Source organism: Myxocyprinus asiaticus, chromosome 30 (genome assembly GCF_019703515.2).
Source record: "Myxocyprinus asiaticus isolate MX2 ecotype Aquarium Trade chromosome 30, UBuf_Myxa_2, whole genome shotgun sequence".
NCBI classification, from domain to species: Eukaryota; Metazoa; Chordata; class Actinopteri; order Cypriniformes; family Catostomidae; genus Myxocyprinus; species Myxocyprinus asiaticus.
The window spans coordinates 17,617,030-17,755,280 of NC_059373.1; the positions used below are offsets into that span (position 1 = coordinate 17,617,030).

General features: G+C 37.4%; 7 protein-coding genes and 1 pseudogene across 11 annotated transcripts in view; 4 read left to right on the plus strand and 4 right to left on the minus strand.

The window, feature by feature from the left end:
* csmd3b (CUB and Sushi multiple domains 3b) overlaps positions 1-39,557 on the plus strand; it is a 715,228-nt gene extending 675,671 nt beyond the window's left edge. For both annotated transcript variants that reach the window (XM_051664389.1, XM_051664390.1), the window contains 12 exons: positions 540-719; positions 4,537-4,710; positions 8,403-8,576; positions 18,560-18,633; positions 21,066-21,177; positions 24,522-24,701; positions 31,853-31,918; positions 33,439-33,597; positions 35,208-35,320; positions 35,843-35,930; positions 36,120-36,255; positions 36,573-39,557. In XM_051664389.1, coding sequence (XP_051520349.1) covers positions 540-719; positions 4,537-4,710; positions 8,403-8,576; positions 18,560-18,633; positions 21,066-21,177; positions 24,522-24,701; positions 31,853-31,918; positions 33,439-33,597; positions 35,208-35,320; positions 35,843-35,930; positions 36,120-36,255; positions 36,573-36,732 — 1,616 coding nt within the window. In that variant the 3' untranslated portion in view covers positions 36,733-39,557. The remainder of the gene's footprint in view (positions 1-539; positions 720-4,536; positions 4,711-8,402; positions 8,577-18,559; positions 18,634-21,065; positions 21,178-24,521; positions 24,702-31,852; positions 31,919-33,438; positions 33,598-35,207; positions 35,321-35,842; positions 35,931-36,119; positions 36,256-36,572) is intronic.
* A 19,497-nt stretch (positions 39,558-59,054) lies between these two features.
* Positions 59,055-83,071, plus strand: LOC127421376 (double-strand-break repair protein rad21 homolog A-like). Of its 2 annotated transcripts, none has more exons than XM_051664397.1 (14): positions 59,055-59,125; positions 67,650-67,836; positions 67,978-68,107; positions 68,230-68,329; positions 70,142-70,248; positions 71,021-71,230; positions 71,356-71,481; positions 71,862-71,993; positions 76,197-76,420; positions 78,799-78,952; positions 79,108-79,253; positions 79,592-79,756; positions 81,425-81,505; positions 81,747-83,071. In XM_051664397.1, the coding sequence occupies exons 2-14, from the start codon at positions 67,693-67,695 to the stop codon at positions 81,936-81,938; spliced, it is 1,911 nt and encodes a 636-aa protein (XP_051520357.1). In that variant the 5' UTR covers positions 59,055-59,125; positions 67,650-67,692; the 3' UTR covers positions 81,939-83,071. The 2 variants fall into 2 exon arrangements, with proteins under 2 accessions (XP_051520357.1, XP_051520359.1); XM_051664399.1 differs by having other exon boundaries at positions 81,428-81,505.
* A 192-nt stretch (positions 83,072-83,263) lies between these two features.
* On the plus strand, positions 83,264-87,518 carry mterf3 (mitochondrial transcription termination factor 3). The gene is made up of 8 exons (XM_051664407.1): positions 83,264-83,337; positions 84,588-84,964; positions 85,167-85,319; positions 85,393-85,582; positions 86,057-86,204; positions 86,328-86,399; positions 86,497-86,658; positions 86,984-87,518. The coding sequence occupies exons 2-8, from the start codon at positions 84,610-84,612 to the stop codon at positions 87,176-87,178; spliced, it is 1,275 nt and encodes a 424-aa protein (XP_051520367.1). The 5' UTR covers positions 83,264-83,337; positions 84,588-84,609; the 3' UTR covers positions 87,179-87,518.
* A 1,109-nt stretch (positions 87,519-88,627) lies between these two features.
* LOC127421392 (cytochrome b-c1 complex subunit 7) lies at positions 88,628-93,999 on the plus strand. Its single transcript, XM_051664419.1, has 4 exons — positions 88,628-88,714; positions 90,095-90,163; positions 90,265-90,431; positions 93,807-93,999. The coding sequence occupies exons 1-4, from the start codon at positions 88,696-88,698 to the stop codon at positions 93,882-93,884; spliced, it is 333 nt and encodes a 110-aa protein (XP_051520379.1). The 5' UTR covers positions 88,628-88,695; the 3' UTR covers positions 93,885-93,999.
* Positions 94,000-94,139: 140 nt separating this feature from the next.
* Positions 94,140-102,505, minus strand: LOC127421378 (leucine-rich repeat-containing protein 14B-like; annotated as a pseudogene).
* A 990-nt stretch (positions 102,506-103,495) lies between these two features.
* Positions 103,496-119,233, minus strand: LOC127421385 (protein naked cuticle homolog 2-like). 2 transcript variants are annotated; one of them, XM_051664408.1, is made up of 11 exons: positions 119,004-119,233; positions 118,896-118,922; positions 118,751-118,812; positions 109,768-109,854; positions 107,345-107,393; positions 107,039-107,151; positions 105,537-105,629; positions 105,314-105,443; positions 105,094-105,178; positions 104,780-104,895; positions 103,496-104,424 (listed from the first exon to the last, which is right to left on the minus strand). In XM_051664408.1, exons 1-11 carry the CDS (start codon positions 119,026-119,028, stop codon positions 103,979-103,981), a joined length of 1,233 nt encoding a protein of 410 aa, XP_051520368.1. In that variant the 5' UTR covers positions 119,029-119,233; the 3' UTR covers positions 103,496-103,978. The 2 variants fall into 2 exon arrangements, with proteins under 2 accessions (XP_051520368.1, XP_051520369.1); XM_051664409.1 differs by lacking the exon at positions 109,768-109,854 and having other exon boundaries at positions 103,500-104,424.
* Positions 119,234-125,115: 5,882 nt separating this feature from the next.
* Positions 125,116-132,387, minus strand: LOC127421388 (GATA zinc finger domain-containing protein 1-like). The gene is made up of 5 exons (XM_051664412.1): positions 131,943-132,387; positions 126,710-126,832; positions 126,547-126,606; positions 126,283-126,466; positions 125,116-125,661 (listed from the first exon to the last, which is right to left on the minus strand). Exons 1-5 carry the CDS (start codon positions 132,120-132,122, stop codon positions 125,480-125,482), a joined length of 729 nt encoding a protein of 242 aa, XP_051520372.1. The 5' UTR covers positions 132,123-132,387; the 3' UTR covers positions 125,116-125,479.
* Positions 132,388-132,549: 162 nt separating this feature from the next.
* The window catches only part of ankib1a (ankyrin repeat and IBR domain containing 1a), a 47,129-nt gene continuing 41,427 nt past the window's right edge, over positions 132,550-138,251 (minus strand). For both annotated transcript variants that reach the window (XM_051664392.1, XM_051664393.1), the window contains one exon: positions 132,550-136,632. In XM_051664392.1, the coding sequence (XP_051520352.1) occupies positions 135,886-136,632 (747 nt within the window). In that variant the 3' untranslated portion in view covers positions 132,550-135,885. The remainder of the gene's footprint in view (positions 136,633-138,251) is intronic.

The following is a 138,251-nucleotide window of genomic DNA, read 5'->3' on the forward strand; positions in this document are numbered from 1 at the left end:
TTAGCAAATTCAATGGGTAGCAAAGACAGGCTCGTGATGTGCCTGTATAATCGGCCAAAAGTATGTAGACACCCAAAAAATGCACCCATACTACTGTATGTACTTGTTGAACACTTAAGTTTAAAACCAAGCATCAAATCTCCCTTTGCTGCTATAACAGCTTCCACTCTTCTGGGAAGGCTTTCAAGTAGATGTTGAAAAATGGAGATTTGCTCCCATTCAGATACAAGAACATCAGTAAGGTGCTGTTGTTGGACAATGGGTCTTGGCTTGCAGTTGATATTCCACATTCCAATTCATCATAAAAGTGTTCATATATCTGGGATTTGTGCAGTCCAGTTAAGTTCTTCCAAACCAAACTCAGTAAATCATGGACATCTTTACAGACTTCGCTTTGTGAAAAGGGCCCTCCTCAAACTGCCACAAAGTTGGAGGCACTCAGTTCTCTAAATGTCTTTGAATGATACAGCATTAAGAACTGTCTTCGCTGTATTAACTTGGAGTCTTTAAACATGTAATTGTGACCTTTTCTTTTGGAGTGATCAACTGTGGAGACCCCGGAGTGCCAGCCAATGGGCTGAGATATGGTGAGGACTTTACTATTGGACAAAACATCACGTTTGTGTGCCAGCCAGGCTACACAATGGAAACTGAGAGTTTCTCCACCATCACTTGTACCGGTAACGGTACCTGGAATGCCCCTGTGCCTTTTTGTAAAGGTAAGAATTTATTTAAGATTGTAATAGTGAAACCACTGAATGGCTGAATCAATGAATCACTAAACATGAAAATGAACACTTAAAATCATGCATGTTCAGATAGGTCTCCACCATTTAGAGATTAACACATATAGTAGGAATCCAAAGTCTGAAACAACTAGTGAAAATGTTTCTGTTGCATATTTCTAATTTAATACACTTGTTTTTTTATAACAAATTGGAAAAGAATTTAATTGAATTTCACAGTTTATTAGAATATGGAAAGTCCCTTTTTTCCTTTAATAATAGCATGCACTCGAGCTGGCATGGATGCCACAAGATTGTGCAAAACCTGAGGATCCATGTTATCCCAGCATGATTGAGAACGTTTTTAAAGAAGCATCTTGTGTGCTTCTGTGAAAGCAAAGAAATTTTACCTTTTTTGCAAAGGAGTTAACATAGTCAGTGTTACACATTTGCTTATTTGATGTGTCCTTAAAATTAGAAAAGAGTATCCATAGTGCAGAATCTTAAAGGTGTGTTAGTAATTTTGAAACATATGTATAAAATCATGACCACTCACATGAGATGAGACTCCAGTCATATCAGTAACCTTATAAAAGCTGTCTTCTCATGGGGGCTGCCATGTTACGATCACATGACCAGCTGTATACTACTCTCTTAATCTCAGTAACCGCCCTGTTATTGGACACCTTTTCTCATGGAGTAAATGAATAATGGCTGACTGTGAATAGTACATTTTTACAAGGGCATCGGTGACTGAAAACTATTGTGGTTGATTGATGCTGCATCCATGCCACTAGGTGTGGACTGTAAGTACAAGATGACATAAACAAAAAAATACTGAGTCCACCTTTAAATATTTATTTTTCATTTTGCATTCAACCGTTTCTTTGTTTTTGGTGTTTCAAAATCCTTAGCTTTGTTTATTTCCAGGTTTAAATTAGATTTTGGATCCCGGATCAGTGTGGTCTAGGACTTTTGGACCCCATTGTAGTTACTCCTGCATTTTCTCATGCAAGTAAAGCCAAATAGCTTTATTGTTCAGAAAGCTTGCTTGTAACTCGCTCACTGATATATCAGCACATCTGGTCCCTACCGCCCCAAGTGTTTCATGCACAGATGCTTCTCCCAGAGTAAGCTGAGGTCTTCCAGCTTTCTGTCTGCCCTGTTTTGATGGATGTCTTGTTTGAAATGTAGAGCTAAAAAGGGGAGGAATGTTTAGCCACCCTTGTAAGTCATCTTTCATTGTGTGATTTTGCTAGAACAAATGGTAAACATTGTGCTTTTATCAACCAATCTGCTGCTTGACAAATGACAGTCATACAACAGTAACACAAACACATTTGGAGACTTAGAGCTCACCCCTTAAGGGCTGTGCTGTCCCCATTATTATAATCAGCTTTGACCTATGAGCCCTTGCAGTTCTTGTAATTAATTTCACAACAGCGCAAATGACTACTGTCATCTTCCTACTGCCAGGAGATGAAATGCTATTGAATATATCAAACGAAATGAAATTTTCCCAGATATGGGCATAGCTTTTCTGATACCCGCCAATGCCCTGGCCTCAAATGCCATTTCACTAAGCTCATTTAGATAGACACAGATGTCTCCTTTATTCCTGAAGGCAGCGGACTCCTCCTGTCTCTTAAAGGACATGTTGTGCATACATATCTGAAGAGGTTTGAACTTCATATCCCCAGTCTGAACTCCACCTTACAGAGCTATTAATATGCATGCTAAAGTGAGTTCAGTCAGAAAGAACAACTTCTATCTCTGTCAAATGCTTTGTGTGTAGGGAGGATTTAGACATCTAGGATCAAGACTTTTCTTTCTCCTATCTTCAGTTGTGGAACAGTATTAACTAGATTGTACATATTCTAAAGAAACTGTGAGTGCTTTCTATGGCATTGCTAGGCAGTTGCTAAGGTGTTCAGAGAGGATGCTAGAGCATTGCTGGGCCGTTTTTTACCATGGTATAAAGAGTGGGATTGTACGTGAGTGTAATATTGGGGTGTTGGGGGCATGAGTCATGATGAACGCACATTTGAGCAGTTCATTGGCCTCCTGTCTGGTAGAGTGTGAGTGATGTTTAGGCCTCATTTGTGGACTCATATCCAGAAGGATAACTGTACAAAGGCAGTGTAGCCAGACATTGGGAAAAAAAAATATTCAGGCACAAACAGAGACCAACACAATAGCTAATACTCTTTTTATCTTCACACATACTGTAATTTTTCTATTCTGCACTAAATAAATCTTATTATACAGAAAGTTTGTGGTAGGTTTGATGAGTATCTTTTTAATGTACACTACATAATATCCTATTTTTAATCAGTCTCTTTGTCTTGTTTTTCGGCAAAAATATCTTATTTATAAGTTATTTTTAAACAATATTTCATTTAAATAATGTTTTAGTTTAATTGGCAGAGTTTTTCACTTGTTTTAAAGACCAATTTTAGTTTTGTGGCTTTTATTCCATGTTTATTACATTTAACGGCATATATATGCTAGGTGACATGGGTGGGCTACTGGGACTTAAGCCCCGAATGTTTTTATCATCTTTTAGAGATGTCAAAAGTACCAGTAATTTGTTATCAAGTCTATACTAAAATATAAATATATTTCAAGTAAACATAATGGCATCTTTTTTCTGCAGTATAGGTACATTATATAAATATCGACTCAGTTCGGTACCCAGCTGTCTGGGTGCAGCTTTCCAGCACTTATATTCGCATGCAAGAAGAGCGCTGGTGGCTCGTGACTCATGATTGCAAATGTGTGTGAACAGTCAAAATGCCTTGTTGAGAGACTTGATGACTTGGTCCATCCAGATGCAATAAGTGCCAAATATTTAGATGCATAACCCTGAAAACAAAGAGTGATACACAGATGTGTTCAAGAAATTTGCAAAATAGCCAGGACATTTTAGTTTTTTGCAAAACTGTCTTATTTAGACACGATACCATACACTTTGCAAACTCTGGCAAAGCACCTATTTTAGCCTATTTTTTGCCTGGTAACTTCTAAACTAACTTGAAACACCAGACGAATCAATTATATAAATCTGTCAATTGTACATAATATGTGCTGAACATACAGAAAGCTGAAATGGATAAGAATGTATTTTCTTTTTTTCTTTTCTTTTTTTTCTTTTTTTTCATGTTTTAAAGTGCATACTGTTTAAAGCATGCAAATTTTGATTTTTGATCATATCTAAAGCTGAGACAAAAGTTAGTGGGACCTTTTAGTTTTAGTTCCAGAACTATTTAAAGATTTACTTTTATATAAATGCCACATCACAGATTTAAACTGTTATTATTTTCCAATATTTCATCAAAGGATAGCCCCATGCCTATCCAAAGGTCTGGGCTAAGCCTCAAATATCCACTGATCCTAGAGCTACCCCTGTGCTAATGTACTCCTAAAAGATGACAATATTAACTTTTAGCATTAAAACACATTTAAAATTTGTAGTTATCTTGCACTGCAGAGAATTTTGTCCAGTCTCTGGAATAACAATGTCTTCCCCTTAATAACACTTGCAACTGACTAACATGTTGTAAATCAAAAGAACAAACCCTTTGATATCCATCTATCAATTTTCTATACCGCTTATACTATGTAGGGTTGCAGGGGGTGCTTGAGCCTATGCCTATGCGTAAATGTATTTTGTTTTAAAGATATTTAGCTATCTTTACTGGAAAACAATACAAAGATACTGTGCTGATTTAGAATAGGACTCTGTGCACTGTAAAGTAATGTTATTCATCAGCATGAGCTCAATTCTTCTCTGTTTAATGTTTTCCTTCAGCCGTCACCTGTGCAGCTCCTCCGCCTATCTCCAACGGCCTCTTGGAGGGCCGTGACTTTGAATGGGGCACCAGCGTGAGTTACAGCTGCTCTCCAGGCTATGAGCTCTCTTTCCCTGCCATCCTCACCTGCGTGGGCAATGGCACATGGAGTGGTGAAGTGCCCCAGTGCCTGCGTGAGTACTTGTATTGCTCTGTTAATATTAATCAAAGTGTCTGGTTCATCGCTTGCAACTCCATGCATGCCAACATTTGCCCAAAAAAAGCAACTTTCCCAAAAGCAGAAATTTCTAACCCACTTCTTATCTACATCTTATCTATAGTACTTGCACTTGCCAAGGATGTGATGATCAGACATTGATTGAAATAATCTTTATTAGCAGGTTTCCCATGGTCATGGAAAACCTGGAAATATCAGTGTATTTTAAAATTGAGATTTCTAGGCCTCTAAAAGTCATGGAAGTTAGTCAAATCTTAAAGACTCGAGGAAAACATGGGCATTTCTGTAGTGAAGGTAACTATTTCTAGTTATGCTCATCTCTCACATATTTTATCAGCTACACATTGTGCTTTGTTAAAAAGCCTTATTCAGTAATCAAATGACTGGAAAGGTCATGGAAAGTCATGGGATTCATGGGTCAAAAAGTGTGGGAACCTTGTATTGATCACTGTAGGTAAACAGCTTCATGATTGCTGCTGGTTCTGTTGAATTAGATTCTAATATTTGTTTAGGACACTAGATAAGGTGGGCTAAGCATGGTATTTGTGACCTTTTGCATATCATACCCAAATTGATAGTTTCAGTTAAAAAGAAAAATGTCCATTAAGTTCAGTCAGGAAACTTTACATATTCAACATGCGCAAGCTGGTACTGTAGGTCCTCCCTGTGCAATCTCTTTAGCCAATCAGCTTGTTTACATAATAAGTTGATTGCTATAATATTGTTGAATGTTATAATACAATTCTTGAATGCTATAATATTAATAAAATAAAAACATTCCAAGAGGTGTCATGACTGAATTATAGAACGGCTTGTTCCTGGATGGGGTGTCTCTTAAAAAGAAGGCAGAACAAACCTGAGTGTTTATGTCCTATGACAGTTTCAGTCAACTTCAACACAACCAGCCATCTATGATGTTATGAATATAGATTTGGAAATCTTACAGAGACTGCATGATAATTTAAAGTTTAAAAGCCTTGTTATCCAAAAGGTACCCTTGTTTTAGCTCTCACATGAAACAACAGCATCTCATGTAAAAAATAAATAAATAAATAACTTTGTTCAAGAATGAGTGTATCTCTGACTTTGTCAGTGTACTGATTTCTTTTTCCATCTCTTTCTTTTCCACACTTATTTTATGTCTTGACAGCATATCTATAACTCACTAAGAACATTCAAGTTTTTGTAGTGCTAGATCTCAGGCACAGTAGTTTGACCAGCATATTTATGATGGATTAGCCTGCTGGTGACGTCAACCTAGTGACTGATTTTTCCTCCAGAGACCAGTTGTTTGCCTGTCAGTGGCAGGGTCATGTCTAATGTTCACACATTGGCCTTTGAGGCTTGGCTCTTCCCCCAATATTCTTTGACTATTTTTCAAAATTATATTTCTTTTTCTCTCTTTCTGGACCTTAAATTGGTAGATATTAAGGATAAAGTGACTCTCTCCCTTAGGGGTGGGCGGTATGATTAAAATCTTATATCATGGTGTGACTCATTGTGTCATGTCGATGGTATATGTCACAATGTAGATATATATTTGGCAGAAATTAAACCAAAAATGATTTATATTACTATTACATAACCACATAGTAATGCATTATATATATATAGTGTGTGTGTGTGTGTGTGTGTGTGTGTGTGTATATATATATATATATATACATATATATATGTATATATATATACACACACCGATCAGCTTTTGTTTTTGGCACCATTCTGAGTAAATTCTAGAGACTGTTGTGTGTGAAAATCCCAGGAAATCAGCAGTTACAGAAATACTCAAACCAGCCCGTCTGGCACTAACAATCATCCATGCGATTATCTAATCAGCCAATCGTGTGGCTGCAGTGCATAAAATCATGCAGATACGGGTCAGGAGCTTCAGTTAATGTTCACATCAACCATCAGAATGGGGAAAAAATTTGATCTCAGTGATTTGGACCGTGGCATGATTGTTGGTGCCAGATGGGCTGGTTTGAATATTTCTGTAATCTCATGTTGATCTCCTGGGATTTTCATGCACAACAGTCTCTAGAATTTTCTTCCGAATGGTGCCAAAAACAAAAATCATCCAGTGAGTGGCAGTTCTGTGGACAGAAATGCCTTGTTGATGAGAGAGGTCAACGGAGAATAGACAAAGTCTATGGTAACTCAGATAACCCCTCTGTACAATCGTGGTGTGAAGAATAGCATCTCAGAATGCTGTTCTGAGATGCGGGTTGGCGCTGTTTTGATGGCATGAGAGGGACCTACACAATATTAGGCAGGTGGTTTTAATGTTGTGGCTGATCGGTGTGTGTGTATATATATATATATATATATATATATATATATATATATATATATATATATATATATATATTCCAGTGTATTAAATACTTTACAAATGAAATGTACTTTATCTCTTTTAAATATTTTCTTTTTTTTATTGGAACTTGATGGATGCAAACCTAAAGATAAGATTTGTCATAACAAATGAATGATAAGCAAACACAGCTTCACATTATGTAAAACTTAAAACAGTAATTCATTATAAATATGATTGGATGTGCTGCAATTGAAGTTATCATATACACACGCATGTGACCATGCATTAGTTAAATTCTTTGTTAAGTATTAATATGTTCTATATTTAAGCAGTTCAAGTTGCACGGAAACTGGGAACTACCTACTATTACACTGACCCCGTTACTCCTGGTATTAAGATGCGTTTCAAGTGATCTGATCACATATGCTAAATACAGGTCTAAACTGGGTCTAAAAGGTTTTGTGATCAGATCACAAAAACCACATACAAATCTGGTATTAAACGCATGTGACCACATCACATATGAGGTGTAAATGCTAATCCGTCCAGAATACGTCTTAGACAGCAGTGAAGTGGCACCCCTCACCTGTCAATCTAGCATAAACTTTGCCAGTTACGAGTGGCATTAAAAGGAAATAACTGTACGATTGGAAATTTGAAAAAGCAGATACATACATAAGCATGAGAACTTCATGGAACTTCATCAGCATGCAGGAACACAGATAAGAAGCTCCAACATCTAAAGCTCTTTTAATACAGGTAATCCACTAAAATAATGGATAATTCTGCATGACATGTTTAAATTTGTGCTTAGATTAAATTTCAGCTACATCTGGGAGAAACAGTGCACAGTTTTATTCATGCCTTCTTTGTCTTTTCTGACTTTGTTGTGCTTTAAAGTCATGCAGCAACACACTGACATAGTGATTAATGTACAGCATGTCGTCATGAAATAGAGACACTTCCCTTGAAATCCAAACACAAATGGTCACTGGAGATGCATTTAAACAGCCAGGTGTAAACAGCGATTTGTCTCGCCTGACCACATGTGATCGGATCACCAGAGATGCATCTTAATACCAGGTGTAAATGGGGTCACTGTGTTTGCACTGGGACATCACAATATGTCACAACTAAATCGCTCCCACGATAATCAACAAATCTGTCTATACTGGAAGCTTCCATCTGCGACAGTTTGCAAAGTAGGCTATTGTTTTCTGCAGCAGATTTACAGCTGTAGAAACTGTACAGCAGGATCTAGCACTACCACTCCTTTTTATGATGATTTAGGGTAACATCTTGTAATTTGTTCTTTCTTTTCTCTATGAATACAGCTAAGTTCTGTGGGGATCCTGGAATCCCTGCTTTTGGTTTCAGGGAAGGCCGCAGCTTCATCTACCAGTCAGAGGTGTCATTTAGCTGCATGGCCCCCAATATCCCAGTGGGTAGTACTACACGCATTTGCCAGACTGATGGCACCTGGAGTGGATCCCAGCCTCGCTGTATAGGTAAATGAATTATACTGACTTTTAAGTGTCACAGTTTATGTTTCCCCTGTTTTCACCATGTGTTGCATTCCCACTGAAACTGGTTGCTACAATAAGCCAGGGTTCGTAAACAGACTTGAAAGTTTGGAAAATGCTTGATTTTCACAGTTAGGTTTTCAAGGTTTGAAATATGTTGAATTTTGAATATGTTCCTTGAAAATGCTTCATTTTCCCGTAGGTTGACTGTTACAAAAGATCCAAAATTATTTTTAATTGATATTATACAGTCATTATGTTTGTGGTGTCTCGTCAGTGCACGTGTATTGCTCTGCATCTTGCTTTGATGTCACGCGCATGTTTCTGTAGATTACTGCCCAAGAAATCATGCTGCCTTCATATGCTATCAGAATTCTCCTACTTCCCACTTATGAAGTGGTAATTATGAGTATGTTGCATTCACGTGCTTTGTTGTCAGAAAGAACAGGATACATGGATGACGCCAGGCTTATTCAGACATGTTTCTTGAGGAACTTTTATTTTGACACCATGATACATATTACTCATTTAGCTTGCTGACGATAATGGAATTTTGATCAAATACAAGGTATTTTCACAGTGTAAAAATGTACAACATGGATCAAGTGGTTGCTGATATATATATAAATGAATATGACCGAACGGCAAGTGCTCACAATTAGCTGTAATTAGAAAAATTAATCAAATCTGTCATTCGCAACAGAAACCGTAATCTCCTCTGCCATATTGAAAGTTTATGCCTCCACCCATCTCGGAAACTCGGGTACCAAAACTATCTCAGAGTTTCCCATAATTACAACTTGAGTATGAATGGTGAGACATAAAATACTGCTATGATGAGGAGAGATCAACAACAAGGAATTCAAATGTCTAAGTATGCAAAAAAATACATTAATGAATATTTGCACTTATCAGCCCTCATCGGCCATTCTGAAGGTATAAACTGAGACAAAGATTTTGTTAAAACTTGAATTTACTTTGGAATAATTTGCAATTAATATGTAGTATCACATGGATACTTAAAAGTAGGGCAGTAAGTTAACGCATGAAATAAATGCATTTAGGGCTGTACAGTTAAACAAAATCAAATCGAAATTGTGATATGGCCCAGTGCAATTTATCAACCCTCTGGGGTCTGAGGGTGTTTTGGGCCCTGGAGAAGTTTAGACATGCCTTGGCATTTGTGCTTTTTTCAGTTGCTTAAAAACATATTAATGGCTAAAGTCTAATAACACTGTATTCAGCACAAACTGGGCTACAATAATATGTGAACAACATGTATGTACATGTTTGTATTTTTGAGAAAATAACGTTTATGCGTGGTTTTTGAAAAAACACGAATTTTAAGTCACTGAAATAAGGCCATATAACACATACTAAACATTTGTTCACAAGACTTTTGAGAACTGGATCTTGTAGCTGTTGGGCCTCATGTATTCAGATAGAAGACAAAGGCAGGCCTAATACAGTCGAAAAACTTAACTCAAGCCCCACCTTCTAAGTCGTAAATCTTACTGATAAAAATCGCGCCAAAATCAAACAAAGGGAGTCCAAAACAGACTACACATCCATGAGGCCTTGCTCACTAAAGGATCGAACTCTCAACTCCTATTGGATGAGGCACACAACAGAACGTCCCTCAAACATGACATCATCAGGAGTTGAAATACCTCTGAAATGCTTCCAGAATTCACTTCCAGCGACTTTGTTCACCAAATATAGACGTAGCTCTTTTTGCTGCTCTCAGGTGCAACCTCGTGGCACAAGGAAGTAATGTCCGACTTGAAACTGTAGCCATACAATCTCCATCTCGCTGGACGAGTTGAGATTACTCTGTGTTCAACCGAACACTCTACCGGATCTGAAGGAGACCGCCGAGCAATTCGCATCTTCATCCGTTTGCCTACAGAAGTGAAGAGATTAAAGATTTCTCTTCCATCTTCAATCAAGTCGACATTTCTGAGTTCTCCGCCAGCCCGCTGAGAATCAACAGCCGTGCCGCCCGCCGACAGAGCGAGGAAACGGCCTCCCGTCATCACCCGAGCCTCAAGGAACTGGGTCAGAGTTAAAGGACGGAGGAAAACACATTCTACCTGTGTCCTCATGCAATTCAAGTAAGAGGTTATGTCTGGGCAGAGATAGAATATTATAGTGTGTTATTCTTGTGTTTCAAGGTTTTTGCTTGTACAGTTTACGGACCGCCATGTCCGCTCATTATTAATACTCAGGGTATTAATTATCACAAATTTGTTTTGCTGTATTGTGGTCCAACCAAATTGGACTTTTGTGCAATTTCGCTATCGCGGGTGAGACAGCAACTGAGTTCATCCATTAAAGAGTCAAATAACGCGGGACTTTTACGAGCCATCCACCGCGTTTCTGAGTGATGAACACAGCTGTTTTCTCTCCAACGATCGCGAAATCGGCTTTAGGGCTGTCACTTAATCATCTCTCTCTCTCTCTTACTAATCACACACACACACACACACACACACACCTTATGTGTTATAGGATTATTTTGATTTCCATATCTAATCATATCACTGTTTAGTTTGTAGTTGTAAGTCGGAAGTTTATTGACTGCATTGTATTAATTATTAATTGATATTACTGCATAAATAAACTTTGTTTATATTACAAAGAGAAGTGTTTTGGTTTGTTTTGCATACACCTGTGTCATGCTGACGGGATGTCAGTGCTCGGTTTCAAACCTTCATTCATTGTTTTTTTCCCGAAAATCGATATTCTTCGGATGTCGATTTCCTAAGAAAACAATCTAATATTGAGACTTTTTTACTATTTGGTTATTAGTCCCTGATTCCAGGGTGGTGCCCCGTCAATGTTAATCCTTATTAATATTCTATTGATTTTTGATAATTGATAATTATCTTTGATGATTGAATTTGAATGATCAATAAGCTAGTATTAATTTTAATTAATGTTTCATCGATGTTGACAATTAACGATTATCTTTGATAATTGTTGATTTAAAGGATTTTAAAAAGCTAACATTGATTCTCATCAATGTTCTATTGATTTTAATAATTCATAATTATCTTTGATAATTATTAATTATTGCTAATAACCAAACTTGCTCCTAAACGTAGCACACTACATTTACTGGAGTCCCATATGAGGTTTTAATGAGTTAGATCCAATTAATTAATTTAAATATTAATTAATAACTACAGAAATAATTATTAATTATTTCTGATAGTAACACTGATCTAAACAACCGGTAAAGCCCTACATAGCCTAGAGTTTTTGCTACAAAATGATGTGAAAACCATCCTGATCACTTATTCATACAAAACAATATAGTCATTTAACTTTTGTAAGACACTTTTAGTGTTAGAAAGGCCATATGCAAGGAGGCGTGGATGATCATGAATATTGATGTGATTCACACCAGAGGACCCCTCCCCTGAGAGAGAATGAATGTGAGGAGACTTAATGATTGAATGTATTGTTTGTAGCTTATTCACAAAATCAAGTTTAAGTTAAAAGAAGTAATCTGAATAAACATTTTCTTTACATAAAGACTTTACTTAAAAACTTTAGACCTACACTACCATCTAAAAGTTTTAGATCTGTAAGATTTTGTAATGCTTTTAAAAGAAGTCTCTTCTGCTCATCAAGGCTGCATTTATTTGACCCAAAATACAGCAAAAACAGTGACATTGTGAAATATTTTTACAATTTAAAATAACTGTTTTCTCTTTGAATATATTGTAAAGTACAATTTATTCCTGTGATCAAAGCTGAATTTTCAGCATCATTACTGCAGTCTTCAGTGTCACATGATCCTTCAGAAATCATTCTGATATGCTGATTTTCTAATATGGGCATATTTACAGAACATTTTACCCATTTACACCCGAACAGATATTTGCAAGCACAAGCTTCGTTGATGATAATGAGGCAGCATAAACACTAGTTAAAATATAATCTAAACATTCATATTATTTTTATATCATATTTCATATCATATTTATATCATACAGCATACAATTTAAATACCTGCTTTAGCCAAAACAACATTTAAATGTAACTAAAACTTGCCTATTAGGACATATTTCAAATTTCAGTACTCTGAATCCTGGCTGGCAAGTCCGGAAATAGTCCAACTAGTAAAATATGTACATGTTTATATAAAATAGCATGTCAACTAATGTACGTAAAACTAAAAGACTTACTCATCCGAAATTGTATCCTCGGCTGGATCAAGTCCCTCTTCAAAATGCAAACGTTCATCGTCGGATTCCCGCTCTTCTTATGAGGAAAATGTGAACTCTTCGTCACTCTCCAGGAGCTTCCTCACCTGTGAAGCGTGCCATCTTCCAAACGCGCAGAAAAGTGAATGAACTTGATGCTTTTTAAGGCACTGTTGTTGGTGTTTACCATTTGCATTGATCACCTCAGCACATTATCGTATGAATAGCGCGCTCTGCTGGTGGGTGTGATCACATTAGCGATAATTAGCTGAGTCAGGAGAAACTGTACATCGCTTTGTTTCATACAGATTACATTGCAGGAGAATATTTGTTTTAAATTTGAATTGTTTTATTTAAAAGTAGACATTTTAAGCTTTCTTTAGACATATGTTTCATGTTTGTCTGATAAGTATTCGCGGAGTTTCAGTTCATTTTTGTGACGTGTTTTAGAAAGATGCTCACGGAGACAGAGATGGCTGAAAGCGCACCCTGTTTATTTTCTTTATTTTACAAAAGCACAACGTTTTGTTGTTATTGTGAGTGTACACAAATAAAACAAGACCCTTTATAGTCTTACACTTATCTGTATGCCCAAAAATGACGGAGTATTTTAAGTTGTCTCCACTGTTATGAGGAAAAAATCCAGCAGGACATGCCGGCACCAGATAATTTTCTTCCATGAACTCATTTAGTGGAAAACATAACTTCATTATTTTAAAATTGCAGAAACCCCCTTTTTTATGATAAGCAGTGTTATATGTTCTAAGGCCTTGTTGAATGTGTGCCCTACCTGGGCTGTATACATTTATACCCTACATATTTTAGCTGTTAGAACAGCTGATATCATTCATAATATTCAATCATTTCTTCAAATCAGTCACATCTTATACTGGTGTGGGGGGAAACAATCCCATCACACTGAATTTATTTCTGCTGCAGATTTGCATGTTTAGAGGTGAGTTTCCACATGCATCTAATATCTTGTCACTGAATTGCTTGTATTTTACAAAGCAGTCTTCTTTTAGCCTTTATTCAAATGGCTGGTGACAAAATATCAGTTGTAGAATTTTTGCTTTTATTTGAAGTTAAAACACACACACACAGTTTCTATAAAAAATTGCCAAATCTATTTGATATTTGTTTTCATTTTCCACATAAAAATGAACTACAGTAACCAGGATCTATAGATCCTCACCCTATAGATAACCGGTATTTTAGACTGTATCTATGTGTTAATGCAAGACTTTGGTTGTAATCATATTAAAGATTTCCAGTCTTAGCTGTGGGTGTAGAGGAAATTCTTGAAACTTTCATTTTTATAGATTGTGCAATGTTTGAAATCACAGAGAGGATTTTTTTATCATTGCATTTTTGTCAAGTGACATTTAAAATTGGATAATATTCGAGGTGCTTGAAAAAGATGATTTAGGTACCTTGAAAGTGCTTGGAATCACACTTAAAATGCTGTATGAACCCTGATAAGCATTTTCAGTATGGAAGTATATTGAAACATGCCTAATAATCATCCAACTGGGAGTCTATAAGAGTCTATTTGCATTTGTAAAATCACCTGATTGTTTATTGGATAGTGAGGCTTTCATCATGTATTTTTGTCCCTCCTGGAAGCCCAGCTTTTATAATGATTGGACAAGCCCTCAAATGGGTGGGACTTTGCAACAAACAGCCAATACTTGAAATGGTGATGTACATGACTTAAAGTATTTAAGATTAAAAAACGCAGCATACACAGTGTACTCGAATATAGAGGTAAGTTAGTCTATTGTAACACTTTAAGATTAGGGTCCATAATCTTGTATTGTGCCTATTGCCATTTGTAAATATTGTAAAAATACATTTGGTCAATCATATTTATTAATTTTATTTTTAAATGTAGTTTGAGAAGCAGCTATTTGGAGCAACCTTACAGATACCAAAATAAAAAAAGCAAAAGTCATCACTGCTAATATATCAAATGAATAGGTAACACTTTACAACAAGGTTCCATTTGTTAGCATTAGTTAATGCATTAGGTATCATGAACTAACAATATATTTTTAACAGCATTTATAAATCTTTGGGTTTTTTTTGTTTTTTGGGGGGGGATTTTTCCCCTTTTTCTCCCAATTTGGAATGCCCAATTCCCAATGCGCTGTAAGTCCTCGTGGTCGCATAGTGATTCGCCTCAGTCCGGGTGGCAGAGGACGAATCCCAGTTGCCTCCACGTCTGAGACAGTCAACCCGCGCATCTTATCACGTGGCTTGCTGAGCACGTTGCCACGGAGACATAGCGCGTGTGGAGGCTTCACGCCATCCACCGCAGCAACCACGCTCAATTCACCATGCGCCCCACCGAGAACAAACCACATTATAGCGACCACGAGGAGGTTACCCCATGTGACTCTACCCTCCCTAGCAACCGGGCCAATTTGGTTGCTTAGGAGACCTGGCTGGAGTCACTCAGCACGCCCTGGGATTCGAACTAGCAAACTAGCGAACTCCAGGGGTGGTAGCCAACGTATTTTACCACTGAGCTAACCAGGCACCCATAAATCTTTGTTAATGTTAGTCAATAAAAATACAATTGTTCATTGTTAGTTCATGTTAGTTCATAGTGCAGTAACTAATTTTAACTAATATAATTTTTGATTTTAAAAACGTCTTAGTATGCATTATGTTGAAATTAACATCAGCTAAGATTAATAAATTCTGTAAACATATTGTTCATAGTATGAATGTTATGGATGTAATATATGACGCCAAAAAATACAAAAAAGGCATGCATATCCAAGTCAAAAGCTAAAAGGGTACAGAATTAAATCCATAAAATAAACAGGATTTTTAAAAGGTAAGTAGTGACATTTCGAGCATACTGCTCTTCCTCAGACTTAAAATTATGTAATATTTCAAAGTGTAATTTTACTGCACTCTTAACATTATAAAGATATGCAAGCATACAAGCAATAACTGAAGCAATCAGGGTCAATTAAGTCATTTTGTCATTGTGTGTCTCTTGAGTCACACAGCTCAATTCAGTAAAGCCTTTAAAAGCCTGGAATTTAAGCTCAGTGGCCAGATACCCTCTTAGAAAGTTTGTCCTCAGATAACACCCATGAACTCCACAAACACAGGTGGAATGAGACATGTTTACCTTAAATGTGTATGACTTTCTTTCTTCTTCAGAACACAAACAAAGATTTTTAAAATAATATTTCAGCTCTGTATGTCCAGACTAATGGGGTCTAAAACTCTAAAGCTCTTAAAGCACATAAAGGCAGCATAAAATTAATCCATACAACTCCAGTGGTTAAATCTATGTCTTTAGAAGCGATATGATAGGTGTGGGTGAGAAACAGATGAATATATAAGTCCTTTTTACTGTAAATTCTCCTTCCTGCCCAGCAGGTGGCGATATGAACAAAGAATGAGAATCGCCAAAAACAAAAGAAGAAGAACTCTTAGGAGAGAAGCGTGCTTAGGAGGGCTGTTCAAAAGTGGAAATTTATAGTAAAAAATGACTTTAATATTAATGTGTTCCTCACCCACACTTATTGCTTATGAAGACATGGATTTAATGGATTTAGTCATCGATAAATTTTATGCTGCCTTTATGTGATTTTTGAGCTTCAAATTTTTGGACCCTGTTAACTTGCATTGTATGGATCTACAGAGCTGAGATATCCCATTTCAGACCTACCATTAGCTCATAGTTTGTTATAAAATATTATACGATGTATGTAGTTCTGTAGAATCCACACGCCATTCACAATGCTTAATGGGACGTGTAGCTCATTCACTAATAGATTAAGTACACAGTCTTGTACATTTTGGGTCTTTTATTCAAATACTGTTTTTCTTCAAATTAGAGTTTGTAATGTTGTGATTCATCTCAGAGCTTTTTTGGAGTGCCTATGGAGAAAATGAAAGGGAGAAATACTTCCAGAACTAAGGCTGCTGGAAAAAGCTGCCGGTCACTCTCGTGCTTTATAGCAGCAGTTCAGGGTAAAGGACAGCCATCTTGATTCTAATTCATGTCACATATGGTACAGTAAAACAGTGGTAAGCAAGTGTCACTGACAAACTGAACCAGCAGGTCTTTTTTTTTTCTGCATGCCTTAAATGATATTTGGAATGACTCTGGACTGACTAGCCTTTCTCAGACTCTAGACATTTGACAAGCTTGACTCCTTTGATTGACTGCATGACCGTTTTTTGACAGTGCCTCACCAGAGTGGGTAGATGAAATGAAACAATAGTAATCTCCATCTGAACATGGTAAATAGTCTAATTATTTGCAGCTATACATATATATAGTCCAATGTTACATGCTAAACTAAAAAGAGCTATATTTTTGATTCTTTGATATCTTATGGCCACTATTTTCTATTTTCCATTTTTCCTATTTCCTCTGTACAAACTGGCCTGTGGCTGTATTTCTTATAGCTGCATCCATTTCTCCATGTCTCATTAGCAAAGACTCCTCTTGCTGTCCCCTTAAGTACAGTGTTTATCTGATTAAACCCCTCAGTTGATACTGTATATCCATGAGGGAGCTCTTCTCCTAACATCAATAAATACATTGATAATTATTTTTAATTGAGCAAGTAATTGAATAATTGGTCCCAACTCTGAGAGGCTATTATTGAGGAACCATGAGTAGCCAGCAGAAGATTTGGTTGAGCTCAGTTCATTCTCTGATTGCCATTTTTAAGAATTTTGTGTATTGTGACAACAGAGGATGTCAGCCATGGCCCCAAAGCAGGTGTAATCATTTAGCTATTTTAATGGAGTATGATTATGGCCTCATATTAAACCCTTAAATAAATTGTGAGACAGAAATATGGGGGGTGGGGTGTTATGAGTGGAAATTACATCCCCTAAAATGCCTCTTAAACATACAGCTATTTACACACACAAATGCAGTGCTTACACAGTCATGTACACAAATACTAACAGAATGGTTCTAGAATAGAATCCTATTGGTTTGACTTATTCTGTTTTGCTGGACTGACTTCAGATCTGTGGACTATCCACAGTCTGTTCACTGACCGTCTTTTAAATATTGGACACAAAACTGGAAAGCACTTTCACAATTAAATCTGATGCCTCTGTGCATGTACCAGTATCTCAGCTGGACTCATGGCCGATGCTCTTCAAAATTAAAGCAACGTCAGCACAGCCTGCAACTATACTCTTAACGTGGTGATGCAGACATATATTGTCCATATGCTGACTCAGTATTCAAAACACCTCACTCGAAAACGGCATGGAAAAGGGGCTGGTTGTGTAAGCTCTGCCAGTTGTCCTGTCATTTGCACACTTGCATTGAATCAAGGGTCCCTGCATCAGCTCAAAAATTTGCTCCACATCCCAATTACAGACCAGCACTGCTGTCCCAAAGCAGATGCACTGCTGCAGCAACACTGCCCCCTACTGGGTCTCCATCAGTCTGCTATAAAAAAATAAATAAATAAAAAAAATTACTGTTCCGACACTGCTGCAGCACTTACATAAACACTCAGGCACCATAACCATCACTATAAGCTGGGTATTAGCACAGCTCTGAGAGATGAATCTAAGCTGATGTGGCACATATTTATGAGTGCTGAAATGCTATTTTCTCCCTTTATGTTGAGCTGTTGTGGTAGTGAAAAAGCTACTGCCACTGTTGTGCCAGATGAGTAGATTTTTAGAAGAGAAATGTGTTTGGGTGTTCATTTTGTCTCTTCCTTTTTCTCTTGCCCTCTTTTTTCACAGAGCCAACTCGCAACACCTGTGAGAACCCTGGGACGCCCCGCTATGGCTCTTTGAACAGGACCTTTGGCTTTAAGGTACCATAGATCTCAACATACACTTTCTGTAAAAACAGCATTTTCATATTTATCTAGGTATGAATATACACGTGTACATTTAGAGAGAAATAATATCACACATCACAGCATGTCCTGGTCCATGCAAACTGAGATTTGTTTTCTGTTTCATTTGTTAACAGTTCTTGCATAGATAATCCTTAGATAATCCTTAGTATGATATGGTATGAAATAAAATTAACTTTTTTATTAAGGGGCAATATTCACCACCCAAAATTGGTTCTGAGGGGCATTTTAACCTTTATGAGGCCACATAGTTTTTCTAAGTGTGTGAAAACAGCTTGTCATCTATTAAAATTTTATTATTAGCAATTAATTCAAATCTCAAAACTTTCATTTATGGTAAATCAACATAATGCAAACGTATCTCACAGATGTTAAAAATTCTGAAAATATAATAACATAATAAATACATAACATGATAAAATACATTTTAAATAATTAGACAGTCACCTGATTAACAAGATTGCTTTTAAGTTTCAATTTAATGGTGCAAAAAGTAATGAATCTATATTTGAATGAGGGAAAATAAGATTTTATATCTTCTTTTAATCCGTCATAAAGGTAAAGTTTACCTTTAAACGTTTCAAAAAATTTCAATGTTAGAATTCTTTATAAAACCCAAGCGTACAATAAGACAACTATAAGTAATCCATTGGTAGGTTGTTTTTCCTAAAATGTATAAACACTGTGGCTCTGTGGTGCTATCAAAACATTGCTCTATTTGTTTGAACATCCTGACCAGCCCGACACTGGCTCAACCAATGGGGTCAGTTTGGGGCAGGACTATTTATTTTTATTTTTTTCGATCAGTTGTAGATGAGGGGATTGTTTGGGAAACCTGCTTGAAAATAGTCATTATTTTAGCTGCTCCGTTTGGTGTCGCTAGAGGCGCAGAAAATAAACACACTTCATCTTAAATTATTTCCAAAGAATCACTCATAGCTTTTGTCAAATACACAGAAGTGGTCTCTCCAGACACAATATGCAGTGTAGGCTCTTCATTTCCTCACATCCACTACAAAATATTATTGCTCTTAACACACTCAAGACTTTTCTGTAGAGCCACTCCACACATTCGGGGCTTAAGAAGGCTTGAAATATATGCATGTAATAACATGACAGAACCACTCAGAAAGAAAATAATCAACTTCTAAATAGTGCAAATAAATATGATTATATTTTTGTCAAGGTAGGGGGCAGAGAGGTGAAAAAAGGTAGATGCAGGTGTAGTGAATGTGTATGAGTATTTATAATTTAATTCATACATGCATGTGAATATTGTAACAATTTAATAATTTTGTTTAGTTGTATAGCTTTTTTATGGTCTATGTTTGTTAGTTTTGCTTGACTTGTGTTACAGAGCGCAATAGCCTATTTCAGTTTATGTCACTTTCTGAAAAACAATCAAATATAAATAAGAGATGCAGGGAGTTAAAAAGATACACAGCGAGCAAAGGAGAGAGAGAGTGCTGAGGAAGAGCATTTATCCCCAAGATGTGCAGAGACATTAAGAATTCAAGTCATTACAGTATCAGAGGTCAAGTCCTGCAGAGGCATCATAGAACAGCTAAATATCAGGTTTTCCATATTCGTAAATCATTTGTCTGGCCTCGAGGAAAAAAAGCCAGTCGAGCTCTTTGGCTTTGCGGGGCTTAATGATATTGGAGTCAGGGAGGGGAGATATCTTGTGCCCCAGATAAGCAGCAGTGTCTCTGGCTCAACAGCCATGTTCACCACTAGCAGAGACATGTTAATCAATGAGTTTGCTAAGCCCATGTGCCACTCTGTGACATGTTTTAATATTTTACTCCCCTCATGTGTATCCTAAAGTAAAGTAGAGCCACAGCCCACACTCACACAAGCACACTGCACACATTTACACTTGCGCATGAACATAGATGGGCAGTATAGATGGATATAGATGGATATACTGTAGACGGACGGACGGACAGACAGATAGATAGATATCACAATGTTACCTTTTGTCACATGTCCTTGGTGAATATAACATGTAGTAGTCTAACAACTTTGCATAAGGAGTGCTACCATATATTATAGAATAAGTACTACTTTACATCAGCAGTGGCCCGGAAAGAAGGTCACAATGGCTTTCTAAGTGCATGTACTGGTGATTACATTAACTGTAGTTAAAGTAGGTAAGTAGCACTTTCTACAATATCCCCCAACATTAGCAGAGTTCCACTCCAGCTTTTCAGAATAAGAAAAAGCCTGGGAACCAGCTTGTGTACTGTGATAAAGAAGAAACAAAAGAAATCTTAAAGATGTGAAATCAGTGACAAAATAAAAAAACAATGTGAAATTTGGAGTGAAAAATTTGGTGCTCCCAGAAGAGAGTGTGTTTATGTGTATGTGTGCTTCTCTTGGTACAGGTTGGAAGCATGGTGGCTTTCCAGTGCCAGCCTGGTCACCTGCTGCAGGGTTCCACGACACGCCTCTGCCAGGCTGACCTCACCTGGAGCGGGACTCAGCCAGAGTGCATCCGTAAGTATCCTATTTAAAAAAACATGCACTCATGGACATCTGGAACACCAATTTAGATTTGTCTGTGAAGTTCCTCAGTTGCAAACATGTCCGGTTGAACTATATACAGTACATAAACTGTATTTAAATTCATTTAGATTACAGTCCAGAAAACATCAATAGTGATTAGTCAACTTATTTTTCCTATAAGCATTATAAAACTAAGAATAATTTACAATATATTCAGTATTAGCCACATTAAGCCAGATGTCAGGGCCACTACAGTATGTTGGGTGTAAGGTATACATGGAATTCAATGTTACCATATACTCAAATGAAAGTAACAGGGGCAAAAAAAAAAGTCTACAGTCTACAAATGGAGTCTACAGACACCTATGGCTTAAGAAAATACATAATAATAAACCACATTTCCCCTGCATTAAATGAGCAGCTGCTATATCAATCTATGGCAATAATACCCATATTCCTTTGCTTGCAAAAAGGACTCCTTGCTCTGCAGCATCAGAATATTAAATGTTTTAAATCTTATCACTACCTGAAAGACAACCTCAGTTAATAAAGAATTCGAGGGTACATTAATGATTTAGTTGAAGCCATACTTAATAAAAGTCACTTAGAGATGGATTTGTAGTTTTTGAAAGAGGGGAGATTAATGTTCTACTTTTTCATAATGGGCACTTGAGTTCCTTTTGAATTCTTTCTGAATTATGTGAGCAATATATCTTACAGAGTTGTGACATGTATCTCGGCACACTTCACTGCTTAACTTCATCAACTGACAAATCACTGACCTCTAAGTGATAAAGGTCTATCTGCACTGTTAGAGAAGGGTTAAGACAAACTAACCCTTTGATCAATTTATTTTAATTTCTTTGCACACACAAAAAATGCTCAGTTTGTACTTCAGTCAATACTTCCACAGACAGTTAGTCTGCTCTTTTTATCTTTTTATAGTGCATCTGATCTCTACCTTACAATAGAAAATAAACACAGCCAGTCTGTGAAGTTGTTTTGATTTGATGAATTTCATTTGCCAAGGAGTACCAGGTTAGTGACATCAAATCTTTGAAAGATATTCAGTGTTTTGTTTGAGGCACTTGGAAGTGAACTAGATTTCCATGAGTGTGACTGTAATGTATATTCCTAACAAATATGGCAAATGTTCACAAGATAGATTGCAATTCAGTTCAAGCGTTTAAAAATCTAATTACATTTTGCATCATGCCACTGCCCCAAAGTATTGTCATTGTTTTGCAAAAATTAGGAAATTAAACAATGAGACGGTCCCCCCATTTAATTGTAAGTCTGTAATAAAACAGCTTTGCACTTAATCACGTCATTTTTTTTCCATAGAATAATCAAGATCATTCCATAATTACACACTGTAATCTTTACACAGAGAAGTTGGTTACTCACAGAGTCGGGCTGAGCACTAAATCATCTCATTCCCCGCTTCCATTTTACACAGTATTGGATAATGGCTGTCCTCTCCTTCAGCATTCCACTAGATTAATTTACAAACAAATAATGTATTTTTACAGCCTCATGACCTGCCCTGTGAATTCATACTTCGAATGAACTGTATCATAAACAGTTCATTAATGTTAAAGGAACTCTAGGCATACAGAAAGTGTGAATGGGTGGATAAGTCTATAGAATAATTGATGTAGTGTTATTAATGTTATACAATATCACATTTATTAAACTATAAGGCTGTCGATTGGTTAAAAAAATTAGATGCATGATACGCTGATTGATTAATCTAATTAAACGTGAAAAATCACATATATCAATATTTACTGAGAGAAGCCCTCAAATTAAGATAATTCAAAGAAATTAGCTACATTGTTGTGGCAGACGATAAAAGCATTGAATACAAATGACAAAAAGTGGCTTTAGAAGTTGCCATATTTTTAGTTTTATTATAAATGTTTTTCTTGTTTTAGAAATGGTTCTTTGAATTCTTTAAGAGTGTTTTTTCCCCCATTTAGCTCAGCTGGTCTCAATCCCTAATTATGTGTCTATAAAAACTGTGTGTTGTTTTAGTGTGAGCACTGAAGAAAGCTATGCGCTGAAATGATTTCTTGCAAGTCTGTTTTTTTAACTCAATGCACATTGCACTTTTTCACTTTGCAAGTTTAGCCTAACATTATATATATATATATATATATATATATATATATATATATATTAGCTTTATTTCAGTCTGACTGTCATTTAATGTGCCGACAGCAATTATTTGATTTTTAATACAGTATATATTTTTTGTCTCCACGCACCAGAAGGAGCAGAAGTTTTGTTTGCATGCAACAAGTCCCTTTACCTTGTTTTATTTCTATACCATTTGAACATAAGCCTATCACTGGCCTAAACTCCACAGCAATCCATTTTAAAATGTTGATCTGTATAAAGAAATCATAGGGGTCGTTCACATAGTGTGCATTCTTGTGTTACATCTGCACTAATATTTAGTTGCTGGGTTATGTATACCTATGTCAAATCAACATCTTCACCCACTGCGATGCGTCTCACTGTTTTTCAGCATCTCGTTCCATGAGGGCTGTGTTTTTAAGATGCAGTATCAAGTTATAAGTAGTTACACATCTTGAGACCACTGCATTCTGTCCCATTCTGTTCTGTCTGTGAACAGCCCATTATTCCATGTTCACTGCTCTACCTGAATTTACGTACAGGTCAGGGGGCATGATTAAATGCAAAATCACAATATTTTTTTATAACCAATTCTAACAAATTAATATGTTAAATTGACAGTCTTATGAAACAGTTGTTTATAGCATTCATAATTACGTAGTGTAACAGTTTCTCTTAAAGGCCTGATTACTTTTTTTTTCTTATGTATCCATCCTATTGATATAGTGTTCATGGATAGCAATCTTTATCAAAGTCTTTGATAAAAGAATGAGTCCAGTGCACTGAGCCAAAGCCTCAATCCCGTCTATTTTTGATCAAAGTCATAGTGATGGTGGAGCTGTTGGAATGACTGAGTGAGCATTGGCTTGCGTTTGATCTACTGGTGTGACAGGTAAAGGTGTGCTCCCTTTAAGTGCAGTCTGCCTGCATGCATCAACATCCGCCACACTCAAGGCTCTCTGCCAGCTTCTGTAGGCACAGGAACATAGTGGTGTCAGTTACCAAGAGGGACCACAAAGATTCTTTCCAAATTGACAGGCTACGTTGTTTTTAAAGTTCATACTTCATTTTGATTTTGCCCACTGAAGTTTGATTACATGGGGACAGAGACTGTTTGCTGGAACAGTAGTGGATGAATAGCACTTACATGTCTTTTGTTTTTCTTATTCCTTTTTCTGTCCTTTCCTTTGTAGCCCACAATTGTAAACAGCCAGAGAGCCCCCCTCATGTTGATGTTGTGGGGATGGATCTACCCTCCTACGGTTACACACTCATCTACACCTGCCAAGCTGGTTTCTTTTTGTCGGGGGGCTCTGAACACCGTGTCTGCAGGTCCGATGGAACCTGGACTGGGAAAATGCCTGTTTGTCGAGGTATCAAACTCTCCATGTAATCTGCCAGCACATTCAAAGGAAAAGTCTGCCAAAAATGAAAATTCTGTCATTACTTACTCACATTAATGTTGCTCCAAACACGTATGACTTTCTTCTTCCGTGGAACACAAAAGGTGAATTTTAAAAAAAAGTCTTCACATTATTTATTATTCACCATAATGTACGTTGAATGAATGTATGTAAAAAGTGATTCTGGTCTGTCAAGCTTGACAAAAAACTCCATTAAACCACAGTAGAATTGATTGATACAACTCATATTCCAAGTCTTCTGAAGCAATACAATTACTTTGTGTGGTGAACAGAAAAACGGTTCAAATAATCAAATCATATTAATAAAACGCTTCAATCAAATGTGGCAGCTATGTTAATAACATCAAATCTCATTGGTTCTTTTGACTTGATGTCATGATGTTTGGCCACGAGGGTGAGTAAGTAATGACAGAATTTTCATTTTGGATTGGGTCATGATACAATAATATTGCAATTTTTTATATTTAATATTTTATATATTAGTTTTACCTTTTTCTCATTTATGAGGAAATAGTATACAGTTCCTTGGTTCCCGCTTGTTTATCATTACACGAGCACCCTTGCCATCTAATTGTATGAAGGATCTGTTATTGATCTTATTGACTTATTGTTATTGATTTCATAGCTCATTCTGAGTTTGCATTTTGGTCGAATAGACCTAATGTTCATTGACCTAATGCTACTGTACATTTCACAAGTCAAAAATGTAACCAAAAATGCCATTAGAATATCGATTTTTCTAACTATATTTTTTTCAGGTATTAGAACTAAACATAATACATTTCTGCCTACTCTCTATTATCAAACATTTTGCACAAATGAACACCAAACAATATTTTGCCTGTACAATAATTTATGTAAATGTAAACATGTGCTCTGGTGGGGTGCCGGAGCACTAGCATGTGGCCAGCGTGCTGCAGTGCTATGATTTTACCTTCCCCGTCTTCATCCCGCAGCTCTGAGTGCTGCCACAGCAGCCAACATACGCTGCTGTGTGCGCACAGCTGTACACTTCAGGCTTTCCAGTAATTACTGCACATAAACAGATGTGATTGTCTATTAAAAAAAAATCCAGAGTGGTCCATGGAGAGCTTCCACCACACTGAGATAGGGGCCTTGCTTTTGCAATAATTTGGGAGGGGGATTTTGTTTATTACATGTTGCTTTATGTGTTGACCATGTAATTTCATGTCATTCATTTCATGGCATTCAGTGTTGCCAGATTTCACAAAAAAACATGGATTTTTTTCTTGTGAAATCACAACAAGCATACAGTTAATTAGCAGTTAAGTATCATTTTAATTACAGATCTGCTTCTCAGTCAAAACCCAACAGCATCAAATCTGTATTAATGAATCGTATCTAACAATAATTCAGTGAAGACTTGGAAACAACTGAGAAATGTACTTTTTACCTCTAATAATGTTTTCATTGTATCTGTATGAACCGTGCATGTACAGTATACTGTATGTAGTAATTATAAATAGTTGTTAAAAAGGTCTTCATCCACAGAATGCGACATCCACAATGGTTAATTAGGCAAAGAAAAGTGTGATGCAGAAGTTTCCTTCAGGATCAAAGCACATGTTTCATTTTCTTCGGGCAACATGAAGTGGTGTAGTTCCAGAAATGTACTGTGATAAACCCTTTGGCCTTTAGTTTCATGAAAAAATTATTGGAACGAAATTAACCAGTTATAACCGGTTACCAGCATTTAAAAATAAAATGTTCACTCTGGAACAATTGAAAATCAATTTGTTCCAGTTTTCAGTTACATTATGCAAAAAGATATGTCAGTTTTCATTCCTTGAACCATTTTTAGTCCCTGTTCTGGAGTCGGCCGAAAGAGAGCTACAGGCTAAACCGCCTGCTAAGGCTGATGTGGAACGCGTGTGGGAGAAACTAGAGGATATAGAAAATCGGAGTAGGCGTAATAATGTTCGTATTGGAATCCCCGAGGGAAAGCAAGGTCAGGATACATTATGGTGAAGTTTTTGGATGGGCTTATTCCGAATTTGATCGACACAGTGTACCGCCAGCTCAAGATAGAGTGCACCCACAGAATTTACGGTCAGCTTCCCGTGGCAGGTGACAGACCCCGATCTATCCTGGCAAGATTCTTATAGTCGGCTGACAGAGACTTTGTTCTATGAGCGGCGAGGAATAAAGGCAGGTTGTGCTGGGAGGACCACAACATCATGGTTTTTCCAGACTTTGCTAGATCGACTCAAGTGAAGCGAGACGGATTCAAAGAGTGTAAAAAAGTAAGTAACAGAAAGTAAGCTTTGCACTGCTCTATTCAGCTAAGCTGAGAATTGACGGCAAGGATGGGCGTAAGATTTTTACATGCCCACGACAAGCTATGGCCTTCATTAAATCAATGGAGCGAGTGGGTAACTTTGCCAGCACTCGATCAACAATACAGACTACACATCATGCATTTTACTGATGCAGCCTGAGAGGGTATGTTGTTCTGTTGTCTGCCTACTGGCTCCTGCCTGACTCTCTTTTTTCTTTTCTATTTATTTCCTCCCTTTGTTAACTTGCTGTAGAGCTCATTTGCTCACGTTGTGGGTTCGATGTTATTGTTTACTGGGGCCTATTTTATTTTAATTTTATTGAACATATTTATGTACAATTTAATGGCATGATTTATGTTAAGAAAAAAAGGGGGGGAAAACAACAAAACAAACAAACCAATAAGTGTATAAGTGTATATATACATATATATGTAAAAATCACCAGACTTGAGTAATCTGGTAGCAGTTGTGTCGTGGAAAGTTTTATGAGTGCACTGTAAAAAACAAAATCCTGTTGTTGTTTTTTTTTTATATATATATAAATTGTGAATAATTATGTAAAAAAATACAGTAAAAATATAAACAACTTTACAGAACAACCTGTAAATTTTACAGTTTAAAACTTGTTTTTACGTTATATTTTACAGTGCAGTACCGTCATTTATATTGTTAAATGATAAACTTTATATATTAACCTGCCTGCTTTTCACTTTATAATCTATCGTTAATCACCATAATAATTACAGAAAGGCACATGATGACATGAAGTTCACCAATAGCGGCTCTTTCAGGAGCAATGACCAATAAACATGTAGAGACAGTGCTCAATGTCACTCACACAAACACTAAACACCATCAGGGTAACACATGTGAAATTAAAATAATGCAGAAAACATTAACTAAACTGCATCAAATATAACACTAAACACCCCAAAGTACATAACTGATATTAAAAATAAATAGAAACATAACTATTCCCATAAAATATAATGAAAAGTAATGGGTCATGCAGGAAATTTGGGGATGCCTGATTACTGTTTTTTTACCGTAATTTACCGTAAAAAGTACATGTACTCTCTTGTTAAACATAATATAAATTTTAACCGTTAATTATACAGGAAAATCATACTTTTTACTTCTAAAAAATTACATTTTTACACAATTGTAGCTTAAAACTGCATGTATTGTCTTTTTAAATATAATAAAAACATTTTAACGTATATTTTATGGTAATTACTCATTAACCAATATAAGGTTTTTTACTCTAGCATATTTACAGTCTTTTACCGTTAAAATGACGGACATTTTTTACAGTGGACCGTTGGATTTCTGAGCGATGGACACCAGTTGGGACTGTTATGCGTGAGGTTGAAGCACATTTTTTTCTGTTCTGTGGGTTATTAAAGATGTTATGGTTACATCAGTGTTGGATAGTGGTCTATATAATTTAGCCTTGGGTAAACAATTTATCTTTATATGTCAATATGTCACACTTTAATATAGGTAAAATGTTTCTCTCCATGTGGAATGTTAATGGGCTGGGGCACCCTATAAATAGGTTTTATTTTTTCTTAAGCGTAAAAAATTTGATACAGTTTTCCTTCAAGAAACGCACCTTTCTTTACAGGAAGCTGAAAAACATTTACAATTTAAATGTCTCAAACAGATTACATTTAGGAAGAATCATTATTGTTTTGGCTGAAATAAAACTGAAGCGCTGAATGTCATCAAATGGTCTTAGAGAGTTGACTCAGCTAAAATATAGATACAATACTATTTTGTCACAGAAGGTAGAATTTGGGTTATTCAGGGAAAGACCTATTTTGAGTCAGGGGACAAGGTAAGGAGAATTCTTGCCAGATACATAAAACAGAGAGAGTTTTTTTCCACCATTTCTTCAGTGAAGTCTTCTGAAAGCAATATATTTACTTGTCCCACAGATATCAATGAAGCCTTTAAAGAATTCCATTTCGATCTTTATAGTTCCACATCTACGTCTTCCGATAAGGATATTAGCAACTTCGTAGAGCCGTTAGAACTTCCTAAATTGACAAATGATTAAAAAGACTTTCTTGACTTAGATATTACTTTGGAGGAGCTTGTTTATTGGGTGGATTAAGTTACTTTATAAACAAATGGTTGTGGCAGTGCAAACTAATGGATTAATTTCAGATTTATTTTTTTTCTCTTGGTAGGGGAACCCGACAAGGCTGTCCTCTCTCCACTTTATTGTTCTGTCTTGCCCTAGAACCATTAACAGCCGCAATATGAAAAGAGGATGATTTTCCTGACATTGTAGTAGGAGGTGTGGTGCATGAACTTCTACTCTATGCGGATGATATATTATTATTTATCTCCGACCCTAAAAGATCTGTGCTTAGCCTCCATAGAATTATTCATTCTTTCTTGAAATTTCCAGGATATCGGGTGAATTGGTCTAAATCGGAAGCTTTTGCTCTGACAGCATATTGCCCTGCCACGGCTTTCCAACCTGGCACCTTTCAATGGCCTAAGCAGAAAATTTGAGAGATTTAGTTAATTTTGACCCATTAATGAAAATGTTCTTGTGTGATGTGGATAGGTGGGTTTTGCTTCATCTGTCAATGGCAGGGAAGGTCAATGTTATAAAAATGAAATGTATCCCCAAATTCAATTGTCTACTACAGACTTTCACTCTAGAAGTTCCTCTTTCTTATTTTAAACAATTTGATATAATATCTAAGTCTTTTATTTGGAATGGTAAATGACCTCGGTTGCATTTCAGTAACTGACAAGGAGGCTTAGGCCTCCCCAAAATGTTGTTTTATTACTATGATTTTAATCGCAGACATCTGGCCCATTGGTCTCTTCCACCTGAGAGCCCCTCTCTGGTACAACATTGAACAAGCACTCCTTGCCCCAATCTCACTATTGCAAAGTCGTTCTATTAAATTGCCTAGAGAAGCAAAAATGCATCCTGTTATTTCAAATTTACATTCAGTATGGACAAAGGTTTCTCGCATGTTCAATTCTGATACTTACCTAAATGTTTCCTCAAGTATGTGGCTGAACCCTAAATTATGTATTAACAAGTCTCCCTTTTGCTGGAAAGAATGGATTAAGAGGGGTGTTGCTACACTTGGTGACCATAATGAAAATGGAGCTTTGAGATCATTTGAAAATATAACAATTGGCGCTCCCTCATTTCAAGAATGGCTCACCGAATTTAGGGTGGCGGCATTTGAAAAGATGTCATATAAACAGCTTGGCAAAATAGACACGTATGGTAAGAAATGAGACAAGTATTTGGCCTTTCTGGAGGGCTCTCAGTGAGGACCATGTGGAGAGAAAGAGAATCGTGGTGGTAATTGTAAATTGTGTTGTTTATGGAATTATTTATTTTCTCTTTGTTTGTTGATTTTTATATTTTCTTTTGTTCGTTTGCTTATATGTGTGCATGGTGTAATTTCTTTCAAATTCTTTCTTTTTCAGTTATAGATGCTTTTGGGCCTGATTTAGTCACAATATCACAAAGAAATTGCTTTGTTCCTATCTGTATGAATATATCAGCAACCTATGGCACGTGTGCCAGCATTGGCGTGCAGAGGGGTAATCACTGGCACGCCAGCAACGGCGAAAGAGGAGTAGACTATTTTATTCATATGAAATTCCGCACCGGCATTCCAATCTACATCTTGATGTAATCCTTCCTCATGATCACACAGCGTGCTTTCATGAGCTGAATGAGGCTAAACAAAAAGTTAAAATGTGACGAGACTGCAAATAGTTGATCGGCTTGTGCAAGAAAGTGCAAGTCTCATCACACTTGAATAGAATTTAGCCTCCCATTCAGCTGATGAAAACACGCTGTGTTATCATGAGGAAGGATTACATCAAGATGTATATTGGAATGCAGGTGCAAAAAACTTCATATAAATAAAATAGACTGCTCCTCTCTCGCTGTTGTTTGCGTGCTAGTGATTACCCCTCTGCATGATTTAAAAAAATGTATGACATAATATAAGAAATATATAAGATTCCACACAATTTTGTGATCAATAATCAAAGAAGCAAATTTGTGACTAACTCATTTTGTACAAAAGGACAGGTTTTCTTTCATTAAAGCACTTTCACAAGATGCTCTGTGAAAATTTACATGCAAGATTTTTCACATGCGGGTTTTGCACAGATTTTTCACTCAAACCTTTATGCTGACAATATCATTTGTAATGGAAAATAAACTATTAAAATAGAAAAATGCAAAATAGAAACATTTTCCAAACATTTTCAGCACAGCCATTGAACAGGAAAATAAAAATTGGCACTCCATGTCAAAAAGGTTGTCAACCCCTGTTTTAGAGCATTGGAATTGGGAGTCCAACTCGTAAAGAAATAACAGAAGGCAACCCAGCATACGTTTGCCTGAGAGGCGAATATTAAAGTGTAGACAGGGGGCAGATTTAAAACAACTGTTGTATTTCACTGATGTTCTTATGCATTTAAAAAATGTATCTTTGTGTTTTCAAGTTTATTAAAATGTATTATTTCCATAACAGCTCATTATTTTGTTTGCTGTGTTTTTACAGTCTGATGTCACTATTAAAACTTGTTCTTAAGATATTTATAGTATTGGAAGATGTGTTGTGCATTGGCTAATATTAGTATGTACACATAAAATATTATTATTCACATTATAGAGCATATTCTGAATAAAAGAGCAACTAATCTACCACTACTGTTGCTTAGGAATGTAATTGTATGCATTTTTTAAATGAATGCTGAAAAATGAATGCTGAGTTTTTGCTACTTTTTTTTTTCCAGCAGGCACTAAACTATCCGAGAAACCTATTAAACCAGTACCAGGGACACCGAGTCCGAAGCTAAATGGTGGGTCCACTTTTATTTTAAAATTGGGCTTATATTTTATATTTCATTTGAAAGAATACTGATGACTGTATTAGGTGCACCCCATATAGGATGAGTTATTTTAACTGCAGAGTCACCCTTTTTAGCCACACAGCAGCATGGAACCTCAAATACTTGCTATTAGTGATGTATTCTAGCAGACGGCCCCATGAGGAGGGGACTAAATAAGGAGAAAATGGGTTCCAGTTAGCTTGACAGTAAAATAGACTGGCAGCCACAAGATACTCGACTGGAACCACAAGATAATCAGACTGAACTTTGCCAGACTTTCTCAGGGTGTACAGTGCAAAGATATAAGCACTTAATAATGAGGCTCCTTCAGGCAGGAGTACCTACAGCAAATCTCACTCCTTTAAGCAAGCCACTTTGTAGAGACTGTGACAGAACAGAGACAAGCGGAAATCCAGCACGTGCAGAAACTAATGGATCTCAGAGTCAGTATGGCCACATTTACATCTGGTATTAACATCTGACTCCAGTGATCTGATCATAAGTGAACAGCATGAAATACAGGTGCAAACCTGGTCCAAAACATTTCATAATTCAATCATTAAAACCACATTTAAAGGTCAGAAACACATGTGGCCACCACATTTCTAGCGTAAACGCTAATTAGTCCTGATGCATCCCGGACAATAGCAAAGGACTGCCTTGTCACCTGTCAATCAATCATTCCGCCAGAGCAAGTTTTTAAACCTTGACTTTACTTGCGGCTTTAGAAGAAAATAACCATCTGTTTGGAAAAATGTGGAAAAGTCTCTGCTGACCTCTTGTGATCGGATCACTGACAGTTTGCTGTCTTTGTAAAAACTAAGTGTGTTATCCGCAAACTTTGTGGCCATTTATTTTCATATCAGACTCCATTATATTGATGCATTAGCTGAATAATATCTTGTTTCATTGAGTCTATATCGTGGATTTATTTGACCTGATCAGTTGTATTATTCCTGTTTTATATCTTTGCTGATGCTACATACTAAATCACAGTGGTTTTCAACCAGGAGGCCTAAGCAAACTTCCAAGAGGGCCTCGAGTTGACTTGCTCGTAAAATTATTAAATTAAAAATATAAGTTATAATGTAATAATCTGACTTTCTATAATAAATACAGTTTACATCAAGATGTACAACATGTAAACTGACATCATATTATTTTAAATCAACACCCTTCAACAACAGAACATACAGTTCTTAATCCTTCTGAAATCACATAATTAAATGTGATTACTTATTTCTATGTATTGACATTCCTTGTTTCCGTTAATCAAATTTGAAAGCAAGCAGCTTTGTGGTGCTTTTTAATATAGCAGTGATGAATTGTCTAACAGAGGTTTCATTTGCAAGTCATTATGTTAGAAATGTAAAGCGAAATTTCAGAATATCTGTTAGATGTTTGTGTGCATGAGCATGCCTAATCTTTATTGTCGTATTGCATTCCATTCCCTGGTTGGGTAATTTGTTTTTTCAATTGTTTTTTCACAGTTCCTGATGATGTATTTGCCCCAAACTACATCTGGAAGGGCTCATACAACTACAAAGGAAGAAAGCAACCAATGACTTTGAGTATCACAAGCTTTAATAGAACCACGGGTAGAGTTAACGTCACATTAACGAGCAGCAACATGGAACTACTGCTTTCAGGTTGGTTTACTGTTAAACTCAACAGACTTACAGTGTAACTGACAGAACAGATTCTAATACAGACATACAAGCATTGCAAATCAGAGGACTTTGTGTTCCCAGTATCACAAAATCTGATTTAGTCCATCAGGATAAAATTAAACTAGACTGATTGTTGTTAACATCGCGTTAGATCACTGGACTGGCCTTTTCTTCCTTCTACCATCCACTGCCACTGATGAGACAGTCTTTATGTGAAGCTGACATATGCTTTACATCATCTAATTAATCTTAGACTCTAAATTGGCCTCGCAATTGGCCAGCCATCAGCAATTATCACCAGGAAAGGTGAATAAACCTCCAGTCACTCAAGTGAAAAATTGACTTGTCTCAAAGATGTCGGAATGGTAATATGATTATAATGATGAAAGCAACAGCAGAGCATCAATGATTCGTCATCATGGAGGTAGTTGGCACAATCAAAACTGCAAAAAAATAATTTTCGAACTCAGTATTTTTGTCTTGTTTTCCAGTGAAAGTACCTAGACATCCTTAAAACAGCATATACTGTTCATGAGATGCAAAATGACTAAAGATAAGGTGAATATCTCTAGAAATGTAATTAAATGTCTGACAAAGAATGTAGAATGCTAGGGTGGTGTTCTCAATTTGGCTCTTGTTTTCTAGTTTAGAGTGTGGGCAGTTTAGGACAGAAGTGTTATAGACAAAAGTGGTGTAACACCAAATGGATATTAGTTAAAGGGTTAGTTCACCCAAAAATAAAAATTCTCTCATCATTTACTCACCCTCATGCCGTCCTAGATGTGTATGACTTTCTTTCATCTGTTGAACAAAAACGCAGATTTTTAAAAGAATATTTCAGCTCTGTAGGTCCATACAATGCAAGTGAATGGATGCCAAAATTTTGAGGCTCCAAAATCCATATAAGGGCAACATAAAAGTACATAAAAGTGGTAAAATCCATATCTTCTTAAACGATATGATAGGTGTGGGTGAGAAACAAATCAATATTTAAGTCCTTTTTCCTACACTGTCACTTTCTCCTTCGGTTTTTGGAGAGTCACATTCTTCATGCATATCGCCCCCTATTGGACAGGGAGGAGAATTTATGATCAAAAATGACTTAAATATTGATCTGTTTCTCACCCACACCTATCATATTGTGTCTGAACACAGATTTAAACACTGGAGTCATATGGATTAATTTTATGCTCCCTTTATGTGGATTTTGGAGCTTCAACATTTTGGCACCCATTCACTTGCATTGTATGAACCTACAGAGCTGAGATATTCTTCTAAAAATCTTCATTTGTGTTCTGCAGAAGAAAGAAAGTCATACACATGTGGGATGCCAGGAGGTTGAGTAAATCATGAGAGAATTTTCTTTTTTGGGTGAACTATCTCTTTAATGCTAGGCTTGTCAACTATTTTTATTTTGTGGCCAGACTAAAGGGAAACAAGAGAATGTGTGTTGGTGCATGCCTGCAATTTTTGGTTGACATAAAGAACAGACAGAGACAGTGGCTGAGATGGGAAGAGAGCACTGAGAGGATGAAACACACCTATGTGTCATGTGTCAACAGCTGTCTGCTCTCTGTTATCTGCCATAGGTGTCTATAAGAGCCAGGAAGCCCGTCTGATGCTGCTGGTGTACGATGTGAAAGCGTCCTCTCCCACCACACTCAGCAAGATCAAAGAAGAGCAGTGGACCCTGGATGGATTTGTATGTGCTCAAAACAAAATCAATAAATGTGTTCCATATTAGTGTTATGATTTTTTTAAGCTTGATGTTATTTTATATGAAAGGGTATATCGTTATGTAACAAAATGAATGCAAACTGTTGATGTTGCGCTAAGATAAGATATCACAGTATATTGTGCTCTGAGTGGGTATTGGCATACCGAAGATAATTGTAAAACATGATAAATCTCTTTTTCACCCCTTTATTTTTGCTGTCACTCTGAACAACATTAGTGACTATTAGTGGACAACAGAGTGCAACTTTTTAATGGCTTCACATAAAAAGTAATGTTGTGATGTAACTTATTAAGCTAGTTGGTTTGGTTCAAGGCTTAGAATTCTCTATTTAATTTTTTTTCTAATGCCAGTAGAGAAAATGATGAGAAAAATACTTCCAAAACCAAGGTCGCTGAAAAAGTGGGCTACCGCTGTTGGGCTCTCTGATAGCTTTTTGCAAGCCAGTTAAAGTGTTTTATTGGTAACTCTTTTTCATTGTCCACTCAGGTGTCTGCAGAGCCAGATGGGTCCACTTATGTCTTTCAAGGCTTTATACAGGGAAAAGACTACGATCAGTTCGGCCTGCAAAGGCTAGGTATGGTCTCTATCCTATGTTGATGTTTTTCTGTACGTTACATTGTTTATTTTTACTGTTTTCATCATAAAATTTTCCATCACTCTGTGTTCCTCACTGAAATATTTTAATCCAAAGTACAGTATACAGGATGAGATGCTTGGATTTGCAGTGTGAAAATAACTGAATGTGCCTCTCCATTTCTTTTAGGTTTGAATATGTCGGAAAGTAATAATTCGTCAAATCCACCACATGGTACAAACAGTAGCTCTGTGGCCATAGCAATCCTTGTGCCTTTTTTCGCCCTGATATTTGCAGGCTTCGGATTTTATCTCTACAAGCAGCGGTAAGTCAAGCTGTCTATCCGTGTTTGCCAAAATTTGGTGAGTTGTCATGCTAGACAACTTAGTAATTCGTCAGTGACAAAATCATCATCATTTGTTGCAGGATGGAATGAAATAGCATGTGACAGGTAATTTCTTTAGAGACAGAATTAGCTCTTTTCCAGGTTATTGAATATGATCATAATGAGATGCTCGCGTTCTTCCCTGCAAGTGATTCTTAAGTTCCCATCGTACCCACTGCTGTTCAGTGTCTTTCCACTTAAAGTCTCAAAGCTGTTCCAGATTTTGTCCTAATGTCATGTCTTGTTTGCCCTAACAGGACCACTCCAAAAACCCAGTACACAGGCTGTTCAGTTCACGAGAACAACAACGGGCAGGCTGCCTTTGAAAACCCAATGTACAACACCAATGCAAAGTCCGTTGAAGGCAAAGCTGTCCGATTTGACCCCAATTTGAACACGGTCTGCACAATGGTATAATTAGTTGTCCACCTGACGCAAGAACATGGATTTTTGTTTATAGGTAAAGCGTTTTTGCTTTGTTTTGTTTTTTAAATCAAGGTGGATACAGTCACATTCTAGTCATGGATGGATTCATCTGACTCGCAGAGGATGACTAGCACAAGCACTGTTGCCCTTTCTCTGATATATAAAGCACACTCTTCAGGAACCATGTGATCATGTGCGTCCAAGGGGACATATGGAATTCTATACGCATTGTCATGGGGGATTTTTTTGAAGACTCGCTCTTAAAAATTCTTCATGTCGGAGAGCATGAAGAGATTCTTCTGCTACCTTAATCACACTCTGTGAGTGCTTCTTCACAGTTGACTGGGTATTTTTTTAGGGTAGAGGGATCTGTACATCTACTTGCATATATGAGGAGCATTCGCCACATACATTTTTGTGCTATACACTACCGGTCAAAAGTTTTGAAACACTTATTCTTTATTATAATTTATTTTTTCTTTTTTTTACATTTTAGAATAATAGTAAAGTCATCAAAACTATGGAATAACATAAATGGAACTATGGGAATTATGTTGTTTGACATTTTTATGACATTTAAGCATACACCTTCAGATCAAAAGATTTTTAAGATCATGAGAAACATTTCAGTCAAGTATTTCAAAACTTTTGAATGGTAGTGTATATTACCACATGGGAGAGGCCAAGAGAGAAAGATTCTATCAAGAGTTTATACGGAATTTAAGACTTGATCTTCACATTGACCAATGCAAATTATTCCTCTGACCATTTTTTACGATACTTGATGTTTTATTTTGCAGTTCTTTCATAGCCATATCTTTTAAGGGACAGTTCACACAAAAACAGAAAATTTTGTCATTATTTACTCACCTTCATGTTGTTCCATACCGAGGCAGAGCTTCAGTCACCATTCACTTTCACTGAATAGAAAAAGAGATGCAATGAAAGTGAATGGTGATTGAGTCTAACATTCTGCCTCTCCATTTGTGTTCCACAGAAGAAAGAAATTCTTGTGTTTTGAACATCATGATGATGAGCAAATAATGACAGAATTTTAATTTTTGGGTGAACTATCACTTTAAGATCATCTCTGTGATTGGACATTGAGGCATTCTATGATGTGTGATGTGTTTGGTTAAATTGAGAGAGAAATTGTGTGTTTAAAGTGATTCATAATGGAATAGTGGTTTGTTGTTTCCTCCTGAGAAATGTTTAAAATAATTGCTATAGTTCTTTGATATGAAGTATGTATGTCTCTCTGCTGATAAGCACCCATCTTCAGTACGGGCTATAGGACACATGTCAGCATTTTAACCTGAAGCTTGCAGATTATTTTTATACTGAAGGTATTTATTTTTATTTTATTTTATTTTTTTAAAGTGTCATTAACTGTAGCTTCATCTGTGTTTGGCAGACAAATTTGATATGATAATTTGGTCATTACAGCAACTTTCCATTCTTATTAGTACTATTATTTTACAAAATTTGTACAAAATGAAATGCACTTGACATATATACAGTATACTTTTATATAAACCTCAGATTACATAACATCAGACAAATGCATGTTTCTCAACTAAAGTATATTGATATATGGTGGCAACAATATGATTTTATCTATTGTGTGAACAGATGGGCCATGAAGCACTTTTCCAATTATGTCTGACCTTGTTGTGATACACAATATACATTAAATACATCCATAATAATGAGTAACAAAAGTGAGTGATAATGCATTCAACCTTAGATATTAAGTTAGGGCCTAAACAGTGTGTTTGGTTAAACAAAAATCACTCACAAAAGAATACTACATTGTAGGTATATCACATTGACAAAAAAATGAAAAAATGTGTGTTATGCAGTGCATCTTTGCAACATTTCACACCTCAGTAATTGAAATTTCAATCACTTTATGACATCATAATTAGCAGGGTCAGTATTGGTCATGTGCTTCCAGGCCTCCAAGCTGTGAGATTCATTCCAGTGCCTTCTAAAGTACTCACCACAATATTTTCCTAAGCAGGTCATATGAAAGGATATTGAAAATGATAACAGTATATGTCAGAAGAATGAGTGCAGAGCTGTTGTGCATCGGCATGAGTGAAAGCTGTAGACTTCAGGCGACTATGCTGGCATCACTGTCTAGGAGTTCCAAAATCAAACAAATCAACCTGTGATATTTTCTGCAGTCAACATCAGCCATAAGGAGTTGCTGTCTTGTACGCCATTGACATTATTGTATCTTGTTTTATTTTAATTTTTTTATGCTAAAGGTATTATTATTTATTTTGTCTACTACATGGCAGATTTTTAAACAGTGCCTACCAAAAACCATGTGACCCAGGTCTGCTGCTTCCTTAATTTCTCTACTCCTTCCTCACGTCTGCCATAGGTTTTTTTTTATTATTATTTCTTCCTGAAAAAAACAAAACGTGCAGTTCAAAATCTCTGTTTTTACCTAATGCCACAGTCCAGGAAATTCCTTCACCAAAAAAAGTTCCTTCACCAGTCTAAATTGCCAACAACCGCTTTTGCTATAAGTGACTGCAATAAAAGAAAACACACATTTATGATATAAGATGAACACTTTTTGATCGAGCAAATTAATATTTGCAGTACAGCTGGTTACCCCTCCCATGTTAATGCATTCAAAAGAGATAGAAAAAAGAAAGTAAAATATAATAAATCACAAAAAAAAAAAAAAAATGTTTTGTAAAGAAATATATTTTTATCAAGAAATTATTTGTAAAATGTATGAAACTAATATGTAAATTTTCAATGCAATGTAAGATTAAAAAGGCTAAATCCTTTTGTAATGAGAGCTCCTGTTCTTTCTTTATGTTCTTACTTATAGTTTTGTTGCCAATGGTGTCCTCAATTCAATTAGGGGTTCATAGAGTATTTACCTCTGGTTCCTGATTAATTATGAAAGTTGTATGTTTCAAAGATGTGTCAAATATCAACAGTATATATCATCTTCTGAAACACTTGCCCACTTAAACAAGTTTTCTAGTTATTTTATGAACAGAGGAAAATCCTTAATGCTTAAGTCATTCTTCAACTGTATTTCTCAAAAATGTTAAAAAGCACATTTAAATGTATATTTTCAAACATGTGTGTTCCCTAATATTATTCAAGTAATCCACCGGATCAAGCTTAAGAGCTCAGTGTGAGCAGTGCTCTGCACACAACATGACTGATTAAAATTTCGCAATTAAACATTCCTGTTTACCCCCTGCCCAAATGTCACATTTGTTGGCTAGACACATTTGTGTTGCTATGAAACCACCTGATTGACACCTTCTATCACAATTTGATGCATTGATTTGAGGAGAAAGAAGCCCCAGAAATCCCTGTAGGGTGGATTAATCTCATTTCCCCTTTGACACTGTCTTAAACTGCAGTAGCAGTCTGCAAAGTAATAAACTGTCTCCATGGTTCCACCCATGACAGCTGGGATTGATACATCCATCAAGTGACAGTGTTCATGTATGTCTTGGTGAGTGTTGCATTGAGATCAGCCTCATACAATTCAGGCTATACACAGAAGCAGAGCTCCAAGGGAGAAGATACTTCAAGCCATCTTTTAGAAAACTTAGTTAGAGTTCTGTATCTAGAGAAAGCATCTTTGCTTCATGGGAGGCACTCAATTTCAGAAACTCTGATCACTTAGAAATGTAGATTAAATTTGCTGTCAAATCCAGGGTGTCAAGGTTCAGCTTGTTAGCATAAGCAGTTAGCCCCTGCTGACTGATGCCCTCACTGCACTATTCTGCATGCAGATTGTGTCTTCATTGACTGGCATTCAAAAATAGCCATTTATTCTGACTAAACTTTTTATTATATCAATGACTGATGTTTTATTTTATTTATTTATTTATTTAAGCCTGAAATTGATTTTGTTTCTTCCTGTCTGCTGCCTTTGACGTCATAGCTCATGCCTTAGCCAGTTACTAGCCCATTGCTAGTGAAGGGCTGTGCATGTTCTTGTGGCACAATCAACCAATCAGGTTATAGTCATGACATTTTCTTGCAGCTCCAGAGTGGTTAGTCACATGGCATTTATGACTCAGGGTAGGGTTCCAGCAAAAATCCACAGCCTAACCTGGAATGCCGATACAATCACTGTTAATACTAGCCTTGATCTGTGAGTTACTTGATCAATATGATTAATAATACTTACATTCTCTAGTTTTAATGGAGCCTACATTCAAATCCTGAACCACATTTTCAATGTGAATAAAAGGAGCATGTCACTGTCATAGAAATATGCCAGACATTCAACAAGGACACAGTTAAAGCACAAAAGAACATAAGTCCATATTTCTATTCTTCTAATTCTTTGCATACAGTCCATTTACACTAACAACTTTTTATGGTGCAAATGGTGCTTGAGGGAATGGACTATATAGGACGCAGACAGTGCAATAACCGGAGAATCCAATAACTCAATCCACCCCATGCTTTCATGAAAATACCAAAACTTCATGGCCATGCCCTTTGACTTTGTACATAAGACTTTAAAGCATAGCGCCCTTAAAATAGGCCCATGAAATATAATAGTGTATTTAAATATATAAATAAATATTCGTATATAAGACTGTAGCTAAATTTAATAAATGCTGTGTGTGCGTGTGTGTATATATATATATATATTATACAGGGCCATTTCTAGGCACAGGCGAACTAGGCGGTCGCCTAGGGTGGCACCTGCTGGGGGGGAGCCAAAGAGGAGGCCGCCACCATACACCCCAAACATCTCCCTCACCCCCAACCCATAAGATGAATGGGATTGCTAACAATTGAATCACTCCAGACCTCCTTGCTTAAATCATTGAGGTACTGTAAAAAAGAAAAGATATTCTAAACTTAAATTGCATTTTTTTAACCAAATAATAGGTCTTAATAGCATGGGGAAAAAAAGTGTCTTAAATGTTCCTTTTGTGTCTGTCTGATAAACTGAGTTTACATCACGGATCTGAAAGTTACTCCTTTGTATGTGCTAATTCAGAAAATTGTTACTAAATTGTCTTATTTCCTGTGTGCAAATTCACTCCTTTGTTAGTGCCACAGTCTTTTCTGTGCCTTTTTGATGTGCATTTGCAGCTCTCTGTGAGCTTTAAACAAATAGTAAGATATAACAACGAGTGACATAGTCTTATGAATATCGCACATTGTAGAAAAAACACATGAATAAAGTTAAGATTATAGAATATTGATTTTCCTCCCAGCTGTCTGAAAAGAGCTGAAAGAGAAAAGATGAAATAAACTGACAAAGTGCTCTGTTCTTACAAGTGTGCTTTCCTGACACAAGACAGACTCTGTGATACTGAAACTTACAATGCGATGAATTTAAGGCCAATTCTAGTTAGTAAAAACACGCATCAAAGTCGGCACACTGTTGCTCCCGAAATTGCTTAGGAGCAACAGTGTGCCAACTTTGATGCATGTTTTATTGATAGGCTACATATGTTTTTGGTCATGCTCCTGGATTCAAACAATTGTTTGGAGGTGTGTGTTTTTTACAATTTTCAATTCAAAATACTATTCTAAAGGTTTTCCCAAATTAAGGGGTTTGTTGCTGTAGCAAATCCTTTTTTTTTTTTTTTTTTTTTATTTTATGGGGAAAAATGATTTGCTAATACTTAAGGGCACTTAAGGCACACTAAATATATATACATTTCATTCCATTAGATAAAATTTATCAAACCAAGTAGAATTTATTTTAAAGAAAGATAGCGCGAGCACTTTTTTCACTGAAAACATTTCATTAAAAAAAGTTTGTAGGTTTTATATTATAAAACAAAATATTTTCAAACTGATGTTCAACTGGTACAAATACATGTTTGGACAATTTCTTGTTGTCAAACGTTAGTGGAACTTGTCCATATTTAATGTGATGAACTACCTGTTGTTATTCTGCTAGGACAATTGTGTGACCTTAAGAAGAATTGACTTCATCCACTAAAAATCACCTTGAGACCAACTAGTTAAAGTGATAATAAATATGGATAAGGAAAGTGAAGTTAGTTCTGAGAAAGGCTCTAACATCATTTGTTTGGCAATACTTGGTTTAGTATTTTTAAGTGTGTCAGTATACTTTTCAGGACCACTGACAATCAGAATCATATTTGTGTCCACATGTAGAGGTTATATGTTGTTTAAGGTTTGGTATAAGCTTCTAAATGCTTCATCTCCGGCCTAACAGAAAGACACTTCGGACTATGAAGATGTAGCTCTATAATCCTGTAGTCTAAAGCTTACATTTCTATGTCACAGTAGAACTGAGGTTCATGTCCAGCCTTTCATCTTACTGCTGCCATGTTTAATAACGTAGGAGCTTCAAGCGGATATATCTCTTTGAGACGAATCAGCAATTTTCTCTTTCTACATCATTTCACGCCAATGGTAAGATCAAGGTTCCCAGTAAAAGTTTTGCTTTTCCACGGTAAGCTAGGAGATGACACCACAGCGTTTTGTAGTGCTCCTAGCGTAGTACTTTTAAGTTGGATGCTGAAAGAATATCACAGTCACTGCAGGTGAAAGAGAGCTTGGGATATTTATACTGTATTTACTTTTTACCTTCAATCACATATTTCAATCATCCTTTCTATTACATATTGGAGATCTGATTGTATTGCAGTTCAGATTGTGCTGTGTGGCCAAAAATGTGATATACAGTATTTAGATACAAGTGTCAACTTACAGTTTTTTTTAATTATTGTTATTATTTACTCACCACCCCATGGTGAAGATTTGGTTTGAACTTTGGGGTTGAGTGGTTCGGTTAATATCTGGGCATGTTTCCCTGTGATCACTAGAAAATAGACCAGTATAATAGAAATGTTATGATTCTCTGTTGTTTGCCCTGTGTTTAGCCTCTGTCATCTGTTTTTTGCTGGACTACATTTCCCATGATTCCCTGCCTGATCGCTTCCAGCTGTTCCCTATTGTTTTCAACTGTGTTTCATTTGCCTAATTATCCCTTGTGTATATATTGCCCTAATGTCTGTTCCCCTTTGTCGCCTGTCCTTGGTCTTATGGTTGTCTGCCTAATCTGCTCTGGTCTTCTGGGTCTCCTGGCCATCTGCCTGTTCTGCTCTGGTCTTCTGGGCCTCCTGATCGTCCGCCTGATCTGCTCTAGTATCCCTGGTCTCATGGCCGTCCGCCTGATCTGCTCTGGTCTTCTGGACCTCTTGGCTGTCTGCCTGATCTGCTCTAATCTGCTCTGGTCTCCTGGGTCTCCTGGTCATCCGCCCTGATCTGCTCTGGTCTCCCTGGTCTTCTGACCGTCCGCCTGATCTGCTATGGTTTTCTGGGTTTCCTGACCGTCCACCTGATCTGCTCTGGTCTTCTGGGTCTCCTGACCATCTGCTTGATCTGCTCTGGTCTTCTGGGTCTCCAGATCGTCCGCCTGACCTGCTTTGGTATCCCTGGTCTCATGGCCGTCCACTTGATCTGCTCTGGCTCCCTTGGTCTCCTGGCCATCTGCCTGATCTGTTCTGGTTTCCGTGGTTCCCTGGTTGTCCGCCTGATCTGCTATGATCTTCTGGGATTCCTGACCATCCGCCTGATCTGCTCTGGTCTTCTGGGTCTCCTGACCGTCTGCTTGATCTGCTCTGGTCTTCTGGGTCTCCAGATCATCCGCCTGATCTGCTCTGGTATCCCTGGTCTCATGGCCATCCACTTGATCTGCTCTGGCTCCCTTGGTCTCCTGGCCATCTGCCTGATCTGTTCTGGTTTCTGTGGTTCCCTGGTTGTCCGCCTGATCTGCTATGGTCTTCTGGGATTCCTGACCGTCCGCCTGATCTGCTCTGGTCTTCTGGGTCTCCTGACCGTCTGCTTGATCTGCTCTAGTCTTCTGGGTCTCCAGATCATCCGCCTGATCTGCTCTGGTATCCCTGGTCTCATGGCTGTCCACTTGATCTGTTCTGGCTCCCTTGGTCTCCTGGCCATCTGCCTGATCTGTTCTGGTTCCCTTGGTCCCCTGGTCGTCTGTCTGATCTGCCCTGGTTCCGTTGGTCCTCTGGTCATCTGTCTGGTCTGCCCTGGTTCCGTTGGTCCCCTGGTCATCTGTCTGATCTGCCATGGTTTCCTTGGTCCCATGGTTGTCCACCTGATCTGCCCTGGATTCCTTGGTCCCCTGGTCATTTGCCTGGTCTGCCCTGGTTTCCAGCTCTGTAGGACCATTCTATGCAAGTGAATGGTGATCAGACATTTGTAGCTCCAAATATTACATATAGCCTAGGAAACATAGAAGTAATCCATAATACTTCAATGGTTAAATCCATATCTTCAGAAGCAATATGATGAGAAATAGTATATTTAATATTTAAGTCCTTTTTTAACTAAATCTCCACTTTCACTTTAACATCTGAAAGTCACATGTGGTGCCTGTTTAGTTTCACATTCACATCTGAAAGTGAATGTGAAAGTGGAGATTTAGAGTAAAAAAAATATACTTAAATATTGTTCTGTTTCTCGTCCACACCTATCATATTGCTTCTGAAGATATGGATTTAACCACTGGAGTCTTATGGATTATTTCTATGATTCCTTTATGTGTTTTGAAGCTACTGTAGGGCTTTACTGGTTGTTTAGATCAGTGTTACTATCAGAAATAATTAATAATTATTTCTGTAGTTATTAATTAATATTTAAATTAATTGGATCTAACTCATTAAAACCTCATATGGGTCTCCAGTAAATGTAGTGTGCTACGTTTAGGAGCAAGTTTGGTTATTAGCAATAATAATTATCAAAGATAATTATTAATTATTAAAATCAATAGAACATTGATGAGAATCAATGTTAGCTTTTTTTAATCCTTTAAATCAACAATTATCAAAGTTAATTGTTAACATCGATGAAACATTAATTAAAATTAACACTAGCTTACTGATCATTCAAATTCAACAATCATCAAAGATAATTATCAATTATCAAAAATCAATAGAATATTAATAAGGATTAACATTGACGGGGCACCACCCTGAAATCAGGAACTAATAACCGAATTGTAAAACAGTCTCAATATTAGATTGTTTTTTTAGGAAAATCGACATCCAAAGAATATCGATTTTCGGGGAAAAAAACAATGAATGAAGGTTTGAATCCGAGCACTGACATCCCGTCAGCATGACACAGGCGTATGCAAAACAAACCAAAACACTTCTCTTTGTAATATAAACAAAGTTTATTTATGCAGTAATATCAATTAATAATTAATACAATGCAGTCAATAAACTTCCGATTTACAACTACAAACTAAACAGTGATATGATTAGATATGGAAATCAAAATAATCCTATAACACATAAGGTATGTGTGTGTGACAGTGTGTGTGTGTGTGTGTGTGTGATTAGTAAGAGAGAGAGAGAGAGAGAGAGAGAGAGAGATGATTAAGTGACAGCCCTAAAGCTGATTTCGCGATAGCAGGAGAGAAAGCAGCTGTGTTCATCACTCAGAGATGCGGTTTTACGAGCGGGGCTCGTAAAAGTCCTGCGTTATTTGACTCTTTAATGGATGAACTCAATTTCTGTCTCACCCGCGATGGCGAAATTGCACAATCCAATTTGGTTGGACCACAATACAGCAAAATAAATTTGTGATAATTAATACCCTGAGTATTAATAATGAGCAGACATGGCGGTCCGTAAACTGTAAAGCAAAAACCTTGAAACACAAGAATAACACACTATAATATTCTATCTCTGCCCAGACGTAACCTCTTACTTGAATCGCATGAGGACACAGGTAGAATGTGTTTTCCTCCGCCCTTTAACTTTGACCCGGTTCCTTGAGGCTTGTGTGATGACGGGAGGCCATTTCCTCGCTCTGTCGGCGGGCGGTACGGCTGTTGATTGTCAGTGGGCGGTACGGCTGTTGATTCTCGGCGGGCTGGCGGAGAACTCAGAAATGTCGACTTGATTGAAGATGGAAGAGAAATCTTTAATCTCTTCACTTCTGTAGGCAAACGGATGAAGATGCGAATTGCTCGGCGGTCTCCTTCGGAGCCGTTAGTGTTTGGTTGAACACAGAGTAATCTCAACTCGTCCAGCGAGATGGAGATTGTATGGCTACAGTTTCAAGTCGGACATTACTTCCTTGTGCCACGAGGTTGCACCGGTGAGCAGCAAAAAAAGCTACGTCTATATTCGGTGAACAAAGTCGCTGGAAGCAACTCACAAAACATTTCAGAGGTATTTCAACTCCTGATGATGTCATGTTTGAGGGACGTTCTGTTGTGTGCCTCATCCAATAGGAGTTGAGAGTTCGAACCTTTAGTGAGCAAGGCCTCATGGATTTGTAGTCTGTTTTGGACTCCCTTTGTTTGATTTTGGCGCGATTTTTATCAGTAAAATTTACGACGTGGAATGTGTGGCTTGAGTTATGTTTTTATGACTGTTAGGCCTGCCTTTGTCTTCTATCTGAATACATGAGGCCCAACACTACAATGGTCCAATTCACCCCTTCACAGAATTTGGGGGAGACGTCCCCCCCCTCCCCACACACACACACACACACAATTGTATGCCAATAACTCACCCTCATGTCATTCCAAAAACAAATGACTTTCTTTCTTCTATGGAACACAAACAGAGACAAAAAAAAGAGTGCAAAAGCACCATTAAGATATCATAAAATGATCTATTCAGCTTGTGCACTATATTCCAAGTCTTCTGAAGTCATACAATAGCTTTGTATGAGGAACAGACTACATTTTCAGTTGTTATTCACTGATAGTCTTCCCTTCCAGTAAGTTGTTAACTGCTGCGACAAGATCAGTGAGCTGAACTAGTAAACTGGATCAGTCTGAATCATGAATGAATCCTTTATCTAGATGCTTATTCTTTATTAAAAGAAAATGTAATCTAATGATAATTTTATGAGTAATATAATTTTTTTAAATAGTTGATATATCTTTTATTCAATTTCTTAGAGTTTCAGACACATTGGAAATAGAGTAGGTGTTTTGGGTGATAGCGTAAAAATGTCTGTATAACAGAAATATGTGCAATTTTTATGTTTGTTGGTAAATTACAAAATGTCTCAACAACTCTATCCACACAAAAGTTCCTCAAGGAACTGTTCTATCTTTTTCTTCGCTCACTATACCTCATATTTCAAATTCAACTCAAAGTTATGCCACCTACAGAAGTTTTTTTGATGACTCTGCAGTTGTTGGTTGTTAAGAGTGGGCAGGAGACTGAGTATAGGACACTGGTCAACAGTTTTGTGGAGTGGTATGGAGTAAACCACCTACAAATTAATGTAAAAAAAAAATAGTAATTGATTTCAGGTGGAAAAAGGAACAAATCCTCACCTGTTTCAATCTATGGCAGTGATGTGGAAATAGTGGATTCATATCAGTACCTTTACACGACAGACTTGAATGGACTAATAACACCAAAACAATTTACAAAAAATCCAGCCCCAGTGCAACAGAGAAAGCAACAGGAGCTCATTCATGTCTTCTGCTATTAGTCTTTACAATTCATCAATCCACCATGTGCAGAGGCATCCCTGACCCTCCATCCAACCAACAGCTTTTAAGTGCATCTTAGTACGGGCAGTGGTGACTTGGCAGTTAAGGCTCTGGGTTACTGACTAGATGGTCAGGGGTTCAAGCCCCAACACCGCTACGATGCCACCGTTGGGCCCTTGAGCAAGGTCCTTGACCCCATCTGCTCCAGGGGTGCTAGATCGTGGCTGACCCTGCGCTCTGACCCCAGCTTGGCTGGGATATGCGAAAACATGTTTGGACTCAAGATGGCGCCGAGTATGGCTGCTGCGTTGCGAGCTCCGACACAACATAGTAGTGTTTTGTTTGTTTTGTTCACAATTCTTATGTTTTTTGTCTTGGATGTTGTCAGCCTTATTGTCTACGACAGACAAACACTTTTGGACATTGGTTCAGCAATTTCACACCGAAAACCGGACTTCAAATTCCTCAATGCTGACCCGCTGTTTATAAACACGCAAGCGGAGCCCTTTGTCTGGGCTGCGGAAACGCAGGAGGAAAAGGGGAAACAGAGCCGGCGTTCTCATCAGAGTAAGACGCCGCGCAAATCGACCCCAGCTACCCACTATTCTACTGGCAAATGTTCAGTCTCTGGATAACAAGCTCTGCGAGCTGAAAGCGCGGATCTCTTTCCAACGAGAGACAAGGGACTGCTGCATTATCTGCCTTATGGAAACTTGGATGTCTGTGGAGATTCCAGACTCAGCCATTGAACCCACAGGGTTCTCCGTGCACCGAGCGGACAGAGCGAAAGACCTCTCAGGTAAAAGCAGAGGTGGTGGTGTATGTTTTATGATCAACAAATCCTGGTGTGATCAGAGGAACGTACATTCTATCAAGCCTTTCTGCTCTCCTGATCTGGAATTTCTCATGCTTCTGTGTCGACCATTCTGGCTACCAAGGGAATTCACAGCGGTCATTATCACTGCTGTGTACATCCACAAGCCGACACAGACCGGGCACTCAAGGAACTGTATGGGAGTATAAGTGAGCAGGAAACCGTGCACCCTGAGGCCACGTTCATTGTGACTGGGGACTTTAATAAAGCCAGTTTCAAATCAGTCGTACCAAAATACCACCAGCACATTAGTTTTAACACACGAGGGGACCAGGTTTTGGACCATTGCTTCTCTCCCTTCTGGGATGGCTACAAATCCCTCCCCCGCCCACCATTTGGCAAATCGGACCACTCTTCCATTCTGCTTCTGCCCGGTTACAGGCAGAAACTGAAACAGGAAGCACCTACCCTCAGAACGATCCAGTGCTGGTCAGACCAATCAGACTCTACGCTACAGGACTGTTTTGATCACACGGACTGGGAGATGTTCCGGTCCGCCTCTGATGACGACATCGAGCTTTACGCTGATAGCATAATGTGTTTCATCAAAAAGTGCGTAGAGGATGTCATTCCGACCAGAACAATACGGATCTATCCGAACCAGAAACCATGGATAAATAACGATGTTCGCGCAGCAATTAAGGTGCGGACCTCCGCTTTTAATTCCGGGAACGCGGAGGAGCATAAACAAGCCAGTTATGCCCTCCGAAAAATCAGAACCGCAAAACGCCAGTACAGGAGCAAGACTGAAGGACAGTTTAACACCACCAACTCTAGAAGCCTGTGGCAGGGAATTAACATCATCACGGACTTTAAAGGGAATAAAAACTCCACCATGAACACCGCTGCCTCTCTCCCGGATGAGCTAAATACTTTTTATGCTCGTTTTGAGGGAAATAACACCGCCCTCGCAGAGAGAGCTCTCGCGGCCGAAGCTACAGAGGTTATTTCACTCTCCGTCTCTGTAGTGGATGTAACCCGATCCTTCCGCCGGGTGAATATCCGCAAAGCCGCGGGCCCAGATGGCATTCCGGGCTGCGTCATCAGAGCGTGCGCGAACCAGCTGGCTGGTGTTTTTACAGACATTTTCAACCTTTCCCTCTTTTTGTCTGTAGTCCCCACATGCTTTAAAACATCCACCATTGTGCCTGTTCCACAGCAATCAAAAATAACTTGCTTAAATGACTTGCGTCCTGTTGCTCTGACCCCCATCATCAGCAAATGCTTTGAGAGACTAATCAGAGATTACATCTGCTCTGTGCTGCCTCTCTCTCTTGACCCATTGCAGTTTGCTTATCGCAACAACCGTTCCACTGATGATGCCATTGCATCTACACTACACACTGCTCTCTCCCACCTGGAAAAAAAGAACACTTATGTGAGAATGCTGTTTGTAGACTACAGCTCAGCATTCAACACCATAGTGCCCTCCAAGCTAGATGAGAAACTCCGGGCTCTGGGCTTAAACAGCTCGCTGTGCAGCTGGATCCTGGACTTCCTGTCAAGCAGACGCCAGGTGGTTAGAATAGGCAGCAACATCTCCTCATCACTAACCCTCAACACTGGAGCCCCGCAGGGCTGTGTTCTCAGCCCACTACTGTATTCCCTGTACACACATGACTGTGTGGCAACACATAGCTCCAATGCCATCATTAAGTTTGCTGATGACACGACGGTGGTAGGTCTGATCACTGACAATGATGAAACAGCCTGCAGAGAGGAGGTGCACACTCTGACACACTGGTGTCAGGAGCACAACCTCTCCCTCAGCGTCAGTAAGACAAAGGAGCTTGTTGTGGACTTCAGAAGAAAAGACAGAGAACACAGTCCCATCACCATCAATGGAGCACCAGTGGAGAGAGTCAGCAGCTTCAAGTTCCTGGGTGTCCACATCACTGAGGAACTCACATGGTCCATCCACACTCAAGTCGTTGTGAAGAAGGCTCATCAGCGCCTCTTCTTCCTGAGACGGCTGAGGAAGTTTGGAATGAACCGCCACATCCTCACACGGTTCTACACCTGCACTGTAGAGAGCATCCTGACTGGCTGCATCTCCGCCTGGTACGGCAATAGCACCGCCCACAACCGCAAAGCACTGCAAAGGGTGGTGCGAACTGCCAGACACATCATCGGAGGTGAGCTTCCCTCCCTCCAGGAAATATATACAAGGCGGTGTGTGAAAAAAGCTCGGAGGATCATCAGAGACTCCAGCCACCCGAGCCATGGGCTGTTCTCACTGCTACCATCAGGTAGGCGGTATCGCAGCATCAGGACCCGCACCAGCCGACTCCATGACATCTTCTTCCCCCAAGCAATCAGATATTTGAACTCTTGATCTCCCACGATCACAATACATCAGCACTGCACTTTATTACTCTTATATCTCACACCGGACTGTCATAAATTATATTATTATTATTTAATATTCTCTCTTAACAACTGACTATCAACCAACAGCCTGAATGTCAATACAGTACAATACTGTGCATTCTATATATACTACTATATATACTTTTTTATATATTTTTATTTTTTATTTTTATTGAATAATGTGTATCTATATAGTGCGTATTGTATACTGTACAGTGTATGTTATTATTTATATATTGTTGTGTGTAATTATGTGTATATCAGACGTTTAAATTGTGCTGTGTTAATTTGATGTTATTGTAAATTGGTATATGTCTCATCACTGTCACGACTGCTATGTTGATCGGAACTGCACCCAAGAATTTCACACATTGCACTTGTGTAAATGGCTGTGTGACAATAAAGTGATTTGATTTGATTTGATTTAGTACATAGTGCAATTTAATCTAATTCTAAGGTCGGTCTATCTGTCTGTCTATCTGTCTATCTATCTGTCTGTCTATCTATCTATCTATCTATCTAACACATACAAGAAAGTACAATGGACTAGGATAAAAAAAGAAAAAAAAAGTGATAAACTTTTACAATTATTTTATGTACTCTATATTACAGAATGATACCATATTTCTATACTACTCTATGTAGCTATATATGTTGTTTGGAGTGGTGAGGCATACTAAAAAAAGAAAAGTTGCATGATCAAATACACTAAGGACCTATGACCATTGTGTCCTTGCCATGAACGAGGGATCTAACCTTTATATGGACCTTTACATTCATCCCAGTGGTAGTGATGCAAATTCTCTTATTATTTAAAAAATATTCAACTAAATGTTAAAAAAGTCACTTCACATGATACAAGAAACCTTAACTGAGGAAAACCTACAGTGGCAGATTAAAAGACCACTTCATGTAAAAAATGATGTCCTAAAAACTAGACGTAAGGACATTTTTGACCCATATGCGTTCTAGGGTTGATTGAAAAAGATTTCAATTTATTCATGAATCAGACATCACTACTTTTCTCATAGACATGCCAAGGAGAGCTAGGGTGGACGTTTTTCACTGAAAAACGATTTTAGCTTTGGTCTGTTCTCGCACAAAAGTATTGTATGGTACTTTTATGATACTTCTGCACAGGCCTGGCTCCAGCAATTTGTAGTAAGGTGGGCCATGTGAAATTGAAATTGGGGGGGTGGGGGGTTTAGAAAATGTCCAGTTCATGTGTTATTGATTTTTCATGAGCTAAAAGTACAAGATTTTTTTCCTCTCGTGAAGCATTGTGCAGCGAAATGGTGTAAAAATTCTTGCCAGAGTGGAGAATGAGCTCTCACATGAAGCAGTAGAAATGCCCATGACCAGGGCAGACACATACAGTTTATGAAGACCTGGAAATGCATCTTTGTATCCCTGCAAGAGTTTGCAAACAGCCGAACAGTCAGCATTAGTTGGAAGCTTTTTGGTCAGCATTGGTCTGGCAACAAGAATTTCACTATGCAGTTCACTTTTTGCAATCCCTGCAAGACCATAGAGAGGCTCAAGCAGCTGAATATCAAGAAATTTGTTGGATTTTGGAATCAAACATGAGAGGGCTTGCATCAGCTCTAACTTCTTTGTGGAAAACCTGTTTTCCATCTCTGATACAGCTGTACCAACAATGTTTAACATCTGTCACCTTAGAGCTACAGTGGAACATTCAGAGCCTGACTGCCCTTCTTGCCCTATAGGTGATAAAATGACAGAGTCAGCATACAAGGGATTAATAGTCCTTAGACGTTTTGGTGAGGGCTCATCAGTAGACATGCCAGTGCAGTACTGCTGCAACTGATTGTCATTTTCTCTGAGATTTCTCAGTGCAATAAGAGATATCTGCATTATTTCAGCTGCACTGCACAAATCAACATGGTGAGACTGTACGATGGCATTGGCTGGTTTCAAAATGGCAAGAAGAGGAATCAGAAATTTGCTAACTTCAAAAAAATGGCATCGCTTCAGCTGAGAGAGAAGCCCAGAAGCTTCTTTTGCAAGGTCAACTGAGGCATTGTCATCATTGGAAACCTTGGAAAGAATGTCAAGAATGAATTCCTTGTTCTCCACAACACATTTGGAAACTTCAAAATGACTTGTCCAGCAGATTTCTAACAACCTCTTGAGATATGGGCAACTGTACCTCTGACAGACAAAATTATGCCTGAAAAAAATAGTACAGGGAGCCTGACAAGTCAAAGAATCTTTTGGCACAAGGCTCAATTTGAATTGCATGTATGATGGAGAGGTGAAGCTGGTGGTTATAGCAGTGGATGTAGGGGATATGCCTGCCCAACCTTTTTTGCAATAAAGCCTGGACACCACCTCGCACCCCACTCATCATTGATGCTCCATCATAACACTGGCTCAGTATATTGTCAGAACTGAATCATGTATGAGACAAGTGTCTTAATATTTCGGTGGTGATGTAATCTGCATCAAGCTGCTATAGTTTTAACAAGCCAATGAGGTGTTCCTCTGGCACACCGTTGCACACAAAGCGGATTACAACAGACAAATTTTCATATTTTCATATTTTCAAAAATGTCATATTTCTGTTTTATTTTTTTTCAGAACCATGGATGCCAAAATTTCAATCACTTCATTCTGGATGGTTTTGGAAGTGTATTTTGCATTTTCTGGGATAACTGATGTAATGTCAGCAAGGTGTTTATCTTTTTCCAACATATATTTAAACAGCTTGGCAAAAAGCCCCGCAGCTATGCAATCCTCCTCATTGTCAAACGTTTCCCGATCTCCAAGTAGTAGAAACTCATTGACTGCTAAAATTTTCACAACACCTGCCACGCTTTTTATGTAATATCGATTCTTTTCTATCTGTTGTGGGCCAAGTAAACATGCTACGGTCTCCCCTGACACCTGTCGGCGGCGAAATTCTGCCCACGCAGTTGAGGCTTGTAAATGAGCCTGGCTACAAGCATGTTTTGAAGATCGCGGTCGTGTTCTAATGCTGCCTTCCAGTTTCTAAAACCCATCGAAACAAAAGTATCCTTCTCGGAGAAAGCAACACCAAATACTCGACATGGAAAACAAAAGCATGCGTCGCTCTCTACAGAATATTTAAGCCATGGTCGTGACTGATACCAAGTGGCCAAAAAACATCTCTCCCTCCCTCCGAGAAGAGTTCAGGGGTATGATTTCAGAGCCGGCTGATGAGGATTTGCCTTGTTTAAGTCATTTGGGACAGAATTGCTGCATTTTTGTGTAGGTGTAATTGTGTTTTTGACACCATCCGAAGATGCCATTGAACTTGACCCAACAATTTCTCCGACCTCGTTGCTGCAAATGGAAGAGGTGGTAGCTGCATCCTAGTGAGCAAAAGTGCTTTTCTTTTGTCCTTTCGGAATAAGAAATCTGTGCATGTTGTGCTTTGTTTAATGTACAAGTGTTTAGTAATATGTTCACTGACTGTTAAAACAACAGTATCGTTATTAATATTGCTTTGTCATTCAGCACGTTTGTTAACGGCATAGGTAGCGAGGTGAATGAGGCTAAGGCTATTATTTCGACAGCCTACATAAAAAAAAAAAAAGAAAAGAAAATCTGGAGCTGAATTGAACATCGCACCAATTTTGTGATTGGTTGTTATGGGGGGTGGGGCCAGGGTGGGCCAAGATCCTGATTGGGTGGATCTTCACCCCCAACAAAAGAAAGTCATACATATTTGGAACTACATGTAGGTGAGTAAATAATGAGAATACTCTTTTTCGTGTTTAACTATTTAAACACCTTATTCTTGCTGGACTGTGTAGAATAAACAACTCAGTCATGAGTTTCCCTATCTGGCATCCCATGTGATCGCCATGCCTTCATATCTTCAGCAGTTCCCACACTGTTATACTCATTTCCCACTGGCTGCAGATTCAGATTGCAAATGCATTCATGACTACTCAGGAGAGCGAGTGCAGATGTCTCTGCTGTGCTTCTGCCTTTCGTCTGCATCTGCCCATATCCATGCACTAATGAGATTCTTAGAGGCCTGATTAAACACACCAAGCTCAAACCTCAGCTGTGACGATGAAAGAGCTTTACAGCCCTGGTGGAGAACATGAACTGCAAAGGAAAAAGAACAAGCTCAAAGACAGTTTCACTGTAAAAAGTGATTCTTAGATTGAGTAAATAATGCTGAATTACTTGATTATTGCAGTGTTTTAGGTTTACTTACTGTTCAAACATCTTACAATTCTCAGGAACACAAGTAATGTGTCTTAGTGCTGTTTTTCTATTACAATATACTGTTGTTGTTTATTTTAAGCTGAGCCAACAAGTATAGAAGGTGAGATGGATCAATACATAGGCAAAATGGGCTAGATTTGGAATTGTATACTACCATACTTCTCTTACTATTTCTGCCATATGTAGTTACAACAGAAATAGTAGGAGTAGCATGATATTTGGAATTTAGCCATAATTTAGCCATCCCAGCATATTCTGGGGCATGAATAATATGGTTGTATTGTTTTAACATTTGTATAGTTTTATTTGCATTGTTGTTGTTGTTGTTGTTCAGTAACATCTTGTAATGTCAGGATAAGTGTGTTCCTCCATTAAAAATGATCAGTTACTTCATTGTTACCCTTGCTTGTTTCATGTTTGAGGTCTATGTGTGGTGTTTGAAGTATTATGTTTTTGCTGCTTGAGTGTCCATACAATGATGTCATTGGTTTAAGACAAGCGTTTTGCTCTCCATGAGCGTTTTGCTCTCACAAAGCACAAAATATTGATCAATTCAAAACCATGTAAAAAAGGGATAAATTTGCATAAAGCTCTTTTTAAGTTGACATAAGAAACCCACTTAATTTAATTAGGTACTTGTTACAATGATGGTATATTTTCAGTCCTTAACATTTAAAGTTCAGTGTTTATGTAAAATAAAGTAGAAGAATTCATCTCAAAAAAGCCATTGAAACTGTTCACTTTATTTATTCATTTGTTTATTTTTAAGTTAAACACCTCACCTCACCTCACTACACCTCACTTTTTTTACAGTGTTGGCAAAAAGCACAAGTGGGATGGGAAGGATGGGCAGTTTGATAGTTGGTGGTAGAGAGATTTACAGAGAAAGAGGAAAGGATGTGCTTCAAAGTTTCTCTACCACTGTTGCTCAAGGTCACCTTCCTTTCCGCTTGCTGAAGAACAAGTCTCTCCTGCCCTGAGATTTGATGGATGTCTCATTCAGAGCTGAAACTGTGGGCACCATATGAGAATGAATGCGTGACAAAGCCCTTCACAGTGAAGCTCGCAAGAGAGTTATGATCATATCCAATTAAAGGTATGCAATTCAGTTGTCATGCAGGAGTAATGGAAATTCATATTCTTATACTATGAAATACCTCAACCTAAAGGTAATATGCTGGAAATGACTGTCCCTGTTCATTCCTCCAAAGCACCCATGATTTATGCTAAATACTTTAAGAGGTGGCGTTATTGTCTTTAAGAGCAAAGAACAATGAAAGGGCATCATGCATGGGTCATATATGCATCAAAGACCAGAACACATTCACCTTAGGCTCACTATCCAAGATGTTATCTTCTGTACCTGAATCAGTGTTTGATACTTACATTCACTAAATCACTTTTCATTGTAGGTATTTATTTATTAATTTGACTGTTATTTTTTCCAAAGAAAGCCATGTTGACTTGATCCAGTGAATTAACTGCATGTTGCATTTTCATATCTCTATGAAAAGGTAAAAATTGTTATGTCATGTTTAGTCAGAATAATGTCAGTTTTACTTATTCCAATACTGTAGGACAAATGACTGCCAAAGAACTCAGGTACATAAACATGTAATGTGATTTACTTGTCCCAATACTTGTCTACTTGTCACACTATATACTGTAAACCTTATATATGTCCCTTATCCTTGATTTCTAGCTAATTTTGATAAACTTGTTCTCAAATAAATATTGGCAAATTATCAATTTAGCCAGCATTTTTTATTATATGGTACAGTTAGAATTCCTCTCTGGCAAATAAACATATAGACTGCAAAATGTTGACTGAGGGAGTCGGTCCTGCCCACCCAGTGCTACCAACCTACAAATGAGCATTTTATGCAGATTTCAATGCTACAGTAAAACTGCTTTACTTACCTTTGCTTTCCTACTTACACTAAAATGGTTACAGTACATGACATGAATTTACTCAGTAAAATTGGATATTTGAATGGTTAGAACACTATATTATTTACCTTTGTACATGACTTTTATCTTTTCGCTACTGAAATAAATGTCACAGATGCAATACCTGAATTTCCTATCGATACACTTTGGTTAGAAAGTGTCTTAATGAAGTGGAAATGATGTGGGTTTTAACATTTTCTACAGTATATAATGACAACAATGTGTGGTGACAACTTGTTTCATTTAATGATGATGATGTTTAATCCAGGGGGTTTCGACCATTGCAGATCCTGGGACCCCTGACCAGATTCACAGCCAAACCAGGAGTCAGGACCCCCAATATATATAAAAGCTTTATAATACCTTGCACTTAATAACTTTCATTAATAACATTAAAATGTCAACAATCATTGCTTCTTTAGCATTAATGTTACATATTCAGATATACTGTACATTTGAAAACCCCCTAAGAGTCCATGGACCCCCCCAGATAAAAAGAAAAAATGGCTTTTAATGGATTATTGTCTGTGCTCAGACTTTGCAGGATGTCTGAAAGCCATTACAAATCTTGATGGTGAGTTTTGTTCAAGAAAAATTTGCACAAAGGCTTCTGTTCATAGAAAAATTAGATAAAGGTGCAAGTGTAGGAGCTCCCAAGAGTTTGTTAGATCTGAAGCAGAAAAAAATAATACCAGATCAAGCTGCATCAAGCTCATCTTTATTCTATTCTTCACATCATCCAACCAGACGGTAGTGTGAGGCTATGCAGCATCAAACTGCAATGGGCTTTATTTAGGATGGAGTGTGAGCACCATCAGGTGGCTGTGAACTGGGATTTTCAGAGTATTATTATTATTATTATTGGGGGGAAATATTTATATATATTTTTACATAATCATATTTTTGCAATATGGTGCAGTTTCTCTTATTGTTTGGTCTAAATACAATAATGATCATAATCAACACTTTTATTAACACAACAAGAGCAACTTGCCCCAGCTGCCTTGATCCATCCTGAGAAAGTTATTTCTGCCTTGCAAAATATAGGACCCATTGTAGTGTTTGGCTTAGCAGGGGTGTTTCAAAAATATTAAGCCTAGCTCAACCAAAAATGACAGAAATATGAGATTGTTTAACATTGAATAAATTACAAACATCCGTATTTGTTTCTCCAGAAAAAAATTGCATCCATGAAAAAAAAAGGTTATTATGAATTGAGCAAAATTGCACGGTTTGTTGCAATTTCATTCTCAGTTACTATGTGCAATTTACTGTATCTAAGTGTATTTCGGTCGTGCGTGTGAACATCAGATGCTGGTGTGACATCAGTTTCCCCCATCCTGCACATCTCCAAGCAAGAGCCCCACGGCGGGAGGGGGCGTCGCCATTGTGTTTGTTTTAGGGAAACTCTAGAGTGGGAGGAGTGAGAAAGGTACCCTAGATACGGTTGCTAAATACGGAAAGCTACGATAGGACCCGTAAGTACTTTGGGCTAAAACGTCAATAAAAGGAATTTAATTGCATGCATCGAAAGCATAACCATTATTTTTTGCCGTGACATCTGCTAGAAAATTCTATGCTCCCTCCAAACATCAGCGACAAATGACAGGCGCTGTCTAACTCTATCTGTCATCACTAAATATTTCCTATTAACGCAACTTTTTTTTTTTTTTTTTTTTTTTTTTTTTTTTTTGCTTGTTATCGGAAAAATATGTTTGCCGCCTTTGCGGTTGTAATGCACACGCTAAATCTGCACATGGCGCGCGCCGCTGTACAAAATAATTCCATGCAGATGTTGATCTCGCGACAGTAAACCATTAGCTTGTTAGCTCTTCAGCTAGCAACAGCCATCCAAAATGTATGTCACTCATTGTTTTTGTTTATTATTATTATTATTATTATTATTAGCGGGCATTAAATAAATAAGACATGTCAAAGACTATTGTATTGCCCTAAAATAAAATTACTAATCGCTAAATACTAAAAGTGCAGAGACACTGTGTTTGACAGTCAGTATCACACAGGCCCCGCCATGAGACTGACAGTCACACACCCATTCTGTACTGTGGGCGTCTTCTCTAGGGAAACAGCAACAAATCTAGACCATTCTTTAATTAAAAATATAGAAATAAAAATGTAAACTGTTATAGCTGAATAAATGCATATGTACATTCTTACAACAAACATTCTTGTTATATTGGTACAGTCTACTGTCTAACAACAAATTCTTTAAAAAAAAAAAAAAAATCTAGGTAGAGCAATCAACTCAGTAATTCAGGGTTCCATGGAATAAAAGTTGTGTTTTTGGGAATTCATGGACATTTTTAAAATCTGAACTATTTTTAAATGTTCAGTTGAAGTCAGAAGTTTACATACACCTTAGCCAAATACATTTAAACTCAGTTTTTCACAATTCCTGACACTTAATCATAGAAAACATTCCCTGTCTTAGGTCAGTTAGGATCACTACTTTATTTTAAGAATGTGAAATGTCAGAATAATAGTAGAGAGAACGATTTATTTCAGCTTTTATTTCTTTCATCACATTCCCAGTGGGTCAGAAATTTACATACACTTTGTTAGTATTTGGTAGCATTGCCTTTAAATTGTTTAACTTTGGTCAAACGTTTTGGGTAGCCTTCCACAAGCTTCTCACAATAAGTTGCTAGAATTTTGGCCCATTCCTCCAGACAGAACTGGTGAGTCAGGTTTGTAGGCCTCCTTGCTCGTACACTCTTTATCAGTTCTGCCCACAAATTTTATATGTGATGGCCACTCCAGTACCTTGACTTGGTTGTCCTTAAGCCATTTTGCCACAACTTTGGAGGTATGCTTGGGGTAGGGTGACCATATTCTGGTTTTCCAAAAAGAGGACACCTTTTTTTTAATAATAGGGTTCAAAACAGTGTTACTATGAATGAAAACTTTAATACAGTGAAAAAGACACTCTATTAGCATAACACAAATATATATAAATAAATAAAAATTTCCAACATTCTTTTGAATGTCCATGTACTAAAATAAAATATTTGATGCCATGAGTGTAACTTCATTTACTATTACTATTATTTTGAATGGCCAATGGTAGTCCGTTAATTTACCTGATGAACGTTCACCTTTTGCTGACCCTTTATGCTTCACAGAGCTAATGTGTGCTTCTAAATCACTTGCACCTTTATTAGTGTAATGATAAGTCAATGGAGTTGATATCCATGTGCAGCTTTAATCATAATAGACGTAGTAATACAGACAGGCAGGGGTTCAATCACCAGCAACAGTAGTATCAAAGGAAATCCAGAGTGGTAGTAAATAAACAGGAGAGGTCAGGGCAGGTGGCAGACAATCACAGGTTATATCCAGGAAATCAAGGCAGTAATAGTAGACAGGCAGCAATGGGTCAAGACAGGGTAAACGGACCAGGATCATACACAGATAATACAGAAACTCAGAGAATGCTTAGAAATGTCAGCCAGGGCAAAACAAGACTTAACAATGACAGAGAGTGAATGTGAGACTTAAATAGCTGAATAGATTGGAAACAGGTGAACAGGTAATTATTGGCAGGTACGGGGATTATGGGAAATGGATTCCAGAGAGTTAAAAGTCAGTCTCCAGGTGATGGAGCCCTTTGGTGGTCAGTGGGAGGAATAACAAAGACGGGATTCATGACAATTAGCAACTGACACATAAGTGCCAGCTTTACATGTCATACATTCTGCTTCCCACGGATCTCGACCTGGAAGAAAGCATGGGAATGTTTTGTGCAAATCTTCTGTAAATTTGCGTTTTCGTTTGGGCATTGTTTCCACTCAGCTGTCATTTGCTGCTACTGTCAAGCAACTGTTTGATGCCGCACACAACATGCGTGCAAACACAATTAAGTATTAGACCAGATGCACATCGTAATGCAACTAAAGCCGAATCCCAGACATTTTTGCAAATTTAGAAATCCTGGCCAGACGCTCTTTTAAGGTCTGAAAAAGAGGACATGTCCGGGAAGAAGAGGACATATGGTCACCCTAGCTTGGGGTCATTGTCCATTTGGAAGACCCATTTGCGACAGAGCCTTAACTTCCTGGCTGGTCTTGAGATGTTGCTTCAATATATCCACATCATTTTCCTTCCTCATGATGCCATCTATTTTGTGAAGTGCACCAGTCCCTCCTGCAGCAAAGCACCCCAACAACATTATGCTGCCACCCCTATGCTTCATGGTTGGGATGGTGTTCTTTGGCTTGCAAGCCTCACCCTTTTATTTCCAAACATAACAATGGCCATTATGGCCAAACAGTTCCATTTTCTTTTCATTTCTCCAAAAATTAAGATCTTTGCCCCCATGTGCACTTGCAAACTGTAGTCTGGCTTTTTTATGGTGGTTTTGGAGAAGTGGCTTCTTCCTTGCTGAGCAGCTTTTCAAGTCAATATAGGACTCGTTTTACTGTGGATATAGATACTTGTCTACCTGTTTCCTCCAGCATCTTCACAAGGTCCCTTGCTGTTGTTCTGGGATTGATTTGCACTTTTCGCACCAAACTACGTTCATCTCTAGGAGACAGAATGCGTCTCCTTCCTGAGCGGCATTATGGCTGCATGGTCCCATGGTGTTTATACTTGCATACTGTTGTTTGTACAGATCAACATGGTACCTTCAGGCATTTGGAAATTACTCCCAAGGATGAACCAGACTTGTGGAGGTCCACAATTTTTTTGCTGATTTCTTTAGATTTTGCCATGATGTCAAGCAAAGAGGCACTTGAAGGTAGGCCTTAAAATACATACACAGGCACCTCTAATTCAGAACACCTCCTATTAGAAGCTAATTGTCTAAAGGCTTGACATAATTTTCTGGAATTTTCCAAGCTGCTTAAAGGCACAGTTAACTTAGTGTATGTAAACTTCTGACCCACTGGAATTGTGATGTGCTTCAGCTGTGTCATGAACAAAGTCCTAAACGACTTGCCAAAGCAATTGTTTGCTAATATTAAATATGTGGAGTGGTTAAAAAATGAGTTTTAATGACTTTAACCTAAGTGTATGTACATTTCTGACTTCAGCTGTATATAGTGAATATAATTTTTCTTGTAATGCTCTGAAATATTTCATTGGCTAAAATTACTTTAGTCTAGTGTGATAAACGTAATTGTCTATACGCTAACACTTTTGTTTAGGAGCACTCGTGCCGCTAAGTGAAACATTTCAACATTTAAATCAATTAAATCAAACTGTCATGGCATTCATAACTATTTGAATGCATTTTCAGTGTCTGTTAAGTGTTGTATAATGCAATGATGCTAAATGTTAAAGTTATTCATGAAAATTATAAAATTTTAATGTATTTTCTATGACATACACACAAACTACTTCACAGAGATGCATTTCTGCATCCGTGGGCCTATATGCTGTTTTCTATGAAAACATGCGCTAGACCAGTGGTTCCCAACCTTTTTACAGTACCTTAAAGTCCCCTCTACTTATACATCAGAAAGTCTATATCATGGCCATGGATGCTCTCTCTCTCTCTCTCACTGCGCCGTTTGTTTTTTAATGTGCAGGCACGAGATGGAATGCTATCATAGTGTTTAGAAATGCAAAACATAATGACGCAAAAGTATAATGACGGATAAAAATAATATGATGATTATAATACATGTGCATTGTCTCCCATAAATGGTCTCATTATAAAGCATGAACATAATAACAACAATGTAGGTTATGCAGTTTAAAAGGCTTTTGCAGTCTTGCAGTGCATGGTTATGATGTTGTAGAATTTCCATTATTTTTAAGATCCAAGGAAAAGAAACCACTTCAAGCACCTCTGTCAAAAATTATCCATTAGAAGCAGAATACTGCATGTTTGGTGCGCTTCAACCTCACGCAGTTGTGCAAAGAGGCTCTGGTTGGTAGAGTGACATTTCATTAAGTTTTGCTACAGTTACCAGGATGTCAAGGACATGATGAGATGAGATTTTGCTTATCACGTTGAGTTTTACTGGTATCGTGCATTTTATGGCTCTTTGTCTCACCATTTTTCTCAGAATCTTGCACGTGAGCGCAAGGTTTAAAAGACATCTGTCAATCGGTAATTTTTCGAAATGCTGAAAAAACTTTTTCAGTTAAAATACTTTCTCCAATCCCAGTTTAATATGCAGAGACAACTGTAAGTATGCCATCTGTAGTTTAATTTTCTCAAAAATCTTAAACATTATGGCTCTGTGGTGCTACAAATATTCCTCTGTTTGTTTTGAGCGACCCGTTCAGCCTAACACAGCAACAATGACTTAACCAATGGCGTGAATTTGGGGCGGGACTATCTGCTCATTTGATCAACTGCAGACAAGGGGCGTATTCAGAAGGCTATTTGAAAAAGTTTTTTTTTTTTTTTTTTACATTCAGTTCTGTGGCGCTAGTAAAGGGGTCATGACATGAGGAATAAAATTTTCCTTGATCTTTTAATATATAAGAGGTCATTGTACTATAAAAACTAGGGCCCAACCAATATGGGATTTTTGAGACCGATACTGATTTTAGAGGGGGGAAATTCACCGATTACCGATATGGTAGCCGATATAGTTAATTTTTGAGCTGGAATGAAAACAGACCTTTTCTGTGTGGATTGTGCACCGATTTTGCATCAATATGACTATGCAAAGGTACTCAGAAGGCTGCTTTCTTAAACAAATATTTTTATCAAAGAATATTTCACATTATTATTATACATTGTCAACCAATTCTAGAACTGAACACTGAGAAAATAAAGAATAAATACAAATACAATAAATAGCTAAATAAACATAAGTATTGTATGTTCAGTATCAGTCAGTTGCTGACCATTTAAATAAAGAATAAATTAAAATTATAGCTAAATAAAAACAGTACTGTATGTTTAGTATCTGTCAATGGCTAACCATTTAAATAATGAATAAATTAAAATAAAATAAATAGCTAAATAAACATCAGTACTGTTTAGTATCAGTCAATTGCTGACCATTTAAATAAAGAATAAATAAAAATAAAATATATAGCTAAATAAACATCAGTAGTACTGTTTAGTATCAGTCAAATGCTGACTATTTTAATACTGTCAGTCAATTAGGGGCAGGTTGTAAAACAAGAAGCATTTACACCTGCCGAGTCAAGAGATAAACGGCTCTGCTATACAAGTTCAGGGGAACTTTCAACAGTGGAAAACCAGACTTTTAAATATTACATTTTGCAAATGCAACGACTGGAATTGTTCGGTTGAAGGGGGTACCAAACTGCGAATCCTGAACAAAACAGTTTGGTGAATACATGTTTACACATTAGTTTCCACTCAGCTGACAAGCTGTGAAAGTAGCTACGTGGTTAGCTAGTTAGTTATAAGCTTGTTGTCACGGAGAGTAAAAGATGGACTTTATTTACTTTCCAGCATTGCGTCTCACCAACTAGGTAACAACGTAGCATGAAATCAACACTCAACAGACACAATCCTCCACCACACTGTTGTCTGCTGAGCTGCAAATAGATGCTCTGATGTTTACCTTTCAATATGCAACGGTACTGACTGCACTGACAAACTATAGCTGGCTAATATAACAAACAGATGTGATAAACATGAGTGGCATGGTTGTCAGGGACAGAGTTAACGTTATATTAGTTATATTGAAAAGGAAAAATGATGGGGTCATTGTTTAATAACTTTCCAGTATGTATTTCACTCTAGTTAACAACTTACCATGAAGACACTGCTTAACTCCACACTGTCTGCAGAACCACCGTCAGCTCAGCTCTGTTAACAATGGAGTCTGAGCACTCTCTGCTGGACAACTGTGTTGTGACTCCAACTCTAAATCACCCTAAGCATTGTTTTCTGCATTATATGGTCTGAAAAAAAGTTTTCATATCTGCGCATATCGGAAAACATATACGCCGATACCGATATATCTGTGTATATAAGTCGATATCGGCCGATAAATCGGTCGGGCACTAATAAAAACATACTGGTATTTTCAGAACTCAAGACTTCCTCCTCACTACATTTGTTTAAACCAAGCTGCCAAAATGACTCATTCTCTACTTCCTCCACATTGTGATGTCACACTGTGGTAGACATTTGCATCTGACCACCTCCACAACAACATATCAATGCCTACTTTACCTTATAACTTCTGTAGCCCACCCAGTTACGGTGAGCAGTGAGATGTAGTGGTCCACCGATATATTGCCAAGGCCGATAAATCGGCTGATATTCTGACTTTTTTCATTATTGGCATCGGCCAATAAATATTCCCGTTTTGACAGTTTTTTTCTTGAGGGTGCCGAAAATCTCCTGCTTGCATGTGAAGCATCTGAGACATGTAAACGACCAGTCACGGTTCATTTTGTTGTTACATGCCATCAGGTTACTACAGTAATAGTGTGCAACACAGTCTCATTTATACGGTCCACATATCAAAGCTGCGGCAGAGGCGTTTGAGCTAATAATGTTAAAGTGCTCACTTGTTTCATTCTCCCTCTCTCTCCTCAACAGTTCCCTGTAATTTTAACTGTCTTGTCTAATGAGAAAAAGGCAAATATCAATAAAGGTAATATCATATACCGTGTGCAAATATGCACATATCTCGTTTAAACAGATGTAATAAACTAACTTCACACAACTGAGCAGATCCAGTGTACTGTGGAATGCTCATTTATTTACTTCTAAAGCATGTATTCTATCAGCCTCTCCACAACAGTACCCTGTAACTTTTCTAATGATAAATGGCAAATATCAATAAAACTATAAAAAATGATATACCATCTGCAAATATGCAGATATCTTGTTTAAAAAGATGTCATTCACAAACCTCGCGAAAATCCAGCATTTTCTTCCCGTCGAGCACTCATCTAATATCTTCCTCTGAAGCGCGTATTTTATCAGCCAGAATAAAAAATGTAAGGATCGGGATCAAAAGTTCCTCTCATTCACAAATCATGACGGTCCATCTGTAACAATCCAAGCAAGCGATCCAGGCCATTTAAACTGTCAGGAGATTGAGGTTCATGGTGGATCTGCACGAGCGCTTGAGTGCAACTTCAAGGCTGCGTCCGAAACCAGGAAAATGCTGCCTCCGGAGGCTGTATGATGAAAATAAATAGCTTTTCAAACTTTTCGGAGATCAGTTTTCTTAAGAGTTCCATTCATTCAAACAGCTGTCAGTTAAGCCATTAACTGATTAGGTAGCAAGGTAGCAGGTCAGCTGCCTACGTTTTCGGATGCAGCCCAATGTAAAAGTGTGTCACGTGTGCTATAAGTAAATGTCTTATTCACTGTCACTGTATGTACAATTGGTTTGATTCTATATTTTTTGAGTAAATGTGATTGCTGACGTGGACATGCCATCCATGGTTGCTGGTTGTATGTACTGTTATTTCCTTCTTCCCAATATATTAACAATTTCTTCATGTGCAAATAAATTACTAAAATTTGATGACTAAACAAAAATCAGAAGAAACTGCTATCTACCATTTAAAATACAATATTGTTTTAGTTTTGTGTGAAATTGAGTAAATATAGTGCTAAATAATTTTTTTTTTTTTTTTTTTTTTGCAATTTAATGTTTGTTATTTACTATATTGTGTGATATGTCGGCATTGTATCGGCCTATCGGCCACCCTGCTTTCTGGATATAGGTATCGGCCATTAAAAAAAACCATATCGGGGGGCCTGGGTAACACAGTGAGTACTGACGCTGTCAGAAAGAGGGTGGAAAATTATCATGTTTCATAAATATATGACTGTTGTCTGTGCAAATAAACTTTACAAATATTATAAGTGAACCTCAAGGAACAAAAAAAGTCATGTCATAACCCCTTTAAAATGTAGTTTCATTGGGGCAGCTTAATGAAGTCAGGTTGATTCAGTTATTTCAATATTATTTAATCATTTTTTACTTGAATAAAACCAGTTAATTTAGATGTTACCACATGAAGCAACATTTTTAGGTTACCATGTACCTAACAGCAACCCTATTTTTTCTGCAGGTTCAGCATCCCCACCACCTCAGTTTGAGAAGGTGCAGGGACAATGTTCTACGCTCACTTTGTCCTCAGCAAACGTGGGCCACTGGCCAAAATTTGGTTGGCGGCCCACTGGGATAAGAAGCTGACCAAGGCACATGTGTTCGAGTGCAATCTGGAGAGCAGTGTGGAAAGCATCATCTCTCCAAAGGTTAATGGTCTTTAAATTATACTGTTTTAGTGTATTTAGTCCTGTGGATTGCATTACTGTTGTGTACTGTTGAGCTTTAAACTTCTGGCAAACCTATTTATTGTAATAGCATTTTCTTTTAATGTATGTTTAATTTAATAGGTAAAAATGGCTCTCCGTACGTCTGGCCACTTACTCCTGGGTGTGGTGAGGATCTACCACAGAAAAGCCAAGTACCTGTTGGCAGACTGTAATGAGGCTTTTATAAAGATTAAAATGGCATTTCGCCCAGGTAAGTCATGGCTAGACTACATAAAAAGTAGATCCTGTTGTTCTGCAAGAGATGCACATTTTTGTGCAGCGTATGTACTTAATAGACTTACAGAAGAATACATTGTGGTCTGTTTGACACAGGTGTGGTTGACTTGCCTGAGGAGAACCGTGAAGCTGCTTACAACGCCATTACATTACCTGAGGAATTCCATGACTTTGATCAGCCTCTTCCAGATTTAGAGTGAGTGCTGCTTGTTTTTTTAGTTTTTGTTATTGACATGATCATTTTCATTGCATGAAGTCATTGCTATTGTGTCATTTAGATTTAGGGCTCTATTTTAAGAGTGCTAGCACTAAGCGCAGTGCTGTGCGATAATTCATCAAGCAAAATCAAAGGGCATGGCCATGAAGTTTTGGTATTTTCATGCAAGTATGCGCTAAGTCTAGGCGCAACTTGGTGTTGCGAAATGGCGCACGCAATGCGCTAATGGGCAGGGTAAAATGCAATTTAATTCTGAGGTTCTTCTCTGTTTATTGCACTATCTGCATCCTATTATATTGTCCATTCCCTGTCAAGCACCGGTGATATAAACAAAGACAGTTAGTAGTGTCAATGGGCAGTATGCAATGAATTAGTTCTTTTGTGTTTTAACTGCATCCTTGTTGAATATCAGGCATATTTCTATGACAGTGACATGCGCCTTTTATACACATGGAAAATTGTGTATTTTGTGGAGAAAATTTGGATTTAGGCTCCATTAGATTATTTAAAACCATTAAAATCAAGGCTAGTATTAACAGTGATTGTATTGGCTTTTCAGGTTAGGTTGTGGATTTTTGCTCACTTTTCACTTCTACCGGTCGATTTTGCTTTCAAAATGTAATTTATTTATTGAAGCACACAAAAAAAATTAAACCAAAAATATTTCTTAATTCATATTACAGTTCAAACTAAACAAAAATATAATAAAAAATAATAAAAAAAAATCCTATATAACCAAATATATACATTTTACCCTCTCCAACTTCTTCCACCAGCCTCTTTTGCAGTGACTTAAAAATCACTTAACGACAACAGGTGAAATTAACCTATTTCTCAGCAAAATAGCAGATTGCACTTTGCGCCACTTGAGAGCATGAACAGTGTTCTCATTTTTGGGAGAACTATTCTTTTAAAGGGTTAGTTCACCCCAAAATGAAAATTCTCTCATCATTTACTCACCCTCCTTTCATCCCAGATGTACATGATTTTCTTTCTTTTGCAGAACACAAATGAAGATTTTTAGAAGAATATCTCAGCTCAGTAGGTCCATACAATGCAAGTGAATAGTGGCTAAAACTCTGCAGGTCCAAATATCACTTAAAGGCAACATTAAAGTAATCCATACGACTCCATTAGTTTAATCAATGTCTCCTGAAGCGATACAATGGATTTTGGGTGAGAAAAAAAAACTCCTTTTTCACTGTAAATCTTGCCATCACAGTCTCTAAGCACGATCATGATGTCAAGCTCGATTACACTTCCCAGTGCTTGACGCAGTGTGCAGAGTGTTAGATGGCGCTATAGGAAGTGTAATCAAGCTTGAAATTATGATCGGCAAGGATCACTACTGTCAAGATTTATAGTGAAAAAAAGAGTGACATTTTGTTCTGTTCTCACCCAAAACTGATTGGATCGCTTCAGGAGATATTGATTAAACCACTGGAGTTGCCTGGATTATGTTTATGATGCCTTTATGTGTTATTTGGACCATCCGAGTTCTGGTCACCATTCACTTGCATTGTATGGACAAACAGAGCTGAAATATTCTTTCAAAAATCTTTGTTTGTGTTCAGCAGAAGAAGGAAAATCATACACATCTGGGATGGCATGAGGGTGAGTAAATGATGCACTTTGTGCTGGCACGAAATTGTACTTAGTATTAGTGCTCTCACGAAAATTTGATAATACGTTGCACACAGTCATTGCGCCTTGCACGGTCACGAAAATAGAGCCCTTAGTGGTTAGATACATACTCTTGGTGTTGACCCTGCCCTGTGTTTTGGATTGCAGTGACATTGATGTTGCTCAGCAGTTCACCTTGAATCAGTCCCGTGTGGAGGAGATCACCATGCGAGAAGAAGTGGGAAACCTGAGTTTACTGCAAGAGAATGATTTTGGTATGGTATATAAGCCTCCTCTATTCTAATGGTATTGCTTTTGAATGTGCTTGACATTTTGTTTTTTTCTGTATTTAAATAATAATATAATCAATAAATAGTCATTAATTATTAGTTTGTCTCTTTTAGTAAGTCTGCGCATTAGCGAATTAGCCTTAAAGGAATGCGCCTAATATTCCGGGTTAGATAAAAGTTAAGCTCAATAGACGGCATTTGTGGCATAATTTTGATTACCACAAAAATGTACTTTGACTTGTCCCTCCTGTTATTTAAAAAAAGGCAAATATCTGGGTTAAAGTGAGGCACTTAAAATGGAAGTGCATGGGGATTTTAGTGTGATAAAATCACTTACTAACCTTTTCTGTTTAAAGTTACAGTATATCCAATATTAGAACTTTGTTGTCATGAAGACATAATACCATAAACCCTAAAACGACTGTAAAAACAACGATTTAAAAAACGTTACTGCTGAAACAGTATACCAGTTTTAACAAAATAATTCATGCAAGTGCTTTTATTAAATTTTAAGCTTCACATTTCTGCCTTTAAACCCTCCAAAAATTGGCCCCATTCACTTCCATTGTAAGTTATTGTATCGCTTTTTTTAAAGAAAGGGAGGGACGAGTCAGATTTTTGTGGTAGTCAACATTATGCCACAAATGCTGTCGAACTTGTATTGAACCCAGAATATGCCTTTAATGCTATGGTTTTGTTGCCATGATATGATCATGTTAAACATATTTTAGATCATTCAACACATTTTCCTCCTCAGCTGATTTTGGGATGGATGACCGAGAGATGATGCGAGAGGAAGGTGCATTTGAGGTGGACATCATCCACGGAGCATCTGCATCTAACCTGCTGCTGGAATCAGAGTCAAGTGGTGGACAGATAGCTGACAAGTCCAATCACCTGGAGTATGACCAATACAAGGACGACTTTGGTGACAACCCAATGGAGAGCAATGAGGGAGGCATGCTGGGTAAGAGGGGACATTTATGAGCTGTACTTTTAGTAATGTTAAGACCTTATAATTTAAGTTTTTTTTAACAAACTATATGACAAACATCCATTTGAAACTGAGCTTGCTGGTTCCTTCACCAACAGTGGACAAGCTCCTCAGTAATGAGGATGGAGGTGGTATTTTCGATGACCCTTCAGCCATCGCTGAAGGTGTGATGATGCCCCAAGACCACGGTGGAGATGATGATGATGATTTTGACAATCTTTCACGTAAGAAAGCATATAGAAGCTGAAACATAATGATATTTTCAAGGGATAGTTCACCCAAAATCTGGTCATCATTTTCTCATCCTAATGTTGTTCCGAACCTGTATGACTTTCTTTCTTTTGTGGAACACAAGACTATGTTAGAATGACAGCCTCAATCACCATTCACAAAAATATGCAATACATGTGAATGGTGACTGGGACTAATTTACTGCCTAACATCTCCTTTTGTGCTTCAAGGAAAAAAGTCATGGATACAGAAGGATGACAGAATTTTTATTTTTGGGTGAACTATCCCTTTAAGCAATTCAATAATATATATTTCATGTAATGGTCAATTTTAGTTTGCATAAAATTGTTAAATGTTCTATTTTGTACAATAGCAGCAGGAGGTCCAGACAGTCCAGATTCTGGTCCTGTGGAGCAGCTTCCCACCATGACAGACCAGACTGAACAGACCACCCTGGTCCATAATGAAGAAGAGGCTTTTGCTCTGGAGCCCATTGACATCACAGGTCAGCCAGAATAAACAATAGCACATTTCATATATGCTATTTAAAGGGGGGGTCTAACAAAAACTACTTTGAGATAAAAAAATAATTGATGGTAGGGTTTGTGGTATAACAAAATATTGCAATACCAAAAATTTAAAACGGTACGATATCATCTTGCTGTCAATTTTGGTACCATATTAAAGTATGCTGCCATTTGCAAAATGTAATGTAATGAGAGAGTTTTGAGATGAAATCAAAGACCATTTGAAAATAATAATAAAAAAGCCTCTATATGACCAAGTGTAATCATTAAACAGCAGAAGGATGTTATTTAATGAAATAATATACAGTCACATGCGCGCCACAGTATGAATAAGAGGCGCCTCTATGCTCTGTCATCTCCTTCACACGCACACAGGCATGCACAGGAACACACACACACACAGTCATGCACACGAACACACACACAAATGCAACACACACTACTAATGCTTGATTTTCATGCAGTGTGTCCAATAGTATCCATCTACAGAGCCACAGATCAGCATGTTGAGTGTATATATGGCTGTTAACTCTATAATGAACACTTTCTCTGTTGCAGCTCAGAGATTTCAGCTCGCGAGTTGTGGGAAGCTTGATATAACGACCTCTTCACAAACTTTCAAAATAAAGTCCTGCTGAAATGAGAGCTCTGTTCAACTGATTGCATGAAATTGAAGACATTATGACATTATTACTACTGTATAAAAGTGTAATATTCAAAGCAGTCGCAATAATACTTATAGTAACAATAATATAATATTAAATGGTTATATTATTAGTAATATTATCTGTAAGCAATATCTGAAAGCAAGTGTACTGAATATCAGCATGTTGCCATGGCAGCCTTTTGCCTCAGGTAATCAGATTGTTTTCATTTAATGTTTTCATTAATACTGTAAAGCTCTGTTGTGCATCTTTTTTTTTTTTACCAAAAATTATGTATATATATATTAATATATATATATATATATATATATATATATATATATATATATATATATATATATACAGTACTGTGCAAAGTCTTAGGCACATAAGATGCTTCATAAAAACATTTGTCTTAAGGTGGTTATTTATATTTTCAGCTTTAGTGTGTCAATAGGAAATATAAATTTTAGACTCCCAAACATTTCTTTTGCAAATAGAATAGAATAGAATAACAGGGAGCCCTTCAACAGATGGCATGGTCCCCACAGAGCCCCCCACTGAATATTGAGTGAGTCTGGGATTACAAGAAGAGACAGAAGCAATTGAGACAGCCGAAATAGATAGAAGAACTGTGGCAAATTCTCCAAGAAGCTTGGAACATCCTATCTGCCAACAACCAAGAGAAACTGTATCCAGGTGTACCTAGGAGAACTGGTGCTGTTTTGAAGGCAAAGGTGGTCACACCAAATATTGATTTAGCTTTTTTATGTTTACTGGACTTTGTATGACGTAAATTGATAAATGAAAACTATTTATGGCATTATTTTTGAAGACCTCACTATGCAACATTTTTCCCAAGTGCCTAAAACTTTGCACAGTACTATATATATATATATATATATATATATATATATATATATATATATATATATATATATATATATATATATATCCACTGGCAGCCAAAAGTTTGGAATAATGTACAGATTTTGCTCTTATGGAAAGAAATTGGTACTTTTATTTACCAAAGTGGCATTCAACTGATCACAATGTATAGTCAGGACATTAATAATGTGAAAAATTACTATTACAATTTGAAAAAAAAAATAAAACTACTTAAAAGATTTCTCATCAAAAAAATCCTCCACATGCAGCAATGACAGCTTTGCAGATCCTTGGCATTCTAGCTGTCAGTTTGACCAGATACTCAGGTAACATTTCACCCCACGCTTCCTGTAGCACTTGCTATAGATGTGGCTATCTTGTTGGGCACTTCTCACACACCTTACAGTCTAGCTGATCACACAAAAGTTCAATGGGATTAAGATCCATAACACAATGGTTACAGGCAGGTGCTTAGAACACAGTCAATTGTATAGAAAGGAGAACATAAGTCTCACACACTACCAGATATACTGTATGTATATACATAACACTGATCAGCCACAGCATTAAAACCACCTGCCTAATATTGTGTAGGTCCATTCTGGGATGCTATTCATCTTACACAATTGTACAGAGCGGTTATCTGAGTTACCATAGACTTTGTCAGTTCGAACCATTCTGGCCATTCTCTGTTGACCTCTCTCATCGACAAGGCATTTCCGTCCACAGAACTGCCGCTCACTGGATGTTTTTTGTTTCTGGCACCATTCTGAGTAAATTCTAGAGACTGTTGTGTGTGAAAATCTCAGAAGATCAGCAGTTACAGAAATACTTAAACCAGGCCATCTGGCACCAACCAAAATCCATAACACTCTTTTCCAATTATCTGTTGTCCAATGTCTGTTTCTTTGCCCATTCTAACCTTTTCTTTTTGTTTTTCTGTTTCAAAAGTGGCTTTTTCTTTGCAATTCTTCCCATAAGGCCTGCACCCCTGAGTCTTCTCTTTACTGTTGTACATGAAACTGGTGTTGAGCGGGTAGAATTCAACGAAGCTGTCAGCTGAGGACATGTGAGGCGTCTGTTTCTCAAACTAGAGACTCTGATGTACTTATCCTCTTGTTTAGTTGTACATCTGGGCCTTCCACATCTCTTCTGTCCTTGTTAGAGCCAGTTGTCCTTTGTCTTTGAAGACTGTAGTGTACACCTTTGTATGAAGTCTTCAGTTTTATGGCAATTTCAAGCATTGTATAGCCTTCATTCCTCAAAACAATGATTGACTGATGAGTTTCTAGAGAAAGCTGTTTATCTTTTGCCATTTTTGACCTAATATTGACCTTAAGACATGCCAGTCTATTGCAAAATGTTGCAACTCAAAAACAAACACAAATACAATGTTAAGCTTCATTTAACGAACCAAATAGCTTTCAACAATGTTTGATATAATGGCAAGAGATTTTCTAGTACCAAATTAGCAATTTAGCATGATTACTCAAGGATAAGGTGTTGGAGTGATGGCTGCTGGAAATGGGGCCTGTCTAGATTTGATCAAAAATGACTTTTTTCAAATAGTGATGGTGCTGTTTTTTACATCAGTAATGTCCTGACACTACTTTGTGATCAGTTGAATGCCACTTTGGTGTATTAAAGTACCATTTTCCTACCGAAACAGCAAAATCTGTACATTATTCAAAACTTTTGGCCACCAGTGTATATATACATATATATACAGTATATATACAGTATATTGTTGAAAAATATTATATTTTCATTTGATTAAAGCTGTACAGTATGTATTTGATTAAACAATTTGATCATAACATTTAATTAAAACCTTTAACATGGAATCCAGAAAAAATTTAAACAGAAAAGGCATAATTCGTATCTGTAAGACTTTATGCAGTTCTTATCGACAAGTAATTTTCTGTGTAATATAAAATTAAAAATCATAAAAGTTTCAGAAGTTTTTTTTATTTGTTGCCTAAGAATTTAGTTAGTATTGATACCAAGGTACCAGGGTTGGTATCGTACTGAAGCCAAAATTTTGGTATCGGAGCAACACTAATTGGTGGACACCCTGCAGTCCCTCCATAGACCCCTGATTTAACCTATAGTTACATATGAGCATTGGTTCCTAAAAGAGATTTTTTATTTATCTTAAGCCATCTTTACACTGCAAAGGTGGAACAGATGCTGCAACTAAAGTGGCATTAAGGTGCATTTACACAGACTCTTTAATGCTGCTCAGAGCAGGCATAAATGCATTTACACAGCAATAACAACTGCATAAATAATGTTATGAGATTAATGTTTTAAACATAAAATTATCAAAACCAAAACATGAAACGACCTAAAATGTGAAGTTATTCTTTCAAATTTGAAACTAAATTATGAATTACTCTATATGCTCTGTCATAACAACAACAAAGTTTAAGGCTGCTCTGATGCTGCATTTCATTTACACAGAATTTAAGCAGCCTCAGAACTGCCTTTGAGTCTAGGGGCTGAGGTGGGTCAGAGCAGACTTAATTTAGTCTAGCTTTTGTGTCTTTACACAGAATTTTGAGCAGGCTCAGAGTAGGCTTAACTCTGCTGTGTAATGGCGCCTCAAGACACATTTCCTCATGTCATGCTTATGTTTGGCTCTATTAGTGAAGGAGACCAAGGCAAAGAGGAAGAGGAAGCTGATTGTAGACAGTGTGAAGGAGCTGGACAGTAAGACCATCCGTGCTCAGTTGAGTGACTACTCTGACATAGTCACCACTTTGGATCTGGCTCCCCCCACAAAGAAGCTGATGATGTGGAAGGAAACAGGAGGAGTGGAGAAGCTCTTTTCTCTGCCAGCTCAGCCCCTCTGGAACAGCAGACTGCTCAAGGTCATGATAGATCTCTGGAACAAGCTGTGAGCCTATGTGTGAACACTGGAGTATTAATACAGATTTTAGTGGAACAAAATACATAAGTAGCCTGATTTGTTTGGTAAACACATAGACACACACAAGAGCCTTAAATAGATAGTATGTTTTGCAGTCTTGCGATTTTACAATATATTTGCCCAGTGCAATTCCTGTAAGGTTGGCAAAATGCAGTAGGGTCCAAAAGTCTCAGACCACTAGTGAAAATGCTTCTATTTTGCATTTTTATAATTTGACAAAAAATATTACATGGGTCAAAAGTCTAGTTGAAAAATTGACATTAATTTCTTAGTGTTTGGTATGTCTTTTTGCCTATTGCTTTAGTGATCATGTTTACATGCACTTAAGAAAATTGTTTATTCCAGGGTTTTAGCAGAGAGCGTCAATCTGAAACGTCATATAAACAAGAACGCTGATTTCCTTACACTGTTTAAGGGATTAAGAGAAAGCGGTTTAACACACCTGGGTTTCTCTCGGAGAACGCGGCTTAATGTGCTCATGTAAACACATAAGCAGTGTTCTGATGGGTGTTTGAAGAGTGCGCTTGCGTGGAACAGACTGGCATAATAAACATCATAGGATGGAGCCCAATAACATGTCAACACAGTGGAAAGAATTCAACATTTCTGGGAGTACAGTGGGAAAATCACAAATACTATATACTAAACCCATTTATACACACTAATGTAAAATATCGACTGTCCCTAACGTCCGCATATATGCGCTCATTCATTGGGGGAATCTGGAGTTTTTTCTAAGAGGGAAACCCCCAATAAAGCATCGCAATTCACCTGCAGGTCGCGATAGTAAGTTAAGGAAACAAACACTGCAACAACTCTGAAATGTCTGGAAATCAACAGAGTAAAATAGTGAAGTCTTCCTCAGATGCCCTGTGTGATATTTACACAAGTGTTGCGGTAAAATTACATTGCTGTGGAAAAAGCTGCTTACTGAACGAGCCGCATGTATACGGGAGTAAAGAGTACGCCGCTTATTCAGTGCATGTAAACGGGAACGCTGTTTTCTCGCAATAACCCACTTTCTCGCAATAAGCCACTTTCTGGTGTCCATGTAATCGCAGACAGCATGCACTGGAGCTGACATGGACTCAACAAGTTTGTGCAAAATCTGTGTTATTCCAGCATGATTTGAGAATGTTCCTAAGCGCATCTTTTGAGCGTCAATGGAAACAAGGAAATCAGACCTTTTGTACTAGAGGTAGATCGATTAATCGGTGCTGATGGTTGCTTTTTGGAACTATTGGTTAGGGGTGGGCTCGAGTACCCAAGTACTCGGAAGTGACAGCAATGATCAATCATGAAAACGATGATCGATAATGAAAATGCGTGACAAGACTTTTCACTAAATTCGTAATTCAGTGACAACTACTTGACAACCAAACAAACGTGTCAAAGAGGGTTCTTATTTTTAATTTTGAGATTGATTACGTGATTGTGATTGATTGTTAATTTAAGCGGTACCTTGATTGTCAACAGAGATGTCTCATAGCATCCAAACTGAACTGATAAGCGATGCTAGCATTTGTTCTACAGGTTTACAATAATCAAAAGAAAGTTAAATTCGCTGTGTTTTGAACACCTGTCTCTGCAAACGTTTGCTGAACAAGTTTTATTATCATGTAATGTAGAAACTTTGACTCATTCATGTATATTATTTAATAAAAGTGAAGGCTCATCATTGACTGTTAAGCGCATGTTTACATGTATATATCGTTCAAAAATTGGCCCCCATTCATTTCCATTGTAAGTGCCTCACTGTAACCCAGATTTTTGCTTTTTCATTTTAAGAAAAGGAGGAACGAGTCAAAGTACATTTTTGTGGTAATCAATATTATGCCACAAATCCTGTTGATTGAGTTTCACTTGTATTGAACCCGGAATATTCCTTTAACATTCTATAAATCTATTTTTAAAACTATCGGTCAATTAATTCGTTATCGTCGTTTCTACCACCTTAATTATCGTTATCATCAAAATTCACCATCAGTTGACCTCTATTTTGTACAAATGAATTAACATCACTTGAGATAAATGTCTTCATCATTTTTTGTAATAACTTTTGTTTTAAATTTTTCAAGATGCTAAAACGTTTTGTTTTTAAATCAGACTTTTGACCTATTGTATTCAGAATGGCATATATTCATTTACAGGCATTGGTGCTACATTCTGAAAGTGTGCCATCAGTCACAAACAGAAAGAACAAATGAAGTGGAAACCTAAGTAACATCAAGATGTGGCAGATTTTATCAGACAAAGACTTTAACTTCAATGCTTCTCCAGTATCATCTGTCCTGATATCAGCTCTACTCCTCCGTGCAGATGTTCACACGATGCCTGACCCCTCTGGTGCCCGATGAACTGAGGAAGAGGCGGAAGGGTGGAGAAGCAGACAGCCTGGATGAGTTCCTTAAAGACTTGGAGAACCCAGAAGTGCCACGAGAAGAGGCCCTGTCTCAGCAAAGAGACATTATTGGTAGGAGAGGCAGATTTTTCCTTTGTATCAACTTTAGTTGGTTCACATGGAACATAAGACAGTGACAATGTAACTATAACTGATGTACAGTACATTTGATATTGTGCTTTTTGATAGAAGTTATGTCACGAATACCCATGTTTGGCTTTTTGCAGACCAGACCATGTTGGAAGAACCCAGTGTGTTGCAGGCCTCAGCCATGGAGGGCAGTCGCACAACCCTTGATGAGTCAGTCATGCCTCCTCCTTCTGGACCCCGTGGACAGAAGCGCAAAGCTCAGGACACAGAGCCTTCCCTGCCTGTGAGTTCCACTTTCAGAATAAACAGGCTTATCATACTTGTTACCTTTTGCTGGTCTTCAGAGTAACATTCAAGGACATAGAACTCAAAACTTTGTAATTAAATGTATTTCTTTCCAGTATGATTTTGCTTGGAGTTTGCCTTCCTAGCTTTATAAGTACAAGTATTCATGCTAATGTCTCACACATGCGTGGACTGGATGCTTTTATTTTGTAATAACCATTGGAGGATGCAAAGTGTTTTTAAATCAGATTCTGCTTGTTTCCCCAGTCATTTATAACTCAAAATGGAACTATGTGGCTTTCTAACAGTTCTATGCCTACACCTCTTTTCATACAGATGCTTGAGGATGATCGCTCCTCCATTGTGTCCACACAACACATGAACATGCAGCAGGTGGAGCTTCCCCCTGAGGACACGGGCAACATCTCACAGTTCATCCCTGAACTCGACCTCATAGGAGAGAAGAGCAAAGACAAAAAGGATGATGATGATGAGGAAGAGGTGAGGAAGGTTTAATCAGGTCATGAAGTCAAATGAGAAAAATGTACCTTACCCAGGGCTACAGCATTATTATAGCTAGCCCCACTAATAAGCCATATTATGAATGAATTATATGGAAAGTTGTCCTGTGGTGTGACTTGCTATGCTGTAATTCATGCCACGGCACACTTTTTACAATTAAACAAATCCCATGGCACACCTCTATCCCACTGTCCCACATAACCATCATTGATAGTTTTCCTTTTCAAGAAGTTCCATGTTTTCTGTCCACTTTAGTTGCGTTTACTAGTAATGTTTGAAATTCGGCTATGCAAAAAATGCAAGTCACGTAGGTACGGTGTATAATGAGATCACAGGTGGCAAGAGTGCTAATTGGGTAATGAATAAAGCAACAAATTTGCATCTTTTCTTATTTTTAGATCTGTTCGTGCAAATTAATTTTTTATTTATCTATTTATTTACATGGCTCCAGACTAACATTTAAGAGTGATAGCACTGGTGTTAAATTCTACAAATGGTCGTACCAGCACTTGAGTTGGTCGCACCGGTCCAACTGAAAGAAAATTTGTTTTCTTTCACGGTTTCTTTCTTTTTATCAGGATCTTGATGATGGAAGTTCATGGTAAATATTTTTTTAAATATCTGTGATGTGTGGATTGATGTGTGATTCCTGTCTGTTCATTGTGCAGATTTCTCCTTTATTCCTTTTCAATGCTGTTTAGAATGTTGCCGCTTATTACAATTTTAAACTGGTTTAATCATCGACACATTATGGGCTTTCATAGAGGTTTTAAACAAATAATCAATGCCGAATTCGTGACCCAGCCCGTGCTTCTCGCAGCTCTTTTTATGATGATCTGTGTGGCTGAGCACTTGAGACCGGTCCACGTGTAAATGCACATCACTGCACTGATCTGTCCATTTAGCAGTGCTGACTGATCCGGGTAAAGCTGTTTCCTTTCGCGTTTGGAACATTTGCCGTTTGATATTTCTCATACGGAACAAAAAACGACAGAGCACAATCAGAGAGTCAGCCAACTTTATAGTCGCACCAATGCGACCTCTTGCAAAGTTTAATCGCACTGTTAGGAAAAATGGTTGAAAAATTTGTCTCAGTCCGGAGCCCTGATTTATTTTGTGGAATCTGATAATTTTCCACGGCACACCTGACAATATTTCACGGCACACTGGTTGGGAAACACTGTTGTAATTCATCTAAAAATGTTTTAAAGTGTTTAAAATGAAATTATTCTATAATTATTATACATGCGGTTCATGTTAATTGAAAGACTACATGGAAAATGTGTGCTTTTAAAAACTGTTCTTACCAAATTTGTCACCCAACAGATATATTTCAAATGAACTAGTGACGGTGATTAAAATGATGAAAAACTTAAACCAGTTACCAATTCCAGGGTCTAAGAAATACATTTTCCCATGTACTATACATGTATGTACAATTTAATCTTCATTAAAAAAAAGTTTAATTAAAAAAGTTCACTGACACGTTGTCAACAACTCAAATACTTATCACTATATACTCTGAACATTTATCTTAGTCTGTATGCAATGACCTTTAAAAACATTTCAAGAATTGGAAAGATTTTTTTATGGTGCATCTGATGCATGAGTGTATTTAGTTTTTAACTCTGAATTTGTGTCTGAGAGGAGGAGGGTCAGAGTGGAGACCAGGATCAGGAGGAGAGGAGATGGAACAAAAGAACACAGCAAATGCTACATGGATTGCAGGTTTGGCAAAAATTTTCAATTGCTTTTTTTAAATTTTTTTATTTTTTTTAGGTTTTATCTGTTTACACATACAGTATTGATAATGGCATAATGTCTCCTCTTTTCAGGGCATATTCAGTCTGAGATTAAACAAACTGATTTTACATCTATAAACACGTTTTCTCAAGAGCATTTTAACGACATAAGTCATTGGGTTTGTTGCACGTTTCTTTTTCTGATTGCTCACTCTGCCTTTCCACAGAGAGTTATTGCTAAGACTGGAGCTGAATCGATCAGCTTGCTGGAGCTGTGCAGAAACAACAACAAGAAACAAGCAGCTGCCAAGTTCTACAGCTTTCTAGTGCTGAAGAAACAGCAGGCTGTGGAGCTCAGGCAGGACGAGCCCTACAGCGACATCATCGCCACCCCTGGTCCCAGATTTCACATTATATAGACTCTTTACAGTCAACACCGGCAGGTTTTTTGTTTTTGTTTTTTTATGTTTTTGTTTGAATATAATGTGTTATGTATATCTGTGCTCGTGCATTTTTATGCATACTACATGTGCTCTCTGTTACACATGCAACAGAAAAAAAAAAAGTGCTTCTTACTGCAGTTTCTCAGTACAAGCATGAACTTTGGACATATTTTTGAAAATATTGTTGAAGACAAAAAATAAATGGTAACAATTTAGTGGGGAAAGAAATTGTTTTTAGATACAATATGGGAAAAAAAAAAAAAAACTTTTATGTTCTTAGAGTTACAGATCACCCAAATACAGATGCTTATTTGTATGGGAATCGTCAAAAATGTTGGTATGTTTTCATAGGACAGTAAAAAATCATTGCAGTGAAGATCCATAGCTGTGGTGTGCTTTGAGGTGTGTTCTCTTCAGTCATTAAGTTTTTGAGATGCTATTTTATATTATTTATTGGCAAGGTTGCATCATTTTGCATGCTTTGAAGTACATGTTGACAAATGCAACATATTTGTGTTTACTTTCGTGAAAGTGTTTGCTTTATTGTTTTAACTTAATAAAATGGCGTTTTAGCTAAATATATATTTTTTAAATATAGTGAGGAAGAGTATTGTCCTAGTGTTAACCCATTCCGTTTTTTTGTTTGTTTGTTTGTTTGCAAACAAAACTACTACACTAACAATACATTTGTTCTAAAGCTGCCCTGACTTTTAATGTTGTGAACATTGATCCAAAGGCAGCTTCAGATTTGCTAGTAATCCATAAAATAATTTAAACAAACTTATTGTTATACTGTGATATGCACTGGTTGTAAAGATATTTTTTGTGAGAGCGCTTTTTGAAACAGTCCATAGTCATTTTTGTAATAAAAGAAAAGTTCATTGGTCTTTGTTTTTTTTTAATGTAACTTTATGTACTTTATGAAAGCAGCTTGTAGTGTGTTATATTTAAAATGTTGTTATATAAATGGCAATGCTCTGTTTGATATGTCACATCTGATATGGTTAATCAGTTACCACGATCTGTTACAGTCCATACAGTCCTTTATTTAAAATGCAATGAAAACTTGTTTTCATTTTCAAAGTACAACAATACATAATACTGGTAATAATAACAGGCATTATCATTAAAGCTATTTGTTACACATAATCTGTTGTCATTTGCTTGTATCCCTGATTATTGATAAAACCGTATTGTGTAATTTTTGTAATAAAAGGTAATTAAAGAATCCTGTGGCGTGAATAGATTGACCGTATTAAAACCAATACACTAGGGGGCGCTGCGACTTTATTTGCTTTTGCGACTCACCAGCGAAGAATAAAACTGGAAACACATGAACGCGTTGTCCGGACTTATGCGCTGCTACAGAAATCAGGTAACTTTTTAAAATTATATGACATACACAATATCGTAACCTGAAAATGTTGTCTCTGCTCTCACTGTCTCATAATGTTGTCAATCATACACACTGAAATACTGTGTGTAGAACGTGTATATAAGCCATGTGTATATATATATATATATATATATATATATATATATATATACATATATATATATATACATATTTATCTATCAGCCATAAAACCACAACATATTTTTCATAATCGTTTTTGTAAAGAGCAACACATAATCTACAAGCTTGTTAAAGTGCCAGTGTTGTTTTGTCATAATTTTTAGCAATTAATTTTTATATAAAGTTTGAATACACTCATATATATATATATATATATATATATATATATATATATACACACAGTACTGTTATATATATATATATATATATATATATATATATATATATATATATAGTAAAAGTTGTAGGCACTTGTGAAAAACTTTCAAAATGAGGATTTCTTGAAAAAAAATAATGACATAAATAGTTTTCATTTATCAATTTCATCATACAAAGTCCAGTAAACATAAAAAAGCGAAATCAATATTTGGTGTGACCACCTTTGCCTTCAAAACAGCACCAGTTCTCCTAGGTACACCTGGACACAGTTTTTCTTGGTTGTTGGCAAATAGGATGTTCCAAGCTTCTTGGAGAATTTGCCACAGTTCTTCTATCTATTTCGGCTGTCTCAATTGCTTCTGTCTCTTCTTGTAATCCCAGACTGACTCAATATTCAGTGGGGGGCTCTGTGGGGACCATGCCATCTGTTGCAGGGCTCCCTGTTATTCTATTCTATTCTATTTGCAAAAGTAATGTTTGGGAGTATAAAATGTATATTTCCTATTGACACACAAAAGCTGAAAATATAAATGACCATCTTAAGACAAATGTTTTTGTGAAACATCTTATGTGCCTAAGACTTTTGCACAGTACTGTGTGTGTGTGTGTATATATATATATATATATATATATATATATATATATATAAAAGAAATTAATATGTTGGCACAATCATTATTTGTCAATAAAACTAAATTTAACTGGCATAAGACTTTAGTACAAATGTTTTTTAAGGTCCTGAGAAACATAAATTCAGTCAAATGTTTCCAAACTTATAACTGGCAGTGTATTTGCTCAATAATATGTTATCAGATGTTATGTAGTAATAGTAATTATATAATAATAATTTTTATAACAATAACATAACACACTATTTTTATTACACACAGGAAACCCCTGTTTCGAGTCATCATGCATCTTCGTCAACGATGTGTGAATCTGTTTTGCACAAAACCATTATCTTCAGCTCTCCAGCATTCGACACACATTCTGCGTCAACCCTCACATCACACCATAATGACAGCACTGCTTCAACACAGCCACAAACAGGTCCCAGTCCACACTCTCCCACGGAGATACAGTAGAGAGACATGGAGACCATGCGGAATACGCTACTTCATGGACCAGCATGCTGCATCACCAAATATTCCAAATAATAACAGCAATCTTACACAGAAAGACGATGCAAGTCATCCTATTCTATTGGAAAATTCTGACTTGCAACAAATATCAAGCCAAATATCTCTCTCTGATAGTCAAAATATTGGTATGTAACTCTCTTAGGTATTTAAACATTTTAAGATGTTTAAAGAAATGCAACTAATTTTTGAATTTGATATTATTTTGACTGATCTGCTTTGTTTTTTTGTAAATAAACACTCATTCTAATAAAATAAACTATATACAGTACAAATATACTGTATATAAACACTGTTATGCTAAAATATACACACATTTATTTTCTACAGGTTTGGATGCAGTTGTGCGGCCTTCTCCATTACAGGAAATGAGTGAGGAAGAAGCAGTACAAATCCAAGTTCCTTCAGCCCTTCCTCCAGTCTCTTTTACACTAAGACCGTATGTGGATAAATCAGAAACTCTCAGCAGACTGGTTCAGCTTGGTATGCCTCATACCTGTTGAGTTAGTTATGTTGGATTCTTTGAGATTTGTCTAACTTTCTGGTCAATTTGCAGGTGTGGACCTCTGGAAACTAGAGCAGAGACCCAATGTGGGCTCCATGCTGGTAAGGCTAGACTTCCATGATGATGTTGCACCCAGGCTACTCTTCCTCAAAGATCTGGGAGTTGAGGAGTCTAAACTGGGCTCACTGCTCACCAAGAACCCCTTCATCCTTACAGAACACCTGGAAAACCTTGAAGCCAGGTCAGAGGGGAAATTAACTGCATGTTTGCTTCACACAAAATCATATGTAAACCTGTTGTGTGACATTTAGCATATTATAATGATCTGCTTGAGTAAATTTGACATCAAATAGATTCTCCCTCTCTTCTTATAGCATTTGATTTTTTTTGTTTAAAACCTTGAACCTTAAGATTAGTTATTGCAATAGTTAATATTGAACTAACAATGTACAGTACAATATAAATTAACTTTAACCAAGACTAATAAATGCTGTAAGAATAATTATTGTTTATTGGTAGTTCATGCTACCTAATCCTTTAAATAATGTCAACATATAGAACCTTATTGTAAAGTGTTTTGAACTTTCTAGAATTGGAGTACCTGCATCATTCAGACGGCCTAATTTTTATAATTTTATATTGATAATAGTTTGACTTATGGCACTGCATTCTTAAGCTTGCTCTGTCTCTTTGGCCTATTGCTTTAAATTGAAAGGGTGTCCTATCTGAAGTCAAAGAAGTTCAGTATGCAGTCTGTAGCTGTCATGGTGAGCAAAGCTCCATACCTGCTCAACTTTAGTGTCGAGAGGCTGGACAATCGGCTTTGTTTTTTCCAGCAGCAGTTGGGTCTCAGTGCTGAGAAGGTGAAGTTGCATTACATATATTCAATAAATTTAAATATGCACACCACCCGTCGGCATTTGCAGAAGAGCCACACATACCATTGATTTTATGTATTTATTTTTTTCTTCAATTTATGCTTCCAGACTCGAAATGTTGTAACTCGTCTACCAAAACTACTGTGTGGCAGTTTAGAGCCAATTAAGGAGAATCTAAAGGTCTGATGCACACTTTGTCTGTTTGGCATTCTTAATTTCTTTAATTGTGATATTGTGGTGTTTGACTGTGACACAATCACTCCGTTTTCTTTCCAAGGTTTGTGAACTGGAGTTTGGCTTTCGTGGAAATGAAATACAGCAGATTGTCACCACAGTTCCTAAAGTTCTAATTGCTAATAAAAGAAAACTCACCCAAATATTTGACTTGGTTCACAACACCATGGGCGTTCCACACTCTCTTATTGCAAAGTTTCCACAGGTACAAATTATTTCTTTCACACTGGTTTCAACCAAAACTGCTTAGTAACAAGTATACTGTATAACCCAAATTTAGAGTTTCAGTTTGATAGAGTTGTGATTACTATTATTACGTGGAGCTAGGATTATGTAATGACATTAAAACATGCAACTTTAGCTTGGTGTTTAGCATATTTAGCATTTTCAAAGAAGAACTATCGTAGACTGCTATATTAAATTCTAAAGCTTGTCTTCGTGCTGTTTTCCATACACTGTTTACCTTGTGTGTTTGTTTTTTATTTAACTTCCTAATTACTTTTACTGACTTGATTTTATTCTCCCAAAAGGTCCTTAATGCAAAATTTCTTCGCATCAAGGAGCGACACTTGTTCCTTGAGTACTTAGGAAGGGCCCAGTACCAACCATCGCAACCCAACTACATCTCTTTGGATCGATTGGTCTTCCTGCCTGATGAGATTTTCTGCTCTGAAGTAGCATTAGCCACTCTTGACGATTTTGAAAGATTTCAGAAAACTTTGTAAATGTACAGAATTTTCATAATCAGTTGATACTGATTATTGCAAATATTTCATAAATACACATTTAAAAATGTAATTGCCCTTGTTTATTTTATTAATTTGTGTTAATTTCATCTTTGTTTTAATTTCATCTTGTGTTTATGTATTCAAGCATAGTAAGTACAATTTATTTTTTATTTATTTGCAAAAACACCATTTGTTGAGTCTCTTATATCCATTAAGTGCATTCCATTTATGATGATTAGAAACCAAGGTTAAATGACTGAAACAACAAAAAACATTACTCACTTTGAAAGGTCATACCAATACGAACATCTTAGCCCAGGGGTTTTCAAACTAGATTTAATTTAGATTATTATATTCTGTTGACAACCATAGTCGGGGGGGGGGGGGATGAAGATCTAAATTATGTTTATTTCTCCTTCCTTGTAAAGTTCAAGGAAACTATGGATTTCTATCTATCTCTTTTTTTTTTTTTTTGGCTTTATACCATGGCAAAATAGAAGCCAATTATTTAATTTTGCAAATATCATCATGATTACAATTTTTTACACACAGTATAAATAAAAAATATATAGCTGCCTTTTATATTTTAGGAAGGGGGTCATTAGCAAGGGGATCCTCATATTTGTGAGTTTGAAAACCCACGTCTTAGCCAATCCCACTGTTTTAATGCATTTAATGTTTTGCTTAAGATTTTTTGAGCTTATATTGTGTTACTACTTACACACCACACTACTTTATACTGTTACTTATACAGACTAAGTTTACGTTTAAATTGTAAAACAAAGAAAAAAGGTAAACAAAACGGTTACAAGTCATAAATGGAGAAAAGTGTAACCAGATATTTTCAATAGGCCTACAGAAAAAGTCAATAAGAAAAAAACAGAAAAGGTCACAAATACATTTGTGTGTGTGTGTGTGTGTATATATATATATATATATATATATATATATATATATATATATATATATATATATATATATAAATGCTAAAAAATAAATAAATAAATGGGATTATCTTAAATATTTGACATTGTGTCAACCAGTAACCCCACGCCATTCCCCAGCCCCAACAGGCCAGGGTCCTTTTATAAATATTTTAATCCAAATTGAGTCAAAGGCACAGTTCTTATTGCTTTCAAGTTTTTTTTAAAGTTCAATAGATTCCAAATACATTTTCATTTCATGTTTGAACTTCGAAAAGCTTTTGGAGAATTTGCATTTGTGAATATGGTATTTTGCTAACAGAAAAAAGGTTCATGATATTTTTTTCACATTTGTGAAAACCGAAGATGACATTTCTATAAATAAATACAAAATTAGGAGTTACATAACACCTAATAAAATCAAGAATGTCACACCAAAATTTCACTGCAGAAGGACAATTCCAGAACAGATCAGAGAACAGTTTCAACCCCATGCCACAGTGCGGAATGAAGCGAAAAGAATTGCGCAATCACCGGATGAAACGTCACAGTCACATCTCCCACAATCCTGCACTGCATTAGCGATCAGAAATGGCGTCGAGGGCACCAGGTAAAATGTTGTCGTGATTAATATGATCGTTTAATCAAGATGCTGATTATTTGCATTTACTGACATCATTTAAAATGTCTTTTTAAAAATGTCTGCATTCTATGCGTTCATAACCAATGTTTGTTGACGCAGTGGCTTGTTTTGATAGTGAATCACTGATGTCCTCTACTGTATGTCCCCTGTCCGCACTAGCGCGTGAACCTTTCGAATCGTCTAATGTCATTTTTGCCATTGATTATATTCGATGTCCATTTTAAGCTGATTTAAATATGCTTATTTATTGTATTTTTGGTCTAAGTGTTAAACAGATGTATTTATTAATAGATAAATGATCCCTGATTCACTCTCTGATAGTTAGCCGTGTATAAAGTGGGTTATTAAGACAGTCCACATCTCATCTTGTTGAAGTGAACGTGAAAACGTTTATGTAACTCTTTCTGCCATAATAACTTGAAGGTTACTCCACACTTGAAGGCTTTAAGTACCATACCCCTTAACTCTTACAAACGTACATGATAATAACTGTCAGTTGATTTAAAGGACTTGTTCACCCAAAATGAAAACTCTCTCATCATTTACTCACCCTTATGATATACCAGATATGTGTGACTTTCTTTCTTCTGCAGAACACAAACAAAGATTTTAGAAGAATATTTCAGCTCTGTAGGTCCACACAATGTAAGTTAAAAGGGTCCAAAACATTGAAGCTCCATAGAGCACATAAAAGTTATCCATGCGACTCCACTGGTTTAATCCTTGTCTTCAGAAGCGATCCAATTGGTTTTGGGTCAGAACAGACCAAAATATGACTCCTTTTTTACTATAAAACTTGATATCAGCAGTCTCCTTGGCAATCATGATGTCAAGCTCAGTTACATTTCCTAGTGCTTGACACATGCGCAGTGCTCTAGATGGCGCTATAGGAAGTGTAATCGAGCTTGAAATCATGATCAAGGAAACTGCTTATGTCAAGATGTATAGTGAAAAGGAATTATATTTTGGTCTGTTCTCATGCAAACCCGATTGGATCACTTCATAAGACATGAGTTAAACCACTAGAGATGACTGGGTTACTTTTATGCTGCCTTTGTGCTTTTTGAGCTTTAAAGATTTGGCACCCATTCACTTGCATTGTATGGACCAACAGAGCTGAGATATTCTTCTACAAATATTTGTGTGCTGCAGAAGAAAGTAAGTCGTACACAACTGGGATGGCATGAGGGTGAGTAAATGATGAGAGAATTTTCATTTTTGGGGTGAACTATTCCTTTAACTGCGATGTTGTGCTTGAATTGTCTTTTTTGCTTACACCGATTGGTTTCTCTCTTATGTGTCATACCTCTAATTTGTGTGTTATTTTTATTTTCTGTCCCAATACAGCTGCAACCAGCAGGCTCTTGGTGGGCTTCAGGAAATGGTACTATAATGCATGCGGTTTCAACAAACTTGGTAAGCATTGTCACCTCTTCAAAGTGCACCGTTTACAAATTGTGACCTTTAAGGACTGATAATTAATTTGAAACACACATGTAACAATTGATGCCTTATAGGTTTGATGCGGGATGATACCATCTACGAGGACTTGGATGTGAAAGAGGCTGTTCGTCGGCTCCCAGAACCAGTTTACAATGACAGGATGTTCCGCATCAAGAGAGCTCTGGATCTGTCAATGAAGCAACAGGTTCTCCCTAAGGACCAGTGGACTAAATATGAGGAGGTGAGGAAGAGTTGCAGTCAGGGCTTGAAATTGGCTGCAGCTGAGCAAATTTAATTGAATTCATCTCGCGTTCAGCACTTTATAAGCAGAAAATATGCTTTTCCTATCTGACATGTGCATTTTCCCTCTGGGACAGCGCAGATCAAAACTTGTGTGGTTCAGTCGGGCTTCACTCGATATAGCGGCAGCCGGCAGAGACCACAAAACTTATGTGACCCATTTGAGTTCTACATAGAACGTTCTAGTATTAAGCTCAGTATGGAGGAAGTCGAACCTCTCAAACTGCTAGACAGCCCTGACATTAAACAGCACTGACGAGGCAAAGAGACAACAGTGTGCCATGCATCAACATCCATTACAAGGTTTTTAAGATATACATTGTCACCCAAACTAAAATGTTATTACTGTAGTAACACTAACCGGTATAGATGCAAATAAATAGATTAGGGCAAATCTATAAATCGTAATTTTTATTATTAATAGCCTAATATTTCTCAATGGAATTATTTACTGTGAAACTGTGACTTTCTGTATGTGTTTAGGCTATTGTTTTTCATAACAAATACTATATTTTTTAGAAAGACCGTCTACATCAGGAGTTCTCCACTGAGGCGGTACCGCCCACCAGGGGGCGTTCAAAGGATGCCAGGGGGCGCTGAGAGCAAATTAGTAGAGAGGGGGGCATTAGGTTACAAATGGGGGGCGTTTATCTGTCATAATAATCAAATCTATCAAGTTCCTCTTTGCATTAAAATGTTTATCTAGACTTGGAGTGTATCAGTTGGTTCTCAATTATACAGGTTGGTACACATTTGTAGCGCAGGTCATCTGATTTTGAAGTCTAGCGACGTGTGCAATACACAGGCGGAGGCACAACCTCGGCTAATGCATCTGTATGGCACTGTAGATAGATACAGCTCAATGGACACAGTAGCGCGAGCGCAAAGCTCTTAAACTCACAGTTTTGCAAGAATCAGTGAGAAGCAAGGCGTGAGAAGCAGAAACCATTTGAATTCAGCACAGAATTCTACATCACCACCCTCGAATTTTCTATAGTAACACTAACTATACTTTAGGCAGAAATAGTTTGATAGTAAATATTATCATATCACTACTTCAGTTCTATTAAATTTGTCATAGACTATATTAGGGGAGTGAGGGAATACATTTTTGTTACAACTTATAAATATTTATATTTTGTACTTATTGTTTTTACATGTGTTTAGAGTAGGTCTACTGCTTATAATTACAAAAATGCAAAGGGAATGAAGGGGGCATTCACCAAAAAAAGGTTGAGAACCACTGTTCCATGGTCTGACCTGTGGTAATGGCCTTATTATTACAAATGCCACTGTTAAGAAATGGAAGAGCAACTGTAAACTTTCATAAGGGCAAGTATAATTAAGAATGGTTAAAAGGGTTTAAATCTGGACTTCCATGGACAAATGGACTTTGAGATGAGTTAAATCATTTGGCCTGTGTCCTGCTAGACTAATGTCTTACTTGTTCAAATACAATGTCCAAAGAAATGCTTGCAGTTACAGTCTCCAGTTACCATCATCAGTTTTTGTGGCGCGGGGGATTTTGGCTAGTGAAATTGCTTAGGAATATCACTGGCCACAGTGACCAGTGAACCAAAAAGTTAATGTCAAGCCCTAGTTGCCGTGGCAATTTTTTTTTACCACTCTGGTGGTTAAAGGCCAACCACTACATGTGAACAGTGTTCAACGGTGGTTTGAGGGTGGGGGAGTTGGTGCGCACAAATTACTTTTTTATTGTGGACCAGACTTTTAAAAAGTGTGTCATTGAACACAGGATAGGTATTAAACCCTTTGTAAAATGTCACAAAATACAAAACACCCTAAAAAACATAATAAAAAATACAAATAGTTTGCATTGGTTTTAAAATGTCTTTCTCTTATTGCACCATGTAGCCTATCTTATACAAATATCAACAGCTAAAAAATATTACAGAATGTCGAAAATCTGTTAATATAGCTAATCTCGAAAAATCAACATAACTAATTATCAGTAAACAGTTGAACAATTAAATTGTTCAGTCCTACCTTGGGTAAAAGCTTTTCAGTTGTCAGATGTTATTAATTATTTCGACAGAAAAAATAAAACATTGTCCGGTTTTGAGAGGACCTCACTGGGGTTGTGATGTTTCCAGATGCACTGAATACACGTTCAGGCAATGAAATTACTGTCAAAAAGTTGTTGTTGTTTTTATAACAAAGACAATATGGAAATAAGCATCATGAGGATAATTAAACAATTCTATAAATAACATTGCAATATATTACCAATTCACTAACAAAATTTTAGAAGAAAAACCTTGTTGAATAAAACCTTGTCAAATGATTCAGTCATAGTTTTTTGAAGATCGCCCCGTCTGAGCTGCAGGAGCTGAACATTGGTAAATTGAAGTGCTTAGTGGGTCCATGGACAACTGCACAGACAATGAAGCGAATGCACATCTGAGCTTGTACTAAGTTGCGTGTATCAGCACAGACAATGACGCGAATGACCCAGCTGAACTTGAACAAGTATCGCGATATGCGCACTTCACGGAACATTGTGCTGTGTAGTGCAAAATCTCAAGGTCTCCAAAAATTGAAAATGAATGTGTTTTCTAGCATAAAGAATTGACAGCAGTTACTAAGGATCTAATACTTCACTATGCTCATTATATGCTATTATTTCATGAATTTATTTCAGGTTTTCATAAGGTCTTATACTGTAAGTTGATGCATTTATGTGCACATCTCCGCTGGTGGGGCGGGTGTCACAGAGATCCTAGCAGCCGTTGAATTTATAGCACAATGATGTACTGATGGAATAGTTAGGTCTGTTTGGTCTTTAGCTTCTTATTTTTTAACATGACATATTCAATTTGTGTTTCTGTTCAAAACCGAAACATTCTCCAAAAATGTTCCACTTTTATGACATGCATCTCAACAACACATTTTCTGATGATTTTAACCAAGCAGAAATAAGAATCTAAAATACAAAGAAACCCTAAAGGTTTTCTTTCTTCCGTGGACCAAAAAAAATGTTTGGTAGAATGGCTAGGCATGTCTTTCACTTAAAATGAATGTGTTGAGGTCCAGATACGACACATGCCCACCAAAATAATAAATCATAAAAGTAGTTCAAACGACTTTAGCGTTAAATTCCAAGGGTTCTGAAGCCATATGATAGCTTTATGTGAAATGTTAAGTCATTCACTCTAGTAATCTTCCACTATGCCATGGCTCTTAAACTTTTACAATATTCAGAATTTTCATTGTTTCATTGAACTATTCCTTGAATGTAAAATCTCTGCTTCTGATATAAGATGTTTTCACCTGCTTTTAATTTCATTTCTTGTAGGACGTACGCTACCTTGAGCCCTATCTTGTTGAGGTTGTTCGTGAAAGGAAGGAGAAAGAAGAGTGGCTGAAAAAGTAGGGTGAACGCAATGAGGCTGAAGCTCCGATATGGTGTGATGTCTGGTGTCTTGTATTTAAGAGAAAATGTATTATGTGATGAGTAGCAGTACTCATTAAAATTTCCTTTGACAAAATGCCTGTTGTTCGTTTCTTTAATTTTGTTGAAACTTTAATTGTTCCTTGCTTGGATTTTGTGTACTTTAAATTTAATAAGTCAGGGCAACATTTTTTCCAGTCATGTCATTTTCCCAAAGAATATCTTTCAACCACATAGACTGAGATGTACAATGAATTCAAAAGCAAAGACAATTTCATTATTTTAAAAGAATTCATTTGCCATTTTTATGTACACTACCGGTCAAAAGTTTTGAAACACTTGACTGAAATGTTTCTCATGATCTTAAAAATCTTTTGATCTGAAGGCGTATGCTTAAATGTTTGAAATTAGTTTTGTAGACAAAAATATATTTGTGCCACCATATTAATTTATTTCATTATAAAACTAAAATGTAATAATAAAAAAAATTATAATGAGTAAATATTTCAAAACTTTTGACCGGTAGTGTATATTGTGCATTTATTGTTTGTAGAGTAATGGGTAATATTTCATCAATACAGTAGATAAACCTACTATTTTTTTTTCTTCTCGTATTTAAATAAAGTCACTAATGAATTATACAGAATATATTGCAAATACTTCAATGAATTCCTCCACATGTTCAAAATAATGTATATATTATACATGCTTTTATATTATTTGTAGCTTCTGGTTTCTTCATTGTTTCTGTATTTTACCCTATTCACCAAAGATGCTTACATATGTAAGTGCCTCTTCAACTTTTAGCACTGTGGACATCTACAAACTAGTCTTTAAAAAAAAAAAAAAAAATCTCACTTTTTTTTATTTTATTTTCTCCTAACAAAGTATAACGGTGTATGTACACGTGTCATAGGAGAGTTGTCGTTTTTTCTTTTCTGAAAGTCATGAAAATTACATCTCAAATTCTGTGTTGTTTAATAGAATTCTGTAGTGGAAGTGACAGAGATTTATGTTTTTTTTTTCCTTTGTCTTTCTAAGGCTAATTTCAATGCTAATATTTTATGTATCCTGAATTTAAATAATATTTTTGCCCTTTTTGCATAATTTGGCAAAATTACAGCTTAACTGTAAATGAGGCCCAGTAAAATAAAGGTGCTATTTACTTTTAATTGTCTTCAAAACTTACTTTCTGGGTCTGAGAGAAAGCTAAAAGAGTAAAAACTGTGCATTAAAAGCTTTCGAAAAGTACCAAAAAATAAATTAAGGCCTGGTAGAAAGTTTCCATGTCAGTTTTAATGTGACGTTCACATACCAAAAAGAAAACATTTGAAATCTGGCCATTTTAGGGTGATCATCAGATAACAGGCATATTTCTGTCCCTGGGATGTATTTCTAGGAAAAACACATTTTAAATGTCCATAGTCCATTTAGATAGACGGATCTAGACTTTTTTTTTTATTATTATTGTGTCTCAAGATGATTATTTTAATACATTTTATGTGTTTTATGGTAAATAAATAAATAAAAATGCATGTTTTGGTGTTGTCCCCAACCCTAAGTTTCAGATATAATGCCATATTTAAATTAAAGATTTCCTACAAAATTTTAATTAAACAGTGTTTAAGCTAACATTTTGTTAGCAAATTTTAAGTATACATCTGGATTTTGTTCTTTATTTACTTTAATTTATACCTGTCCCTTAAAGGTGCTTTATGTAAGATTGACAACAAACGTTTGAAATGGGTACTGCAGTCCAAATTCAAAATATTGGAGAGTTGTCTCCCCAGCCCCAGACTCGAAGCTCATGCGGGTTGTTAGAATGTTTTAAAGGATTTCTGGGCTTTAAGCTGTCTCCATCTTCCAAAGGCATCTCCAGTATTTGTACTTCTTTTAATAAGCCTCTGGTCATGGCGGTTTTTAGGTCGGGTGGAATCTGTTATCTCTGATCCAGTTTGTTTGCTGGCTTCATGGCTGCAGCACGCAGTGTTGTTTGCCTGAAAACTTGTTCAAATCTGGCAACCCGGCGGTGTCGAAATACTATTGGTGAGTGGGCAGTGGGCGGGATCACACAGGCCAAAACACAAACACAAATTCCGGCCCGGAATGGAAACTTCAAGTAGAATATACTGGCTGTAGGATTGTTATCGGAGACGTCAGTTTTTCAACTTAGCGTGTTTCCTAATTCTCTTATGGTAGTTTTATGATTTAGTACAGTAAAAAATACTACATATAGCACCTTTAATGTGTTCGTCATTACAACACACTCTACATAATGCTCTGAAATAAACTTTTTTCAACATTACGTTTATTTGGTAGCCATGGTAACTTGAGATCATAAAAGTCTTTATAGCAAGTCAGTCCACTGGCGGCCATCTTTGGAAAACTCTCGGGAGGCTATTTCCTGTCATGCTAGTGCAGCTCCTATCTACTTGAATGGGGGAACACCGAAATCTCAAAAACGGTTGGTCAAGATTACGATCAAAGAACATATTTCAAATCAGCAGTACAATCTGACAATGCTTGTATCATAAATTATGCTTCTTTACCTCAGATTATGCTAAAATACGCAATTTTCCCAGCTTTTATAGCTAATACGCATGTGCGTTTTCGAGACGATTGACAGGCGATGTCTGTATCTAAAAGGTGATTGGCTATTTTAACTGTAAGGCGGGCTTCCTTTCTACATCTGTTGGGTGCTAAGCTTCTTGGTTGGGCATTCCAATTTCTCCCATTCATTATAATAGAAGTGGCCAGTCTCTGTCCTACTCTCTGTCCTAGTGGAGCGCATGTCTGTCAAGAATAAAGACTGGTGTTTTGATGTCCAGAAAGGTAAGAAATTTTACTCTTTATTCTTAGTGATAGGCATGTACACTTATTACGTGTCAACACCAAACAAGTTATATTTTTGTTATATTATTTTGATGACTTTTTAATTCTTTTCTATTTAATGTACTGTACTTTACATGTAGATATCCAGCTAGACTTGCTAGTCATCCATTCTTTTTTTTTTTTTTTTGCAAAAATTACAAAGATGTCATCACAAGCACAGTCATCACCAGCACATCACAGCTTGTGATAGTGATTACGGGTCGTGGTGATAATGACAGCACTCAAAATTCCAGCAATCCAATTCTGCCACTATTCTGTGAAATACCCTTTAATAAAAATCAAACACTTGGACATGAAAATGCCCGAAGTTAAAGAAACACCTATATATTTGTGTATGTTTACAAAAGTGCTAAGATAGACTGAATCTACTGATTGGTTAACATATCCATTTCTCCCTTAAATCAATTACAGGGATACATTCTTATTTCTTATTCACCATGAACGGGCTCACTCCATCATTCTTTGCTCTCTCCGTTGGTTAACGCTATTCACTGCATCAATGAAGTTGCCTATGACACTGTTGAAAGAATGCAACATGGAGACTCCCAGCTCATTACTTGGCTCATTGATGTCAGGATCGTAAGCTCCAAGCAATGGTGTGCAAACTTCGACATGTCCTTTCCCCGCTCTCTCAAGGATACCCACAAGTTCAGTCCTTGCTAGCTGGAACTTCTATCTATTGTAATTCAGCAGCGTCCTGTCATCCAGTGGGTACGTCACATCGTCAGAATAACAGTCACGAGGGACGGGCAACTCAATATATCTGTTGATAAAGTGCAGTATACAATAAATTACACATTCAAAAAATCTCAGATGTTGGTCTACACTTTAATCTTCTGATGCATTTCTCCTGTCTCCTATCATATGCAGAGACAACTACAGTTTAAGTCAGAAATTTACATACACCTTAGCCAAATACATTTAAACTCAGTTTTTCACAATTCATGACATTTAATCATAGAAGACATTCCCTGTCTTTGGTCAGTTAGGATCACTATTGTTATACATAACAATGGTCATTATGGCCAAACAGTTCCATTTTTTAAATTTTTTTTTTATCTTTCCAGAGGACATTTCTCCAAAAAAGTAAGATATTTGTCCCCATGTGCACTTGCAAACAGTAGTCTGGCTTTTTTATGGCAGTTTTGGAGCAGTGGCTTCTTCCATGCTGTGTAGCCTTTCAGGTTATGTCGATATAGGACTAGTTTTACTGTGGATATAGATACTTGTCTACCTGTTTCCTCCAGCATCTTCACAAGATACTTCTGGGATTGATTTGCACTTTTCGCACCAAATTATGTTCATCTCTAGGAGACAGAATGCGTCTCCTTCCTCAGTGGTATGATGGCTGCGTGGTCCCATGGTGTTTATACTCACATACTATTGTTTGTACAGATGAACGTGGTAGCTTCAGGTGTTTGGAAATTGCTCCCAAGGACGAACCAGACAAAAAAAAATTCTGAGGTCTCGGCTGATTTCTTTTGATTTCCCCATTATGTCAAGCAAAGAGGCACTGAGTTTGAAGGTAGGCCTTAAAATACATCGACAGGTACACCTCCAATTCAGTACACCTCCTATCAGAAGCTAACTGGCTATTTGTCTAAAGGCTTGACATCATTTTCTGGAATTTTTCAAGCTGCTTAAAGGCACAGTTAACTAAGTGTATGTAAACTTCTGACCCACTGGAATTGTGATATAGTCAATTAAAAGTGAAACAATCTGTCTGTAAACAATTGTTGGAAAAATTACTCATGTCTTGCACAAAGTAGATGTCCTAAACGACTTGCCAAAACTATAGTTTGATAATATTAAATCTGTGGAGTGGTTAAAAAATGAGTTTTAATGACTTTAAGTGTATGTAAACTTCTGACTTTAACTGTAAAAGTAATCCATCCATAGGTTGATTAAGAATAGCTGGCATTCATGTAGTCATACCTCAGAGCTGGAAAACCCTGAGCCAGCACACTGAAAAGATGGTGCAGGGCAGCTGTGCTTAATGGGTTGCCTAAGATCTTGAATTCCTGGAGCCCCTGGCAGGGTGCCAGTGCTTGGCTGAGAAGATTCAGACTCTCTTCATCCAGACCACACTCTTCCAGACCCAGGCTGGTGTGCAGAACAGCGATGCAGGAGCTTCCGAAATGTGTTCGGGAAGAGGTCAGCTACCCCGTGACCACTGAGGTCCAGCTTTACTAAGTGCTCACTGTGCAGGCTGTTGGCAAAGTAGGCCATGTCTACTGCGTTGATGTTGCAGTTTGCTAGCTCTATACACTGCAGTGGAGTTTGGAGTGAACTGGTAAAAGAGACAGATAGTCACTCGAGAAAAGTGCCTGGGAAGTGACTACATATACCAATTAACATTTAACAAATAATACAATTACTAATAAAAAATAAATAATAATAATAATTGTGAATATTTTACACATATGTAAAATACACCTGCGGAGACCTCTGGAAACACATTTGAGTAGCTCACTAACAAGTATTTATTTTCTTTTTTTTTTACTATTTATTGAGCTAGTCCGCAGCCAATGTAGCATTAAGTACAAGTGTAGTATGCACTCAGTATCTAGTTTACATACTGTTGTGTGAAATAAGGTGCGACCCAAACCGCATTCTTCTGCACTATTCTACATCATTTTGTAGTGCTAGTAGTATGGTAACACTGAAAATACTACAAAAAGAAGTGAACCATAAGTACACGGATGATGCACTTCAGCTGTCAAAACGGAGTGTGGAATGTCTTTGTACACTCAGCACTCATGGTTTGCTATGCGTAGCGGAAGGGGCGGAGTTACCTGGCTGTTTTGCTGGTCTGACAAAACAGTTGAAAATAATGGAGAATGTAGCAACTTGGAAACTTCAGTGAAGACAGCACCTTACAAATGTAGGTTGAATGCTTTAACATCACCCCATGCTGTGTGAATATGTATGTTGAGATACAAGTGTTGAACTGAGGTTGGCTAATGCGCTAAAGCTAACGGCAACACATTGCATGCGTTTTAATTGTCACTTCCATCAGTTGTTGAATGGCAAATGCTTCCATGTAGTAAAAAAAAAAAAAAACGTTAAATGTTCCACTTGGAACAATAATTTGAAAATTCATACACAACATGGCTGAGTGCATAGTGTATATTGTAAGTGCTTAATGTGAACTGTGTCACTTGGGAAAGCTATAGAAATCTAGTATGCAGCACATATATTTTGCACTATATCCAATATGCAGTATGTGAAGCATGCACTATAAAAGTAGCATGTAGTGCATTGAGATAAACAACAGTGCTTAACCTACAATAGTACAAAAAGTACTACAAAACATGTGGTGTTGAGTCTATGGCTTGCACACGTCAATAAACAAGGAGAAAATACAGACTTTTTTTTATTTGCTGAGTGGAAAAAAAACTTTTCAGTAAAAAGTGTTTAAGAAAGTAATTCCAAAGTAAGACTGATTAATTTTATGAAGTAGTGGATTACTTTTGAGTAACTTTCCAAACCCTGCATGTAACATACTGTACAATCCCTCTCAATTCATAAACTCACTCTCAATTAATTAACTTCAGTATAGTAATAAAAGACATATAAGTTCCCAGAAATATTATTATTAAACATATTACATCTGCTTCTGATGTGAATTATTATTACCTATTGGACTAAATAGTGTTGTGGCATGAAATATTGTGCCTGCATGACGCACAGTGTTTTGACTGTTATTCACCTGCATTTAAATGTAGAAGGTATTATGTTGCCAGGCTCATGTCCTGGCCTACTTACAGCTTTGCAATGATACAGCTGTCTGCATTCTAGCAGTCCCACAAAACAAATAGGGAGCCATCCAATGTCAACAGCAACACTCTTGATTTAAAACAAAACTGATTAGAACTGCAATCCTTAATGCTATTCTCAAATAAGCAGCCACACCTCTCCGATCTTACATTTAACTTTATACATGACCTCCATAATTTTATGGTGGATGATTTTTGTGATATTTGAGGAAGTTTACATGGAACCTATGATCTTTTTTGTTTTTGTTTTTTTGAGACACAAGAACTGAGGGGAGCCCAGGGCTAGCTGTCACAAAGGCTTTATCTCTATATTGACTTTTTTTAGTCAAAAGTCCAATTGCTTACATTTGCGTTTTCTCTCGCAGACGTTTTGTATGTTGGTTTGAACACCTAGTTAAAACCCCTCTTAAATATTTTTTTTTTTACAAAATCAGAAATGTGGATTCTACCCTCCAAAATAAATGTAAACTATCATATTTGTGTTAAAGGTCTTGGGTAAATGAGCAAACATAATCAAACCCCACTGGTACACATTAAAGCTAGGGTTAATGATATTATTAAGGCAGATTTTTGCAAAAAGATTTTATTTAGGCTGTTTAATGCAGTAAATGTAACGAGAGGTGTAGATTTTCTTTTGGTTGTTGTGATGGGGGTTGATAGAAGAACCAAAATGTTCACTTGAAATCTACACCTTTGGTTTAATAAGAGATTCCATCTTAACAACTTATTCCATACAGTGTGATAACATACCTGGGGCAAATTGTCACAGGAGGTCAACATGTGTTCAGCAAACTGTATCTTTTGTCCTGGGCTGTAACTGTGAGAATATACAACAGCTTATTTTGTAGCCAAGATTTCAAGGGATGCCGCTATGCTAATCGACTTTGAAAAATAAACCTACCCTGAGAAATATTAACTACAGTACAAAGTGTGACAATTAGCCCTGGTCTCCGCTACACCTGAACTCACATTGCTCAAATGTGGTTTTAAAATCCCTACCTCAGCAGTTTTCTCGGGTGTCCAGTGAGAGTGGAGAAGTCCAGATAGAGCTCTCTTAGCTCAGTCAGTTTGCTCATCAGTTCACCCAGAACTCCCAAGAGGTCCTCATCATCTGGACTCAACCTGTGTACATTCAAAGCCTGTGCTGGAAACGTGAGTGAGCACAGCTGAGGGAACTTTAGCTGTGAGAACATTACCTCAATGTGTGGAGCCTCCAGTTGCACATTGTGCACCACTTCCAGCTTCTGTAGGCCATGTGATTCCACCAGCTTCAGCAAGTAAAAGAGATTCTTGAGGGCCAGCGAGTCCACACGTAAGCCTACAAAGTGCAGCTTTAATGGGCAATGTCTGCGCAGCAACAGAGCCTGGGTCACCACTTCATAGTTCCTTCCAGTAACAAAAGCATCAAGAAGGACATTGACCTCCACATCAAAAGCTGATGGTGCTGCTTGGCCAGCCTGCATAGACACCGTAGTCTCGTAGCACATGCAAGTAAGCAGTCCAGTCCTAGCCCAACGACCAAGCGTACGCCTGCATGGACAGACCTGGTGTTCTGTGTCTTGAAGGCCAATCATATCCACTACATGAAGCATTTTTGCATAAGTGCTTGGAGCTTGGAGCACATAGTCCTTCAGACCTTTTAGAAAGGCCTCCAGACAGAGTCTGCAGGTGTGGGAGGTCAGATCATCTGGACAGTCCGCTGTTCTGCCCAGTAACTTGCGCAAGTTGAGCTCTGTGAGAGGCCACCTCTGAACCAAGTCATTGAGCACTGTGGGCTCCTCATGCAGATAGCTGGCCTTAAAGAATTGGGTAGAGATTGTAAGGCAAGCAACTGAGACTCTTACATGCATCTGGGCCATTCTGGACGAAGCCCTCTGCTGCTAAAAACTTGAGGCTTTTCATAACTGTGTTTGGCATCTCTTGAGATTAACCAAACTTTTTCTTTAGAGCTGTCAGCCTTTAGGAGACGTGGTGTTTCTCTGCCTTCTTTGCAACAACATATACAAGTGCGTAAACCCTTGGTGAGAATAGAACTTTAAGGCAGTGCACTCTGCTGACTGAGAGAATGAGGTGGGAGGTAGTTGAGAGGGGGTTGGTTATTTATAGAAGCAACTGTCTCATACTAGCAGTGGCTAACAGGCAGAGGTTAAATAGCAATTAAATTCTGGAAACCAAATAGATGTCTCTTACCTGTGCTCATTAAGGGTCAATGGGGACAACAAAAAGCACAATGTAAGTACTCTGTAGCTACAGGAATAATATGGCTTAATCATTGCAAATTATTTTACATTATTGATTATTAACAATTATTGTGCTGTAATTATTTTCAAAATAATTTGTAATGGACCAAAAGTAAAAATATTTTAAGCTCTCTTTTTAAAAGTGAGAAGGAGTGGGAGAAAATTATGAGCGAGAAAACACGTTGTTACTATCGTATTCACATTCATTTAACACAAAAGAGTCAAGTGACTGTATAAGTGACAGGGTTTCTACATTCATGGAAAACCTGAAAATATCAGGAAATTTTAAATGAGTGGTATCCAGGCCAGGAAAATTAATGGAAACCGATAAAATCTTCATGGAAATTTCTATGGTGAATAATATACATTTTTCAAGTTATACTCTGCTCTAAAATATGTATTTGGCTAGAAATTGCTCTTTATGTGTGTAATTTCTATAACAATTATGTTCAAAAATACTAATTTGAAATTAGAAACACTCCAAGCATCCACATTTTTTAAAAGCATTTAAAGACATTTTGTTTTATTAGAATTTATTTGATATGTAGGTGTATGAATGTTTATTTGATTTTTTTTTTATTATTTACTTGTGTGTAAATAAATGTTTTAATTTATAATATTATTATTTTATTATATTTTTAATTTAGTTTTATGATAATTATTATTATTGTCCAGTAATCTGAACAACTCAGGAATACAAATCTTGGAAAAGTCATGGGAAAATCATGGAAAATCATTGGTCAAAAGGCACCTTGTTTTATGTTTTTGTTATGTCTCACCATAAAGAGATTCTCTGTTTTGATCGACCCGTTCAGCCTGACGCATCAACAATGACACAACCAATGGCGTGAGTTTGGAAGTGCGACTATCTTGTTTGTGCGATCAGCAGAAGCCTTATTAAACTTTTACATTATAAAAGTTTATTTTTGCAATTCCATTCTGTGGCACAGAAATTTCACAATTCAGCCTTGACAATTCCATTGAGAACCACAAGAGGGAAGCACATACAAACATAATGGGTGCAAATGCAGCGACGGATTGATTACAGTTCCTCTTTGTAGAGAAGAAAACTAATGCCACCTTCAAGAAGTCCAGAATTTGCTACTAAGTTACTCATTTTGTTCCACTCACTGACACTCCCATGACCTACACTCTTTCAGACCTCTTATGCTGAGTGGTAATGGTGATGATGATGATGGTGATGATGATGCTCATGGTGATGATGGTGCTCGTGCCTTTGAGGAATGGACATAAAGCCACAAGCAGGGACAGCTGGCCCAGGCTGCAACTCTCTGTCCAAGCCCTGGTTGCCTTTGGAAGGTGATGTGGTCTCACGGGCCCTGGCACGGATGCGTTTGCTGGAGCTGTGCAGCATAGGAGGCTGCGTTTGCTGCTGGGATGGATGGCACCAGTTGACAGGGTGATGCCCATGGAGCTTGCTGGGTTTGGCTGTAGCTCCACTGCCACCGACAGACTTGCTGCGGTTGCGGAGTGACCTGAGGAAAGAAATGGACCTCCCAGAATATTCCACAGGGCTTGAGGTCTCGGTCTGAGAGCAACGGTGATGGCCACGGAATGGGCTGTCCCGTCGCTGCTCCTCAGCAGATTGTTCTGAAGATATTAGAGTCAGATAAATCATTATGAAAGCTCAAAAAATCTCATCTTCAACCAGACCTCACTAAACATTTAGAGACATGCAATGACTTGTATGTTTTTAATTGAACTGCAAAAGCTGAATGTAACCAAGAGCATTTGAGAGGACATTGTAAGTGCAGATCTGCAGAATGGGAATGAGATTGAGATGAAGATACCAGAAACAACTTGTTACATTATGTTTGGTCATGGTAAACCTGAAATGAGTTTGGCCTTCACAACACTGAGTTCAGCAATTTTTCCTGACCTTTATGAAAAATATTCAGTGGCTATTTCATATTGGAAAAAAAGCAAAGAAATATTGTGAAGTTACCAGCATCAAATCTTGAGGTGTAATTCTCAGTCCCAGCCAGATCAAGATAGTGGTTCCTACGTTCTGTGTTTTCATCAACAGGGTAGTGCTTTTTGTCTAGATCACCCATCTGGCTTCTGACAGAGGTAAATGAAAGAAAATTGTTACTTATTTTAATCAAATATAATTTTCATTCCTGTACTCATATTCTTTTTAATTTTGTATTGTAGTCTTGTGCATCTGGTTAAATAATTAATTAGGGGCTTTCTGCATCAAAGTTTTCTTAATAATATGACACACTCATTTGTATTTAATAATGACTTGGTGCTTTTTACCTAATTTGAACATGATGACTTTCTGCACACCGTATTGTTCCCTCCATTTGATCTTGCTCATTATGAGATATCCCAATGTCCCGATCTTAAGGATTAAGACAAAAGCAAATTTAAGTCAGTGATATTGCATTGTGATCATTATCTCTGTAAAATGAACCAATAGTACCTACACAAAACAAAATAAGACAATATATTCCTGATAATTCCAGGTTCAGTCCACCTTTTCTGTTGCCTCTGGTTAATGGGGTGACACTCAGCTTCACACGCAGGGTTGTGCCATTGCTAAGAACCACCTGTTTGACTGACATCTCCACCACCTCATAGATCGCATGCATCAAGCTCAACATATTCTGCAACAAACACATAGAGAGAAACTCACCAATAATGGATTTGTGTACCATTGTAATAATGAAACAGTGGACTGCCATTTGTTTAAGCATTACCTCTTTGGTCACTTTGCCGTTGCTGTCAAAATCGTACAATGTGATCATCCACTCATGATGATTATCATCCATAGACATAATACACTCCACATCCTGATATCAACGTCACAAAAATGTAAGAGGAAGATAATTGCTTCATTTTGGTATCAGAATGACAACATGTTTATTAATCAAGATTCAGTTGCCCCAAAAAACACATGAATATCATTGCATTAGAAAACAAAGTATCAAATCAACTAAAAAGAAATGATAGAGCTTTTCTCAATACTAACTTCACTGTTTCTATTCATTTTTGCTATAACTCTTAACTAACTGGTCACAAGGTCATTTTTAATGGATGTACAGTATACGCTTACTATAACAACATTTTTACGTGCTGAGTTTTACATGCCACGTTCTACGTTTTGCCACAGTTTCATGGTGAAATTAACACTTGAGATGAGATGCTTTAAGCGTTTTATTCACTTTCACACACATCACGAGTACAACGGCTGGTTATGATTTTATAAACACTTATTTTTCGCTCTATTACTCGCACATTGCTATGTTATGATATCAAAACACTTTTACTTCTTAAGGCATCATTTGAAAAACAATTCATTTTAACACTTGTATTACAGACTCACCTACATTTACACACTTATTCCAAAGTGATTATTTCCCATGGTAGCTCACCTGATAGAGTGTTGGACTTTTAGACTCGGAAGACCCTCAGTTCGAGCCCAGTCAAGCACGCAATCTGACACGAGACGAAAATGTCAAAGCAGCGACACAAAATGACGTGCTTTTGCAAATGTTGCGTTTGATTTTGGACTCTATCGGTTGGCTCAGGTGTTGGTATAACACATATAGTGTTGGTATGTCTGTTTTGTTCACCTCTCATTTGCTTTTAGGACACTGTTAGGTTTAGGTTAATGTTTTAAGTTAAGGAGGTCCGTTTTATTCATTAAAACCTCCATCGAACATTCACTTCAAAAACCTGGTTACGAAGCCATTTCACTCGCTTTTAGCGCCCCTCATAGGACATTTCACTGGGAAAAAGCAGTGAAACCTGTAATCAAGCACGTAATTTCGTTTAGCAAAATGTTGCCTCGGTCATGCAATTTTCATAAGATCCGGCTGATAAAATCAGTTCCCCTCACCACAGGTATAGTTCATCACATTCACTCAACTGTATGGACATGTTCCACTAATGTTTGACAACCAGAAACTGTCCAAATACTTTTGTCTTAATTTTGAAAACATCAATTATTTTATCATCTAAAACATATATTTATTGTTTTATTTGAAAAGTGTTCTTGTGCCACTTGGTTTTTTATTTGGTTATATTATACAAAGACGTCCAAACATTTTTAAATGTGGCTTTAGCATCCAAATACTTTTGGGGGCCACTGGATCTTACAACTTAGAAAACAATTCACTCATGAATTTGAACTCAAATTCACTACATTTAACAATTGTTCGATGTTAAACGTGTAGTTTTCTCAATGGCAGACACTTACATTACTCTTTCCATTTCTCCCCGGTGGATCTTTGAGTAGATGCTGTCTTTCATTTTCAGGAGAACAAAGGAAAGGTTTGTGACTCTCCGTTACTCTGTCTGGTAGCAGTGTTACTACAAATAACAGAAAATGTTAATTGATGTAACTCAGAGAATTCTATGAACAACAAGTTATACCAGATCTAATTTATTTAATAGGAAATCCACATTTAGGGAATATTTAAAATGATAGATTCTTAGTCTAAATGACTGTGCTTCAAACAAAGACACTGTCTGTGAATGAGTTTCCTTTCCAAGCTCAAATTACCCTCCAGTGAACAGTTATGATCTTTTTTTGGATCTCTTCCACATAGATCCTAGAGGGGGAAAAAAAGAGAAAAAGATGCAAAACAACTCATTAAAACTTTGGACATCCAAAGAAAACATTGGTTTCTATATCAGCTAGTGTGTACGGTAAAGAGACTTACAATATGAAAGAATTAGATTAGAAATTAGATTAAATCAGAAATCATAGAAAACAGTTTATGCTAGTTCTTTAGAGGGTTATTGCAATTCCTAAAAGTCTCTAAAGTGTACACATATGCACACGCTCAAAATTAACTAATGATTGACAACGTGAACTTAACATTGCTTAATCGCATTTGCACAGAAAAACAGTTTCTGAGCTTGAAAACCAGCACCCCATAATGAATTCACCAAGAACCAGAAAAAGAATAAATAAATAACTTAATTCTTTGCACTCCTGTGGTCTTAAGCACAATTGTTTCCAGACACATTGTACTGTTGGTTTTTTAGGGAGGAAATTAATTACCCTCCATGACAAAACAGCTCAACATCGTCTCTAATCCTCCATGCCAAAATTATCTCCCTCTTTCACAGCATATTGGGTGAGGTCACTTAAACACTGCAAGTATGCGGGCAACACATCTCACTATCAAATTCTTTGAATGTTCAGCAGTATCTGACAAAAAAGAAGGGATTGGTCTTGTTTTGTCATATTCCATGCTATAGCAGAGCTTCAACAGTAGACTTAGGTTTATACAGTGTAATTATATGGAATAAAATTATGTTGTGAATCATTTCTGACCATTTTCCGTCAATTTAATCTTTGCATCAGTTCTGTCTTTAACATAAGCTTATCCAATTTCTTGCACTCACATAAAGAAATGGCACACTTCATCCCGGATTCAACGAGTTCTATTTAGATACTTTTTTTTGTTTGTGTTCTGACTGTAATGGAAGGTTTGTTACATTTGAATAAAGGAAAGCAACTGAATTGTTTCAACAAAAATTATAGCTAGATATCAATTTGCAATTGAATTACATTATACAGTATTTGAAGAATACTTTATAAACATCTACTGTATATTTTCTGACTTTTGTTGTGACTGACCACCCAAAAGTTCTACATCTAAAATTGAGAATAGTTTACAATTAAATTCTGTAGTTTATTTTAGCAGTTTTTTTATAAACCTCAAAAGCAATAAGGTACAAAAGGTAATGCTATATTGTGAATATGCAGTATGTCCGCTTCACATATATTAAGTGGTCTATATAATGAACACAGCACATATACTGTAGCTGTTACTTTGAAAGTAAAGAGTTAAAGTGACGTTCCTCACATGATGTAGACATGGTGTTAGTCATGCCAGCTTGATATTGTGCACCAGGTTAAAACCAAATATTAAGGCACAAACTCTCATTAAGTATATTGTTGGGCATATGAGCTCCATTTTCCAGGTGAAATGTCCACAGAGGGGCGCCAAAAGCGAGTTGTGAAGTGAGTTTTTTTCAGATACAGGCTGTAATATAGTGGAGAGAAATGCACATTTTATAAACTGTAATCCCCAACCCCCAAACCTAAACATCAGTGGAGTAAAACATTTACTGTTAGAGGGAAAAATGGAACCTCGGAATCGCACTAGCCACTAATTATGGGAACGTGATTACTTCCTGGTTTTAACTCGTGTTGCACCACAGTGGAAGGTAAACATGCCGGAGCCATTGCAAAAGTCTCTGATAGGAAATGGCTCTTGTTGGTGAGTCGGCTGCGGCACAATGTGCGTGGCTGATATGGTACCGGAACTCTCGGAAACAACACGCTGACTTCCTGTGTGATTATGTTGGACAAGCTCCAAAAAGGACAAAAAAGCATCATAAAAGTAATCCATACAACCTGCGCACTATATTCCAAGTCTTCTGTAGCCATTTAATAGCTTTTTGTGAGGAACAGAATATTTAGGGCAATATTCACTGAAAATCTACCTTGACAGTCATGGTCACCATTCACTTTCATTGTAGGAAAAAGAGTAGATTGGACATTCTATAATAATGTTTGTTTGTTTTTCCCACGAGAGAAAGAAGGTCACACAGGTTTGGACAAACAACATGAGGGTGAGTAAAACTGTTTTGCTCCACTAGTTCCCATCTTTTCCTAGCAAGGAAATCCAAAAGCAATATCTCTGCATTATGCTGCTAAAAGCAGAACCTGCAGCCTGACAGAATGCTGAAAAAAAAAGTGCAGAAGAGAAGTATGCTGAGTGATCTGTCTTTTTGCCAATGATTTTTCCCATCATCATGGCCAAGCCTCTGCCACGCTCTGCCTGCTCTAGGGCCTTTCATGTGGGCTCAGATTACCAGCTCTGAGGGGGTTTCTCCTGCCAAGAGCCGGGTGTCATTCTGCTAGACACCCCCCATCCCAACTCCTGTTCCTCTTCACCACTCACTCACACTGCTGTCTGTGCCCTCAGAACAGTTCAGAACAGTGCCTGGCTTTGTTTCCTCACACTTCCGGTCACCAAACACCTGGATAGAACCCTTATAACATGGTGATAGATAGAGAGAGAGAGAGAGAGAGAGAGAGAGAGATGCTGTTTAATCATTACTGAGCCAAGTCGGTTGCAGTATGACCACGGCTCAAGGTACTAGAATATCTGACACCATATACTAAAACTGTTGAGGCTGGACTAGACTGATTAAATCTTTTGTGGTCTTGGAATAGACTCGAGCACAATCCAGCATCACTATGCTTTCAATGTTTAGATGGGCAATCATTTGAGATAAAAATGCATAATTCTCAACATTTTTGTATTTCTCCCCAACCCAAGCATTACTGTATTAGTATGGACCAATAAGGCCTATAATACATGGAGAAAACGATCTGTTAGCGTTCCCATTTTTCGCAATGGCAGTTACTCGGCTGGCACAAGATCTCCTGAGCCATAAAAGCAATGTGACTAATTACTCTGGAGCCGCATACAAATTCTGAATGTAACTTGTAATGGACTGATGGCAAACAATACTTAAGACAGACTTAGTAAGTACTGTAAAAAGTCTCTCTAGAATAGACCACACATCAAACAAATCACTACACATTCTCCAGGCATGTCTAAGCAAACTAATATGTTGATGAAAGGTGCCTTTTTACTTCTGTCAGATAAATGACAACAATTTAGCATGAGTTTGTTCTTCATAAGAATCGATGGTCAAAAAATAAGGATAAAAGACCAACATAAGATCAATATAAGTCTAAAATGTTGGCAATTTTTGGTTATCCTTTCTGGTGAAATCAGTTTATCTGTTACTTTACAAATCTGGGTATTTTAAGTCCCTTTCGCCCTTTATAAAGATCATGGACTTTTTCTTTCAGGGCAAGTTTCTTTTCCAAAGTTTTACTATTAGGCCCTGTCCCAAATGGCACACTTGATGTGGACTTGCGGTCTCGTGGCCTTCATTTGCACATTCCCGCAAAGTGCATGAGACCATAGGGCGTCCTATTTGACATTTTAGCACCCCAAAGGGTTATCACGAGCACCCCCTTTGCACCCTCAATGCGCCCTTCGGCTGAGCCCACATTAGTGCGAGCTCCACAGCGCACTACTACACAACAGTCCCCGCTGCTGATCCTCATGACCAATCACAGCGGAATGGAGTTACCGAGCTGGAGAAAAAATCATGTCGGCCGAGGCGATGTAAACTGTGGATTAAATATTGATTTTAATCATCGTTTTTCCTGATTGTCTTTGGCAGATCCCTTGCTTTTCTTGTGTATATATCACATTTTAGTCTGAGTAGTATATAACTGGTTCAAAACTTTGTTTTATTTAGTTTTCCAGAGATATGTAATTACTCCTATTCAGTTTTTGTTGAATAGTTTTTCTTGGGGAAGTTCATATAAGTAACCAAACGATAAACCTTTACTATTGTTGTTTCAAAGAGGATTTTAGAATTATTGTGAGTCTCTAAAATAGACAGGAGAGAATACTTTAATGCACACAGCTGTAGCTAGTAAAATTTCTTATATTTATTCATATAGCAACATTTGGTATACCAGTGACAGTGTACATATAAATATATATACAGTGTATATATACAGTTGAAGACAGAAGTTTACATACACCTTAGCCAAATACATTTAAACTAAGTTATTCACAATTCCTTGCATTTTATCATAGAAAAATTCCCTGTTTTAGGTCAGTTAGGATCACAACTTTATTTTAAGAATGTGAAATGTCAGAATAATAGTAGAGAGAATTATTTATTTCAGCTTTTATTTTTTTCATCACATTCCCAGTGGGTCAGAAATTTACATACACTTTGTTAGTATTTGGTAGCATTGTCTTTAAATTGTTTAACTTTGGTCAAACATTTTGTTGCTGGAATTTTGGCCCATTCCTCCAGACAGCTCTGGTGTACCTGGTTTGTAGGCCTCCTTGCTCGCACACGCTTTTTCAGTTCTGCCCACAAATTTTCTATCGGATTGAAGTCAGGGCTTTGTGATGGCCACTCCAATACCTTGACTTTGTTGTCCTTAAGCCATTTTGCCACAACTTTGGAGGTATGCTTGAGGTCATTGTCCATTTAGAAGACCCATTTGCAACCAAGCTTTAACTTCCTGGCTGATGTCTTGAGATGTTGCTTCATTATATCTACATCATTTTCCTTCCTCATGATTCCATCTATTTTGTGAAGTGCACCAGTCCCTCCTGTAGCAAAGCACCCCCACAACATAATGCTGCCACCCCCATGCTCCACGGTTGGGATGGTGTTCTTCGGCTTGCAAGCCTCACCCTTTTTCCTCCAAACATAACAATGGTCATTATGGCCAAACAGTTCCATTTTTGTTTCATTAGACCAGAGGACATTTCTCCAAAAACTAAGACCTTTGTCCCCATGTGCACTTGCAAACTGTAGTCTGGCTTTTTTATGGTGTTTTTGGAGCAGTGGCTTCTTCCTTGCTGTGCAGCCTTTCAGGTTATGCCGATATATGTCTCGTTTTACTGTGGATATAGATATTGTCTACCTGTTTCCTCCAGCGTCTTCACAAGGTCCTTTGCTGTTGTTCTGTGATTGATTTGCACTTTTCGTACCAAACTACGTTCATCTTTAGGAGACAGAATGAGTCTCCTTCCTGAGCGGTAGGATGGCTGCGTGGTCCCGTGGTGTTTATACTTGCATACTATTGTTTGTGTAGATGAACGTGGTATCTTCAGGCATTTGGAAATTGCTCCCAAGGATGAACCAGACTTGTGGAGGTCCACAATTGTTTTTTGAGGTCTTGGCTGATTTCTTTTGATTTTCCCATGATGTCAAGCAAAGAGGCACAGAGTTTGAAGGTAGGCCTTAAAATACATCCACAGGTACACCTCCTATTCAGTACACCTCCTAACAGAAGCTAATTGGCAAATTGTCTAAAGGCTTGACATCATTTTCTGGAATTTTCCAAGCTTCTTAAAGGCACAGTTAACTTAGTGTATGTAAACTTCTGACCCACTGGAATTATGATATAGTCAATTAAAAGTGAAAGTCTGTGTAAATAATTGTTGGAAAAAATTACTCGTGTTATGCACAAAGTAGATGTCCTAATGGACTTGCCAAAATATATAGTTTGCTAATATTAAATCTGTGGAGTGGTTAAAAAATGAGTTTTAATGACTTCAACCTAAGTGTATGTAAACTTCTGACTTCAAGTCTGGTTCATCCTTGGGAGCAATTTCCAAATGCCTGAAGGTATCACGTTCATCTGTACAAACAATAGCAAGCATGTATAAACACCATGGGACCACGCAGCCATCATACCGCTCAGGAAGGAGACACATTCTGTCTCCCAGAGATTAACGTAGTTTGGTGCAAAAAGTGCAAATCAATCCCAAAACAACAGCAAAGGACCTTGTGAAGATGCTGGTGGAAACAGGTAGACAAGTATCTATATCCACAGTAAAACAAGCCCTATATCAACATAACCTGAAAGGCTGCTCAGCAAGGAAGAAGCCACTGCTTCAAAACCGCCATAAAAAAGCTAGACTACAGTTTGCAAGTGCACATGGGGACAAAGATCTTACTTTTTGGAGAAATTAAACAAAAATTGAACTGTTTGGCCATAATGACCATTGTTATGTTTGGAGGAAAAAGGGGAGGCTTGCAAGCCGAAGAACACCATCCCAACCATGAAGCATAGGGGTGGCAGCATCATGTTGTGGGGGTGCTTTGCTGCAGGAGGCACTGGTGCACTTCACAAAATAGATGGCATCATGAGGAAGGAAAATGATGTGGATATATTGAAGCAATATTTCAAGACGTCAGCCAGGAAGTTAAAGCTCGGTCATAAATGGGTCTTCGAAATGGACAGTGACCACAAGCATACCTCCAAAGTTGTGGCAACATGGCCAAAATTTCAGCAGCTTATTGTGAGAAGCTTGTGGAAGGCTACCCAAAACGTTTGACCCAAGGTAAACAATTTAAAGGCAATGCTACCAAACACTAAGAAAGTGTATGTAAACTTCTGACCCACTGGGAATGTGATGAAAGAAAGAAAAGCTGAAATAAATAATTCTCTCTACTATTATTCTGACATTTCACATTCTTAAAATAGTGATCCTAACTGACCTAAGAATGGGAATGTTTTCTACGATTAAATGTCAGGAATTGTGAAAACTGAGTTTAAATGTAGGTGCATGTAAACTTCTGACTTCAACTGTATACACTGGCGGCCAAAAGTTTTGAATAATGTACAGATTTTGCTGTTTCGGAAGGAAATTGGTACTTGAATTCACCAAAGTGGCATTCAACTGATCACAAAGTATAGTCAGGACATTACTGATGTAAAAAACAGCACCATCACTATTTGGAAAGTAATTTTTGATCAAATCTAAACATGCCCCATTTCCAGCAGCCATCACTCCAACACATTATCCTTGAGTAATCATGCTAAATTGCTAATTTGTACTAGAAAATCACTTGCCATTATATCAAACACAGTTGAAAGCTATTTGGTTCGTTAAATGAAGCTTAACATTGTCTTTGTGTTTGTTTTTGGGTTGCCACAGTATGCAATAGACTGGCATGTCTTAAAGTCAATATTAGGTCAAAAATGGCAAAAAATAAACAGCTTTCTCTAAAACCCCGCCAGTCAATCATTGTTTTGAGGAATGAAGGCTATACAATGCTTGAAAAAAGATTTCATACAAAGGTGTACACTACAGTCTTCAAAGACAAAGGACAACTGGCTCTAACAAGGACAGAAAGAGATGTGGAAGGCCCAGATGTACAACTAAACAAGAGGATAAGTACATCAGAGTCTCTAGTTTGAGAAATAGACACCTCACATGTCCTCAGCTGACAGCTTCATTGAATTCTACCCGCTCAACACCAGTTTCATGTACAACAGTAAAGAGAAGACTCAGGGGTGCAGGCCTTATGGGAAGAATTGCAAAGAAAAAGCCACTTTTGAAACAGAAAAACAAAAAGAAAAGGTTAGAGTGGGCAAAGAAACACAGACATTGGACAACAGATAATTGGAAAAGAGTGTTATGGATTTTGGTTGGTGCCAGATGGCCTGGTTTAAGTATTTCTGTAACTGATGATCTTCTGAGATTTTCACACACAACAGTCTCTAGAATTTACTCAGAATGGTGCCAAAAACAAAAAAACATCCAGTGAGCGGCAGTTCTGTGGACGGAAATGCCTTGTCAATGAGAGAGGTCAACAGAGAATGGCCAGACTGGTTCGAACTGACAAAGTCTACGGTAACTCAGATAACCGCTCTGTACAATTGTGTAAAAAGAATAGCATCTCAGAATGCTATTCTGAGATGCGGGTTGGCTCTGTTTTGGCGGCACAAGGGGGACCTACACATTATTAGGCAGGTGGTTTTAATGCTGTGGCTGATCGGTGTATGTATATATATCTGGCAGTGTGTGAGACTTATGTTCTCCTTTCTGTACAACTGACTGTGTTCTAAGCACCTGCCTGTAACCATCCATGTGTCTGAATCATGTTTATTTGTAAGGTTTTGTTGCTGTAATTATATGTGCACTTTGTTTTCAGAGGTTCTTGATTAAATTGCCTAATGCTTTGTTGTCAGTGTTGCTTAAAAAATAATAAAGGAATATTCACCCAAAAATGAAAGTTCTCACATCGTTTAATCACCCTCATGCCATCCCTGATGTGTATGATTTTCTTTCTTCTGCTGAACACAAACAAAGATTTTTAGAGGAATATATCAGGTCTGTAGGTCCATACAATGCAAGTGAATGGGTACCAAAATTTTGAAGCTCCAAAGCAAATAAATGCAACATAAAAGAAATCCATTAGACTCCAGTAGTTAAATCCATATATTCAGAAGTGTTGGTGAGAAACAAATAAATATTTAACACTTTTTTTACTATTAGTCTTCACTTTCATATTCTTCTTTTGTTTTTGGCTATTCACATTCTTTATGCATATCACCGCCTTCTGGGCAGGGAGGAGAATTTATTGTAAAAAGGTCTAAAATATTGAACAACTTCTCACCCACACCTATCATATCGCTTCCGAAGATATAGATTCAACCACTGAAGTCGTATGGATTACTTTTTGCTGACTTTATGTGCTTTTTGGAGTTTCAATATTTTGGTACCCATTCACATCTTGCATTGTGAGGGCCAACAGAGCTGAAATATTCCTCTAAAAACCTTAATTTGTGTTCTGCAGAAGAAAGAAAGTCATACACATCTGTGATGGCATGATGGTGAGTAAATGATGAGAGAATTTTAATATTTTAGGTTTTTTAAAGTTTGTTTTAATCATTTGAGTATAACCGTCACCCCATGAACCCTGTTCTATGGATCACTGCCTTCAGCACACTTTGAAGCGGGGCAGAGAGAGGAAAAAAGGTGAAAGGGCCCTCTGAGCCCTGCAATCTTTCAAGTGTTTTACGAACCAGGCTGCAGAATCCTGCTATAAAAAAGAACAGTGTTCTAATTAAGCCTGAAAAAAACCATGGAGACAGAAAAGTGACAGATTTCCATTTCACTCTAGCATTTCATCCATCTCAGAATGATAAAGATGACATTTTTGTGGGGAACTGAAATTAAGGAAATTTGGACTTGGATTTGTTGATGCCAATATCTGAGATACTCGCTTGCATTATGTTTTCATAAGAAACACTATCATAATACTTAATATAAATAAATAAATTTAAGAGATACTTAAGAGATAATTTTTCATTTAGGGAAGCAAAGAGAGGTGCAAGATGCTTTCAAAGCAATCCGAATTGTCACTAAAACATGTATTTGTCACAATAGTAAACAACAATAAGTCATGCCAAAGCAAGTGACATTTGAAGCTATCAGATCTTATGGCTCTGAAAATTTGGATACAATTTCAGCTATTTGTCTAGAACAACGATTCCATCATCTGAGAAAAAGAACTACAAATCAATGACCTTCAGGTTTTTGTTATTACGTAATAATATTACAGTCTTGAGAATACCACAACCAGTTTATTGCCTAGCAGCTTATTAACTTGAATGTGCTATTTGTGATTTCTGAAGGTCCACTACTACAGGCAATTGGCCTGTCAAACTATTTCCAGCTTGTATCTTCTTTGCAACCTGGTCTTACATATTCACATTGCAATACCTAAATATTTGCAGAATTATTTTATATGTATGTATCACAGCAGCTTCCTGGTGAAATGAACACTAGAGGAGCTACACCAATTACTTTTACTCCCTTTCACACAAATCACGAGTAAAAGGATACAATTTTACATACAACATTTGCATTACATAAACTACATTTACAAGATAGTTCAAGTGTGATCAAATTGCATGGTAGCTCATCTGATAGAGCATTGCACTTGCAATGCAAAGGACAATGGTACAAGTCCTGAAGAGCACACAAGTCAACACACAAGCAGAAAATGTCAGAAGCACCAGGAAATTATGTGGTTGCTTCAGCAATTGTGTTTTTCATGTCACATTTGCTTTATGGCACTGTTGGTTATGTTTAGGTTTAAAGTTTAGGGTAGGGAGGGCAGTTTCGCTGATTTACAGTTCATTAGAGCATTAACATTCAAAACCTCATAAGTGTGAGAGAAAATTTGACTTGCATTTAGCACCACACAGTGCACATTTCACCTTGAAACTGCTGCGTTACGTGTAAGGAATCAGGCCAAAAATTTCACCACAGTCACATAATTTTCTTCTTTGTTCCCTCTAGTAAGTTATGTCCATCATAAAGTATCTCAGATCAGTCTTTACCTCTATCAAATATTACAAATAAATCCATAACACATAATAGTACAAGTAAGAATCAACTGTGTAATCCGGAGTAATTTTTTAAGAGCTGCTAGGGTAGTTGATACAACACCAAGGCTAAATGCACTTTCTAGTAAGTTGCTTTGGCCCAAACCACCAACCCTGATCTCTGAATTAGATGTTTAATGCACACAGCATCACCACAATAATCCAAGGCCTTTTCCCAAACCACTGATCCATATTTTGCAACTTGTTTCCACCAGCCTCCGACTTACAACTCCTCCTACTAACTACACCTCCTTTCCCCCTTTCAAACACTCCCCCCCACCCCCATTTTCCCAGCACAGCCTCCCTCTGATTTCAAAACCAATAACAGATGTGTGGTGGGGCTTAGCTCAAAGACCCTGCTGTTCTGGCTGCTGGCCATATGCATTTCACACAGTGATGAAGGCTCCAGGCCCGCCTGAGAGAATGAGAGCAAAGGAAAAAGAGGGAAGAGAATGTGTTGACCCAACACCATTTACATACAATGCTGAGAAATACAATGCTGATAGGACCAGTCAGTGCTTGGTTAGTTTGAAAAATTGAGCATCCTTGAGTAGATTGACTGCCTATAAAGAACTAAATAAAATGTAAAAATTACACAACATGATGTGATAATTCAGCAAAGTTGATTTGTTAACCATTATGAGCCACTAAGAAATAAATGTTCATTTCAGCACATATCTAATTAGCTTCTTAGTAGCCTACTTCAAATAGCGCATGACGCCACAATACCAAGCCATACAAAGACAGATAAGGCTATATTTGGCATAACAATTACAAAATGTACAAATGAAAGGGTAACATGTATATAACAAGTCATATCTCAAATTATATAATGCTTAACATAACAGTAGCTTACTTAATGCACCTTCCAATAACAATACAGAATATGATAATACATGCCTATAAATCAAAGTGTCATGACATTTCTATTTACCTAATATTCTGTTAAGTATTAAGCAATATAATGTCGTAAAGTTTGTTAATGTTTTATTAAAAGTTATGGTAAAGTGCTAACAATGAAAGACAAGACTCGTCGAACAATCAACACTAAGGAGCAACCCTATTCATTACCAAGAAAAGTAATACAGTGATAGGTAACAAAACTAAACATTAGGAATGAACTCTAGAATAAAGTTGTCTCTTTACCTGCTTGTCTCCGTTTCTGTGTACTTCGTCAATACAGTCAACTGCCTCCTTGAAAGCACCTCCTATTACAATGCAAATATTTATTCAAAAACAATTTTTATACTATATGGCAGAAATAATGAAGTTGTGTAGCCTGTCATCTTACCTTCTGGATTTTCTCTCCGTTTAAATGCTGGAAAAAAAGAGGGGGGAAATCGTATAAAGAATGCATCATACTGTAGCGTCTGGCATGTCGAAACGCAAACTGTCTTACCATGTTTCGATTGCAACTTTCCCATTTTGATTTCTCTTATCGATTTTTGAAAAGAGTTGTCACTTCAAGAACAACTGTGACATCTGTGCCATAACTGGAGTGGGATTGGGTAGAAATGTTTCAGTTTATGTCTGTCCATATTATTATTAGAGGATCAGATGAAGTTTAGGAAAATCCTTCTCTTCGCGAGGATCTGCAATGCGCTCATTCTTAATGGAGAACGCGCAACTCAAAAGACGCACCCTCCCCTCGACGACGTGCGCCTCCTGCAATTTTAGGAAAGGTATTCATTTGCTGGTAAATCTTTTGGATGAGAATTCTTAAAAAAATATTTCTAAATAATATTTGTTTTCATTTTACACTAAATGAACAACATTTCTTTACAATGAGATTGTAATCTAAGGCGATTCTAAAAAAATAAAAACCTCGTAAACTTGATCAGTTGTGTTTCTGATTAAACACAACATTAACGTTGAAACCCAAATACAAAATGTTGTCTCGAGAAACGCCAATCCCATCTTTATCTACCATGATTTCAGTGTTAGAAATGCTAATTTTTTAGCCGGTTACATTACGTTTCATCTGTCACAACAGCCATTCAATTTAAGCCCCAGTGGTGATGTTACGACCAGGGTTGGGGAGTAACGGAATACATGTAACGGGATTACATATATAAAATACAAAATATAAGTAACTGTATTCCACTACAGTTACAATTGAAATCATTGGTAATTAGAATACAGTTACATCCAAAAAGTATTTTGATTACTGAAGAGATTACTTTGCATTTTATTGTCATTTGTTTCATTTAATATTTAGTCCTTTCAGATGGAAAACATTTATACAAATAAATGATGCGATCCAAAGTGCATTTGAACAGTGGTGAAACACTTTCTTATGATGTGTTACATTCATACGAGCAGACAGAGAATGAGTTTGGAGCAGAAGAAATATAAATAAACCTTGTGTAAATTGTCAGCTTTACGCTAAACTAAAATGCTATTTCTAGCCATTTTACATGCACATGTTACCAGGCACAAACATATTTTTTTGTCAAGAAAATACACGTTGGATCATAATTTCTTTTTTTCTAGTAAAGACCTTTGATATTAGGGTAAAAATCATATTCTTAATAATTTTTGTATTGTTTTCCTGTAAAAAAAAAATATATATATATATATATATATATATATATATATATATATATATATATATAAAATCCTTAAAACAAGATCAGTTTGATTTATCTTGTTTGAGAAACAACACTGCATAAGATATTTAGGTTTTTCAGAGAATGTATTTTTAACATGTGTATTTTGTCTTACTGTACTGGCAGAGTTTTTATAGTCAAAACAAGTGAAAAAATCTACCAGTGCTGAAGAAGTAATCCAAAGTATTTAGAATACGTTACTGACCTTGAGTAATCTAATGAAATACGTTACAAATTACATTTTACAGCATGTATTCTGTAATCTATAGTGGAATACATGTCAAAAGTAACCCTCCCAACCCTGGTTATGACAAATATTAATTAACGAGTAATTTATGTGTTTATGTTCTCACTCGTGTACTTTTTCCAGTGTTATGTTATTCCATTTCACTTTACCTTGACAGTTAATGCAGTTATGGAGACTACAAAGTAGGCTAGTCAAACAGGCAGAAATATGAAATGGACCATACACATTCAGTAAAATCTGAAGTTGTTTCTCAAAAATATTCTCGCTAAGATTAAATGTTTTAGATACAATTTTAATCTTTCCCTAACCGTTTGATTTGAGTGAATGTTGGAGATGGCAGGAGTCAATCAATGTCAAGGATATCCCCTCACAAAACTTAATTACTTCACAATTTATGTACTATTTTCCTATGATCTTGGCTTTGTTTGTGTGTGTGTGTGTGTGTGTGTGTGTGTGTGGCACTTGAGCTGTGTCTCAAAACCTAGATAGCTGCCTACCTAGGCAGCATTTTTGGGAGAGTTGATTTGCTCAGAGATGCTGTCTAGGGGGGCCTGGGTATCTCAGCGAGTATTGACGTTGACTACCATTCCTGGAGTCGCCAGTTTGAATCCATGGTGTGCTGAGTGACTCCAGCCAGGTCTCCTAAGCAACCAAATTGGCCTGGTTGCTAGGGAGGGTAGTCTCACATGGGGTAACCTCCTCATGGTTACTATAATGTGGTTCTCGCTCTTGGTGGTGCACGTGGTGAGTTGTGTGTGGATGCAGCGGAGAATAGCGTGAAGCCTCCACACGTGCTAGGTCTCTGCGGTAACACGCTCAACAAGCCATGTGATAAGATTGATGGTCTCAGACGCGGAGGCAACTGAGATTCGTCCTCCGCCACCCGGATTGAGGAGAGTGACTACGCCACCACGAGGACTTAGAGCACATTGGGAATTGGGCATTCCAAATGCTGTCTAGGTAGGTAGACAGCACACTAGGTTTAGAGCTTAGATGATAGCATGTAGCGAAATGAAATGAAGCTTGTTTCTGTTTGCACATGCAGGATGACTTGGTCAATGAAAACAACTTCATTGTTGGTTTGATGGACCATTTCTTCCGTTTCGTCACAAAGAGTTGTGTTGTCATCGACATCATAATTTTTGCCCTCCAAATGAACACGTGCTTTTCACAGGTGAGAAATATTATCTTTATCTGCGCATGTCCAATAATCTCACATGACGTATTAAAGGAATATTCTGGGTTCAATACAATTTAAATTTAAATGACAGCATTTGTTAAATAATGTTGGTTACCACAAAAATGTATTTTGACTTGTTACTTCCTTTTCTTAAAATTTAAATTAAATTAAAATCTGGGTTAAGTAATACACTTAGAATGGATGTGAATGGGGCCAATCAATTTATAGCCACAAGACGTAAACAATGCATGATTTTAGTGTGATAAAATTGCATACTAACCTTTTCTGTGTAGTTCTATTCAATTTTGCAACTTTGTTGCCATGACGACATAATGCCATAAACCCTAAAAAAGGATTGAAACAACTTTTACAGCTCAAATTATACAAAAGTTTTAACAGAATATTTTATGCGTCCATTAATAAAATTATAAACTTCACAATTCTGCCTTTAAATCCTCCAAATATTGGCCACATTCACTTCCATTGTAAGTGTCTCACTGTAACCTCGATTGTTGTTTTTAAGGAAAAGGAGGGACATGTCAAATTTATTTTTGTGGTACTTAACATTGTTACAAATGTTGTTGATTGAGCTAAACTTGTATTAAACCCAGTATATTCCATTAAATTTTAAGATGTATTAATTTAACATGGTACTTTTTTTATTTATTTATTCTTTCAGGAATTTGCATTTTCGCTATATGTATGTAAACACATTATTTTCACCATCTTTGTATGGGAAGTTCTGGCCAAGCGGTGTTGTGGTTTCAAGATTTTTTGGAGGGTACCATTTCCATTTTTTCCCTATTAAAGCCAGTGTTTTCACTTAACCTCTTGTTACCTCCAAACACTGCATCGTGCAATTCTCTAAATACTTCTTCATGCTGTTTTCAAACCTTTCAAATCTATTATTCCCCATAATGACTTTTGTGCCATATTTTTTAATCCCTCTAGAACTGGTGGAACATTACAAACTTCTTGATGACCCTTGCTCTCATTTTTGGATGCTGGATAATCAGTGATTCCAACACCCTTAAGATGTACAGGTGTGGAATATGAGCTTTCAACACTGTCACAGAGCTTATGAAAATATTACTAACTAGCAGAATAATGTCTTATGTATTCAGAAGTTTCTTCCACGAGTATGCTTAGGTTAACTTCTCAAATTGGCTTTTTAGGGTTGTACGTATGATTGGTATCACCAGATGCTTTGCATCCATGCAAGGCATGGTCAGGACAGTTAAGGGTCATCACAAAATCCATAGCAAACAAAAATGTTCTTTCTCCTTTTTCTTCTCTTCATGCTGGTATGTCTACACGTTTACACATTCATTTTTATATAGCTTCTGTTTAGATGCACCAACTAAAATGGTGCATCTTCTTTGTTTGGTTCTTTTTCAGGTGTATGCTGTTTGCTGAGTTTACCTGTTTAGTACTGCAGTTTCATCAGCCTATGGAAATCTATCTTCCTCCTCTTACACTTTGTTTTTCTGTTTAACACAAGATGGGTGGACAGCCATCTTTAGGAAGTTTGAAGAGTAAGCTATATTATTATATTCTGCTTTCCAGAAACTTTCACAAGAATACCTTTTTGTACTTTGCATTTTTATCTTCTGCGGTACCCTCATTTTTGGATTTTTTGATGCCATTTACATAGGCAATCTGCACGTCAAAGCCAGACCAAACAGAGCAACAAAGTCCAACAGTGAATGCCGCCTCTAAAGTATTTCTGGAATATGTCAGTGATATGAGTCAGAGAGAGAGAGAGAGCGAGAGAGAACAACTCAAATGTTTATTTCCACTTTTTTACTTGTAGGTGCTTTTGAAAAACCAAAGAATCCTTTAAGGAATTCCTTTAAAGGAATATTCTCATTTCAATACAAGTTAAGCTTAACAGACAACATTTGAGGCATAATGTTGATACCACAAAAATGTAATTTGACTCACTTTGTTAAAAAAGTTCAAATCTGGGTTCCAGTAATGCACTTACAATGAAAGTGAATGGGGCCAATCAGTAAAGGTTAAAATACTAACTTTTTCAAAAGTATATCCTCAAAATGTAAACAGTATGTGTTAACATGATTTCAGTGCGATAACACTGCTTACTTATATTTACAGTGTAAAGTTATATCCAATTTTACAACTTTGTTGCAATGACGGAGTAATGCCGTAAACCCTTTTAACAGAAGAATTAATGCAAGTGCTTTTATAAAATTTTAAGCTTCACATTTCTACCTTTACACCTTCCAAAAATTGGTCCCATTCACTTTCATTGTACCTCAATTTTAGCTTTTTTTTTTAAGGAATACAAGGGATGAGTCTAACTGAATTTTGGTTGTAATCAACTTAATGCCACTAATGCTGTGGATTGAGCTTAACTTGTATTGAACCACATTTGCACATAGTGCTTGCTAAGGCAACCATAACTTGGAACAAGAATAACATGGATACTTGGGGATGGGCTCTTTTTAAATGGGCCAATAAGCAACCACCCAGAACACCCTTGTAAAACTCTTAAAACAACTCAGAACACCTCAGCATTTTGGCAGAAAGATTTGCATGGGCAAGCACCACTCACATTTTCTTCAGAAAATGGGAAATATAGTTTAGAATTTAAAAAACTGTCATGTTTTAACACATAAACTGGAAATGCTATAGGACAGTGCCATACTCGAGGAGATGATAAAGAAAACCAATATGACCAAGCGTCAAAAGACATTAAAGAGTGGCTACCTAAAGAACCTAACAATAGACACCTATGAGGATTTGGTACTTGTTATTTCAAAGATACAGAGGAACCTAGATGAATGCTTGGAGACTCATCAAGAGCTAGAAAAGTATGTTTCAATGTAGAAGAAATAAATACAAAATTTAAAAATATATGCATTATACTGGTTAACTGTAGGTACTCACTGGTTAACTGTTTGTGGAAATGGGCAAGAAATCAAATCTGTTAATATCTTCAATGTCTTACAGGATTGTAGAGGAGGTGCATAAAAGAAAGCATGAGCAGGGGACTTCGGTGTATAGAAAAACTCTCTCCCTGGAGAAGAATCTAATAAATGAGCTTGCCACTGGAGACATACTCTCCACACTTATCAACTTGGACAAGGTGAGTTCCAGATATATTCTAAACATTTAACAAAGAATCTTTTGTAGCCTTTGCCCAATAAAATATAGGCAGAAATACATACTTGCTCACATCCTCATCATTCAGTTTCAGATTAAATTGAATATCAAGTCATAAAATGAGTTGGAGTCTGTTTCAGGCACACATCTTAGACACCAGCACAGCCTCACCACACCTGAACAGGGGCATGATATTTCACGCTGCTAAACAAATTTAAACCTCATCTCAAGCAGACTCTCTTCTCTCAGCCACTGGAAACACAAACACTTATAAGGCAAAAACTGAGTGGTACAAAGTAATATTTTTATAAATTTTTATATACACTTCTTGTCTGAATAAAGATTTAAGCACATAAAAGGGCTTAGCTGAACTCTTTATTCAGGGAATATCTGCTACAAAACTGTCACTCTGAATTTTTTGTTACATATTAACTGTACTTGATGTTTCCATTTTGAATTTGAAGTCCAAGGCTCAGTGTAGACTACTGCGACTCCACTGGATCCCAGTCAAAAATGCTCATGAATATTCTTTACATTGAGTTTTAAATGTATTTGTAGAAAATTTACTTTATGGTCAATGGCCAATATATCCTGATCCAAACATAACTGCTTTCATATGTCTGTTCAGTATTTGTTATTGGATTGAATTGTCTTTTCAAAACAAAACAAAAAAGTTCAGTCAGTTCAGTCTGATCATCATTTAAGTGTTAACTTCACCCAACAGTTTCTTTGATGGCAACAGCAGGTGTTGGTCCTATATGAGTCCAGATGTAGCCTTTTTCTGGACAAACCGGTATTGTTGGGAAAGGGCAACTCCTTGATTTGAAATACTCTGATGGAGCATGACAGACAAACTCCAGGTATTCCATTTTTCTTGGCAAGTCCTCTTCTGGGCCTATGTAAAGAAATAAATGCATTTATATAGTCAGTCATAAATGAAACTTAAAAAAATTATCTTAAACATGCTCTGAATAAGGCATATGACAGTCCTGGTGATGCATCCAGTTTGGCCAAGTAAATTCAAATTTCCTTTAAGAATATGGCAGATACACTTTTTGTAGATTTGACATTATATTAAAGGGATAGTTCAACCAAAATTGGTAAAAAAAAATAAAAAATTCTCTCATCATCTACTCACCTATCCTTCTGCAGAACACAAATGAAGAATATTCACAATACTCAGGTCCATATAATGCAAGTGAATGGTGAACAGACATCAGGAGGTCCAAAAAGGACATAAAAGCAATCCAAAAGGTGGGAGATTTATAGTAAAAATGGGTTCCTCCCACACATATCATATCACTTCTGAAGACTTGGATTTAACCACTGGATTAATTATTTTATACTGCCTTAGGTCCTTTTTGGAGTTCTGGTCACCATTCACTTGCATTGTAAGGAGCTACAGAGCTGAGATATTCTTATAAAAATCTTTGTTTCTATTCTGCAGAAGAAAGTCATACACATCTGGGATGGCATGAGGGTGAGTAAATGATGAGAATTTTGTGCATGAACTTACCAACAATGTAAGTGCCTGGATCAAACCGATCTCGTGGACTGGCCTGAGTTGGGATCAGCCACGTTAATGCAGCACTCTTCTCACAGTACTGGTCCTGGACGAAACCACGAATCTGTGCAAAATACGGTTTCCCATCGTCCTCATCTATAACTTTAATGACATCTCCTATTTGATAGTAGACACCCTAATCACAAGGAGTGCAAGTTTGTGAATACAACGAACGTGGCAGTGAGAAAAACATTTTGAACAAAGGAGAGAAGTTACCTTGAAAAACATGGACTCCGACGTAATGATCGTCGACACGGACTCCGGTGCTTTGATTGGCTGCAGAATTTGAGGACATAAAGAATACATTTTTAAATATTTTATTACACCTTACAGATATTGGGATAAAATCCATACACAAGACCGAATGAAAAGCACGTACATTTTTCAATTTGAAAATGTGTCGTCTACCCTTTCCTTTGGTTGAAACTTTTTTCTCAGATGCTGGCGCTTTGTACTTGGTGCTCCGTAACCGAGCTGAGCGTCTATGTATCTCCTGTTTGGACTACAAAGAAAAACAAATGATTTGTGGTGGATCAATTCACACTTTCATAATTTCAAAGTGATTCTGATATTCTTGAAAAAAGTATTGTTGGCATAAGTTGTTTGAAATAATATTTTGTTATTATTTCTTAAAAAAAAAAAAAAGCAGTGAAAGAATTTAAAATATTAATATTTTAAAAACTTTTGTCAGGCGGTGTAATCAACATGCAGGTGGTCATTCTGTTGTCATAATACACAAATAAACAAACAAAACAAGAGAGAACCCCTTTAGACCCCAATGACAGTAAAGGTAAATACGTTACAGAATATCAGATGTTTTGACATTTTTATGAAAATGCATTAAATTCTGAGAAACATCCCTAAGAAAACGTCTCTGGTTACACATGTAACCTCGGTTCCCTGAGATGACGGGAATGAGACATTGCAGTGAAACGCTTTGAGGAATTCCTTCTCCAGCGACATAGTTGAAGCCCTTGTATAATAACGCCAATCTTAATATTGGCAATGGTGTTTGAGCCCTGCCCTTTTAGGTGCGCATTTGCCCTATATAAGCGGGCACTCAATCACCATTTCTTCAGAATTTTCTGACTGAAGGACAAGAACGCATCACTCGTACCTCGAAACACTGAAGTAGTAGTGTGTAATGCGTGGTTCTTGCTCTCGGTGGGGCGCGTGGCGAGTAGTGCATGGATGCCAAGGAGAATAGTGTGGGCCTCCATATGTGCTTTGTCTCCGCGGTAACGCGCTCAACAAGCCACGTGATAAGATGCACAGATTGACGGTCTCAGACGCGAAGGCAACGGAGATTCATCCTCCGCCACCCGGATTGAGGCAAGTCACTACGCCACCATGAGGACTTAGAGCGCATTGGGAATTGGGCATTCCAAATTGGGGAGAAAATCAAAAAGAAAAAAGAAAAAGTAAAGAGTAGACAGAATTATTTATTTCAGCTTTTATTTCTTTCATCACATTCCCATTGGGTAAGCCTGCGCTGAACGCATCCGTGATTACCACCATTAGCCATAAGACCTGAACAGCATGATGCCGTTAAAAGGTTGGAGAGGTGCTAGAGCACATTTACATTACATTTAGTTATTCAGCAGACGCTTTTATCAGAATCAGAATCAAAGCAAACTTATAAATGAGACACATAGCAAGCAATTTGTCATACAAACTTTAACATCATCTGCAGTATAGGACTGCCAAGTTCTCACAGTGAACGGAAGACACGGAAGACATCGGCTGTACAACCTTTGTGTGCGCCACAGTTCGGAACAATCTCTATTGTGTTGTCTGCTAGGAGATTGTGAGATCCTGCGTGCAACATAGGCACATCCCCAGCCAGGACCATAGATGACCGATAGCCGCAAGTGAGATAACGGGTGCGTCGGCTCACTCGCTAGAAAAGATAGATCACCGCTTGCCACCGGGAAGCAGTTGTGCACAGAATGTGTGGGTAAAAGAAGCATTAAGTGCTTCTTCAAGTGTGTGCGCCTCGTGCAGTGCAACGAGCTCTTTTCTCTTTATGAGAATATACTTTATTTAAACACAAAACAGTGCTTTGTCTATTGTGTGAGAAAATCATCACACAGAAACAACACACATGCAATCTCCCAGCAAACTCAGGCAAAGAGGGGAAGTGAACAGCGTGTAAATGTGTGTGCATGTTGAGCACGTGCAGCACGCGCAGACACAAACAGCGCTTTCACTATTGTGTGAACATTGTTTATGTGAGCATGAGCAGCGAAAGAATATGCCGTCTCGAAGCGAGCGCATTACTGTTTTTGTGAAAACATTCTCTATTTGAACACAACACAGAAACTGTTCAATGGCTTGGCTGTCTTTGGCGGAGCCGGAGCAGCGGGGGCGGGGTTCTCTGCCAGGCACTGATCTGAAATAGAGAGGTGAGTCATCATACTAAGTAACCGGTTACTTTTTGTGACCCACAACGTATCAGCTTGAGTTGACGGCTGGTTTTATACCGCGGTCCTCTGACTCCAAGGCCAACACTTAATGAGGTGAGTTAACACACAAGCTGGATCTCCGGGAAGAATGGCGGCAGCCAGACTGCAGGACCACTCATCCAGGCGAGATATTTCCAGCTCGACTGGAGGGGACCACTGTAAACCGAGATCCTCAACCACCCGCGAGGGGACACGAATCAGCTCTTATCAGTGGCGCGCACACTCCTCACCTTCACTGGGGGGAGGGGCTGCAACATCCTCCATGTCCGATGTTGCAAGGGACAGGGCATCATTATCACCACCAGACCCGCCGAATACGACAACACCGTGCTCATCCATAGAGGGCCGGAGGTTGTCATTTGCGTACTGCACTGGCAACAATGCTGCGTGGGAAGATCGAGGGGCTTGTGGGGCTTGTGCCAGCGTGAGATCCTCCTCGGAATCTTCCCATCTCTACCTCGCAGCCTTGCTGTGCTTCCTCATGTGGTCCATCGAGACTTAACACAGAGGAAGCAGTTGGGAGGGCGCGGGAAGCGGAATTGTCCCTCAGAACGAGGGCGACCCTAGAATGGAGCGTCTTGTGACTCATGTCCTCACAGTGAGGGCAGTCTGTCCCCATGAGAGCTGCTTTGGCGCGGCCCAGGCAGCAAACGCAGCTCTCATGTTGGTCTGATGGAGCGATGTGTCGCTCACAGGAACACGTGATAAACATCTTTAAAAAAACACGTACACACAAGCGGTTTTACGTCACTTGGACAGAAAAAAAAATAAAAAAAAAAAATAATATATATATATATATATATATATATATACATACACACACACACTATATTGCCAAAAGTATTCGCTTTTCTGCCTTTAGACGCATATGAACTTAAGTGACATCCCATTCTTAATCCATAGGGTTTAATATGACGTCGGCCCACCCTTTGCAGCTATAACAGCTTCAACTCTTCTGGGAAGGCTTTCCACAAGGTTTAGGAGTGTGTTTATGGGAATTTTTGACCATTCTTCCAGAAGCGCATTTGTGAGGTCAGACACTGATGTTGGACGAGAAGGCCTGGCTCGCAGTCTTCGCTCTAATTCATCCCAAAGGTGCTCTGTCAGGTTGAGGTCAGGACTCTGTGCAGGTCAGTCAAGTTCTTCCACACCAAACTCGCTCATCCATGTCTTTATGGACCTTGCTTTGTGCACTGGTGCGCAGTCATGTTGGAACAGGAAGGGGCCATCCCCAAACTGTTCTCACAAAGTTGGGAGCATGGAATTGTCCAAAATCTCTTGGTATGCTGAAGCATTCAGAGTTCCTTTCACTGGAACTAAGGGGCCAAGCCCAGCTCCTGAAAAACAACCCCACATCATAATCCCCCCTCCACCAAACTTCACAGCTGGCAAAATGCAGTCAGACAAGTGCCATTCTCCTGGCAACCACCAAACCCAGACTCGTCCATCAGATTGCCAGATGGAGAAGCGTGATTCGTCACTCCAGAGAACACATCTCCACTGCTCTAGAGTCCAGTGGTGGCGTGCTTTACACCACTGCATCCGACGCTTCGCATTGCACTTGGTGATGTATGGCTTGGATGCAGCTGCTCGGCCATGGAAACCCATTCCATGAAGCTCTCTACGAACTGTTCTTGAGCTAATCTGAAGGCCACATGAACTTTGGAGGTCTGTAGCGATTGACTCTGCAGAAAGTTGGCGACCTCTGCGCACTATGCGCCTCAGCATCCTCTGACCCCGCTCTGTCATTTTACGTGGCCTACCACTTCGTGGCTGAGTTGCTGTCATTCCCAATCGCTTCCACTTTGTTATAATACCACTGACAGTTGACTGTGGAATATTTAGTAGCGAGGAAATTTCACGACTGGACTTGTTGCACAGGTGGCATCCTATCACAGTACCACGCTGGAATTCACTGAGCTCCTGAGAGCAGCCCATTCTTTCACAAATGTTTGTAGAAGCAGTCTGCATGCCTAGGTGCTTCATTTTATACACCTGTGGCCATGGAAGTGATTGGAACACCTGAATTCAATTATTTGGATGGGTGAGCGAATACTTTTGGCAATATAGTGTATATATATATATTTATTTATTTATTTCAGAGGATACAGCTCCTGCTGGAATGCTGCGGGAAGTGGGTAGATGTCTTGCTGCGGGAAGCAGGTAGATGTCTCGCTGAGGCAAAGAACCTGATGCTGGCGGCAAGGTGGAGAAGCTCTTTGCCAGAACACTAGAGGGGGCGGGGGAATCTTTCGCTGCAGGCGCTGAGAGTCAGGCGAAAAATGTCCTGATGCTTCTGCAGGGAAATCCCGTCTGCTGGAAGGTGTCCATTGACCACAAAGAGAGGGATGTTCAGACGAGATGATTGTCGTAGTCAAAACGAGACAATGTCGGCCTTGAAGGAAGAAAATTCTGAAGAAATAGTGATTGAGAGCCGCTTATAAACGGCAAATGTACGCCTAAAAGTGTGGGGCTCAAACACCATTGCCAATCATAAGATTGGCATTATGATATAAGGGCTTCAATTAGGTCGTCGAAGGAATTCCCCAAAGCGTTTCACCGCAATGTCGAGTGAACTGAACCGAGAGGGAATTTGATATTCGTGACAAAAATATAAATCACACACACACACACACACACACACACACATATATATATATATATATATATATATATATATATATATATATATATTAGTTTTACCTTCAAAGTGCAAGGAAAGTATTTCTGTACTTTTTACTTAATGTTGCACCACATTACATTTTTAAAGTGATTAAAACGTGATTTGTTTTCTGTAGAAAGTACTATATTTTTTACTGTATGAATCCAACATAGACATAAAGAACATAGATTTTACACGTATTTTAAATTTAGATGTCTAAAAATAATAATAATTGTATAATCTCGGACAACCGCAATTTTCAATGATTCTCATACTCACTGCAACACTATTTTTTATTTTATTTACTACAACCTCATACTCGGTGTCCACACTGCAACTTTCGAACACACGTTATAATCGAGTTAGAACGCCCCATTTTTCAATAAGCTTAACTGGGACGCAAGGGCGCCAAGTCTCGCGCTTGCAATGCAGATGACGTGTAAACATTTTGGGTTAGAACATGAGGTTTTAAAAACATTTCAAACCTGCTTTCCTCCGCCATTATTCTGCTGGATGATGGTTGAGGCAGATGCTCCCGAGCCTCCACTGGTAATACTTTTACCCGTACAGTTGTTACACAGAATTTCCCCCAGGTTTCCTTTTTTCCACATGGAAGAAGAGTTTGTCTTGCAGACTGCACAACATGGTTTTAAACCAAGAGGCATGTTTGCTAACCATAAGCAGCAGTCTGGCTATGCTGTGTTTTGAGTATTCAATAGTGAAGAGGCCAGCAAGTTATTACTGTTCAAAACCGATTAACTATTCGGTTAAACTGAGATTACAGCCTAAAACCTTCAATAAATAGCGATGTTGAAGAATTAGTACCATTTGTTCAATTGTAAAACGCATCAATCACTTTGAAAACAATAAATAAAGGGTCCTGTTTGTTTTAGGTTGTGGCAAGCAAAATACTTCCGTGGGGACCAGTTTGTGAATTATAAAATAAAAGTCATATTGTCTCTAGTCTTTTTTTTTTTTTTTTTTCAAAATAAAAGGTTGGTTAGGTTGAAAAGGTTGAATAGTCTGTAAGAACAATTCCACTGGAGTGCGCTGTTGAATCAGTGAGAGAAGACAAACAAAGAGGGCTACATTTTACACTTCAATCTGAGCGAAACTTTCCAATATTTTCTGTTTATTGGCTACACATCATCATACAAACCGGGAATGTATCAAGTATAGTCTATGAAAGTGCAAATGACAATTCAAGGTTAATGGCCACAATTCAATAATAATCATTTTAAAAAAAAAAAATCTAATTAGATATAAAATGCCACCACCATAAATACTTAAGTAGCAGGAAAATTATAATAAAAAAATAAAAACTTCATCCATTTTCACATACAATATTCAGATTAAGATGTTAAAACTGCCCATGACTTACAGTAAAATGCAAGATGATGTATGGCAAAGGGCAAAAAAAAAAAAAAAAAAGTCCAAACTGGCTTTCACTTACAATGCAAGATTTATCTGAGAGAATAGAACCAAACTAAATGCACCACCAACTAGAATTACTCTATTTTCCCCATCTCTTCATTCTATGATCATACTGTCCTTACCATTAAAATACACTTCCATTGAGCCACACTCACATTGTAATGTTCAAATCATGGCAAACTTTCCACTCCAGTACAAGACATGAGGCTGTTGTCAATATGAAATAAATACTCTCCATTTAGAAAGAAATGCATACTTTTTAACATTTCATTGAATTGATATGTATTGAAGTTAATCGTAGTTAATAGACACATCAAATTCTAATACTACTCAAATACTTCCAGTGTCAGATATTAACTTTTTCATAAAGGGGATAAAATTCCCCCTGCATTTGATTTTTCAGGGGAATTTCTTGTTTGTTTAGAGGGCTTTTTTCCCCCAAACATAAAAATTACACGGTTTCTTTTATTCAGATACTTCAGCGTAATCAATTCATTTAAATAAATTGTCAATCTAAGTAATTAGACTGAGAATATATCTATTACCTCCTACTCATAAATCAACATAAAAATAATATTTTACATTATAATGTGACTAACTAAGCTTGGAATAGAATATTAAGAACAATTTCAGAAAAAAAAAAAAAAAAAAAACAATTACAGGGGCATTTTTTTCCCACACATTATGAATTTCAGGGGCATTTTTGCCCTGAGGCCCCCTTTATTTCTGAACCTGCTTCTTTCTGTGGAACACAGGAGGAGATGTTAGGCACAGTGTTAGCCTCAGACACCATTCACATTTATTGTATGGCAAAAAGACGCAATAAAAGTGAATGGTGACTGAGGCTGTCATTCTGCATAACATTTTGTGTTCCATGTAAGTCAGTCAGTCATACAGGTTTGGAACAACATGAGGTTTAAAATGATGACAGTATATTCATTTTTGGGTGAACTATCCCTTTAAGTTGTATGTAACCTGGAATCTTCTTTTAAAAGCTTCTTGTTTACTGCACATAGTCTTTTGTCAGAGGGATATACTGTAGTTAAGATCAAACAACAATCACCACAGTATCTGTGAAATGGTTTATGGAGTAGAATCAGTTTGGACACATACATGCAACCGGAGACCTAAAGGGCAGCTTTTGTTGTTCAACATAATGACTTCCTATGTCTCTGACTGAGAAGATACTAATGGCACACAATCTAAATAATAAAAACCACCGTTAGTACATGTCTGCGTTGCTTCAGAACACCTGTGGAGTGTCAGCCCAATGTAATACACAACACTTCACATCAGAGGTATTGTATGTAGTAGTCACAATAGATAAGCTAATAAATGGCATCACATTTTGAGGAATGTAAATTTTCATGTGCTATGTTTTTAAAAGCAAACTCAATTTGCATTTGATGCACGTGTAAAAAAAATGCTGAACTGCATGACAGTACATATAAATTTTCAGAAAACAGAAATAATCTCATCTGTAACATTTGAAATGTGCATTTTGCAATCTGCATAAATTAACTTGCATTAAATGTGGCTTGATTAACAAATAGACAATTAGTGTCTTCAAATGGAGCCACAAATTGGCATTGCTACGTTAGAGGTCTGTTGTACGTTTCAAATATAACAAAAAGGGGAAACAACTCATAATTTCAGGTCTTAATGATGGCTTGACACACACTGTTTCACAGTAACTGTAATCGCCCAGAAGTCTTTGATTGACACTATCTCAAGCAACAATATATTTTGTACATAAACATTCCCTTTTCTTGTCAGAAAGATTAAAATTTTTTTTTAAAACATTATCGGTTTCATATCATTTCAACCATCTGAACTTTAAAGGAACAAAAATTAATATTGACTTGTTCCTCCTTTTCTTTATAAAAAAAAAAAAAAAAAAAAAAAGGCAGCAAAAATCTGGGTTCCAGTGAGGAACTTAAAATGGAAGTGAATGGGGGCCAATTTTTGAACGTTAAAATACTCACTGTTTCAAAAGTATAGCCACAAGACATAAACAATATGCTTGTAAACATGATTTTAGTGTGATAAAATCACTTACAAACCTTTTCTGCGTAAAATTATAGCCAATTTTATAACTTCGTTGCCATGACGATGTAATGTCAACAAATCCTAAAACGACTGTAAAAAAATGACAATTTAAACAACTTTACAGCTCAAATAATACATGAGTTTTAACAGTAGAATTCATGTAAGTGCTTTTAAAAATTTATAAGCTTCCCATTTCTGCCTTTAAACCATCAAAAAATTGGCCACATTCACTTTCATTGTAAATGCCTCAATGTAACCTCAATTTTTGCTTTTTTTTTTTAAAGGAAAGTAGGAACGAGTCGAAATTAATTTTGTGGTAATCAACATTATGCCACAAATACTGTCGATTGAGCTTAACTTGTACTGAACCTGGAATATTCCATTAATGGGACAGTTCACCCAAAAAAGAACATTCTGTCATCATTTACTAAGCCTCATGTTGTTCCAGACCCCCATGAATGACTTCTCATGGAACACAAAAGGAGATGGAATAGCCACTGTCCCCTTTCACTTTAAATGTATTAAATAAAAGCAGCGTCAACATTCTTCAAAAATTCTTCAGGGAAGAAAGTCGTACGGGTTTTGAATGACATTTTCAGTAAAAGAAAACAGAATTTTTATTATTGGGTGGACTCTTTCTTTAAATGAAGAATGAATCTCCAATCTATTACAGATTCACTAAATGGCACCCAAAGCAAGATTTCTGCGGATGACCAAAGTGACCTTGCTTGGGTTAATAGTTTGCAACATTTACTTCCTCACACTAACCAACTTTAATCAGCTTACGACCACACTTTATTTTTCAACCAGATGCACACCACTACAACAAGCCCTGTCTAATTCCATTGCACCACATTTGTTATTTATACAGGTGCAGTTTTGCTTTAATTTAGTGTTTTGGCACAATAAGAGCACTCAATTGGTGAACTTAACTGAACTCATTTCTCACACTAGGTGCATTTCTTCCTCCCACTCTGAGAGGTCAGTTACCTGGACATCAAGATTACTACTGCTCTCTGGACAAACTGTGCTAGTGAGATCTACACTTCTGCCCAAATCCTCCAAGTCTGGCTCTACTTTAGTCAGTTGTGCATCATCCACACATTCTAGTTCCAAAAGTTGTGCCGTCAATATGCCCGCACTCTCTTTCGTCAGAGGTGGGGAATCCTGCTCTGGCCTTCCCACCTCGTTCTCCTCGTCCTGGGGTTTGGCAGGTTCTTCGTGTCCCTCTCCAGAAACGAGTGGCTCAGGACCGGCATTCGAGGTGGCTGAGGGTATCAGTGCAATGCTCTGTGGGTTCATATCATGGAACCAGGCCATAATGTTGCCAAGCAGGTTGGCGTTGGTGGAAGGGTCCAGGCATTCTGGATCACCAGGGGTGAAGGCATTACCCAAGGCATCAGGGTAAGAGTTCATGTTAAAGGGTGTGTAATGGCTGGTAATATTGCCCAGTCTCATAAGGCTGTCTCCCAGTTCCAGGAGCTCTGAGCTGCTCATGGAAGCCTGGGGGGAATCCACAGTATGGGGGGCAGAATCCAGTCTAGAGGGCATAGAAGAGCCACTGGCACCTACAGAGGCGTCGGTACTGAGCACATCCTGAGACTCTGGGTCTAAGGCCAGCCCGGACTCCTGTAGGGACAGCTGAATGGCCAGCAGAATATTGGGGTCGTCTTCGTCCAGAGACCCAAGTGCCTGAGGAAAAAACAGGGATTAAAGTCAAATACTCTATGGATGCTGTTTGACTCGCACAAGGCGGAGCCTCTGAATATTTTTCAAAACTTTGCTAATATCAGTGATGTTGGATGCTGTGAATGCATATTAAAGTTGCAAATGTGATCAGAACAACTGGCACCAAACAACATCAAAAATCAAATATTAAGTTATTTGAAACAATAAAGCACTGTAAGTCTTATGGTATTAAAGACCCCATGAAATCAAAATTTGAGTTTTATGGCTTTTTGTCCATGTTGTTTTAGCTTTAAAGCCATCTATATGCTAGTGCAATGTTTCCCAACCTTTTTTGCTGTAACAGCACCATCAGTAAGGCTCAAATACCCCTTCATCGACAGGCTAAATACAATGTTATTATTAATATTGTAATATCATTGATGTACAAAATGAAAAGAAGTTTCCAGTTATGATGTTTATTCATATTTACTGTGTATATACACCAATCAGCCACAACATTAAAACCTCTTGCCTAATACTGTGTAGGTCCCCCTTGTGCCGCCAAAACAGCGCCAACCCGCTTTTCAGAATAGCATTCTGAGATGATATTCTTCACACCACGATTGTACAGAGGGGTTATCTGAGTTACCGTAGACTTTGTCAGTTCGAACCAGTCTGGCCATTTTCTGTTGACCTCTCTCATCAACAAGGCGTTTCTGTACACAGAACTGCCGCTCACTGGATGTTTTTTGGCACCATTAGGAGTAAATTCTAGAGACTGTTGTGTGTAAAAATCCCAGGAGGTCAGCAGTTACAGAAATACTCAAACCAGCCCATCTGGCACCAACAATCATGCCACGGTCCAAATCAATGAAATCAAATTTTTTTCCCCATTCTAATGGTTGATGTGAAAATTAAGTGAAGCTCCTGATCCATATCTGCATGATTTTATGCACTGCTGCCACACGATTGGCTGATAAGATAATCGCATGGATGATTGTTGGTGCCAGATGGGCTGGTCTGAGTATTTCTATAACTGCTTATCTCCTGGGATTTTCACGCACAACAGTCTCTAGAATTTACTCCGAATGGTGCCAAAAACAAAAAATATCCAGTGAGCGGCAGTGCTGTGTGCATTTTCCATTTCCCTTTTTGATTTGTAACTAGTAGTACCTATTAAACATGCTAAAAAACACTGACATTTTAAATAATACCAAGCTAAATAGTCTTTTTTTTATTATTATTATTGTTTATTATGTTTCCATGAGTATTGGTTATTCATGTTTTTAAAACATTACAGACATTACAGTTGATTTCCTGTAAAGCTGCTTTGGAACAATGTGTATTGGAAAAAGCACATATATAAAAACTATTCAACATTTTTTTATTTGACTTATGTTGCAATGTTTTTTCTTTCTACTTTGGTAACAAAACCTAGATGTTCTCTCTTTGCAGTCAAACAAACAAGTGATAGCTAGTGCTGAAGCATTTTACCAATCAGAAATTAGCATAATTATTTCTGATTCAAAGCAATGGCTAGCATTGTCCAATCACTGCCAACCATGTTAAAATCAAATTATACATGATACATTCTGAATCTAAGTACTGACTACCACTGACCCATGTCTGCCAAACATGTAGAG

Excerpts from the sequence above, each read along its gene's own strand:
- LOC127421385 (XM_051664408.1), bottom strand. The coding sequence starts at position 119,028 with ATGGGAAAGTTGCAATCGAAACATG. Across the intron at positions 118,923-119,003 it reads AAAGTTGCAATCGAAACATG|CATTTAAACGGAGAGAAAAT; the intron begins GTAAGACAGTTT and ends CTTTTTTTCCAG. Across the intron at positions 107,394-109,767 it reads CTGAGGGCACAGACAGCAGT|GATCTATGTGGAAGAGATCC; the intron begins GTGAGTGAGTGG and ends TTCCCCCTCTAG.
- LOC127421376 (XM_051664397.1), top strand. The coding sequence starts at position 67,693 with ATGTTCTACGCTCACTTTGTCCTCAGCAAACGTGGGCCACTGGCCAAA. Across the intron at positions 67,837-67,977 it reads AAAGCATCATCTCTCCAAAG|GTAAAAATGGCTCTCCGTAC; the intron begins GTTAATGGTCTT and ends TTAATTTAATAG. Across the intron at positions 79,254-79,591 it reads ACACAGAGCCTTCCCTGCCT|ATGCTTGAGGATGATCGCTC; the intron begins GTGAGTTCCACT and ends CTTTTCATACAG.
- LOC127421392 (XM_051664419.1), top strand. Across the intron at positions 90,164-90,264 it reads ATGCGGTTTCAACAAACTTG|GTTTGATGCGGGATGATACC; the intron begins GTAAGCATTGTC and ends GATGCCTTATAG. Across the intron at positions 90,432-93,806 it reads AGTGGACTAAATATGAGGAG|GACGTACGCTACCTTGAGCC; the intron begins GTGAGGAAGAGT and ends CATTTCTTGTAG.
- LOC127421388 (XM_051664412.1), bottom strand. The coding sequence starts at position 132,122 with ATGCCTCTTGGTTTAAAACCATGTTGTGCAGTCTGCAAGACAAACTCT. Across the intron at positions 126,833-131,942 it reads ATAATGGCGGAGGAAAGCAG|TCCAAACAGGAGATACATAG; the intron begins GTTTGAAATGTT and ends TTTTCTTTGTAG. Across the intron at positions 125,662-126,282 it reads TCCAGGCACTTACATTGTTG|GCCCAGAAGAGGACTTGCCA; the intron begins GTAAGTTCATGC and ends TTCTTTACATAG.
- mterf3 (XM_051664407.1), top strand. The coding sequence starts at position 84,610 with ATGCATCTTCGTCAACGATGTGTGAATCTGTTTTGCACAAAACCATTA. Across the intron at positions 85,583-86,056 it reads CTGGAAAACCTTGAAGCCAG|GGTGTCCTATCTGAAGTCAA; the intron begins GTCAGAGGGGAA and ends TTAAATTGAAAG. Across the intron at positions 86,400-86,496 it reads CAATTAAGGAGAATCTAAAG|GTTTGTGAACTGGAGTTTGG; the intron begins GTCTGATGCACA and ends TTTCTTTCCAAG.